The sequence below is a fragment of the Pseudopipra pipra genome, chromosome 1, assembly GCF_036250125.1.
Source record: "Pseudopipra pipra isolate bDixPip1 chromosome 1, bDixPip1.hap1, whole genome shotgun sequence".
Lineage (NCBI taxonomy): Eukaryota > Metazoa > Chordata > Aves > Passeriformes > Pipridae > Pseudopipra > Pseudopipra pipra.
This window is the reverse complement of record NC_087549.1, coordinates 17955613-18099791: the sequence shown is the minus strand read 5'-3', so window position 1 is coordinate 18099791 and position 144179 is coordinate 17955613. Positions and strand designations below refer to the sequence as shown.

General features: G+C 38.9%; 1 protein-coding gene and 4 long non-coding RNA genes across 6 annotated transcripts; 3 read left to right on the top strand and 2 right to left on the bottom strand.

Moving 5' to 3' along the window:
* Positions 1-3282: 3282 nt before the first annotated feature.
* LOC135410217 (uncharacterized) lies at positions 3283-22446 on the top strand. Its single transcript, XR_010428555.1, has 5 exons — positions 3283-15635; positions 20357-20458; positions 21400-21611; positions 21790-21950; positions 22132-22446. It is a non-coding gene; the product is annotated as an uncharacterized LOC135410217 (long non-coding RNA).
* A 7688-nt stretch (positions 22447-30134) lies between these two features.
* Positions 30135-35116, bottom strand: LOC135410212 (uncharacterized). The gene is made up of 3 exons (XR_010428553.1): positions 35022-35116; positions 30396-33081; positions 30135-30245 (listed from the first exon to the last, which is right to left on the bottom strand). It is a non-coding gene; the product is annotated as an uncharacterized LOC135410212 (long non-coding RNA).
* A 17991-nt stretch (positions 35117-53107) lies between these two features.
* Positions 53108-91119, top strand: EMC2 (ER membrane protein complex subunit 2). Of its 2 annotated transcripts, none has more exons than XM_064646689.1 (11): positions 53108-53234; positions 59726-59839; positions 60508-60572; positions 64793-64878; positions 67758-67815; positions 78679-78764; positions 78926-78985; positions 81436-81517; positions 82648-82758; positions 83629-83733; positions 89846-91119. In XM_064646689.1, exons 1-11 carry the CDS (start codon positions 53195-53197, stop codon positions 89930-89932), a joined length of 894 nt encoding a protein of 297 aa, XP_064502759.1. In that variant the 5' UTR covers positions 53108-53194; the 3' UTR covers positions 89933-91119. The 2 variants fall into 2 exon arrangements, with proteins under 2 accessions (XP_064502759.1, XP_064502767.1); XM_064646697.1 differs by lacking the exon at positions 53108-53234 and adding an exon at positions 53782-53812.
* A 111-nt stretch (positions 91120-91230) lies between these two features.
* LOC135410219 (uncharacterized) lies at positions 91231-114042 on the bottom strand. Its single transcript, XR_010428556.1, has 2 exons — positions 112906-114042; positions 91231-112315 (listed from the first exon to the last, which is right to left on the bottom strand). It is a non-coding gene; the product is annotated as an uncharacterized LOC135410219 (long non-coding RNA).
* A 22183-nt stretch (positions 114043-136225) lies between these two features.
* Positions 136226-141062, top strand: LOC135410198 (uncharacterized). The gene is made up of 2 exons (XR_010428550.1): positions 136226-138048; positions 139732-141062. It is a non-coding gene; the product is annotated as an uncharacterized LOC135410198 (long non-coding RNA).
* Positions 141063-144179: the final 3117 nt, after the last annotated feature.

The following is a 144179-nucleotide window of genomic DNA, read 5'->3' as shown; positions in this document are numbered from 1 at the left end:
ATGCTGTGTCCAGTTCTGAGCTCCTCACTACAAGAGAGACATGGAAAGCCTGAAGCCAGTCCAGCTGATGATTAAGGATCTGGAGCATCTCTCTTCCGAGGAAAGGATGACGTACTTGGCCCTGTTCAGCCTCGAGAAGAGACAGCTGAGGGGGCACCTCATCAATGTCTATAAGTAACTGAAGGGAGGATGTCAAGAGGATGGAGCCAGGCTCTTCTCAGTGGTGCTGAGCAATAGGACAAGAGCCAATGAGCAGAAAATGATGCGCAGAAAGTTCCACTTGAACATGAGGAAGAACTTCTTTACTGTGCAGTTGACTGTGCACTGGAACAGATTGCCCAGAGAGGTTGTGGAGTCACCCTAAAGAACAGTTTGGGCACAATCCTGTGCATCGTGCTCTAGGATGACCCTGCTTGCACAGGGAGGCTGGTTCAGGTGCCCCACTGTGGTCCCTTCCAACCTTATTCATATTCTATGTAGTCACACAAATTAAAGAAATTTAATGTCAAAGAACTTAGCACTGTTAGACAATTACTGTCAGTTTTGTGGACTTCTATGCTGAGTCTCATAGTCATCCCAAATTTATCTGAAATTATTAAAAAAATCTACTTAATACAGTAGAACTTTAAAATGCTGGAAATCCTCAGGGAAAAGTACATCCCCTAAAATGACAGGGCACATCCATATGGTTGACGCTTAAAATATCTTATTTGATCTTTCTGGCAACCAGCCTATAATCAATCTGCAATAAGACCTTTCTATGTATCAGACTTAAGGAACTGCTGAACTCATGAGAAATATGACAGCAGAAGTGAACTTGTTCATACTTCTTTTCCCATAGTGGTGAAGTAGAGATCTAATACATGACTGAGGGAAAAGGTGTGGGTAGTTCTGCTTGAAATTATGACCCCAGGGGCCTTGCTCTTTTGGGTTTAGGTCAAGGCTAGAGCAAAGATGGTGTTCTCTATTCCCTTAAAAGGATATCTGTGTTGCTAACGCAGCCCCTTGCAGGCATGAGGAGTTACTCAGAGGAAAGTGCTCGTGATTGGCAAAATATGTGTAGAGATCACAGCTGTTACTACAAATACTGAAAATGCCTTCAGTAGCTCTGAGCTTGAACAAAAACTGTCTGGCTCTAGCTATTGCTGTTGTAGGAGCTAAAATTTATTTTCATCTCTGTGTTACTCTGACCTACCTGAGGAAAACAGAGTGTAGATTTTGAAATATTAAATGGCTTCTGTAGGTACAAAATGTAATAATATCCCTTAATGAGAGTGTTTAAGCTGATTTACACAATGGTAGCATAAATGGAAGCTGTATCTGTTTTTCACAGAAAAGCCAGTAAGGTGACTGACTGCCCGCTTGATAACAAACTCAAACTTTTCTGCCCAAAGCAGAACATTTTGCAGATAGAGGGTTCCAGAGTTTATAATACACCTTAGTTTGTTCAAACTACAAAACATCAATAGGCTATCTTAAAAGGTGACTTCATATTTGCATACGTATTATTAGCTATTCTGTCCATTTATAATTCAGTATACTTTTAAGGTTTGCTAACAGAACTGTAATAAACACTGCATCGGCAACTCCTAAAACTGCAGGCTTGAAAGTATGGGATGATTCAACAGGCTGCCTTAACAACAGCAACATGTCACCTCAGTTCACTAAAATAAAATTCACTTCTCCAGATTTTAAACATCAAACTTCAAGTTAGCTTAGAATACAATTCAGTGTATTTGTATTTTGGATTTCACTGCTCATAGCACAGTATATCATCCTATTTACATCAGTTATGCTGAAATTAAAAGAGTTGTAGGATCTGTATCAAGATACAACTGAAACATTATCTGGTTTATTAATTGTAATGGAACTACTCACTGAACTAGTGTGAACAGGACTGATTAATGCACATTTAAATCCATTCGCTCAAGTGGGATAGTTTTCATCGGCAAAAATTTACACTAAGGAAAGTCCTTCTGTTTCTGCAGATCTTCGTATCTGTTGCAAATGAGGAATAACTAAGTTCAGGGTATGTTAATTAATTATTAAAATGCTCCTGATGTATTTCAAGTCATGTAAAATAAGGAATTGTCCCATAGGTTGAGAGAAGGGAGTGGAAAAAAATTATAAAATAAATACTTTTTTTGCCCTGCTCATGCTAGGAGTATAGATCTGTGACCATACTTCTTCAAGACTTTCTCATGTTTTGATTGATTGATCATCTTTTGCTTTAATATTCCTTAAATATGATTTTGTCACTGAAAGCAAACATATTAAATAGAAATGCAGTGTGACAAATACAGATTTATTGTAACAATCCAAACTGTTGACTTAGAAATCCACAGTTTTCCTTGTAGAAAATTAGAAATATTTGCATGGGAAGCACATTCCAGTATTGCAGGAAGCCTTTCAGAGCTCAGAGGTAATGCAGTAGATCTAGCACCTGCAAAGCGTTGTGTTGTGTGAGCATCATGGAGATGAGAGAATTACAGCTGTTTAGCTCAGGGCCTAGAGCAAGTATCTCACACAATCAACCTGAAGCAGAATAGTAAAAAGAAGCATCTTGCAGATTTATTTTTCCTCTAATTTTGGAAGCTCCTTGTCTTTACTTGTCACTCATGTTCAGAGGTGTCATATTTCTTCTTTCAGGCCAGTGAGTATCATGGAAGAGATTAACCTTCTCCAAAGCAGCATTAAAACCTGCCCGTGATTGTAGGAATGTGATTTTGAACTTAGGGCAAATTGCAAAATATCTCTTACACACTTCTAGAGCAATGTAGATGCAACCTACATGTGGAAATACAGGAGAGCAGTCCTGGATGAGGTTCCACCTTGCCCATTCCTTCTGACTTTTAAGTATTCTAATCACCTTGGCCATTGATAAGGTTGTTGGCACAATCATTGGGGGGGGGGTGTTAGGAATGAAAGATCACCAAATGACTGAATTTCAATAAAAGTTCAGGAGGTGAGTTTGAGAAGTAGTGGCCATCTTTGAAACCCTCTTTAATGTGCCACAGCATCCTGAGTTTGATGCCTCACATTTGACAATCTCTTTCAAAAGAGAGATTAAATTTTAGATGTACTTTTTCTGATGTTACCATTGAGCAAGGAGGAGAAAAATTTCACTCCAGGTGTATTCATGTTAAAGCAACTTTCACTGTATCTTCGGTAATTGTTTCAGTAGAACAAAAAGTCAAATGACTGATCAGATGCCCCCATTGACTAGTCCTTCAGATTTTTCTGCTCGTCAATAAGAATTTTGTCTTTAGACTGGAGGAAGTAGTTCTTAGGAGCTTAGTTTTAGAATTATTCATGATACAAAATAGTAACTGTAAATAACTAGTAGGCTGAATAATTTAATTCACTGAAGTGCAGAGAATACTTGTAAAAATTGTTTACCATTACTGGGTAACTAAAGACAAAGGCACCGTGCAGGATAGCTGGCTGAAATGGCAGCTTTCAATAGTCTGTGCAAGTAAAATTGCCTCATTTTCCCCTTTGTTTAGATTTCATTTTGCATTGTATTATTTTAAGGAGACATCATTAATCTTTCCAGTTTTTCTATCATCCCTGGGTCCCCCGTGGCTTGGGACTGCAGATCTTGATCATTTTCAAAGTTCCTGGTGTCAGTACATCCATGCAGGACTGTGATCAGAAAGAGAAAAATCTTATGATGATGCTGTCTTTGTCCCTAAGAAAGGAGTTGCAAAACCAAGCAGTTCTTTGGAGTCTTAGACTGCAAGTCCCATAAAACAGTTTGCCAAATGTGCAAATTTGGAAACTTTGATGAATTTTCATCGTCTGCTCTGAAAACAAATTATTTTTAATAGTTCTGTAGGCAGCATGGATGGGAAGATTCATTACAATCTACTGTAACTACGTCTGTGTATCCTCTAAACTTTTCTTTACGTGGGTGCTTAAACATTATTGTCAGGTGTCTGGTGTGGTTCATGAGCAGGATTCCTTCTGTCATCCACCCATCAGTTGCAGTTACGAGGTGCTGCCAGGAGAGAAGGAAATCTCTTGCTGTCTGTACAAGCCACGTTGGCCGTGGCGCCGGGCCCGTGCAGGCAGACATCGGAGAAGGTTGCCTGTACTGGGGCACTGAGTTGCTCAGCTAGAGCCCTTTTCTCAGTGACAGTTCTGTGTTTTCACATAGCTTTCTGTCAGGCTTTAAAATCAAACCAACTTGTGGAATTGAGAGCTTGCTCAACCCAGAAGGGTGTTGCTCCAGTAACGTAGGAAGCCTCTTCTTAAACTTCTGGTGAAATCTTGACAATGTTCCCATCAGTGGGAAGGTTTGAAGGCTAGAGGTTACCACTGACTTGAGCAGGATTAGACTTTTGCCTTGTGTGCCTATACTTGGCTTATAATTAAGTTTCCAATTCATTTTATAGATGCTGAAAATGTGTGGTGCCAGTTGACTGCTGTAGGACCTCAGTAGGATGTTCGCATTTCAAACAACAAATTTTTTTATCTCCTAACTTCTGATGAGATTTTAAGAGCAATTTTAGATGTTTAAACTTGACCTTTCATCTACTTCATTAATTTAAGGAAAGCGGTAGTATCTGTCCTACCTGTAGCTACTAGTAAGGTGAGCACAGAAAGCCTACATCATCATACAGCAGTCTGGCAATTTGCTGAAAGTGCAAATGTTCTCGCTTGCCTACCAGTGAGTTGTCAGCTGGGATTTCCTTTTCTTTGCTGTATTATTCCCTGCTTTCTCTTTGTGCCCTTGCTGTTAATAAAAAACTCAGTATAAAAATCAAATGGCGAAAACCAGAACTGATGTATGAATATGGCATTTAAGAGCTTTTTTTTCCTTTTTTTTTTAAAGAGAGGTAATATTTGCTGAATATAACCAGTATGTATGGCTCTGTGGGTGTACATACCACTGCATGTTTCTGAGTTTTTTTGCAATAAACTACATGATCTTACTTTTAACTTTTGTGATCCCAAAATCTTAACACCACCCTATAACAAATGTTGCATTTACATTAGCAGATCTCATCACTATATATCCGTGAGTGCTGTGGGGCTCAGATCAGTTGAAGACTGCTCTAGTTAGGTCTGTGAAATAAAATACATCTCCTAATCTTAGGTGGAGAATTTATGCAAAGATAATGTTTAACAATAAGGATGCTGAGGAGAAACTAATCTGAACCGGGTTCTTCACAAGGAAATTAGTTTGTTAAATACTGACAGAGAGACTGAGTAAAGGGTATTTGCTTTTTTTTTGGTACATGTACACACTATGAACACAGGAAGATAGCTGATTTTTATTAACTGCAAGGGTGCATTTTTTACAGTAAAGAAATCCATGTGCTTTGAGGAGATAGTTAAGATTGTATTTCCTCAGAATGATTAATGACAAAGGACATAGAACCAGACACCCAGGCTGACTTTGAGGATGAGTCATTCAGATACAAATATTAAGTAAACTGAGTTATTTTCATTGTACTTCTCTGAAATGATGTTTAGTATATAGCCCAACAGTGACAGATTTTTGGTCTAGCACCTGCAGTGTTCTTTTTAAGCCTTATGGGTTTTCTTTCTCATGTAGTGATATTTTTTCATATCTTAAGAAGACTTACTGAATTTAAAAACAGTTTCATACCTTTATAAACTTCTGTATGTTATGTATTCATTTGCTTATTTGAAGAGAGATATGACAAGGAGCCATTTCTGTATGTAGTGTATGAATTCTACTGAAAAGACTTAATTATTCACTGTGAAAATCCATTTACCACAGGGTAATTCGTTATCATATATTCACAGATGTTTTGACAAGTGAAGTTTGAAAGGTTTCAAAGGATGACATTTCCAGCATCATCTATGGAAGACTCTTGATAATCAAACAGGAACATCAGTATGAACTATTTCCTATTTTCAGTGTGCTCCTTTTATTTTAAATTCTTTATAAGGAAAGAAATTACTCAATTATAGTGCTCTTCTGTTCCTCCATTCATTCACGAGCACATCCAACAGTCCTCTAATAATATCTGAACAGGTAGCCAATTTCAGCCAAATTTGACTGAGAATTAGAGGTCTCAAAACTATTAAGGTCTTACACATTTCATGAAAATTGATACTAAAAGAGAGAGACTCAAGTTAGTGCCCTGCTGAGCAAAGCTCACTCACATCTTGCCACAGGGATTCTGCTTAAGTGATTGCAAGCTCACACTAGTGAAGTTACACAAATGTAAGTACTGGCTAGATCAAGCCTCCATTTTGTAGTGAACAACAATATTGGGTTTTAAAGTTTTTGCAACAAAAGTTTTTCGTGTTCTTTTTGCATTTGGCCCTCCCTTGACTTTTGTTTTTGGCAACTGAATTTTTGCTTCTTCAGCAAGAAGCTGCAAACACGTTTTTAAAACTGCACTGGAATCGATGTCTGCTGAATTTCAGGCACTTTGTAACAACCTCTATGTTAATCTTACAGTTCAGGTGTTACTAGCAGATTGTCTTCTGTGACTTGTTATGAGGAATCCTGAGAAGTTATGGCTTGATTCACTTTCATTTTAGATGGATCATTAAAACTTTTTTTGGATGACTGATATGATTTGTTTCAGAGGGATTAATGAAATCCCTCCTGGTAATGTGATAGACTAATTAAGGTTTGTTACTAGGATAAAACATGTTGCTTTAAATATTTTCAACATGGTTTAATTTCCTTTCTTGCCAAAGAACTCTCTTATTTTCATAGCATCTGCCACTTTTAATCTGTAAAAGTGCATGGCAGTATACCTTGGACTACATTCTTACTGAGGCAGAAGTCCCACTCATTTCAGGATTAAAATTTTATTGTTAATTATAATGGTTTTAATCTCAGTTAGTCCTCAGTGGGAATACATACATAAATATTTGAATAAATCTCTTTATTAAACCATTTGTTCTGTCGAAGCTGAAATATTTAACACATCTGCCAGAAAGTGCCAGTTGAACATGCTGGATGCAAGCCTCCTATATTCACAGGCTTCCAGGCTGGTACCTTGGTACCACAGGTGAAAATTTATAGCCACCTGGCACCAGAATCACTGCCCTGCCGTGTTGCTTGGCTTGGTGGACTTTGATATATCACCTCTCCATAGGTGACCTATATAGGAGTTCCTCTCTATGGTCGCTCAGGGTCAAGGGCCAAGTGGTCCATTGACAATCATGTCTCTTGCTTCTCTGGGAAGCTGTGCTTGCATGATACAAAGCAGAATACACAGCTCCTAGGGCATTTTTCTGGAGTTTTCCAGACCAGGTTTTACCAGGTCTGGAAATTATGATCTTTGCTGTTTTCATGGCCTTGATCATGAGCCTACCCACAAGGAAAATAAGGCTTAAGGCAGCTCAGGAAACTTTTTCCTTAACTTGATATAACTTTAATGCTATCTCTTTGCTTATAATCATCACCTTGGGTATTTTCCACACTTTTTCCACTTTTGTGATTTGTAATACTGTACTGAACTGCCTTCACTATTGATTTAAAACAAAACTGCGTTCATTTTTCTCACCATTGTTGAATGAAACTGTAAAAATAAGATCTGTTTGGTATTTGGATGCTTCTGGATACTAAAATATTTTGTGTCATCACTCCCTAAGCACAGGACTCATGACAAAGCATCACATCAGAGTCTGAGTCATAAAGGACTGTAAGTAATGTCTGAATTAATATATGCTTCCTTGGAAGCATTTCCACAATTATGTCTTGAAGCTTTCCCATCGGTAGGTGCATTAATCTGTCCACACCATGGGAGAAGCAAGAACTGGGTGCTTTTTCTAGGTTTACTCTTTTATTTTGAGAAAAATATAGAAGGCATAGCTCATCAATTTAAGCTGACTTTCCATCACAGTGTGTGCCAGTGTTGATATTTTAGTGCAGATAAGGAGTGCACTTTGAAACAACACCCCTGATTGTCCTTACTGACTGTGCTTTGCTTCTCGTCATGGGGTGGGGTTTGGAGCATATGGTCTAGATTTCTTTGGATGTAGCTCAATTGGAGTATAGATTTCAGGAGTGCACCTAAGGCACTCCATGACCACTAGGGCATTTAGTCTATGGGACCAGCCAAGAGTTAGTCCAGAGGTCTCTAAAAAAAACCCAAGACAAAAGCAAGAAAAAAACCCTTAAAACGTGTGTACTGTGGATGTCAAGTATTTCACCCTGAGTGTTCTGCTCTACCAATGCTGTACTCCTGGTCTTCTGTGGATGTGAAAACCACAGCACACAATGCAGATGTTACATGCTTTTGAAGAGAATATCTTGGAGTTATGAGAACAGTAGAACCACCTGTCCATGTTTCTTCTTTATCTCTTCAGAAATTGTTTAAGCTTCCCGAACTCCTTACTGAGCAAGAATGTATGGGCACTGTACTGTCTTGTGTTTAGTGTCTGGTTAACCACTACAGCACTGAACCTTGTCAAGACACATACTTGTAATGTATGTTGCCCTTCACTACTAATTAAAATCATCAGCTTCTTTGTGTATAGGGAGGATGGGGAAAGCAGAGAGGTTTTCAGATGTATATTAATTTGTTCTTACACTGATTTTGCCTTTGTTTCAAAGAAATTATTCTAGAGCTGCTCTGTTTTAAACAATGAGAAAATTAAGGGTCGTGGCTTGCCATCGCCATTTTATTTATGTGCCCCAAAATACCTTGGAGGTTATTCAAATAAATGCACTCCATTCCATTTACTTGACTGTCTGATGGCTTAATCATGCAAATAAATGTGAGGATGATATTTATTTGACTGTCCATCATGTGGTCTCTTTGACTGGACAGTAAGGCATACTTTCTTAATACTTTTTTTTCCCCAAAGAAAAAAATTAAATTAAATGCAAAAAACCCACCCCATGCTGTAATGCTACAGTTGAGATTTTAAACACACATAAGTCAGGACATTCAGAGTTATGACTCCCTAGAGCTTGTAGCTCAGCCATGTTGTACATGTGGTGTAGATTAAAACAGTGATTTCCTCTCCTTTCTGTATTCCTTTCTCTTCTGTGTCTTTTCCTCTTTTTCTTTTAGCTCTTTTATGGTGTCTGTGCTGGAGCTCCTCTGTGGGATGGGTGATCCTGCAAAGGCTCTGGTTGACAGGCATGGAAGCAAATCCTGTACATGTGAGACTCTGGTACTGCTTGCAGCAGCAGAGGAGCACAGCAAAGAAAAGAGGGAGCCCAGGGACCACTTCTGGGGAGGCTAGAACCTCTCTGCATGGGGATGGTCCTGCCTCCACTTCATACTCATCTCACACTAGCTATTCTGTGCTGTCCATATTGCAGAATTTTCCAGATATTTTCCTCTTTTTGCGGGCAACTAGCAACAGGACAAGAGGAAATGGCCTGAAGCAGTGCCAGGGGAGGTTCAGGTTGGACATCAGGAGGAGTTTCTTCACTGAAAGGGTAGTCAAGCTGGGAACAGGCTGCCCAGGGAAATAATGGAGTCACCATCCCTGGAGGTGTTTGAGAAATGACTGGATGTGGCACTTAGTGCCTCGGTCTAGTTGGACTTGATGATCTTGAAGGTCTTTTCCAACCTAAATGATTCTATGAAGTAGCACATTTTTTTTATTTTTTTATTTTTTTTTTTAATGTGTGTGCACTTGTCTTGACTCTCTTCCTTGCTGTGCTTTATTTGTGCTGGTCTGTGTTACAGGGACCGGCAATGGTGTGTGGTAACATAACAACAAACCTGTAGGTCCTCATTCTGTGAATGTCACAGATACTCTGTGAATGAGATAACCAGACAATGTGATAACATTTCTCCAGAGCCAGATATAGCCTATAAAGGATGACAATAAAGGATGGATGCTTCTCAGCATTCATGTTAATAAAAATTATCTGAAAAGAATATGTGAGTTCCCACTATTATTTCCTGGATCTTACCCTTTTTCCTTGATTCTTTTTATATTCTGTATTCCTACATAACTTGAAGAAAGTATTATACACTCTTTCATGTGGTTACTGTTTCTTTGCTGGCCTCACAAATAACTTGCAGTGTTTTCTGACTTGGCATAGTAAAACTCCCAGAGTTCCTCAACAATATAAATTTCTGGAGACCGATAGGTGTAAATTGCCCTGAAGAGAATGCTGGTTTCTTTGCAAGCCTCTAGGCCAAATCCTGTAATGGAAGAGCTCATCTGTCCAACTGCTTTTTTTTTTTTTTTTTACAAGTGCATATCATTATACCAGTCTCTGGATTTTCCAAAGAAAAAATACTTGTATTTGAGACTGTCATTATTAGTAGTTGCAGATTTTTAAATTTTATAAACATTGAAATAACTAAAATATTATTCTAAATCCTTTTGAAATAATAGTTTTGGTTTAGTTATTGTGTGTTAAGCACTTACTGTAGTAAAAATAAACACATTTCTATTTCAACTTATACAAGCAGGATATTATTTCCCAGCTCCTCAGGGCAGGGATTGTACTTTTCCTTGTATCTGCAAATTATATATTCGAAGAGGGGCTCTATCCTCCATACCGCATCAACATTAATACTGAGTGAGGATCTTCATATGGAAAATATTGAATCCGAGTGCACGGAATTCTGTAAATACGAGCAGCCTATTGTACAATCATGACAGCACTTTTCTGTTTCAGCTGCTCGTATTTCTCTCCTTGGTTCCTTTACATGTCTTTGTTTAATTGACTGGAGGGGAACAAAGCAGAAAAGTGAGAGCCTAAAATTAATATCTGAAATGCAGTTGCTCTGAAAAATCACTTTCTGGTGTTCTATGAGGTGGCTAAAGGATTTATGTTCTGCTATGTTGAGCGTGATGAGTACATGCATTGCTGATTTAAGGAGGAATTCTGTCTCAGGTCTAAATCTTCCCAGTGCTTCATGGACTAGTCTCCGCTATGTGCCAGCCATGCTCACCCACATTCCCTTGGGAACAGTGTTCCTGGTGTTGTGGGACTGCTGTGTTTGTGACGAACTCAGAGCTATTGTTCAGCTGCCTCTCTCCAGCCAGCCATGTGCACAGTGGCCAGTCACATTCAGCTCTGGAGCTGGTACACCTTTTTCTGATGGGTTCAGTTTATTGGGTTCAAGTTTACCTCCTTTCTAAAGACGGTTCTTTCCTCAGGCATATAAGAAAAGATCATCCAGACATAAACATGCCGCATCTCACTGTGATACTGTGACAGTATCAGTAACAGACTAGCTACTAGTTAGCAATACTAGTCACATAATAGTGTGTCAGTAAACTGTCTGTAATTAGTGTGCTGTAGCTGTCTTTACACATTGGCTTCTTGTCTTTACACAGTGGCGTTGTGCTTGGATGCCTCCCATGACAGCACGCTCGGTGAGAACCTCATTGTATCTGTGCTGACCCCTTGGACAGTATATTTGGAACTTTCCTGATGAACTCTGCCTGTTCCTGCAGGTCAATAGCTTTATCGTTTGCTAAATTCTTGCTTACTTGGTCATGGAGCCGAAATCTGAGCAAGGTTGAAGAAGTCCAAGAAATAAAAGCAGATGTAAAGGAATTAGGTTGGATATGTGGTTTTAGTCAGTGTTGCCAGTTCAGTTTCTATTTTACAACAGGCTTTAACATTGGATAAATATTGTATTTTTAGTAAAAGAAAATACTTGCTAGTACAAAAGAAAGTGTATTCCAAGATTTAGTGGGAATTATACTACCTTTTTGTCCTTGGTCTGAAGAAAGAAATAAACTAAACTCATTCAGGGGCCTGGTTTTGATAAAATAAGAGGAGAAATTCAGGGCAATCACAAAATGGGAGAAAGTAACAGACATTATGAGAAAATACTGGCTAGAGCAGCAGTCATTGCCAGCACTATACTATAATTGAGTGTACCAGGTTATTGGGTTTGTTTTTAATGAAATCCTGCAAAATCCAGTACCTTTTGTCCCTGGTTAAATATTTACAGATTATATTTGGAAGTTGCTATCTGAATTAAGTTAAAAGATCCTACTATTTTGTATCTCACATGTTTGCATAAACCATATCAGTTCACATTTAATAAGGTTTGCTATCAAAAGAAACACAAACTGTTTAACTTAACATCTGCGGCTTTGTCAGGTTTTTAGGGGTTACATGTCTGAGTAGATTTATTTAACTCAAAGAAGGAATTATGGAAACAATTAAATTTCTTCCATATTTTCGTGTCACTGACAGGCTTCCAGTTCAGCTTTACAATATGGTGTTTCTTTGTATGCTGCTAAAGCAAGACATTCTGCAGGAACAGAAAATCTACCATTTTTCTTATCGCCACAAGCATATGATATCTGCCATCAACAGCTGGGAAAATTTCCATTAAAATAAATATAAGAGAAAGAAATATTTCAAAACACTTTTAAACTAAGTCCCAGTAGGTGTATATTGCAAGAGCACACACCAGTGTAACTCTGGATTATATTGATTTTCATTTTTTTCATTCGTTGTGGTAAGGCTGCCTTAGATTATTTGTTTAAATACATTCACATATTTACATGAAATTGCTCTGGTTATGCACAGTGTGCCCACCATTAAAGGTTACAGTTTGGATTTGTACTTGCTTATGGAAGATAAAATAAAAGCAACACACTTAAACCTGCCAATTGTCGTCAAAGATGCATTTTTTAAAGGGCTCCCCATTAATTCTTTCTTTCTTTGTGAACTACTATTGTAAATATGATGCTGCTGTCCCACAGCAAGTATCTATCTGGAAAGCCAGGTTATTTTCAAAAGCAGTAAAAAACATGCATAGTGAGAAAAATTACTCGATAGTTCATCGTGTCCTTCCTGCTTCTAACAAAAAATTGTTCAATACAATGTATTTTCCATTATTTTGCCCTCTCCACTGGCATACAGTTCTCTATACTTTCCTGATGAAGTCTACTCTTGTGCACATCTAGTTATTACAATCTTTTGCAAGTCTGTAAATCCTCCTAAGAGAATCCCTCTTTTCTCTGTTGCATTCTCTTACAGTGCCCTCCACAACTTTTCCCAATGGTAGAGATTCTGAGTGGTTGCCACTGTCATGACATAAGAATAATTTACATTCTTCTAGTCTGCCTAAGAGGAACTAGTCCTTCATAGGATTTGTAGGATCCAGCTGGAACCAGTTAAACTTTTTTAGAGCTCCATCTTTGTGACCAGCTCAGATCAACTAAGGAAAGGAGAAAGCTTGTCCTCTTTTTCATCTCATTGGCACAGGGCAGTGTATTTGAAATGTATCAGACAAAGCAAGAATATTTGAACTCTTTTATTTACTGTAGCTTTACGCTAATCATCATTGTTCTCTCGGTCAGCCTCTATGGAAAAAAATGCAGTATCCCTCATCTTGATTCACCTGAGAGAACTACACTGCCTGAGCTATTGTGAAGAGAGAAAAGCAAACTAGATTTAATTTTGGGCAAGATTTGTATTGGAGACCCCAGATCCGGACACACCACTCCAGGTGGGGTCTTGCCAGAGTGAAGTAGAGGGGCAGAAACCCCTCCCTCGCCCTGCTGGCCATGCTGCTTTTGATACAGTCCAACACATGTTTGACTTTCTGGGCTGCAAGTGCACATTGCCAGGTCATGTCCAGCCACTCATCCACCAGCACCCCCAAGTCCTTCCTGGCAGGGCTGCTCTCCATCTGTTTAACCTCCAGCCTCTTTGATACCGAGGGTTGCCTCGACCCAGGTGCAGCGTCTTGCACTGGATCATATTGAAGCTCATGAGCCACCTTCCTGAGCTTGTCCAGATCCCTCTGGGTGGCATCCTGTCCTTCACATGTGTCAACTACAGCACTCAGCTTAGTGTCATCTGCAAATTTGATAAGGGTGCACTCATTCCCTTCATTTGTGTCATTAATGAAGATATTAAATATGACTCATCCCCATACGGATCCCTGGGGGACACCACTTGTCACTGATGTCCATTGGGACTCTGAGCTGTTGACCACTACCCTCTGGATGCAACCAGCCAACCACACTTATCCATCTAACAGTCCACTCATCAAATCCATCTCTCCCCAATTTAGAGAGAAGGATGTTGTGGGAGCCTGTGCCAAAAGCTTTACAGAAGTCCAGATAAATGCCTTGTGGATGGCATGAAAATGTAAGAACCACCAAAATAGAAGGGCAGCTGTCTCTAGTTTTTCACTGGTTTAAAAACTACTGATAATCCTAAAATAAGTTAAGGTCTGCTCAGTAACCTGAGACAGTAGAATGTTGTTATTCTGTATGTCTGAATGCCAGTTTGAGCATTTTTTGGAAGGTGGAGAAACGCGAAAGGTTTCATCCCTTTGTCCATGTTCTTGCACCTGACACACATGCTCCAACACTAGGAGACTGGAGGACTGTTGGGTTGGGTCACTCAGCTTTCTTCAGACAGGAAACACTCAGAGGCACATCGTGCTTCAGACTGTTAAGTGAGAGTGTTGCTCCAGAGGGAAATGTCTCTGAATTAAAACATACTTGTTCTCACCTGTATGAAATTACCTGTTTTTTGGCAAGTAGAGCTTATTCTATCCCCCTGTGTAGTAGTTGGCTTTTGGATTTTTTAGGCCTTCCTTAGCAATGGGGGTCAGAAATCTAAGGAAGTATTCCATATCATCCTTAAGCGTAACACAACATATAAATAAGGCGCAGATAAGAGAGTTCACCCTCTTCTCTCTTCTGGTGGCTGAAGGCGACAGGTCTCTCCACAGACGGTCTTTGCTTGTATAGGCCAGGGCCTGCCTGCTTAGACCTGCCGTTATCTCTGGTCCTTCTGGGAGGCGTGGGGAGTTGGCTGGTGCCTCGCACAGTTCTGTTGTCTTGTTCAGGGAAGTATTTAATTTGGTTTTTTATTTGTTTATTCGCTAGCTCTCTATTAGCGGTGTATATTTGGAGGGAATTTGTTTTTAGGGTTTTTTTATCCCTGTTTCCCCCTCCCTTTTCCCTTTTTTCCCCCTCGGGAGCTTCCTATTGTGTGTATAATATATTCAAATTGTATATATAATTGTAAATATATGTAAATATATATTTTTGATATAATTTCATTTTTGTTTGGACTTCCTTCGGTTTTTCTGTGGTTTTTTTTTTTTTTCCCTCGCTTGACAGAGCGGGAGGGGGGGAGGAGACAGCTTAGGCTGGGCAAGAGAGCCAGGCCAAACTTACACAAATTCTCTGTCAATCCCTCTTTGTGCCAAGTGGAGAGCAGAGATGGAAGATGATCTGCTAATGGCAGAGCTGAAGAAAATTGCCTGCATGCCTAAAACTAACAATGATTCCAGCTCTGGAGACACTGGTTCAAAACTGGTATCACGACAATAAGTATCACATATCCTTGTATTTGAAGGCATTTACCATCATCAAGAAAGGCTGGAGAGGAGCCACCTCAGCTGATGGGAGGGACCCCCTGCACAGCCTGTGCAGCACAAGGGCAACACGCTGGCAGGGCATCAGGGCCTCTCCCAGTCCTCAGAAACAAATGAGATCAAATGATCTCATGTATCCCGTTTTTAGCCTAAAAGACTTTTCTGCTGTTTTTTCTCAGAGTTTCTACCCAAACCCAGCAGTTTTGGGTGTGCCCACAGCACCTCCTGCCAGCCACGGAGCCGCAACGTGAGTGGAGCAGCACCTCAGGCTCGTCTGTCTGTTCCAGCAACTGAGAGGTGTTGCTTTGCTTCAGCACAATGGAGTGAGGTTTTGTAATGAAACCAGCTCTGGTGAGTCAGAGAAGCATTTGTCACATATTCCCTATTTCTAAGTTTTCCTCTCCTTTTGTCCACAATTAAGTGGTGATCAAAATCAAAGCTAATTTAGTAATGTTAAAGATAAGTTGTCCCAAACCCAATTTAAATTAAGGGGAGTTTTCTATTGATTTCATTAATTCATATTGTTGTGGAGGAATACACTGCCAGCAGCTCAGATCAAAGTGGCAGATAGGAGAAATAGAAATTTGCTGTTTCTTCTGAAGTCTTGGAGGAGGAGGCCAATATGTCAGTGCAGAGTATTTGAACCTCTCATGGAGCACAGTCCCTCCCTGTCCCTTCAAATTAACTGTGCTTTTGGCCAGTCTTGCCTTAGGTTTCCAGGTATACATGAGCTTGGGACTAAAAGCAGCAGTAAAGGGCCAAACCTTAACATGATTGCTATTTTCTTCACAAACAGAAAGCAGACTTCCTAACCTTTTCTAAAAACCCTTTGTCAGGCTGTGTACTCTTGAAACAAATCAGATGAGGTTTCTATCAACATGCATAATGATTAATTAAGAGGAATAATTTATAGAAATATAGTTCAACTGCAGTTCTTAATCAAATAATCTCTTGTATCAGAACATTTCCCAGACTAATTACCAGATGTGTGGAGTCATTCTCTTTCTACATGCAAATTTAACTTATAAAAATTTCATGGAGCTGAGAAAAAAGGTGCAGGAAAGCAGAGAGTTTCCATCCTCCTACAGACCCAAAGGGGGATGACACTGTAACAGTAAGAGTCGGAAAAATCTGTAGTAGTTTTTAAACTATTTATCTTCAGGAGAAATTAGTTTTCCAGAAAGTTGGGGGTTCTTTAAGACCAAACTTTTGAATGAGAAAAGTATCAAGAGTAATTAGTATTCTTCCTTTCTTTCTTTCTTTCTTTCTTTCTTTCTTTCTTTCTTTCTTTCTTTCTTTCTTTCTTACTTCCTTTCTTTCTTACTTCCTTCCTTTCTTTCTTTCTTTCTCTCCTTCTCTTTTCTTGTCTTTGGGATGATATTTTTCCCCTAGGTACCTGAAGAAAAAGTGATGATTACAGTAAGATAAATTTAAGAGGTATTCCCTATCTAGGGACAGTGGTGACATTCCCATAAATCATGGGTAACCCTAACACATTCTTAAAGAGGCTTAGTTGTCATACATAGGTATGCCTGTTCCCGTCATATTTATCTTTCACTCCACAGCTTATAGAAACCAAATTGCTGTCATCAACAATTATTAATCATCCATTTACCCTGCTGAGACATCTAATAAAGCATTGAATACAGAGTTTGAACACTAGAGAGAAGGAGGGAAAATGGAATGCAAATTTTGAAAAGTAAAGGAAAGAAAAATCTCATGTAACATCTGTGCACCACATGTTCATAAATTACAGTGGGCCTGTGAACGTTTCTTCTCTCATCTATATGTCACGCAGATTTAATAGTTCATAATTTCATGAAAAACAACATTATTATGCACCATGCTTAAAAGGAAGTGTGATCAGCTCTGCAGCAGCACGGCAAGCTGCTTTCCACTGAGGGCAAGCTGTTATGCTTCAGCATCTCGTGGTGTCTCGGTCTTTGCGTGCAAATCCCCTTCTTCATGGCAAGACTGAGGTGAAGCTCCACTGAACTGCAGCTTGGGAGGCTGGGCCCGAGTGTGATAACCTGTGACTCTACAAGGAAATTAATGTTTTGCGCTTAGACCACCAAAAAATGTTGTTGGAATGTGAAGGCTCGCCGAGAAACACGTCTCACTCAGAGCACAGCCTTTCCATCAGCAGTGTGTTGTAGAACAGGGTTTTTTAGCTTGAGTAAAAAAAAAAAAAAGAAAATATTACAAAGATAGCATATTTTACAAATTTTTTATCCAACACTATATTACAGGTGTTAATCTAAATATGTGTGCTTCCATCTACTGAACTGAGACAAAGGAATACATAGTTAACCAGGTTTGCTTTTCCCTTTTATTTCTGGTGAAATGTATCCATCTCTGCGTAAAATCTATGTGAATCATTAAATCCCAGGTTTTGGGATGACTGTACACCCACAAGAAAAATCCAGCTATTGCATCTTGTAAACATTTATTCCAAGATGTGGAAGAAAGTGGTGATTTAGATGCAGAGCTAGGAGCAGAAAAGTGAGGGAGAGAGACAAGTCTGATGAAAGGAAATCGTGCTTTTATATTATCTCCCATTCTTAAAATAACCTTCTTCTCCACCAAAATGATGACATCCTAAGGAAGAGGTAGAGCTTATAAATATGCAATGGTTTTCCCCACATAGATATGGTTAACTGGCAATAAACAAATTGGAGACTACAAGCATTCCAGGAATAGTGTGCTAAGCACACTGGCAATAGTTTGACTCCTCACAGCCTAAAACATTTAAATTTAATTTGGTTGTAATATACAACTTTAGAATCTTGTTCAAGAGAAATGCAGCTTGGAAACAGTTTCCGGCTTGAGAAATTTCTGTCATTTCTCTTTTTCTGCAGATGATTGTTCTGATTTAGGAAACAATATAAAAGATGTAAGGGACTCCAGACCCAATTTGAAGCATTTCAGATTGTTATTCCAAAGAGAGCACAAAGGCACTGTCTTCCTCTGCTTAAGTCTTCATTTAACAAAGTGCTTTAGCACAAGCTTATAGAATGATTTAAGTAGGAATTTTGTTAAATTTGGTAGGAAATTTTGTTGCGGTTATCAAATCCTTGCAGGGGATTGATTTCTGTGTAATCAAATTACTTTGTTATATCACAGCCTCATATTTCTCATCTGAAGGCTTGAGACAGCTACTGAATTTTACAAAAGACCATTAATGGCAGTGCAGGGCAGGCAGTGCCTCTCGGGCATGAAGATGACTTTCCTGGCTGACTTCTCCAAAGGAATTCTGAACCTGCCAGGGAGGTTAACTGGGTACTGCATGCATTGAACTTCCAGAGCAAGCAAAACCCGTGGATCTGCACAGGGGCCACCAGCCAATGAACTGACTCCCCCAAACCAAGTTAAAACAGGAGTCAGATGTTGTGGAACCACCTTGTTGGAAATTGTGTTTGTCTGCAGCTGCAGAGCAGAGTACTTCCAGTTGCTCCAAATACATGTGTCATGCATTTTTGTATAGGAATTAAGAAAAACTGTGAGTCCAAAATGCCTTAGCAGGCCAAATTTCAGGTTTAAAGGTCATTGTAATTGTCAGAACAAATAATAACATTTTTGATTTGTCTTTTTCAAGGATAGAAAACATAGTGGCGATGTTTTCATAATGAGCAAAGTGAGACTGTAGTGTTTCTGTTTACTCAGCAGGAACAGATTTCCTGTCTCTCTCTTTCCACTGTACTGTTGACAGGTGAGCTGGGATGATGCTGTCTTGCAGACCTGCTGTCTCCTCACGCTCCAAAAGGTTCGGTTCTGGGGTAGATGTCCTGTGAGTGTGTAAAATTAAACCTTTTTTTTTTTTTATCCTGGGAAAATGGAGAGTAGAGATCAGTTCTGCAGTGAGCATGAAGAACTTCTGACTCATACCTAATTTGATTTTATCTAAAGCTTGTTGAGCTTAGGAGAATCCTAAGCATATGGTACCAGGAGACCTATGAGATGGGAACTGTGTGTTCAGGAAACTGATTTCAAATAGGAAACAGAAGCTCAGTGATACAAGTGCACCAGAGATAAAACAGGATGAGAAAATACACACCTTCCTGGATGTGGCTTTGTTCCCAGTTGAACTCCAAGTACGAGAAGGAGTTTTGTAGTCTTTGACTGACTGCAGCCCAGACAATTCCTTCTGCTGCTGGACAACCTGGCCCTCTTGTCAGCACTGGGAGAAGGATGCGGCCAGAAAGAATTTACCACAGAGGAGATGATATGTATGGGGAAAACACAAAGCAATTGATCTGTTCTGATTTTGTTGGTGGGGGACTGCAATGATGCATCTTGCATGGATAATATGGCTAAAAGTACTTTACATGGAAAATCCTGAGCAGAGCCTTTGTGAAGCATGTGCTTACTGTAACGGTGTGAGCTGCCTGTAAAATGGAGTTCTGAATATCCTTTCACATATTGCCTGTGCTATAACTCCAGAGAAATTCATACCTATTGCTGCTGATGTGTCACAAGGTGGCTTTGCCCCAAAAGGATTTTGAATTGCTTTGTGTCCTGCAGCTGCAAGTCTAGCCAGGAGAACATGCTGACTCCTGGGACGTTCTGTGCTGGGAAGGCTCTATGGGAGACTGAAAGATTGCAGATGTAATCAAAAGTGGTCAAATCAACAAGTAAGGTGAGGAGCATTTAGTCCATCCCCTAAAAGGATAAAATGTTTCTTTGCAGCCATGGAAATGAAACAAGGATCATCTTAATACCTGAACACTTGTATCCTAAGCTAAAATGCACGAAGAAATCAATGTTTCATTGCACCTCTGTAAGATAAGACAGGGAGATGAGTGATCGGCACTGAGGTCTTGGTACCTCAGTGTGGTGGAATCCAAAGATCCATCCAAGTCAGAGCTTTAATTTTCTAGCAGTGGGAACCAGCATTTTGGAATCTCAGAATGGAATTTTGTCATTGTACCCCAAATAGGTAAAAGGAGTTTCCCAGCAAAAAAAAAAAACCAAACATTAATTTTATTTTATGTTACAGTATTTTTATTTTTTTATGTATTTTATCATTTTATACAATTTTGCAGGAAGTAAAAGTGAATAATGTCAATTTACAGGAATTCATATTTCCAGATAAATAATAAAGGAAAAGTGGATGTTTCTGCCTCCTGATTCTGGGACTAACAGCTAAGTTTATTTCCTGATTAGTCCCTATACGAGTGAGTATATGTGAGAATTTTTTCACAAAATGTTTTTTTATTAAAATGTTGCTTTGGATTATACTGAAATACTTCCTTTAAATTTTATTTTGATGAAAAAGATATTGAAGGTATTGTAAAATTTAATTTAAATGACGAACATAATTCTTGCATTGTATTATATTAATTTTAATTTTTCTAAATTTTTTATTTTTGCTTTATTTAGGTATAGTAATGTTAATATGTATTATGCACATGCAATATCCATGTGTCCAGCTGCTTCATTATCAAACACGAGGTCTTTTGGCTTAGAAAGGAAATAAAAGATGTTTCAGTGAAAATTTTATGTGAGCCTTATGATGATGTCTTTAAGGATTCTGAAAATGGAAAGTAACTCCTTTTTATTGAGGCATAATAAAATAATGTAAAATAAAATACCAAATAGAACATCACAAAATACTATCTTGAAACCCTCTAAATGACAGCTTTCTAGCATGCAAGCAACTGATTTGGAAATACATGTTTTGTGGATTTTTGTCCAATTGAGTTTTTCCCATATATGTCAGTGTCGACAAAACAGTATTTAGTTTTGTGTGAGCTTTAGTAGACAAATTCATTTCTGAAATTCTAAATAGAAATTGCAAAGACTGAGCTTTTTCTTCAGTCTCATTAGGTAGTTTAGAGAAAGTTAATTTACTTCTGCCTCTTGTGATGTAACTGCTTGATCTTCCCATCAAAACAACTCTAGCACTACCAAATTTGACAGCGCTGCTGGGGTTTAGAAGAAATCCCTAGAAGGGGCTGGGATGCTGAGATAAATGTGTTTTCCCAGAACACATTTTTCTTTACTTGGAAAAGGTAAAACACCTGAACAAAATAAAACTCAAGATTTTGAAGACATCTTGTCTAGGACTTACCTGATTTTATTGTTCATCCTGCATTTTTTTGTTTACTTTTTTTAGAGCCTCCATTGATTTTAACAAAATTAAGTTTATGACATATAAACATATCTACTTATAGGCTGCAGCCGTGTTCCAGCTTTATGTGATTGGGGCATCTGAAGAAGGCTCAAGAGGAGTGGCAGAGGTGCTTGGAGTATTGAATCTTGCAGTTCAGTGAACATGTGTTAGAAACAGTAGTGGAGGAGGATCGAACTGACTCATACATAGATCAGGTGTGTGTTAGTTTTGAATGTTTGTGTCAGTACTGGCAGGTGGTGCTTTGGGAGCAGGGCTGTGGAAGGTGTGCAGCAGCAGCAGCAGAGACAGTTCAGAGGCTGCACTTGTCGGGTTTTAGCTGGTATCTCTCGCTGGTGGTACCTCCCATACATGTCTTGCTGCTTCCCCTCCCAGGGTCACAGTCTGGTGCTCACCAAAGGAGATAAGCTTCCCCATCTGCGTTTTGAGTGCAAGCACATGCTGAAAGTGGGAGGAGGGTTTTGCTGAGACGACAGAAGCATATGTGCAGAGAATGTCTATTCTTGCATGTAGCTCTCTTCTGCAAAATACCAGTGGTGAGTGGTGGTAACTGAAATAAAAAAAAAAAAAAAAAGAAACCAAACCAATGGAAACAATGAGAATGATAGATAAACTCAGTTTTGTATGACAATAGTTGTTATCAAGTTACTGTCACAGGATAGTTTTGCCTTGTGAAATTGCTTTTCTTATCAGCTCTCTCTTTGTCTTGTCTTTCAGATCAAGAAGATACTGGAGCTTGCGTTGTAGATTGTTACATTTATGGAATTGAGAACAAGGATAAAAATGTAAGTAAAATGATAAAAAAGTCAAGAAAGGGAGAGAGCAAAGACCTGCTTGTGAGCCTTTACCTTGAAGACATGGCCATGCATCCCAGAGGGGTGAAAGGAATGCCTTGGAGAAGGCAGGATGGCAAGAAGCCCTCTTCAACCTCTGGATGTTCAGCACACAAATCCCTGAGAAGGCCAGGATTTCTTGAGAATACTTTCTTCCATTAATTTTTACAGCAAATAAAGTAGTTGAAGAACGTGGAAATACTTGGTAGAAGACACGTGGCTATGGTGCCAGGTACAGAAAGCAAACTGTAGATTTGTTATAACTTTTCCCTTACATTTTAGGTTTGTCCCGAAGATTAGTTAGCTAGTGAACAGAAAATAGGTGTAATAGAAAGAAAAGCAGAAAGAGGCCACACTTAACATCACAGAGTAAGACTTTTTTCTCATTGGTATTTCAAATCCTTTTTCCAGACTCTATAGCAAATAACCATATCAGAGGAAGAAAGATAAATGTGACTATAATGTGCAGGCAAAACTGTGCATAGCTCATGCATAAAAGGATTCTGGATTTTGAGGTCTACTAAATCAGTTGAGTTTTATTGCAATATGTTTCTTTGGTTCATTTGTTCAGGAAGAGAGCATATATTAAATATGAAGACAATATATCTAGGATAATAATGATTTTATTAGTTAAGAAAGCAAGGAAACTATGTAATACCCTAGTATTCCTTTATCTGCTTATCCAGTGCTAGTGTAATACATCTTCCTTCTTTAACCAGGATTCTAAATGAATGACAGTCCCAATAAATTATTGAGGTCCTTCTGCCCACTTTATAAAGGTTACATCATCCAACAAAGATTAAAAAAATAATAAATGACTCAGGTGAACAATGAAATTCTAAATTTTAAGTATGAAATGGCTACCCTCATTCATGTAAATTGTACCATGAATTGACTTTTTACTTTTAAGACAAAAATTAATTCAAAACAAATTTATAGCACTTCCCCTGTAGAAAATTTGCTGCAGGAAAGGGCTGAGTTCACTGAATAAATAAAATCCCCCACCCCTAAATATATAGCGCATTAATGCAAGATATCTTCATATTGATCTGCTGCCAAACAGTCATGATGGCTTATTTCTTTTTGTCTAAAGTGTAAGTTTTTAAGCCATCAGCTGACAGTATTTTTCTTTATTGGCTTGGGTTGGACTGTGCTCACTTACTATGGGTGGACATTAAACATTTAGTTTGAATACACTGAAAAGACAAATGAATTAATAGAAGCTTTGAACAAACTTTTCAGTAATTTAATTTTTTTACATTTAATGTTTAATATAAATTTGATGTTGAAGAGCAGTTCTGTCCCGTACTGCCTGTGTGCCTGCTTTCTGTTGCTGTAGTACAGCTACTGGACACCAAACTGTGGAGCTCCCAGATGCTGTGTAACCTGTTTAGGAGAGGTGAGCTCATTCCTGTGGTTCACAAGTCCCTTCAGAGAGGCTTTCTGTCACTCGTACAAATGGAGGCAGGTGTCCCGAGGTCTATCTCACGACTAGAGAACTGTTTCAGAGATTTTACCATGCAGGAATTCATGGCAGAGATTTGAGAGTTGTGTGGGAAGAAGTTGCCAGCCTGGCTCCCGAGCTTGGGTCCACTGCAAGTGGCAGGTGTTCCTTCCAGCAGTGCCGCGCGGTGGCACATCCGTGTCACTCAGAGAGCGCCTGTGCACGGAGGAGGACTGTGGGAGGAAACACCTGCTCAGCCATTTGAGCTGTGCCTCATGCCAAGCCACGTGGAGCTGTCAGTGGCTTTGTAATGCATTTGATCTGTGCTGTGTACTCACAAATATTGCTGCTGTCTGGGCTGGATTTAATTTTGGGGGGATTGCAAGAAAGTACCTTGGGAAGGACTGTATGAGGAGAAGACACATAAACCTTTCTTCCTGACTCAACTTTGTTATTTTCACAAATGTGGAACACATTTGGTTGGTATCCCATTGATTTGTTTACTGCTTTTGTGTCCCACATTTGCGGAGGCTTTCCAAACATAGATACTTCTCTCATCTGGCCTGGCTCTGACTACTGCACAGAAACCCCTGGATGGGTGGGTGGAGTACACGTCCAGGGCATTTTGGGTGGGCGTGAAAGGGAACACAGTGAACTTTTAAAGTAATCTGGCCTGTACTTTCAGGCTTGCCTGTGGCTCAAGTGTAAAAATTATGGGATTTGTTTGGGAAGTGATGTTAGACAGTATCAGCTATAAGCACTTACCTTGGTTGCACACAGCTCAGTCTTTACGTGATCTGCCCCTGGATGTGGAATATTACAGCACTGTTACAAATTATTTTGTCTGTGTGCTTTGGAAAGTATGCAGTATGGCTCGCTTTCAAACATCACTTCTGTTATAAAAATCAGTGGCTCCTACAGTGACCTGAAACTAGTCAGGTAGGATTTTAAAGAGCAAAGAATTTCACAGATGGCTGATTTGTTTCTTCATTCTGGTATGTGGAAATAGTTCTGTGTTTCAAAAAAATATTTCCCCCTTGCATTTTAGATAAGACTATTGCTAGTTTTTCATATAAACACAATTCCCAGTTTGAGTGGGATGTATTTCAGTCAAATAAAACTGAAAGAAGGAAGAAACCCATCCTCTCAGCTCAGCCTTTTTCCAGCCAGAGCCCTCTCCCATGAGTCTTCCTGCTAACCATCATTTCAGCTGGTCTTGCCCTCTTCAAATATGCTGAGGAGTTAAGTACAATCTAGCTCCACTGCCCTAACACCTGACATATCTGCCAGAAGGGCTGGGAGGTCTAAAGAGGGTATTTTTTTTTCCTATGTATAACCTGAGGCCTAGTGTACAGACCCTGTTATACTGTAGTCTTTCAGAAATGGATTGACTTCACTGAAATGCCTCTGCAATGGCCCAGAAGAAGACACTTCCCCAGAAGCAGTTGCCTAGCATGCATCATTCTTGGCAGTATCTGCAAATAAACTTCTTGTAATTGATTTAATAATTTTCAAATAAAAAAATTATGATAGCTGCGGACAGCTATAAATAACAGAAATGAAACACATTATTTGCACTGTGCCTTCACATGCACTTGTTTAGCTCTTTCTGCTGTTAAGTTAAAACATCTGTTTCTATGGAAGTGGAGCATTCCATGCAACAAACACAGCACTGGAAGTGACCCACATATTAAATGACAACATTTGACAAATTCTAGCAGTTGATTACCAGGGAGGAGTAGACTGTGGTTATAATCAGAGTAAACCAAAAAAATGTGTACCTTTATAAACCTAGAGTTTAAATGAAACATCTGTACTAAATCATGATTGTAGAACAGCACTGTAGCCAACTACCAGACCATATGATAATGGGGTGTTTTTAACGATCCCTATTTCCATCGCATCCTCCAAATCAGATCCAGACTGTGCCCACTGGCATGAATTCTGCTGGAAACCAATTGGGATAGTGTCAGGCTACAGTGAATATTGTAAGTTTAGATACAGATACCCATAAAATTTAGTGATTCCAATGCCTTATGGAGATTATAAGCACAGGTAGAAACTCAGGTGAATATTAGCAGTAGTTTTGTAGGCTACAGACTTTTCCAGTCATGTTTTAACCCCTAGAAATGGGGGATATGTTGCAGCGACTGTGGAATCTTATTTGTAAGGAAATATGAGTGTATAGCAAGAAAGTGAGTATTAGAATTACAGCAGTGGGTCAGCTGGTGATAAACTAAGAGTATTGAGTCTGGCACCAAACCCAGGTTTGGCAGCTCACTTAAACATAATTCTTTGGGTCTGTGAAACTGGTATGCAAAAGTCAAGTAAGTACAACTGTCTTCGAGTGCTTTCCATTGCTGTTAAGTGGATATAAAGCAAAAGAAAACTAGTTTAGTCTAGCTCTTTATGTAGATTCTTAAACTGATGTTCATTAATAGCATCTGAACATACACATTTTGTTATTACTGCAGAATATTCTGTGAATTAATTAAAAAACACAAGCAAATGCCCAAACTTTGTATTAGCTCTACATAGTCACTACAATCTTTCAAAAACAGGAAAAAAAAAAAAACAAACCCACTCTGCAACTGAACTACATTTTTAGTTTTAGGTGACCTACAGTAGAAAAATTGCTGTTGTGTTACGAAGACCTGTTCATAATTCCTTTACCAAAATGAGTGATGTTCAATAAAACTGAAATATTGAAAGAGTGAAATATTTCTGAAGCGATGATTTAGAAGTAGTAGTTAATTTGGACATGTAAGGTTCTCATTTGGAACAAGTAGATGAGTGCTGTTTGGCAGGAATAAAAGGACAGGCTACATTAATAGGGAGCAAATAATACAATGAGTGGTAGTGTCTAAATTTAGCGTTAGCAGGACATACTGAAAATACTATAATAATCAAAGTATCTCATTTATTATAGCTAACCTGTCAGGGCATTATGTCCATCAGGAGTTAATGGGATTCTTATTTAATAGAGTCACAGAATGGTTTGGGTTGGAAGGGATCTTGAAGATCACCTAGTTCCAACCTCCTTGCCAAGGGTAGAGACAACTTTGACCACTCAAAGCCCATCCAGCCTGGCCTTGAATGATTCCAGGGGTGGGGCATCCACAACTTCTCTGGGCAACCCGTTCCAGTGCCTCACCTCTCTCACAGTAAAGAATTTCTTCTTACTACCTAATGTAAGCCTATTCTCTTTCAGCCTAAAGCCATTCCCCCTTGTCCTGTCAGTACATGTCCTTGAAAAAAGTCCCTCTTCATTTCTGTTGTAGGCTCCCTTCAGGTACTGCAAGGCTGCTATAAGGACAAGGGACAAGTTTTTAAGATAACATGCAAGTTGTAAAATGGGGGGTTAGGGAAAAATCTATACAGTATTCATTTAAAATATAAAGTTGATGAATTTTGGTGGTCCGATACTTCATTTTAAACATTCTATTTAATTTTGCAAATAGTGAATGAGAAGCTTAACTACTTAAACCACCACCACGGTGGAAATTGTGACTGGTAGGCTACTGAATTCTAGAATAACAACAGGAAAGTGGACAACCAGTGTCACCAATGTGCTTAAATACACAAGAAATTCTGAAATAAAAACTTTGATTACTTTGAAATAAACACTAAACTGGGAGGTAGGGAGATGGGGTGTGGGGAAATGTTAAAGCTCAAAAGACTTAGAAATACCAGATCATCTTTGGGTTTATATTTTATTAAAACTTTTTCACAGATTTCTAAATGTTATTGTCACAAGAGACTATTAGATCATCTTGCCTGACTTGATCTTGCATAAAAGCAATGTCTAGAATGTCTAGAGAACCTCTGAGAGGGCTTTTCCTCATTTAATACTGTGTAACTAATAACATACAGTGCCTTTACACAAAACTAAGTGCCGTGTCATATAGATGCTTAATGAAATAATTCTCACAATATATTTTGTGCACACCCATTTTGATGATTATGTTTATTTCAAAATCCAGTGCAAAAGTATTTACCTGAGTTTCAGTTCAACTGGTTTGCTTGTGGTCATAGCATTCAACAAATAAAACTGCTTAATCAGGACCATCTAAATTTTCCTTAATTTTTGGCCTCTTTCAGTATCAGGCCATCAGTATCTATTTCAGTGTATTACCTTCTCTGCCATTTATAATGGCACAGATGAACTGTTGTATAAAGTTGAAAAAATATCTCTGAACCTGCCAACACCAGTGTCTCATTTCTCAAGCCTAACCTTCTGGTTTGGAAGATTTTTACAATGGTTGTATGTCTGACTAATGAAAGTTGTCAGCTTAATCTGCCTCGTCAAGTACGCTACTAACTAAAGTTCTACTTATATTGAGGAAGAGTGTTAGTAATTGATGAAATCATTCCAAATTTTACATAAAGGTGGTTTCAGAGGGTTTTTCTACACCACAATGTGCAGGCTGCAAGTTACACACTATGCTTCATCAGTCATGAACAGAAGAGCTTTACATGAACAGTAAATAACAGCTAAATTAAAGGGAAGGGGTATTTTGTCCAGATAAATTTTAAGACACCTTTCTTAAAAATATGTTAGGCAGATATTCTCTCAACAAATGCAGCTACATCTTAAACTCATGATTTTTAGAACTCTCTGGTATTAAACTCACTCCAGCAGAAAAATTTTGACTCTTGTAAAGTCAGTGAGCGTGACCACTACCATTTTGTAACTCTATTGCATTTTTCTTCTGGTATCATGTACCATTATTTAATTCTACTTTACCATTTGTATGTTGTGTGGGATCCTGACTGTATGGCATGACAGCTGAAAGTCTGGCACACATTCTTGACAGCTGTTTTGAAGTGAAGGCTGAGATGCGTGCTACGTCTGGAGGTGCTGAGGTTTGAGTGCAGACAGTCAAAAAGTCCAGTTTCTCTTTAGGGATGACTGGGATAGATTTACAATATCTAAGCTCTCATTCAGGAAGGGGACTTCATAAGGATCTACTCAGGCAGATGCTGTTGCAAAATCAAAGCCAAAGACTATGGCACATTTTGTGACACTACAGAATAAGTTAAATAAAACCAAATTAAGTATTACATTAGAGAACTCCTGAACATTGCCTATACTACCCTGAAATGGCAGCCAAAAGGTGTATATTCTCTGTCTCGTTTTCTTCTAATTTTTAAGATGTACTTTTGTTTAATTTTACTGTATGTCAATGTAAAGTTGAATCTAGACTTCATAACAAACTTTGTGGGTGACTGGAGAATTGCTAAAGTGGTAATACTATCAACCCCCAAAAAATCAAGTCTAATTAATTAAGATGCAGTGTGTCTTAAAGAAGTAGAGTAGAAGGGAAGGGAGTTGGCAAATTGTTTTTTTAAACTTGGTTGGTTGACATTTTTGTTCTGGGAAAAGGATGATCCTAATATGATTGATTTCATGTTCTGTCCAGCCAAAATTTCTTAATGCACACATTTGTGTCACATAAAACCAGTACATTCTTATAGTTACAAGAAATCTTAAATTGTTAATGACATTATAAAAACACAATCAATGTTGCTTAATTTCAGAGCAAAGTAGAAATTCACTTTTTACACTTGCATATTTTAAAAATAAAGGTGCCCAAGTTCTTCTACACACTGTAGCCTTCAAGGAATGATGCATTTTTGGAAATGCAGACCTTCCACCAGCAACACTTATTCCTGAGAGTAGTACTTCCCACATATTTCTGATTTCTATTTATCAATCCAGAATGTTCCTCCTAAACTAAAAGTATCATGGGTATGTTATACTGTGCGAGAAGGTGATAGGATTGGCTGGAAAGATGACTGCTTTGGTTATTGACATTTCCTTGATTCTTTCCTAAATCTTTTCAGCCTTCTGGCTTTTGGAGACAGGGTGCTTCCAATGAACTGAGTGCCAGCCTTGAATACTGAATACATCTCTGAAGCAAAAGTGGGGTTGGTGGGGAGCTGAGGATCATTCATGTCCGCACTATATCCTTCTTCAAGGCTGTGTTGTGCCACATAACAACAGTCTGACCTCACTGTACCATATTATTCAAGGTGGATGGAGTGTTCCCCAACTCTGCACAGTTCCACAAATCCCCTTTTGAGCAGAGGATCTGGCATCAAGATGCCCCTTTTTTCTCCAGCACACATCAGTGCCCAGGACAGTGAAGCTTAACAGGGTCTGGAAGGAAGAACAGAACATTTGATAAAGCCAGTTAGGAATGCACTTGGGATGCACTTAGAAGCTTTGGTGATGGTCATTACAGAAAATCCAGACTTGACTTCACCATTGTGCTTAAAGCGGTGATTCCCATTGAGTGCCTCCTTCTGTGCCTGCAACAGAGCATATTTTTGTTCAAGCACAGCATCGTACTCATTCTTCACTTCCAGTTTCAAGGCTGTATTTCATTTGAAGCCAGTGGGATTGTATCATGGAAATGCAGGAATCCTTGCCAAAATCAGCCAACTAAGAACAGGTGGTCATCAAAATAAACTTCCCCTGCTGTCATATTTTGAGAAGTTCAGTAGAGCCTAGGACAGCCTGAGAGCACTACAACTCCTTGTTGAAGGCCCTGTAGCAAATAGAAGTACAAAATGTAAGTGTTTAGATTTTTGGGGTTAAATCCCATCCAGATCATTGCAGTACACAGAAATGTGCAACCTCAAAAGAAAGACTTTCTCCATCTGAAATAAAACATTAGTGTTGTTGTTGAAGTACTCACTTTCCTGAAGCAAGCTCCATCATTAGATGGTCTTAGTTGAGTTCTGACACTCAATCTAATCAATCTGTATTAAAGAAGTAGAAAAAGAACTTGACTTTAGCTTTTGGGAAAATTACATATTTAAAGGATTTGAATATCAGCCACAGAATGATTTTACATGAAGTGAAAGCTACTGTTAGGAAAAGAAAATGGAGAAAATATCAAAGCTACTTAGTCAGCTCCATTTTTCTCTTAAGAAGAGAAAACTTGACCATAAAAAAGTTATTGTTTGTTAGATGAGAGACCTGTACATTCCTGATTGTTCTCTTATATTTAAGAAAGCTTTCTTCTTATTCACTTAATATCAGAGAAAGTTTAAATTACAATTTTACCTCTATGAAATGTTAATTTTCTGTTTTCCCTCATCCAGAATAGGTTTGAGAGACTGTGTAGTATTTCAAACTTGTAGGAGCTAGTGAGGTTTTACTTGCAGAATCAATGGCCAAACAATGGCTGGGTGATCTAGGGTTTTCTCTGCACCCAGATGTTATATGGTTTCCAGAACTTCTGTGGTTCAATATGAATATTTAATTTTTTTTTTATTCTGTGCACTAAATCATTATTACATATTATTCAAATCATTATTACATATTATTTAGGGAGTAATGGAAAACTGTTAGCTTCAGCATAGTGTAATAATACAATGAAAGCCTGAATTATAATTTCTTTGACATTTAAAATATCACTGTGCACCTTTTTAATTGGAAAAAAAATACTTATTTTTAGCTCTATCAGTTGCTCTCATGGTCCCGTACATTAAGTCTTGAGAAAAATTTGCCATCTGAAACATAAATTGAAAGGAAAATTTGTGTCTGAATTAACAGATGACCTTATGATTTCTCCAGTTCCCCATTAGATTCCTGTAAGTACTGAGGGCACTGTCTTCTGAGTGTCAAGTACCCACCTATACTGAAATTCTCATATTTGAATGGTCACCCCGAGTCTGTTCAAGGACCCAGAGCAACATCAGTATGTCTGACACTCCTATTCCACAGTCTGATACCTCCACCTCTGTTTAAAGAAAGAAAGGGAAAAAGAAGCAGTGTAGAGTGCACGCCAGTCTCTTCTGTTGTTAGTTTAGTCTTTCTTTCTTTCTCTTGGTAAAATAACAGGACTAGGAGAAGAGCAGATCAGTGCAGACATCTAGATCACCCACATACACACACACCAAAATTCACTTTGAAGAATAGTCAGTTCTGGAGCTGGCAGAGATAACACTGCTCACCTGGCTGTTATGCTTCTAACTTTTTTAAGTACATTATTTTTGGTTTCACTCTCTTTTACTTGGTAGTGTCTACAATGTTAGCCTGACACCAAAAAATCCCTTGATTATTCATTGCAGCTTCCAGGAGGCCGGCTGCTACTTCTTTCAGTGAGTCATAGGTATGAGACTTTATTAGGCTTGAGTGCACATGATGCCTTGCTTGGCATAGTCATGGCTGTGTCATGAAAATTAATGACAAAATATTTTTAGATCATTTATTGATTCACTGATTTAATTTAGCATTTAAAGCATCTCTCTTTCATGTTCTATGTCAATTTTCCTAGTTAGAAAGAATGGACCGGCTTTGCAGAAATACTCAAATCAATCTTTGTACTGATTATAAAAGACTATCTCTATGGGTAGGTCATTAAACAGTCCCTTTACTGAGTAAGGTACTTGGATATTGTAAACCCTGCACAGCAGCTCCAAATGAGAAATTGTGCTTTTCCATTGTATTTTTTCACTCCGGACTCACCAGATGTAGCACACATCGTATTTGTAGTTCCAAAACAGCTGTCAACAGTGTGTTCCAAAATCTCAGTTGCCCTGGCATTCAAATGGTATTTCACAAGACATATAAGTGGTAATGTCAAATTAAAGAAACAAACAGCACTACAGAAATATCTAACAGATTGATGGAACAGTAAACAAGATCAGTGGAACTCTTTTCCATTTACCAACTCAACTAAAGTATTTATGTAAAGGACTGTCTTTCCCAAAAATGTCTTTCTCCTCTCTTTTTATAATTTTGGCATTGTTATATACTCCTTTTCTCTTGGTTCTGGTATCACATTATGTTTATTTCTTCTATTCCTATTGCAAAAACTGTATCCTAAGTAGGATTATTTCTTCAATCATCTACTAAAATCAGCTTTCTACCTTCCCGGAAACTTATCACATTGGTTAAAACATTAATATTGTGATAACCTACCTTGATTAGGCAAACATACCAACATAAGACCGTGTTGAAGAGCTGCACTTATGTCATATCTATACAGATATTGTAGGGTGGACCCTGGGATGTGTTGCTGAATACCCTGCAAATCTTGCATTATGTAAATAGAAAAAATTTTGGTAGCTTCAGGTTGTGGAAACATGAACCAAAAATCTGGTGGGGATCATACCAGTATTTAAAGTCCTTCAGAGAGCAGGCACTCACACAGCTCTCTCTGGTCCTCCTGCTTCATGTTTCTGATCTGTTGTGTGTAGTCTGCATTCAGTTTATTGTCCCTCTCCCCCTCATCACTCTTCTGGTGTCAACCAGAAGCCAGCTGGCTGGTCCACTCTTCTTCAACTCAGCATTACTTTGGGGAGTACCAGAATAACACAGAACTCCCTCCAAGAGGCCCAGTGGCTGCCTTTCTCCAATCAGGCTTGACAGATCTGCCAAAGAATTCAAAGAATATCTTGTTTTACAACCACAGAATGACATACAAAAAAATTCTTCCCCTTTGAATGCTAGAGTTGATACTTTTTATCTACAAAGCCTGTAAGACATGGCACAGCCATCTCCCCTTTTCCTTCCCCTGTTGGGTCTTTGCTGTGTGCATACTATGCAGAGAGAAGTTTGTGCAATACCATCTTAATGTACTTGAGCTCAGCCAAATGCTCCGTGAGGCAGAGACTGAGGCCAGGAATGGAGACTTAAGAAAGCAAGCTCTGGAATCACCATTTGTGGAGCCAGACCCTAAGCTGGAGGTACATGAGCAGCTCACTGTGGCTCTAACAGGCAGAGGTGGGTTGAGTGATTGCTTCCCAGTGAAACTCTTAGGAACAAGGAAAATGCTATTTCCAACTGAAGGACTAAGCATTGCCTTATCAGGGAGTTCAAGACAAGTCTAAAGCAGCTGAAAAACCATATTCATAGAGAAGGATTGGAGATATGAACTTTGGAGTGGCCAGGCTAGTTTATGGCTCGGTGCAGTTCAGTGTGGCTGCAGTACCCAGGAGGGTCTGGTCCTCTCCCACCAAATATGGGATCCAATATGTAATATAACTGTTCAGTTACTGTTCAGCTGCAAATGGAGCTTGTAACTTTATGATTGTCAATTGTATTTACTTTGAGAAAAGTGTTTTGAGAAGAAAAGTGTCTAAGATAGTTGTGCTACAGCTCATGGTCTTTTGGTGTGGTTTGTGAGAAGAGAGAGAGAAGGCCATTCTCAGCCAAGACCCATGGGCCAGAAAACTCCTTATCCCAAAAATTCAGGACAGGGATGAACAGCAGCAGCAGATGAAATGAGCACACCCTCAGTAAAGTGTTTTAAAATACCTTCTTGCAAGTAATAATTTTCTTAGTTAGACCTACTGTGAAAAATTTATAATTCTTTCTCTGTTTTCTCCCCTGGTAAAAGCTGTACATAGTTTTTAAGCAGTCATAAATGGTAGGGTTGCTGTAATCCCTTAGTCTTGCCTGACTGCTATGTATATTGTATGTGGTATGTTATAAGCTGGTTTTCTGATACTGGTTTCCTGTCATTAGTCAAACGTCATTTCATCTGGAGCAATGATTGATTTCCAGATGAAAGGTAAGGGCTCTGAGAAAAAGGACAGGCCAATAATGTTTTCACACTGGTGAAAATCAGGAGAAAATTCAATTCAATATAGTTGTTCTGCATTTACATCAGTGCCACTTCACAGAATCACAGAATATGCTGAGTTGGAAGGGACCCACAAGGATCATTGAGTGCAACTCCTGGCCCTGCACAGGAGCATCACACCATGTGCCCAAGAGTGTCATCCAGACACTTCTTGAACTCTGGCATGCTTGGTGCTGTGACCACTTCCCTGGGGAGCCTGTTCCAGTAAAGCTAGATACAAATGCATTGTTTTACAGTGGTAATTTTTCACACTAATTAGCGAAAGTGGAATAAAAAGAAGTCCTGTGTTATGTGGGGATGCTCATGAATCAGTATTTCTGGTTTTGTATTAGCTAGCTTTTCAAATTCTTAGAAAATAAATTCTCTCTGATCTTCTACATGATTTAGCAGAGAAAACAGCAAAAGATGACACCTGGGCCTTCTCCTGGGCCTTCTCCTACTTTCTGGATGTTAGGAGGTTTGGAAAAGCCTTTGGACTGGAGATCATGAAAGACACTGTCAGAAATGTTTAGAAGTATGAAAAAAAATACCACGTAGAATATTTGTCTGAACACATCCACAAATCTAATACCTTTAGCCCTTTAATATAGTGGTAAGAGTCAAGGGTCTACTTAGAAATATTTGTTTAAATACATGGCTTCTTGCCAGATATAGTGATTGTCATATACAGAGAAATGTGAGTGCTTGGTGGGAGGACCCTAGGGTGATCTGAAAGACTCATTTTACCTTCCCATCTGGCACAGGGCTCAGGGGGGTTAAATACATATCCCTGCTGAGCCCAGATCTACCCTGCCCGTGACAGTAACAGCTTTGGTCCGATCAGACTGTCAGTGGTTGTGGTGTCACAGTCACATTCCAGCACCATCATCCTGCACTGAAGAGCAAACTGTTGACAGAAGTCATAGGAGAAAAGGAATATGAGAGGATTACATCTGATTTGACTGTAGGGACTTTGTATTTAGTTGATTTTTATACCATTTTAAAACTTTCTGTGTTAGAGAAAAGATGTTGAAAGGCAAAAGAATAAATCAGATTCTGTGCACGAACTGTTTACTGGAGAGACTGAAATCGCTCCTGCTGCAGTTCCCTGTTACAACAGATACTGCAATAAGCCTTTCCAAAGATTTCCCTAGCGTAGGCATCCAAGGGAGCGTGGCAGCATATGTGCTTAGAAAGTGTTAATGTAGTCTGGCACAGCTAGGAGGGTAATTGAAGAAGAAGACATTGTAGCTATGGCTCCTGGTGAGAAACTCCTTTCCTGGAGTGTGCTGGAAGTCATGAGGCCAAAGGCCAAGTGACTTCATTCTTCTCAGAAGAGGCCATGACACACATCCTGGAATGGCACATGGAAATTTCAAAAACATCTTACAGGGGCAGAGGCCTCCTACAAACACCAGTGTGAGCCCCAGGACATTTTTCACTTATGATTGTCAATTTAATAACCTGGCACATCTCTCTGAACAAGTAGGGGACAGATATTCAGCTAATACTTGTAGATTGCCCCAATACAATCACATAGTTTCATGCCTGTCTTTCTATGGCCTTTTTAGATCATAAAACCAGGCTCTTTTACCCATTTAGTGAATTCTAAGTGCCAGCCTGTAGAATCTCGTCTGCTTCTTAATAACCTTGATAAACACACATATCTCTTACATGAAGGAGGATCTTTTCTTAGAACTGATGTTTTAAGGATTAAGTTACAGAGAAACTGCATTCCATATGGGCAATACAAAATAAAACCAAACACAGCCCAAAGTATAATAATGTCAGAAGAGCAATAATTTGAAATGAGGTGGCTTGTTACAAACTGCAGTCTATTTGGAACAGAAGTCCAATCCAACTTCCTTCTCCCATGTCCTGGAAGGTTCAAAGGTTCAATTAGTTATGGTCTGTACAATGCTGTAAGATGCTCATGTAGTGCTCTGTAAAACAGCAAGTCTTTAATTTCCTACCACAAAATGATGCATTTATGGTCATCTGAAGCACAGAAATTAGGAGCCGTTGGAAAACGTGAGATGGACATCTAGGAGCTTGGGTATTAGTTAAGGTTAACAAACAATGAGCATATAGTTATGTCTTTCATAACACACCTCTACTTTTAATGAAAACAGGGTACTGTAGCAAATCACTGACTTCAGTGGAGTTATTCCACTTTGTACTAATAGAGGATGATGGACATTCTACCTTCTTAACAAAAAGACATACTGCCTTGTAAATTCATAATCTGATGATTTCTAGGAGCAGTAAATGCATTTGTTCTTTCAAAGTCTATCTGTCAGTATGACAATTGCAGTAAACCAAGACAATTACCTAAACATTACGTTATGGGAATGTAATTCATGTACATCTACATAAGCATAAAAAAAAAATAAAGAAAAAAGATAGTAGTACAGTACAAGACTCCATCATGTTCATAAAGATCTTCAGTATAATAACTGATTAGCTTTGGAAGGCACAGATGTCCACGCAAATGAAAAGGTTTCTGTTGGCTAAATTCCCGTTTTTTCTTTACAAAATTTTATAACAAAGACATGACCTATTTTTTCCTCTGATTCATAGTCATCTAATGGCTAATCTGTATAAATCCATTTTCTTTTATTGCTAAGTGTGCTCATTTGCTGGTGATTGACCTGAAGCCATGGTCCACACTCTTCAAGGAGCCTCCCTTTTAGAGAACAGACAGATGGGAGACGGCTTTGTAAAGTGCGCTGCAGATCTCAGAGCCCCTTTGGGTCCCTTATCTGGGAACAGTTTCATCCATGTGGGAACTTGGCATCAGAGTGTACCACAGAGGAGAGCCTGGCACCAGCCTTGTAGGACGGGGACTGGTTTTTCTGGCTGAAAGGTACAAGGAAATCAAGCTCTCACTGGGAAAGTATTTCTTAGCTCTGGAAAGCCTGGGGGGTTTTTTGTTTATTTATCTGTATATCGTGTTACATTCTTCAGAAATGCAATCATATCTAAGCAGAATGAGTCCAGTGTCTTCTTGTGTTGTACAGATTTTGATGCTGTGTCAGACTTGCAATAAGGCTGGAAAATAGGGTGAAAAAATTGCCTGCAAGTACTTGCTCACCTAGAAGAAACGTATTGGCAAATCTGTCATAAAGCAATGTTGCAATGTTTCCAGAAATACAAAAAAGCATTTGTTTTGCCTTGCTAGTGGAGCAGGAGCCCAGCATTGAAAAGCTAATGGGAACCCTCAACTACCGTCAGCTGTTATACTTTGATGACTTCAGTAACAATATAAGGCAGCTGAGGGTTTCCCATATGGGTCCTTGCTCCCTGCTCTACTACTGACTTATTATATTGATGGTCTCAGCTTACTAATTTGTGAAGAAATGGCTGCAGCAGTGTTTTTTCACAATTAATCAGCAGTTCCCAAAATATTTGAAAATCATAGTGGAATAAAGCACTAATAGTTTAGGGCAGTTTTTAATGTGGTATGAAAATCAGGATGTTAATCCTTCTGTTTCAGATCAGTCTTACAGTTAAAACGAAAAGAATGTGCACTACCATCTTTCGTCTTGAGATAGTGGAATGTATTCACCTCTACTTGGAGAAAAAAAGCCATGAAATAACCATAAATTGCTTCAGCAAATTACAGTCTAGACTTGCTGATTTGTTTTAACAACACAAGATATCAAACCCATATGCAAGTATTATTGTTAACTGCTGTTCCTAAATGCCTGTAAACGCATTGTCCTGTAGACTAAGTATCACTGCAGCCAAGTAATTACTTAGATTTTATGTGGAATTTGTAACAGGAAAGGAATATTCGCTATGTCACTTGTAGGAGTCTGGTTTTTCTCTTCCCCTGACATCTTTAGACAGTGTGGCTGGGTCATCACTATCGTTTGACAGCAACGCAGCTTGCAGAAGATGAGAAGGCAATTTGTGGTTAGGTAACACCGACACAGACAGTGAGCTGTGTACCTCCAACAGGAAAACGAAACAGGAGTCAGGCTGCATTTCATTTTTAATCCTTTTTTGTGGTTGTCCAAGTTTATTTTTTTAATTTGTAGTACCCACAAGACGTACTCATTTCCTTCAGAACAACAGCTGTGGAATGATGGAGGATTACCTTTGCCGTTTCCCAGCAACTAAGCTTTGCCTCCTTCTAGGAGATGGTGAAAACTGCCACGGAGCTTTGCCTCCTTCTAGACGATGGTGAAAGTTGCCACTGACTGCAGTGTTCTTTCTTCCTTTGATAGGCTGCCATGTTCAGCCAAGCACATATATATCAATTAAAGGGCAGTCACAAGTTCAAATATAGTTCCAGTGAAAATAATATACAAAATAGGAGTGAAAACAACATAAGAAAACTCTGCTTTTCATGGGCCAAAGGTTTTTACAAACTATTCGCTATAAAATAGGTTGGTTCAACTATTCAAGATTTTCAAAGCTCTGGGCAAAGTCATCCGATTGTATTGTGACAGTGGCTTCTTCAGCTGGGACCTACTGGCTATGTCACTGGCTAGGTAATTTTGGGAACTGGAACAGAGTAATTGTGATACGGAATTTCTGTGGTAAATCAGTGGAGTTCAAAATTAAACAAAAAATGTCACATACGCACAAAAAAATCGAGTAAATCTGTTCCCTACAAGTGAAATGTTGCCAAAGGGCATTGTAAACATGGAGCAACTGCACCTGCAAACAAGGCATTACCACTCCCTGTCTGCTGCAGTGTAGATTCTGTGGTATGTGTTTGTTCCCTCATGTCCTACATACATTGCTTTCACAGAATATACAGGCAGAACAATGAGGCCAAAGTGATATTCTAACCAGACTGCTTCTTCTGCATACTGACCTTTTAAATGCTCACTGAGTAGTCCAGCATCTGACTAACTGCACTTAGCTCCTGCAGGAGTTATCCCCCCATCCCCTCAGGATAAGGCAACAATTTTTGGGAGAAATTTGTTCTGAACATAGCAACAAGGCACTTGCAATCTTCTTTATACAATCACTTTTTCAGTCTTGGCTTTATCAAACTCAGCAGATAAATAATGTATGCCCTTCCCATTTCCTATGTGAGATCATGAGTGAGGAGCTGCTTCTTGACAGATGTCCAGGGAGTATTTTCAGAAGTGTTTTTTCAGTCAAATGTAACCGTTATAGCCGTCTAGTCAATTTAGCAGTGGCATCTCAGTTTTCAAACTTCAGCCAGGTTTCTCATAGCTGTGACTAAAGAGGTTCAGTTAGAACTTCCTAACAGAACAAAAGAGCTCTTTTTCTCCGCTTAATATTACTTCAACACATTTTTTTTTTTCAGTTTCAGAAAACTAAAAGGCGATGCCTCTCAACTAGGGAAGGAAAAAAATGAGGACATTTTGATAGTCTAAAGAGAGGAATGTAAAATGAAAGTAAGTAAGGCACAAATCCTAAGGTCTTTGCTTATAATTGTTACAGACATTAAGGTAGAACTTCTTTTGGCATCTGTGGGACATCAGGATTTTGGACAGAGCCTTTCCTACAGAAAAAAAAGGCATTTTTGTTATTGAATAAAAACAGAATATGAGAACAGTAAAAAGGCACTGGTAGAATATCCATGCATACTAGGTTTGACCAAGATTATAAGTTTCAGTTGTTTGCTAAGAACTGATATCATTAACTATATGTAAAAATACAAGTACTAAATCCACACAAATTACAAACCAAGAGTTACAAAGATCTCTCATACCACCTCTAGTACCCTAAGCTGTAATTTCTAAGGAGCTTAGACATTCCTTGATTTTTACAGTTATAAAAATACTAATTTTCTTGTTTACTAGCAGGGAGAAGTGAGACAGTAAAACACATTCTATCTGAACATTGCCCACTTTAATACAGGTTGGAACCATCTCATTTGAACTTCCTACAAATGCCTAAATATACCATTCCATCATTTTATTAGTACATAAACTGTGCTTCATGCTTCAGGATCACAGCAGAACATAGCATGACCCATAGGGTGACCTAAGAAACTATGTGTTGGTAACATATCATGTTCTCTCTTCATAACACAATTATGAAATGCAAATTGTCTGAGAGGTAAAAAGACCACAGTGTATAGCTCTCGATGACTTAATATTAACACTTTGGGCAGTATTAACATATTACGTCTTGCTTCTGATTTACTGGAAAACTATATTGCAGTGTGTTGCAGACCATTGCAATTTGTAGAAATAAAAATTAAATGTATTGAGTAGGTTCAAGTTCAGTAAATTCAGGACCAAATAAATCCCATATGTTATCTGTGGATCTCTTCAATATACTGGTGAACATCAACTACTTCATGAGATCTTACTTACTAGTTTGTCATCAGATTGTAAAACATTTTACCTAAACTGTCAGTAAATGTAAATCTAAATAAATACTGAGTAAAATGAAAGATGGTACTGAAGTTAATGATAAATTCCCTTCATCAGTAGAGACTTTCTATCTCACTCTGTTCTTCAGAAGTAAAATATTTTTTGAGCAATAGTCTGAACTACTTGGCTGAGAAGTGGTCCAGTAGCAACACTTAATGTATGGTGAGGTGCACAGTAGCTATTTTTTATGACAACTTTTGCACATTTTTAGTTCAGAAATAGTTTGTGGTTCATGTAGTGGAATAAGTTCTTGTTCCTTTCCACATAATGTCCCTGGGGTTTCTAGCACTGATACCTTTGAGAAGAATGTTGTGGTTGAAACTTTCAATTGCTGTACTAATGCATCTCTGGTACTCATTGTAGAACTACTGTGCAATTGAGGGGAAGACAGTAACAACTATTATTTTTAGCAGCCATCTATTTGCCAAGCAAAGTGCTGATGACTAAATAATTTGTTACACATGCACTGGTCCAGATTCTGCTTGTCTTTTGCAATCAAAGCTCTCCTTGATGTGTTTAGGAGAACTGAGAGTGCAAGTATAGCCAATTCACTCCCCTAAACATTGAAGGACATATTTTTCTACTTTTCTATCCACTGAGCATGAGCATACCCTGAAAATAATACTAGTAGTATCAGTCAAAGAGTGAAAAAACATTTAATGAAAGTGAAAAATTTTCCCTTAGATTTATAACAGGCTCGTGCAGGCAGAAAAAATATAAAAAATAAATACTCAAAAAAAAGTGACAATCCATACTAACATCTAAAAGCAAGGATGCCACAAATCCTCTGCCACTCACAGGTCAGTGTCTGAGCTCCATTCCTTTGATCTCTGCCATATCTCTCAATTCACATTTGCTGGTAGTCTCACTCACTCTTCTTCTAAATGGTATCCTGTGACTCTGCCTAGGCTAGTAAATCAAACAGTGTTCCCAGGAAATTAACTGCCTCCACTGTTAAATTGCCAGAATAGTCCCTGGGATGGCTGTGTCCAAGGCTAGCTAGCAATCTCCCAAGTAATTCAGGAAGTGCCGAAGCCAGAGGTCATTGCTGTTTGGATGCAGCCACCATGTCTGACCCCATCAGACCACGGCCTCTGAGACCTCACCCAGGGTACATGCAGTTCTTTCACTAAGAATTCCAGCATATGACAGTCTGAATAGCATTGCCCACAGCCATGGGCTTCTTTGTATTACTAGAGAAGTACACGAAGTCTCAGTAATGCCCTTAATTCTCACTACAAGGGGTCTTCCACCAGAAAGGTCTCACATCCTGGCATCTGGATCTGAGTTCAGGTCCTGGGATTGATTCACTAGAAGCAACTCCACTGTAGGAGTATCATGGAGACTTTTATCTCATAACGTCCAGATGGTTCCTATTACAGTAAGAGGTGATCTAGTGACGAGCTCTCACTTCTGTTTCTATGATGCCAGTTCGCCAAGAGATGTTATGAGTGTAAATGACAACACAGTATGGTTTCTTACACTAGAGAGGAGCTGTTAAAATGTTTATATTCACCATTTTTTCCCTCTTGTCACGTAAGCTGTGTTGCTCCCTCATCAGATTTTCCATCTGTGGCTTGCTTTCAGAAGCTGTAAGACAAGCAGTTGTTCTGCAAGGAAGGGCTGTTGACATCAAGCTGTGTTTGAGGCAGGTCTGGAGTGCAGTTTGAGATTATAACTTCCCTTATTCTTTGGTTCTTTCTGGAAAAGTTGTAGTTAGACAAAAGGCAGTTGATTATTTTATAGAAGTGCTTTGGTTCCCTGATTAAGTCTGGATGAATAGCTACTCACGATCATCTAGAGATATTAAAATTTAAGATCTGGAGATGACTGAAGCAGAAATTTAAAAAATGATCATATTAATTTATTTTTTGTGGCCTTCAAAGATGTTAAATTTTACAGATCCTACACCAGCGTTCTACTTACTGACCTCTAAGGACACATTATGCATTTTTACATTCACTGCTGCCTTTTCAAAAAATGGCAGTTTCATGGAGTGGCAAATAAGTAATAAAAAAAGACATGCAAAGGAAATAGTTAAAAATAGACAGCAGAATTAATCATTGGACTAAAGGAAAAATAATGCATTTTTAACTCATACTTCCAGCACAATCTCATTAAAATACCTCTCTAGTTGGGTATTTGCTTCATCTTCTCACAATGATATTAACGTAAGTAATTTTTTATTATTTAGGACACAAAACAAAAGTAGTGGGTGTGTGAAAATACCTGGACAGAATATGCCCTTGAATTTCCAAAGAAGGTGGATGTATGCTTTCACAGTTTTGGAAAGGCATAATATTCTCTTCAACACTGTGCTACTGGCCTTTACCAAAAGTTAGTGAGATGTGGAAAAAGACCAAAGAAGTGCTTGCAGATATATTTTAGCATAAAAAGTAGCTTGTTACAAAATTTAGGAAAAATTTCCTCATGCTTATCAGCCTATACAGAAAATGAAATAATATAAATCCTTTTGATAGTAGCTTGTGAAGAACTATATACTAAAATGCATCATATGAGTACCTCATACAATTTATTATTATTGCAACAGATTTTTAATGCTTGTTTGAAAGTTGTTAACCGCTGAGTGATAAATACTGGATCAATTCTGGCATTCAGAGAATGGGGCTTACAAACTGCAGTAAGGTCATAGATGGTACAAATGTACCCATTATTTGTCCTTTCACCAAAGAAGTCAGTGTGTAAGTGAACCATAAGAGGCTCCTTAAGGGCCCTGAGGACCACGGAGAAAGCTTATGAGCATCAACCTGGGAGGCATTGGCAGGATATGCAACATGTGTGTTTGGAGCAGATAAGACACACAGAACCTTGGACAAGCTGAGATCTTTATTCCCCCCACTAATAACATTCCCAATAGGGTGCAGGTGCCTCCTGTTATTTTGAGGAATTCCATCTAGCTTCCTCAGCCAGGAGGTAGAAAGCCAAATATGCACAAAGTGCATCCACCCAGTGCATACTATTACAGCCTGTAACAATTGCAGAATGGTGGTGGACAATTCACTGGGAAAGCTAGAGGCAAGAAGGCATGGTTTCCAGAGTCACTTGAATGCCAATATTATAAATACTATACATATGATGATGACCTGCTTTACCTTTTTACAACACATGGGAAAGTGGAGGTAATTTTATTTATTATTGGGATAATATCTGGATACTGATGAACTCATTAACTGATCTGAAAATCTGGAAAGGACTCCCAAAGGCAATGCAGGTCCTAGTTCAAGAGACTAGGGAAATTAGGAAAGTTACACTGGAACTTTAGTGTACAATAATTACAAATTTTTCAGGACCACTTTATGGTCAATAGCATTTTTATAGCACCTTTTGTTATTGAAATTCTTCACATTTTTTTCTTACTTACTTTTTCTGCCTTCAGAGAAAAGCATGAGAAGGACAGAAACTGTTTTACAAAAAGCAACACCACCTGTTTTATTATATGAAATGTAACACATATACTTCTTTCTCCTCTGCATATATACACCAAATAAATATAGCCCATATGGCACTCTGAGTATGTATATGCTCACATTCATGCCACACATAGTTATCGTTTCAAGAAGTCACCTGCTAACTTGTGCTATTCTGCAAACTGGAAGTGCTCCTACTGCTGCAATACTGCACTGTGGAAGATGCTGATCTGTAGGACAGATGTTATTCCTGATAAATTCTGATAGTGTATAAAACATTTATTTTTCTGCTGAATTAAGTATTGATTTAATTGGAACTTTTTCTGCCTCCAATTTTGAAATCATGGAGCACTATTTCTAAGGCTTGTCATATTGCTTGGTGGTTTGCAATATTTCAGTAATGTCTTTCTGTTTCATTGCAAATGCATTTATAGCAATAAATTGTTCAACAAACACTGAATTTTATTAAACTGGCAAAATAAGTGATAAAGAAAGCTAAACAAGCTCACAGTCAGCTGTGCCAAAAACAAACAAATGTTTTCTTTTAAATACTAAAATAATGTGCAAATGAGGCTCGACAAAACTAAAATGCAGAATAATTCCAAAACTGAAGTGTGTATAAAATTAAAGTTCAAGAGCAGAATAGTCACACTCTCCAGCTGCAGTTCCACTACAGAAGGGATTCAACATTCCACGTGTAAGGAAATCCTTCTGCCATTTTCTCCTATCCATGGGCACAGTGTATTGCTCCTTCAATAACTTAACTGAGCCTTGTCCCTGAGCTGGAGCAAAGACCCTCCTTTTTTAAAGTTTTTTTAGGGTTAATTTTCCCTGTCTGTATTCACTGATATAGAACCAGAGAACAGTAGTACCAGCACAACTGAGGATACATTGTGCTCCCAGGGATGAGACAACAGGTCTGGCTGGACAAGACAGACAACTCTTTACACCAGTCTTGCTGCCTAATCTTACATATGGTGTAAATATGGTCCCCCTAGAAATCATGCCATCTACAGTCTTTTCCCTTTGCTTTGTACTTTCCCTTCCCATCTTTTCTCCCGTGAATAAGTGTGTAAGAAGAGGGGACAGCCTTGGCCTTGCAGTTGCTGAGCTTCTTCAGCGCCCACAGAACGACCACCAGGGTCCATCCTCTGGTCATCTGCAGCAGCACTGCCATATTCATGTTGATCAGCAGGCAACTCACCCCACAAAGCCCCATTCACACCCATCTCGGTGTGAAATAAAAATGGTTCATTCAGTGTTTTGTTTTAAATTAAGTAGATATAGTTTCTCCTAATTTCCTCTTCTCTCCTGTCTTGAGTATTACAAAGCTACAGTTTGCATTTTATGGTTTTATCATGACTACTCATATCCAAGATGGGTAATGCAGAGGTGAACACTGAAAGGCAAAGCAGCTGCAGTCATATTAGAAGGTAAGTTATGGTATTCTTTTTCAATTGAGTAATAGGAAGTTGTAGAAACATGAATTCCATCTCCTAATGCAATCACTCCTGTTTTGTCTGTTCTTAATACCCTCCAGTGACAAAGACTCCATAATTTGCCCAAGGAGTCTCTTACAACATTTAATTACCTTCATCATCTTTTTTTCCTTGGTGGATTGCAATTTTCCTGCAAGTGGGACATAGTTATGGCTCATACAAAAGATCTCTTTGACTAGTCAGGGCTTCATTGCTTTCTTTTCAGTTGCTCATCTTGTTCAAAACATATATATGTTTCAAAAGTTCCTGCCTGGAAAAGCACTTCACTTCATGCCAGTGAAGAATCTTTTTCAAAGACACTCTTTTACAAGTCTGGTGACTGCAAATATTATATAGGAACAAAGGGGCACGATTGTTCCTTAACTCACCAATTAGTAAATTTATAAAAACTTGCAAATATCACTTCTCTACAATGGTGAGAGAAAGGAAGAACATCATCAGGGTGAAGAAAGAAGATGCTCAGAAGCTTTGTGTTGAGAACTTTAATAGCCCATTCCCTAAGAGAGAAATATTTCCTAAAAGCAGGGTCCTCTGTCCCATTTTCAGTGGCTGCAGCAAGCTTAAGCAAGGACAGGATATATTCCTCTATGGAGAGTTCCTCTAACTAAACACAGACATTGTCAATGAAGACATCTGCAGCTGAGTTAGTCCTCTTGATTCCCTTTACAGTTAATGGAAAGAAAGATCTGCTTTCGGTTTTGATTCAGCTTATGCCCTGGACACCTTCTGTAGGATGAAATGCACCTCATAAATGCATAATTTGCTCCACTGACTATAAATTGAACCTGAGATCAATAGGTTGTATATAGACATCTAGACTGCATGCATTTAAAGTGAAGTGAGAGGAACCCTTCTACTGCTGACTTTTAGCAGGAATAGTTTCCATGGAAGGAGTCATTATTTGCAGGCAAAATCACAGCCTTGTTTTGATTAACTTTTTTTTTTCCTGAAGCTGCAGTCTGTTAACACTTACTCATGCAGATTGTAATGATGTATTGTATATTCTTTTTAAATCTTATGTAACAGCTCTAGTGTGATTCAATGTCAGGGTAATTAGAATCACAGTTTTGACTATTATGAGGCATTTTGAGCTTGGCTTGTGCTTCTAAAACACTATTTCTGTCATTTGGCAGCCACATTGCCAAGGATGTGGGGAGATGTGTAAATGATTCACTAAAGTTTCTATCCCAAGTCAAAGCTAGTGACACCCCAGGAAACTCAGAATCCTCTGTTTTCATTATCCTTCCATGAGAAAACTTCCTCCCCTCTCAAATTTTTCTCCCAAGATCAAGCAAAGAGGACAGAAATTGGGACTGCCTGGTAGCTCGGGGTGCGACTGAGGCTGTGCTACAAAAAGCATCTGCCGAGAAACTCCCCAGACCATCTCATGGAGCAGGGTCAGAGTGCACAGCTCTGCACTTGCTGAGGGATACCTGCTATTGCAGTGTCCATATTCTACTACTGCTCTTCAAGTCTGTTTCTGTCTCCACAAAGAAGTCCCAGGCTGAAGAAGAACTGGACAAAGCAAACAGAAGATTAGTGTGAAGAGGACTACCAAGTGTCTAAATTCAGGATTTTGTAGCAGGGTACATAGTCAAGTCATTCTTGGCCGTCTAATGAATTTCTTTTGATTCCTAGTTGAGCTGTTTCATATGTTTGTTGTGCTCGTGGCTCTGGTAAAATAAAAATACAGCTCAGGAGGCTGCTGCTAATACTAACGTGCTTTACTACTGCAGTGCTTGTGTTCCCTGTAGCTCCTCCACACATGCCTCATTCTTTGGACACAGACTCTACTTTTCTAATCAGTGATTTGAGTATGAGAGCAATTGGTTGGCCTGGTAAAACAGCAACTAGCTGACAGTGTGGAAACTCATAAAAGTTGGCCAAGTAACCCTGAACAGTTTGTAAGGAAAATGAGGGGGTTAAATGACAAATAACAAAATATACACTGCCACTAAGTTTCTAAGAAGTCAAGGCAAGAGAAGGCCTGGAATACCTAGAAAAATTAAAGTTTGACACCTCACAAACTTATCCAAACCACAGCAGGAGCTGGCAGTGTACGTTGGTGAGCACCATGTAAAACTGATGTCTGTGAATACCAAATAGCAAGATGGTTAAAACCAGGAATAAGGCATTTCAATTTAGATAGTTGGATTGTGCATAAATGGGGAGTAAGTCCTTTGTTTTGCTTTAGGAGTTTAGGTAAGTTACATGAGCTCCCTGTATTTCGATTTTCTCATCTCCAATATACCAAACTGAGAAACATGTATACAGAAACTGGTTATTTTCCTCAGTATGAAGTGATGCCTTGCTCAAGGAACAGCATGGAAGCCACTTCTGCATCTGCTGAAGCAAGAATGGATTAGCTATCAAGCCTTCACCATCATTTTACCTTGGCAGGTAGGATAACCAGTCCCTGTGTTCACTATGGTTTATCTTTCTTTTTAATGGTAGAAACACAAACCACTGTATCCATGAATAAAACATACTGCCCTACAAAGAGATCATTTTCTCTCCAAGTCCAGTGGTTGTCCAGACAAAGTCATCTCAGAAACACCACAAAAATAATGAGATGTAGCTGAACACAAGGAGAGAACTTGGGAAAGGGAACAAAGTTAATAAATAAGGACTGGGGGAAAGCACAGGAGAATTCTTTGTGAGACAAACACGTAGTTCAGAAATGAGAAGATTTTTAAGTGGTCAGGATGTCAGGAGGGCGTTAAAGAAACATTCCGAGAGCAGACTTCAGCCCAGGGAGAGTGCTGTAATTCCCCTAACTTCAGTACAATTTATTTCAAGTCAGTCAAAAAAGACCCCAAATGTATATGACACACTACTGCAGCTATGAGGAGATGAGTAACCGGGCTGGGAGCTGGAGAGGTGAGTGCAGGAGGGAACATCCAACCCTCCTTGAGTGCAGGCCCACAGGCACACAGCTGCCTGCCGTGACCCCACCATCCTTGAAGGAAATCCATGGAACCTGCTCAGCTGCAGACTCCCGGCCCCAAGCCCTCCCTCTGGCTCTTCCCATCCGCTTCCCCTAGAACTGATGGCTTGGGAGCGCTGGCATGTCTGCTGCCCCAGGCAAGGGGCTTTCTCCAATTCCACTGCTTCTTGTCCTCTTTTCCAGTGCAAGAGAGAAGGTCTTGTCCCTGCAGCCACCTGGGCAAGACATTTATTTCTTCTGCTCTGCCCTCAGAGGGGTATTGCTGCTTGCTATGGCAAGCTTGAGACTGCCGAGCCCTGCAAACCTGCTAAGTAGAGTGGAGCATCTGCCTGGGAAATGGGATAGAAATTGGATAAGAACTGTGGCATTAGATCAGCCAGTGACGTGCAGAGACTGCTCCCTCCACACCTGGCGCAGCTGTCATGGAGCGCTGGGGTGGCAGGGCCTGACTCTGCTCCTGGCAGGGCTGGCCCCATTCCTGGTGTTCACTGGGAGAGGAAGGAGGCCAGCAGGAGTGGAGGCTGCTCTGGCCTAATGTCCCATCCTCACCTCCCTCCTGACCCCAGCAAAGTCTGGTCCTTACTGCAAATTTGTTCACTTTAGCTATGGGAAACAGCAGCTTCCAGCACCAAATTTAAGCCTCTGCACTATATTACAATTATTGTATTCTTACACTTCTTTAATGCCCACAGGTACAGTTAAGCCTCTGCAAAAATTATTAATTAAGCTCACAGAGAAGTGTCTTTAGGACAGCAGTGTCAAGCTTGTCAGTTAGTCAGCTAGTAAACATGAACTTTGAAGCATATACTACCTTACCATATGGACTCAGAAACTTGGATCTGTGGTGTTTGTTCATCTCACGCTCATTTTAAAATCAGTCTCAGAAGGCTCTCAGGGTACAGTTTAGAGTATCAAGCCATAAAGGAAGTGTTGTTTGACTTGCTTAAGAATTGTTAACAATGTCAATTCATCAAGTTGATTTATATTTCTTGTTTTCCCCAGCTTTCTGAAAGTGTCTCCTCTTTTCCTTTTTTCACGGCATGCTGAATGATGTGATTCTGGCATGTTCTCCAGCTGTAGTTGTCAATAGCCACGAAGATTTATAGCCTAAGGATTGTCCTTTAGCTTAGGAGTCAGAAAGAGGGAATTAATTTTAAATTGGCTGTAAATAGTAACGCTGAATTAAAAATTCAAAATCATACTGCTTTGCTATGTGTGTTCCAATATGTAATAGTTTGTGCTGGTCAAAATGATATGAAAATGCTTCAAACTTTTCAAGATGACTTACAAAATTTTTACTTGGCATTTCTTATTGTGGTGATGCTGTGATAAAACTTTAAAGCATGTTAAAATATTCTCCTCTATATATTACCTGTCATAGTAATTCCCTTAAAGTAGATGTATTAATTTACTTTCTTACCTATTTTTTTCACTTCGGTAAGTTTTAAATTTGATCCAAGAAAATATCTGAAGTTCTAACACTAACAGATGAATGCCAAGTAGGGTCAGACTCAAAGGCATCTACATTAAAGTGCAAAGTCCTTAAATTGATTAATGATTCAAATTTTTTGAATTCCCTATAATTTTCATCCACTAATTTAACTTCTGTGACTGATCTTTAGCATCACTAAACAAGAGAATAGTATCTTTAAATGGTCCATACAGAAAACAAAGTTTGTCCATATCTTGCACAGTGGGAAAGTGCATCTTAACAAGCAAATGAGTCATTGATTCACACAGAAGATAAACTGTCACTTTATTCATTCACAACATACACAGATCCTACAGATGTACATTCTTCCTTGTGCTGTGACTGTCCTGGAGTTATTTTCTCCTATGTCCTACCTACTAAAAGGATGCCACCACCGACACATTAGTAAACTAACACCACCACCCCCATTACTGAACTAAAATAGATCCTAGACCCTATTTAGTAGGTGATGAGCCCAAATGTCTCCATATGCCCCATATCTCATGCACAGGACACAGACTTCCATGTTTTGCTATATTGGTAAACTGCGAGTTAAATTACTATGCTTTTTTTCCTTGGCTGGTATCACTTTTCTGAACCATAATTCTGATGGGATTATTACTGAACTGACTCATTGGTTTCATAATAAAAGAGAAAGGTTTTTTTAATAGCACACCAAAAATATTTTTTTTTTCATTTTCATTTGGTAATCTGTAGAACTAGCTGTGGTACCCACAAAAAGTAGGTGGTGACTTTTCTGCACTTTTAAATAATCCCCTCAAAAAACCTGTGCATTTACAACTTAATATGTGAGATTGGGATCATTGCCTTTCCACTTAGTTCCTGCAGAAGTGGCACAAGAGCAGAAAATGATAGATCCAGAAAAGAGATTTCACATGACTATTCCTGTTTTAGAGCATTTTAAGCTTTATTAACAAAACACTTTAAACTTTGAATTAAATGATGAAGCTCCTTGGCATAAGAAAACAGCTTTAAAAACCACTGTTTTAGTTTCCAAGAAGAAAAAGCTTAACACCAAAAACATTTCTGTTTCCAACTATAACAGTATCTGGCATAAGGGGATATTGTAACAATAATTCCCATCTCTTGGTGAGTGTGGATGGTTTTCTACTCCACAGTAAGAGCAGAGGTATGCAGTGGAAGGGTCAGCCTTGAGCTCAGCAGAACACAGTGTATGTGATTTTAGGCAAGTCGTTCGAGACTATGTCCAAGAAAGGCAGGAGGCAACACTTACAGTGCATAACTTCAGGACCCGGTCTCGTCTTACAGTGCAGGTGGAGGGCTGCACGTCTCGGGAAGGAATCCAGAATAACTGGGGAATTGCCTAAATCTAGCTAGGAGAGAGATCAGAGTAATTTCTGAGAACAGTAACGAGACTGAGCCCCTGTGGGGTACCGTCTCCAGTCTCTTGCCGAGACGAAGTTGTGGGCAGGTGCAGAAGTATAAAGCTAGATGTCCAGGGAACAGCAAGTTCAAACTCCTCCCAAACACTTCAAACACATGTTTCTGAAATTTCAGCTCCTTCAGCACTAGGTGACAGCTGACAGGGCTTTTAAAAGCATCAAATTTTGGATTTATATGCTTAAAAGTTCTGTCTGTCTCACATTAGGCATTATAGCTAGCTCAGCAATCCAGCAGCACTGAACTCTGCAAGTTAATTTTTCATTTTACCTCAGCTATTTCAGTGTTACCCCGTAATGTGCAGAGCAGGTGTGTGCTAAATCCTTTATGGATCTAGCCTGTAACCATTCCATAGCCACTCCTTTACCTGTAAAACAGGAATAGCAGTTCCCTACTCATATACTATGAGAATAAATACATCAATGTTTTTGGAAATGTTCAGATAATAGACACTGATATTTTAAAGTCACCTGGAAGTACAGCTGCGCTATACAAGGCCTAAACAATTCAGTCACCTAGAAAATCAAAAACCACTTTAGAGGAAAGAAAGTTTAGGCATACACAGTATTTTTAGAACACCATTTGAATTCCAGTTGAGGCCTTTTAGCTGTCAAAATTGTGACATTTAATTACACTGTAGATAGTATTAAGAATTAGTAGTTTATTCTAGTCAGGGAAAGGAACATAATGAATACAGAAACAGCGTTCTTGATTCTAGAGTTCATTTGTTGATGGAGCTAGGGGATTAATTTTGAATATGGAGTCTGAAGCATTTCCCATAAGAGACCTTATCAGAGTTAAATGTCAAGGCAATTACGTTTCTGGTGATATTTTCTAAAATCCAGTGCCTTTTGCATATAGAATCACAGAAGCAATTACATTGGAAAAGATCTCTGAGATCAAGTCCAACCTATGACTAAACACCTCCATGTCAACTAGACCATACATGAAATTAAAAATCCATCGCTTTTTTTTTTTTTTTATCATCTTCAGCGGAGGCACATTTATCTGCTGAATACATTTATCCGATTTCAACAGTGAAATCGGGACTGAACCGGGGAGCCTCATTTACTAAGAAACCATCTTTGTGTCTGGTGGTCGGCAGAAGCCGCGATGTCGAAGATAAACCGCGGAGAGGACACAGAGGTGGGCACGGCTGGCGGCCCACGGCCCCACTCTTGCCTGTGACCCCCTCAGGGCTCCTCCGACCCGTGGACACGAATTTGTTACGTGGTGTTTCACTGCCCATGGCGGGTCTGGGGCAGCTGCAGAGAAACCGACGTTTCATTCTTGACGGGTCGTGGCGCCTCCAGGATCCCGGGCAGGGATCCCTCGGGCACTTCTCACGCCGGACCCAAACCACACCAGGCGCCTCCTCGCGCGCCGCGTTCCAGGTGCACAACCTGGACGTGGCCAAGTTATGTGGAATATAAAACAGGAAATTAACCTGCAGCCCTCAGCTTGGGCTCAGAGGTTTTAACCCCGGCAAGACCCCTCGGCCTGCGGGCGGGACAGGACCGGGGATCGTGCAGGTGCCCCGTCGGCGGGGCCCCGGAGTGAACACAGACCGGCACAGCCCCGAGCCCCGGCGGGGCAGGCGCCGGCTGCCCGGTGCTCCGGCCCCGCCAGCTCCAGCCCTTCGGAGGCTCCCGTCCCATGGGACGGGGCTCTTCCCGGCCGCGACGCCGCAGGCGGGGGCAGAGGGGACTCAGGGCCGGCCCCGCTCCCGCCTCCCGCCAATGACGGCCGGGCTCGTCAGCGCGCGCGTCACGGGGCGGTGCCAAGATGGCGAAGGTGTCGGAGATGTACGACGTGACTTGGGAAGGTAACGCCGCGCAGCCGGCGCTCCCCTCCCGCGGCAGGGGCCGTGCCGGCACCGACCGGCCCGCGGGGCGCGGGGATAGGCGGCGCTCCCGGAGCCCCGCAGCGCGGCGGGCCCGGGGCGGGCCGGCGGTCCCCAGGCGGGCCCGGGGGGCTGGGGCGAGGGGCGGCGGTTCTGCCTTCCCGGGCTGTGGGCGGCCGGCCCGCCTGAGCGGCCAACAGTGCTCGGCCCCTAGGTGCCCGCAGGTCCGGCGGTGAACGTGCATCTCGCCCGGAGCGCCCCGCCGGCCTCCCCGAGCCTTCCCGCCGAATGCCCCAGCCGGCCGCCTCCGCTTCGCGGGCTCGGACCCCCCCGTCCCCAGGGCTCGGACCCCCTCGTCCCCAGGGCTCGGACCCCCCCCGTCCCCAGGGCTCGGACCCCCCCGTCCCCAGGGCTCGGACCCCCCCGTCCCCAGGGCTCGGACCCCCCCGTCCCCAGGGCTCGGACCCCCCCGTCCCCAGGAGCCGGCGGCGGGCCCTCCCGCTGCCCGTTCTCCCCCTCAAGAACACAGCGCCACCAAGAGAAAATGGCCTCTTGGCTGGGTCAGCAGTTTGTGTCATAGTTCATCTCTTGGTGAACTGAAAATTAACTTGATATTTTCGTTAAATTTGATGATAAGCGTTTCTGGGGGAACTCTCAAGAAGCTCTGAAGTGACACAAAAGTTTTTTAAAATCCTGCCCCTCGGATCTTTGTAGCTTTCATGTCTGCTTGATCATAATGGTGATTTATTTTTCATATATCAATACTGTTTGAGGTTTGCTCGACATTCTCAGTGGTCCTTTCATAACCAGTACGTGTTCACATGTGAGCTCAAGACAGCACTCAAGCCCATTGCAGTCTCCTATCAGGAATAAATCAATGGTTCTCCATAATTTTGGCCATAAACAGGGAACCTTTAGCTGTGTACCGTATGCTACACACATACGGCAGAGAAGCTAATGCAGAGAGAAGCTGTGTGATCGTTGGTTTTCATTTATTTACTGCCAATCTGTGAAGAAATAATTGAGTAATAGAATAATTCCCCGATCATGAATCATTACTTAGTTTGGTTTTGTAGATAAGAGGAGGAATATTGAAGGGGATGTATTTTAGCAGATGCCTATAACTTGCTCATTGAAATAGTGCCTATGCTGTCTTTCTTGCACTTTTTTTTGTAGGACTCTGAAAAAACAAAATGGAGTTTGACACCTTAAGTTTTTAGCTCAAATTGCATTAATCTCAGAAAATATATCAGCTGTTTTTGGAGAAAATAGTACTGTAACTGGATGGATAAGGATGAAGAAGTGGACTTGCTTGCCAGTCTGTCTGGTGGTCAGTTTATAGGTAGTGTTGCTCTGGTATTTGCTTGCATCACCATGATGTCGTTGACTTATTGGGAAAAGCTTGGTTGCCTGTTCTTCTATATCTCCTGTGAAAAGGTGTGTGAAGCTCAGCTTGGATAGAGAGCAGGCAGGCTGCTGTTTGGGAAGGGAGATTGCAAGTTGTTAACACTGCTGCTGTTATTCTTAGACTTACCCAGTGCTCTAGAAAACCTTGTGTAAAAAACTTTTCCAGTTTTTATTTTGCTTAAGCAGCCATTGTTAAAAAACCCAGGAATTTAGGTGGGGTTTTTTTTCCTCCTGTTGTCGTCAGGTATCAGTGATTGAAAAAAGAAATGAGATTTTTTCGCAGGATGGGTAATGTGCACTGTGGACAGATCTCTGTACATTTAGATCTAGTTTTTTTGGCTGAGAGCATTATGGAGTGTATCCTCTTATGTAGAGGCCAGGTGTAGAATGCTCAAGGTTGCTGCTTTTGGACTTGGCTACTTTATGCTGAGATTAGCATCCTACTCTTAGAAATATCCTCCCATGTTCTATTTCCAAGAGTTCTGATTGACATTTGTGGCACTGCGTGTATAGTTTTGCATATGGGTGTGTAGAATGAGGAATTTTGGAGGACCAGCTGGTGAGTTTTATCATATCAGCTTCTCAGTTGGTATCTTCTTCTGTCTAAATGAAAGGGCTGGTGTGTAGGGGAAGATCTGTGTTAGTACAAGGGACTGTCTCCACTTTAAAACCATACATCTGAAAAATTCTGGGTTTTTTAATCTCTGTTTTAAGAGATGAAAAGTGGAGTCCTGCAACAACAAGTGGAGTCATGGAAAGACTCTTCTTAAAGAAGAAGGTTTTTGTCTTTTCTCTCTGTGAGCTTTAACAGATCCCTGGTGCAATGAAGCTTTTCATGGGTGGGGTGATCCCAGCACTGTTGTGACCTAGGCCCTAGCAAAGAACTTGAACACAGTTCTAGGAATTTAATGTAGCTCATTTTGAATCTTTCTAAAATGCTCAATTTCTGTGAAACCAGGTTTATGACTGATATTTATCTAAAAAATATATACTCAGGCCTTTCTAAACAAGATGTTTTATACTTACATACTGCTCTAAGATGAATGTGTGATTCAAGGTTTGGGAAGTAGAATAACATGAGACAAATGAAATAGTTTGTACCTTGCTTTGGCTTTTACGGAGGTTCTTTGAGACAGAGGTTGGAGTTTAACCATGATTAAATGTTGTTAGGTAAATATGTTGTACGGGGGGTTAGGAAAGATAGCTGAAAATAACTGTGTTTTCCACTGTTGGAGCTGTTGTCTTTATTTTTTCTTTCTTTACTTTGTTGCTGTGTCTCAAGCTTTAAAGTGTATTTGGAAATCTGTGGAGCAGGAAAACCTCTCAGTTAACTTTAGGGTCTTGATGGACTTAGATGATCCAAATATGGATTCAGGATGCTATGGTATTAAAAGAGAAGCTTATATATGGTTATGTGTCATATATTTTACATCTTATTTACTTGAGACAAAGATGATATGTGCTCCTTTTTTGTGGTCACTGTTGCTATTTATCCTATGGAAAATGGCATACTTCCTGCTTCCTTAATGTATTAAAGAAACTATGTGGAGTGACAGGGAGCCAAGAACTGCAGGTCTGGCACAGGAGCATGATGTAGTAGATTAGCACATCAGATGGCAACTGATGATGTGCAGCCTCTTACCAGGAGTTTCTTGAGCTGCATAGAACTTCATAGAGTAAATATTTATCATATTGTCAGTGGTACGTTGAGGATGAATTTGTGCCATGAATGGAAATGTTAAAAGAAAGGAAACACCTGTGTAACTTCATTTTAGGAGCAGGTTTTGGAGCACACAAGTTAGTCTCTGTGCATAGAATTAGAGTGATCTGCAAACAAGCACCAGTCATGATAGTGAAGAACTATTAAAATAACAATTGGCTTTCACAGAAAATGCATCTGACATATTGTCAGAATTGGACAGAATAAACTAAGTTTTCTTTACCTTGCAGAGAAGCATTGTGGCATTAACATCTCAAACCCTGCTAAAATGAAGCAGGGTTGACTTTCAGCTAGTGATGGCTGAGCTTTGTGGAGATCATTGAGTGCTGTCACAGCAACTCTCAGTCAATAATTCTCTTCCCTGGATATCAAAACCAAAAAGAGAAAGGAATGGCATATTCTCGAAACTAGATTTCTCTTTATATAAATTGAAAACAAGTGAAGAGTATTTTTTTAAGATTTCTATTAGATCATTATGCCTGTTGCTTAAGTTCTCTGTATTGTTAAATTAGTATTGCTGTTTTCTGTATTAAAAATTGCACTATTTAAATAGAGGCACTTTAAGAATTTTCATTACATTTTCATGTGAGATACTTTTTCCAAGGAATTCTTCTTAAAATAGCATATATGTGAGGCCATTTTCTTGCAAATGCATGTATCTGGGAACATGTTATATATGAAAAGAGAAAGTTCCTAATGAATTTAAAAACTTCCACCCTTCTATTTTTAATGTCCCTAGTCATTAGAGTCCACTTCAGATGACAAAATTGTTTCCTTCCTGTGACTTAGGAACTCAATTCATATTTTGTTTGTTTGGAAAGAGTAGGAAATCATTTTATCTTCATCATAATCTGTGTGCAATTAAGTGTTGTTGAGGCTGTTGTTCTGTTCTGTGCTGTCTTTGCTTTCTTTTAGCTATTCCTAATTTAGAGTTGTAATCAAAGGGACAGATTAGTTTGCTCTGGGTTTTGTATATGAATTTATGGGGTTACAGCAGACAAAGGTGAGTTGCTGGGGTTTTTTGCTGTAGTTGAGGCCCCATTGACAGCTGAGTTGTCAAGGTTAGTGGCAGCATCCTCAGCGTCCCACTGAGCCAACTGTGCCTCTGCCTGCACCTGCCATGTGAGAGTGGACAGAGGTGGGCTGTGGTAGGAGATCTGCTGGCTGTAGCAGAGGAACAGTACACAAATGAGCTCTGGAAATATAATGGCCGTGGGGTCCCTGAGCGACTGTGGTAGCAGCTGTATGTCAAGGTGACATTTTGGAGTTTGCAAGGGATGTCTGTACCAACAGTGGTAATTTCATTCATTTCATTGAGTGCTTTAGGTGTCAAGGACTTGAAAACTATGATCCAACTCATCAAGGAAAGTATAAGCATTACAGGAGGATTACTTCATATCTGGTTGCTCAGGCCAAATGAACTGACACCTTAAGAGACACAAAAATAAAACCCAGGTTGTGTCTCTTGGATTGCAGTAGACTGCTTATGGTCTTTTAGGAAACAGCAAACATTGTGGCAAGTGCATCTGCTCCTTTGAACTTGTAAGGTTTTGATTAATATGTGCAAAGATTGCCAGTTTAGGAAAACCCAATGTATCAGTTGCTCACCATCCGCCTATATATGTGGCAGAAGTCATAATTAAAACTACACATTTCTGTACCATACATTTTTTTCCCCCTGAAATCCCTGATTGCTCCTGCCCAGCCTTGTATTAGATGTCTCCAAACTTAAGTTATTGTCTGAGTCTTTGGATAGCTTTCTTAGTAAAAAATTCATTGTTTGACAACATTGTAAAAAGCCTTGTGTAAGTTTTACTGTAGTTTTTAGTGTTTTCTTTCTTCTACCTTTTACATAAAATTCAGTATTTCTAAAACCAAGAAGTCTTTCAATAGATTCACATTAATGAGAACCTTTTTCTTCACTTCATTTTTCAGTCATCAGCTGATGTTCTAGTCACTGTCCTGCAGGTGTTTTTGTATTGCTGTAAATGCCGTACTTGTGTGATGAATGGTAAATGTGCATTCTGTTAATACACAATTCAGACGCTATTCCATTTGGAATCACACTGGAATGAAGGGATTGATAATTTCCAAGTAAATGAGTGTGTGGAAATCAGACAGCTTATTTATTTTTAGGCATTTAAGTTGTCAGCTTTTGTGAATGTTTGTGTTCTCTCACATTCTTGCTGTCTAACGTTGAATTTCCAGGGACCATCATGTGTCTAGAACCATTTAACTTTGCCTGTGCGTATGAAATGTAACACTGTGGTGGTTTTGGTTGAATTTCAAAATACAAAATGTAGCACAATAACAGTCTTATAAGTGAACCGAGATCACTTCAGGTAGATGGAACAACATTCAGTGCTTAATTTTTAACTGTCATTTACATTAGCTGTGTTTTGAAGTGCAAGAAAAACTGACAGTGTTTAGGTCTATCGTTGTATTTGTTTTTCCAGCTGTTGTAAAGTTTTTAAAAAATATTGGCAATAGTTATCCTGGTACCTTCTTATTAGTAAAACCACTATCTAGTAATGAAAACTATTTTCCTTACATTTCCTCAAAATCTGTTCTTGTATATAGATCATCTACATGTATATAAATGTATGTGTATATAAAATCACAGTCTTAGCAATGTCCTGGTCCAGAGGATAAATAAAGCCTAGGCTAGGTAGTGCTCTTTAGCTGACTTCATGAATGTGCCTGCTCTCTTGGAGATCTGATGCATAGTAAATGTACTCTTGAAACAAAAATCCTAATGCTAAAATAAACTATTTTTTCTGTCTTGCCTAGATAAACAGTGGTATTTTTTATACCTTTGGGCATTTCTCTGGTATAGAAAGCCTTCAATTCCATGTCTGCCCTTCTTGGAGCTCCTTTCTCCATGAGTGTCTAGGTTCATTTTAGAGTGAAAGTTATAATAGTTTTTCTAATACTTCAATAGGAAATTTATTCAACTGTAACAGAAATGCAATTTTAGTGTTGTTTGTAAATGTGTGAAACTACTTGGAAGAAATCTCTTGTAGCCTATTTTACCTAATCATGGATAAATTTTATTTATTGGATAACTAGGTATAGGGTTTTTTAGTGCATATGTTGCTTTCATGAGAGACTGCAAACTTTGAAGGTGGATTGATTATATTAGAGCATGAGCACAGTTTGTGTAATAGGGTTTCAGAGGTCTGGTACACCTATCTGTCCTCTAGTAGTTTTTTTAACATTAGTAGGAGTCACATTTTTAGGTCTGTTGCTCTCTAAACCCATTCTTCCTATGCATATCTCCCAGAAATCACATTAAAATTCTATTACTATCTGTAAATATAATTTTTTTTCTTCCCTTTGCCCACAGATATGCGTGATAAAATGAGGAAATGGAGGGAAGAAAACTACCGAAACAGTGAACAGATAGTGGATGTTGGAGAAGAGTTAATTAATGAATATGCATCTAAACTTGGAGATGACAGTGAGTAAACAACCATTATTTTTAAAATTCCCATTGTCTTATTTGATTATCTCTTTCTGGTCTCTGTTTTATTTAACAGCCTTTTTGTTGTCTTTCTGTATGTGATATTGATAAAATATATATTACTTTCTTAGTCTATTAGGCTGCGGTAATTCCAAAAGTTTATTTTTTTCCCAAATATGGGCTGCAGAGAAAACAGATGTAAAAATTACCTGTTAGAACTGTTAGCTTGCTATATTTGTAGTTGGACTGTTATATGAAAACTTTTATTACTTAGCCATTATTTGACTGATTTTCTGTTCTTCAGCACTGTGGCAAAAATTGAAAAGTGGCTGCTCTGCAGGTCTGATCAGAGAGCAAGTCCTAATGGGGACCTGTTTAGAAGATTGAAATTATAGTGTTGGAAAAAATAGAGAATTAGAGCTTTTTTGCCTTTCAAGATGTCAGAAGGTACTTTAGTACTAAAAGCACTAAATTGATTACATATATTTTTAATTAATTCCAGCGGTTTCTTAATTTGTCCTTGTTTCAGCAGTGGTCCATGAGAGTAGAAGGGGAAAAATATACAGACAGAATTCATTAATCCTATTTATGTTATAAGTGTTTCCTTTTATCTTAAAAAAAAGCAAAAACCAACTATCTTCATTTATTGTCTCTTTTTTGTCCAGTTTGGATAATTTATGAACAGGTGATGATTGCTGCCCTGGACTGCAGTCGAGATGATCTGGCATTGGTAAGTTTTCACACTGACTTTTCCTTCACACTGTGCGTTTTTGTCCTGGGTATCTCTTCCAGATAGTTCTTTGGATATTCTGAACTCCATAGCTTGGACTGGTGGAAAGAATATCTATCAAGAAATACACTTCTGGGAAGAAACCGCCACCACCTACCTTCTCTAATGTGTAACTTTTGTTTAGACAGATCACATCTCTTCCAATAGCCATGAAAATATTTACAGCTACTCTGGTATGGGCTAAATGTCAAGAATAATATTGAAGTTACCATATTGTACAGAGAGTGTTTGTTTATTGAAAACCTCTCATATTATATTGGTTTTTTGAATGTTTTGAGGTAAAATGTCCACTCATACATATCATGTGTTATGTTGGCTACCATCAAAGAAAGTCATTGACATGTTGGAGCAGGTCTTCAAGATGAGTAAGGAGCTGGACTGCATAATGTATAAGGAAAAGCTGAGATCTGAGTTTGTTAAGTCTTGAGAAAGCCAAGAAGGGATTTTATTGCTGTCTTTGAATATGTACTAATGGGAAGGTATAAAAAAAGGTGGACACGTGTTTCTGTAGATGTGAAAAAAGAGTGTGAGACAGAAGCTGAAACAAAGGAAATTCCAATTAGATATTAGGAAAAACTTAGTGAACGCTTTATGATAAAGGGCACAGAGAAGCTGTGGAATCTCTGTTGGAAATGCATAAAAATAGATTGGGATATGGCCCTGCACTCCCTTGGAAACTGGCTCTGTTTTGAGTGGGATTTGGAGCAGTGAACTGCAAAGGGCCCTTGCAATCCAAATTATTAAGTGATTGTTGAATAAAAGTATTATTAATGGATATTTGAGTTTTATCAATTTGTATGCAAATTTATTTGAATGATACAAATAACAATTTAGATAAAATTAGTTTATTTTGAACTATAACACCTGTTCGTTAGATTAAAAATAAAAAAAACACTGAATCGAAAAAAAAACCAAGTAACCTTAGCTAATCCTTTAAAGGCATCAACAGGAAAAAGGAAAAGTGTATTTTGCAGAAAAATTTTAATAATCTTTTTACCCCTCCTTCACACAACAGTTAGAAGAAACCAGAGGCTTGTCTCGTGCCCTTAAAGGCATCAAACTTGAGCTTATTGTAAGTAAAAAGACATTTCCAGGACTCCATATCTTTCATGGGGATTACTTCTCCAGTGCCTTGTTCTCAGTCAGATGGCAAAATACCTCATAAAGTCTTTGAGCTTCATGTCATTTGGGTGAAACTTAATGCAAGGAGTCAGACTAGAGGATGCAGTTGGGAGAAGGCCATTTTGAAAGTAGGCAGAACAAGTTTGTCTTGCATCCCAAATGCATATGGTAAAATGGAGTATGCTGGAAAATACAGCACAGGACTTTGAACTTGTTGTGAACCCACTGAGCTTCCCTCTCTTTTGTTCCTCAGAAGAAAATACTAATGTAGTATAGCTGTCTGTTTAAACAAAAACAAATAGACTTACTGATTAAATAAATACATTTCTGTGTCCTGATTTATATGTAAAAGGGTTTTGGTCTTATTTTCAGGGTCTTCTAAGGAAGACTTTCACAAAGTTGTTGAAGGAGCCAGTGTTGAAAGATCAGTTGTGAAACACTCTTTGTTTTTACTAACCCTGGCAGGGATTTTAAATTTCAGTTTCTGTGCCCTTTAAGGAATAATGAGATGAGGGAATGCAACGTTTTATATGCAGCTCAGAAAGGAGGTTAAAAGCTTAGAGGGAAACCTTAGGCTTGTTTCTTAGTTTTTAATTTGACTGATTTATAATAAAGAAGTAGTTAATTCAAACAAGTCAACATCATACGTGGCATTTTACTGCAACTGTAGCTCCAAAGTAGACAAACAACTCTGGAACTTCTGGTTTTTTCAGCAGTGAGCTCTTGACAGCTGTGATGCATTTTGCTTAGGGGGACAGGTCTCATCTACTCCAAATAAGAAGGCTGAGGTAGTTTTCAGAGTGGTTTATCTGACTTTTGTTTTTTCTTTTTCTTTCCTCGTTTCCTTTCTGTCCTGCACAAACTGACTGTGTAATGCGTGTCTCTGCTGCAATCAACCAGTTGTTTCACGCACATTTTAGTGCAATCACCTTGGCAGCACTTGTACTACCAGTGTTTTACCTGCTGAAGTTCAGGTTTATATTTCTTTGCCTTTGTCAGACCTTTAAAATTAAACCCCGTGACTAAAAAGTCAGAATGCGAATTAAGTGCAAATTAAAGTTTCACATACAAATGACATTTGCCATTGTAACTGCTGAGTTTCTGAGAGAATCTCGAAAGTAGATTATTGATGTGGTGCAGAGCCAGTCCTCAATAACATAAATGATTATGGGGATTACAAGTTAAGTTTAAAAAGAGGATATTCAGTGCTGCTGAGTCCAGAACATTTTGAAGATGTAGCTGATGTAGTTACTAATTCATGCACTTTTTGTTTTGTGTTACAGTGAGTTGTTCATGACTTTCTCACAACTTTTCCTGTGACTTTATTGTGTCTGATAGTGTAATCTGTGGGAGTTTATTTTGGCCTTTTGGCTGCTGTGTTTGTTTGGGTAGTGATTGTGTAGTCAGATCTAATGTATGACTCCTGCACTTGAACACTAGTTCTTTCATATTGTCAATGAGATTTTTTTAAATGTAGATGCCCATCTGCAGATTTTGGAGTTCAGTATTGTAATGTTACAATTATTGTAAATGTTACAATTTTTGTTATTTGAACATTTCATTGGAGAAGAGTAGTAGGTGTTTTTATATTAAAAATCACCATCCTTCAGAATTCCCTGATCACTGGACCACAGGTGGATTTATTGTCCACAAAAGTTCTTTTTAAAGCCTATAATGTTGTTTAGGTTTTAAAAGCTGAAGTGAAACTACTTTTCTAGAGTATCATGTAAATTGTCCTGTCTCTTAAGAACGTTCACTAATTAGTTCAGACATCATATAACATGCTGCTAAGTAAATGTAATTTTTTATGACTAGAGCAGCAGCAGTTCACCTAGACTTCATTCAAAGTGCCAGTAAACCATTTCTGTATTAAACCTGAGCCTTTCTATGTGCAATTGCATTGTTAAGATCTTGGTCTATTGCAAACTAAGTTGATTGTAATAAAAATAGTCTATGCTTACTTGAGGCTAAGCATTACTACTTTGGTTACTGTTTCCTTTCTCTCTTCCTTGTTTTTTAGCATCTGGGAGAGATGTGAATATTCCTCTTGGATGTACTCTAGCAACCTGTTTACAAAAACAAATTGTGACTTCTGTACTTTTTTCTTTGACCAGTGGATGTGATGAGATGGAAGAGATTATGTCGATAGGCCTCTGCTAGAACCTTAGCTCTGAAGAACAAGTTTCAAAGCTGAGTTGTATAAAGTGTCTAGAAGAGGAGGATTCAGTGTGAAGGTTTTAACGTGATTCAAACCACTGGTGTCTTTGAGAGCCTGTGGACTGTTCTGCCTCCCACCATAATGAGTCAGCTACAAACTCTGCAATGCTAGATATCTAGCCACATTCATGATACGGTTAGAAGTTAGTTTTACTCTGGGGAAGTTATGACTCAGTCCCTCTACCAAACATCCTTTTTCACTAATCCAGAGAAATCTTCCTGTGATGAATTCTTTTTATCCATCCCAGGTGTCTCATTGGTTTCAGGAGTTAAAACCTATGTCTCTTCTTCCAGCAGGCTGTACCCAAGCCAGTGACAAACATTTTCTTTGGATTTCAAAGTTTTATTTTAAAAATAAACACAGAGCTTTGTATTAGCATAGTTTGTTCCATTGTGAGATATCCATTTATTAAAGAAGTATCACATAAGCTCTTAGTGTCTTTATTTTGTTTTTTTACTGTCTTGTGTTATTATGCAGCAACTGAGAAGACTTAAAGTTTTCATAGTATCAGGGCTGTTTTAGTAGGTGAGTTTTATTTTCTAGGCAAATAACTATTTCCAAGGAGGCCTCAGAATCTAATGACCTGTATGGAAGATATTTCTTAAAACCAGTCTTCTATCAGAGTTTCTGTTTCTGACTCTTTCTTTATCAATGCGTTGCTTATATCAAAAGTTGGTATTTACTTTTACTTAAAACTGCCATTCCAGGTTATTGAATTATCAGCCAAGGCCTTTTTTTTATTTCTTTTTTTTTTTTCTTTTGTTGTCTTTTTCTGTGTAGATGTTTGTATTCACAGTAGTATTTTTGGTTCTTTGTATAGTTTTGTCTTCAGGAACTAAGGCGGCAGTTTCCTGGGAGCCACAGAGTTAAACGATTAACTGGAATGCGATTTGAAGCTATGGAAAGGTAAAAACTGATTTTTAAAAAATATACTTTCTGTCTGGAAAAGTGTTTGCTCTTTCTTAAAAAAACATTCAGGCAAAACATGAAGTCATGGCAAAGTCGTGGCAAAACATGAAGTCATGGCAAAGTCACGGCACAACAATGCTGGGCAGTTTCTTTATAGGAAATAACAGTGGTACCACGATCATATTATAATTTTTAGACATCTCTGTTACATTTTTGCAGGTACTGTGCAGTGTTTCATTTTTGCAATCTTCCCATCAGATTTCCTAGACCAGAAAGATCTCTTACTTGACAGTTAAACACTGCACACTGTTTTGGCAAATTCTGTGAGCTATATATTTCATCTCTTAGAGCTAGAGAAGCATATGAAAATCAGTGCCATCATTTTTTCGCCTTAATTGTTCTTCTGTGCTCCTCATTACTGCAGGGTGCAGCTGTTTACCCTTGTTTTCTGAGTGTGGGTAAATGAACTTAATAAGGATTAAATCTATGGACTTTGTTACAGAAACAACTCAAAAAACACACGGAGTAGAATGGCAGAACCTAAATATCAGACTGACCTTTTTGAAATATCCTATAGAATGGTTGTAACATACGAAGTTTAAAAGGAATTACTAGAATAGTGAGCAGATTAAAACTTTTTATCTTTCTGAGATGAATGACCTCAAAGCTAGAGGATGACCTTTATTGTCCACCTTTTCCTTGGTTACATAATTGATATCAACATTCTGTTCTGAAGCCCTTGTCTTGGGTGTTGAGAAGGCCTTGCAGCTTTCAGTGCCTTTGAATACTGGCAGATCTGTTCTGTGGCCCATTTTGCATACAGAATTGGTGAGGTTTGGAGCCTTTGGACCATCTTGATACAGAGGAGTTGGAAGTACACCCTAAATGCGTTTTTAAAAGATATTTATTTAGCAAATGTTCTTCTGTTACATTCTTGCAAAATTAACTTTGAAAATGGTATTTGATATGAGCCACCAATGATTGTCCACTGCATGAATCAAAAAGAAAGAATAACTGGACTCCATCCACAGGAGCCATCTCAAGGTGACTAGATATTTCAGGTTTCACACTCGCTTTATATTAAATGTGTATTCTTGAAGAAGTTCCATTAATCTTAACTCTCTTGTCTTCATTTTATATAGGATAGGGAGACAGTGAGAGAATGGCAGCAGATTTTCCCCCTCCTGAAACCTATTCAGAAGTACAATAGATCATAATTCAGTTCAGGCTTATGTGACTGCATTGAAGATGTTATTGCATGGGAACATATCTTTGTGGAAGATGACTGTTGCACAAACATTACGTGTGGTTTCAGTAGTGAAGTGCTATTAAGCCACAGTTTTCTGAAAGTGCTCATCAAATTACTTGACAAAAGATCTCTGTCAGGATAGATCCTTGAGATTGGAGTATCAGGGAGCAGAGGCATTAACAAAAGCTGAGGTTTCATCTTCACAGATTTTCTCTAGAAGTCAAAGACAGAGGTTTCAGCTTTGGGTTGTCTTGAACAGGAATCCATCTGCAGATGCTCTAAGCCATGCCCTGGTGAAGCCTGTCTGTCTCCAATGACTATAAAAGAAGTCTAGGAAAACTTAGATCATATTTTCAATTGAAGAAGGGAACTTCTTGTTAAATTCTAAGTGACTTGTAGGATCTAAGAAGGGTCCTGCTTTCCCCAATAGGAAGAGGAAACCATGAAGAACATCCCCATAGACTGAGACATCCTTGTAGACACTTGCTAATCAAAATAATGATATCCTGGAACTTCACCATGTAAAACTGGGATTATGGCCATCATGTTCAGTCTTCTAAAATGCATTTGATAAGGTAGCAACTAACAGAGAACACGAATACAGCATTTTACAGCATATCTGCTAAAGTCTGTCCCAGTCACCTTCTACTCGTTTCTGCTTTTGTGCTTCCTTTCACATTTCCTCTCTTACCTTATGGTAACTGGACTGGACAGCTGAACTGTGCTTATGGCAGCAGTGCCTACGGAACAGTGAGAGTACGTAAATGAATGTCCGAGGTGAGAAGGAATGTGTATCCTCAAAAATCAATCAGCAGTACCACTGAAAAACAGCTTGTCAAACTATACCTGAGGACACAATGTATGCCCTGGTTCTGTGGTGATAGCACAACAGCTGTGTAGTCAAAGGTGGTTTGAATTGAATTATTTCATTTGTCAAGTTTGGGTCATGTACACTGCTGACTGAACACACAGATCTCTTTCCCAGAACGTTTGAAGTGCTCACAGCGCCTGAAGTAACCTGTTTTGAGCATACTTCAAATAGCAGAATTAATTAATTAAAAAAAATATATAAAAAAAACATGGTGGAAAACATTTTCTTTCAAGACTTATGTTATAGTCTGGGGTAGATTCTTCTGTGAATCTTTTCAGTTTGATGTATGCAGCTGCTTTTACTTTTTAGAAGTCACAACAGAAGAAACTTACATGAAGGTTTAAATTACAACAGTGAAGTGAAATGTCATTATTTTGGATTGCCTTTCAAATTTTGGAGTTTCTGTTTCTTGGGAGATGTGAAAGGGAGTGTAGGGATGTGATGGTTGGATCTGTTGGGTATAGAAAAAGAGAGGTCAGGAGACTAAGATATTGGGTATAGAATATCTAAGTTGCTGCTGAAACAGTATTCCATGAAATAATTACCATGTGGTTTTTTTAACTTGGTAACATGAAATACTGCTGTTGATATTTAGCACTCACTCAAAAGATTTTTTTATAAATATAGTTTGCTTAGTATATGTGTATTATATTTCAGTATAAGAAGTGCAGGTGGGTTATTAACTATTGCAAGGACAGTCAAAAAGTCAGGAAATCTGTCTTAGCAGAAATAAATGCAAACAATTTCTTTGAACAGGTATGATGATGCTATCCAGTTATATGATAGAATTTTACAAGAAGATTCAACTAATACAGTAAGTTTAAAAGATAATTCTAAACTGAAATGTTTTGATGTTTGAAATTGTAACTATTTTCTTTGTCACACTGTGGAAAATGTGTGTCTGTATTACTGTGTTTGTTTCCTTTAGTTTCCTAGTATAATAACCTATGTTACCTTCATTTCATGATGAGAAGACATGATGTAATACCTGCTTAAACACTGATTTTAAAGACAAGGTTATAACTAGCAATGTTTCCAGCAGTCTTAGTAGCATTTAGATTGGGCCTTTCAGCTGTTTCATTTCCCTGAATATTCGATATTTAAAAGACCATTATAGTTTGCCATGTGTCTATTGTATTCCTAATGCTTTATCTTACTTAAAGATTAGCTGTGACTACACTCAGGTAGTGCTTGAATAGCACCTATTTTGATTTATTGTCTGGGACACTTTACCAGCTCTTGAATCAAAATGCATACAGCATGCCAATCGTATAGAACAAAGTGTGAGGCAGACTGTACTGTTCTTTTAAGCATTTTTCAAATACTGGTTGTGGAAGCCACAGTGAGCTATTAGATGCCAAAAGAAAGTCTAGAGAAACTTGTTGCAATGTATTTTCATGCATTTTTTCACACAAGGATAAAATTAGAAATATGAAGAAACTATAAAGTTTCAAAATTTTATGTGACATGTTGGAAAGTATTGAGGGTATATGTTTGTGTTACTTGGTTTTGAACAACTGTTTATTGGGTAAACTTCTGTGTAAATGTAATACTTGGGCTATTGCAGATGTTTTGGCAGTCTCAGGTAGACTTTCCTAGGTGTGTGTTGAACCTCTCCTTTCTTTGGTCAGCTTATTTGATGGGCTGTGCTATTCAGGAGGGGAAAACCCACAGAAACACAGATAACTGGGATTAACTAGGGTATACCAGAGCTGGGTGTAGATCAAGTGCCATCAGTTAAAGTAAGTAAACCATTAAAAAAACCCACGAAACAAATTAAAAAACAAGCAGCAACAATAAAAAACACCCCAAATCACTGGAAAGTTACTTTCAAGGCAACACATCTGAAAACCTTAGTACCAAGTTAAACACTCGGACAACAGGTAAGTTTAAGTCTGTCTGTTGGCAGTGATAGAACTGAGAGATTTTGTGCGAGAGTAAAAAGAACTATTTCAGTTCTTCATTCTTATTTTTCACTCTCCCTGGAGCAGTAGAAGTTTGAGCTCAAGAAGTTTTGAGCACAAGACATGTATCTGTCCACAGTAAATGGTGGATTTTATGAGTGTATGGCCCAAAGAGTTTCAGAGACACTAAGTTGTAAGAGCCATGGTAAACCAGTATGGAACCATTTACAGTGTAGTCACAAGAACAGGTCACCAAGGTGCATTTTATGACCTTTTGCTGACGCCAGTGGAAAATGGAGCACCATATTACAATGACTTCTCTGGACCACAGATCTTTGAAGTGTGCATTTCTGGCAGTTTTACTCTTCAGCTGTTGCAACATAGCTATCGTCATCCGAGTGGTTTGTTGGATGGTTTTATAAAACAAAATGATGTATTTAAATAAGTAGAATGCAAGATTATTACCTAGTTTGGATTTTCTCCGTAACAAAATTATGAAGATCCAAAAAGTTGTAATATTTAGAAGCATAAGTTCTAAATATTAGAACAGTTGCATGGTTGGATTTCTTAAGATCTGAGAAGAGAATTGGAGAATGTTAAATGCAAAGTGGAAGTTCCTTGCTGTATAGCTGTAGAATAGGTTGGGTAAGCCTTACATGTGAAGAGTGAAGGGTAAGTAGAAAGTTTTGATAAATTGTCATGTGCAGATTTCTGTGTGTCTTTTACCTGTTAATTATTTCCATGCAGACATGTGGCTGCTGTAGAAGATAAATATTTCAAGATTTTAAAAAAACAACTGTTGCTGAGTTTGCCTTGGCACTCACCTTACCTTATAGACATTTCTTCTGGTCTGCTGACACATGGAGTTGCTCATATACATTAGACATTTTGGCAAGTCCTTGAAGTGAAACATAGACTTGAAGTGAAACATGTTCACATGAATCATGTAAAAATCATGTAAAAATCATACCTTGCGTTGACTGATCAAATAGAAGCATGGGAAAAGCTTTTACAAAAAATTATTTCTTTTAGACACATAGCAGACTTTTCCAGTATGAAAAGCGAACTTTGAACTCAAGTTATGTAAATGGACATTTACACTTTTGGATGAGGTTTTGTCACTTGCCAAACGCCAAAATTAAGATAACAGTAATTATTTAATTTCATTTCTTACGATAGAATTCAAAGTAGTCTTTGTTTTTAAAATATCATCTCTCAATGTTTTATTTCACTTTGAGCTTACTTGCTGAAAAAGATGACTCATTTGACAATGGAGCAATGTTAATGTCACTTCAGAGATTTTGTTGTATTTTTCAAAGAATGTAGGTGTTGAGTAATGATCTCTCTCTTCTGAAGACTTAAACATTAAGGAATGAAATGTGACTCCTGTGAAGTGCACAACTTGCATACATTTCAATAGCATAAGATTTGGAACCTTTTCCATTTTTGTCCATTTTGTTGAAATGAAGGCATATTAGAGCTCAAGGTGGCAGATTACTCTGTTATGAAGGCTGCATAATATTTTCTATTTTCTATTTTTTATTAAAATTTCATGTAGTATCCAATTGAAAATCTTTATACTGATGCTGTATAGTGACTAAGTTGTTTGTAGATCTTCAGATAAAATGCTTATTCTGTTTCTGAACAATTATTGTCTGAACAAAAAAAAGAGGGTCATTGTTTTTTTAGTAGCATTGGTATAAGGACTTTTTTGTTTGTTTTTGCTGTTAATGTATTTCATTGAGAAATCCTTATTTTGCTCTGCTTTAGAGAAAAGACTTTTAGTTAGGCAGCAGTCGGGCCCTTCTTGAGGTAGCCTGTCCAGGAGTGCAAAGAAGATTCTTGATGAGAACAGAAATTGAGTTCATGTCTCAAGACTTAGGCTGGTGTCTGTCCCACTCCAGTCATCCCAGTGCATTGGCAGTTTCTCCTGATTGTTCAGCTCAACTATCAAGATGATTGCAGAGCATTTGGTCAACACCAGGGGAAAGTGAGATAAGACACACAGTTCTGCCTTAATTCTAATCCACAGAAAATCTGATGTCTTTATTAGGATAATTCCTCTGCTGTTTTTCTTGCCACTTTTTCAACTAAGCTTTTAATACAAGAAGACACTCTGTATGCTTGCTTAGCTTAGGGCATGTGAATAATCTCATTAACTTCATGGGTTTAGTAATGAAGTTGTGTGAACAAAGAATTAAAAATTAGGATTTTCATAATAAGATGGTGTTCTGAGTGAAGGTGGTGTCTTCCAGTGTTTATAAAATAATTCACTAACAACTCTGTTGTTTATGGAAGCGGGCAGGAACAAGTGTATGCATATGGTCACATGAAATTACACTTTCCCTTACTATTGAGATTCTTTTTGTAGACAAGCTGTAGAAAGACATCTTTCAGAAGAGGCACAGGAGGTGATTGAAGACCTATGGGGATACAGAATACTGGAAAGATTCAGAGCAAAATCTTAGTCCTTAGTGTCATGTAAATAATCAGCAATATATTTCATGAACATCTGAGTTTATTTCTTTCTGTGATTGTGCATTACCACCACTGACTGTATAGGTAACTTTTCCCCCCCAGCTCCTTGTCTCTAGTAAATAAGATGAGAATAATGAGCACTAAGTTTGAGCATTGGATATCTATTTATTATCTGAACTGTGATAATTCCTTAAAATTGCTGGAGTAGCTGTGCATTCCTTTTGAACAGAGACATCCTGTGACGATCTTGCAGCTTTGTACATTGACCTATGGGATGCTCTAAGTTGCAAAAAGGAAAATTGCTCACCAAATGAAATATCTGCTATTAGAGGGAGTTTTCTGAGGTGATGTGTGTGTTTCGTTAAATATATGGCAGCACTGCCAGGAAAGACACAACTAGTCCTAAACTTAAATGTGTATGGTGGTAGTTTTAAAGGGAGTCAAAGAGCTCGGCACTGTGTCTGATGCAGGATAGAGTTGGTGAGAGATGTGAAGAACTGCAGCTGCCCCTTCGGTTAGTTCCCAGTGAGAACTGATGGTTAAGATGTGAATGCACTATGTGGTTCCTAAAGAAATGTGTTTTGCTTTTGACAGAGCATCATTTATGCTTGCAGGGTTTTTTTTTCTTCTTCTTCAGTCATGATCGGTGAAGTGAGAGAGCAGAGTGCATTCCACCATTTTCCCCATGTTTGGAGTCTCTTTTAAATGCTGATGGAGATTTTGTCCCTTGAAATTAAGTATTTGAGAACATAAGAACAGCTGTCCTTGAGTCGTGGTGAAAGTCCATTTTACTTGTCCTGTGCCTGACAGTGACCAATAGCAGATACCAGAAGAGTATAAGACAGGGCAATCACAGTATGCTCTGGTCTGTTCTACCAGTTTCTATTCATGTTGCAATTTTCCTGTGCCAGAAGTGCCAACTCTGTTTTTAATAGCTCTTCATGAAATTTCTGCATAGATTTATTTTTAAACTTGTGAAAGCTTGCTGCGCCTGTGTCTACATCATCATTCAGAAATTAAATTTTGTAATTTATTAATTAATGCCTCTAAATTCATATGTTACTGTTGACAGTTGTTTTCTGCTCACTTTATTAATGTTCATGACTTTAGAGAGCTTTTACTCTTTTCTTCCCTGTAAGCTTAAGAAGTCCTAGTGTCCATCATTTATTGTTGCCATTCTGTGCCTTGAAAGCCTGTTGCTGTTCTGAGTGTCATTTTTCCCTATATTTGGGTGAGAAGTAAGAGGACAGAACAGCAGTCAGTATTAAAAATACAAGAGTATTAAGGAGTTACAAGTAACAAAATGGTGCCAGTGATTTGTTCTCTTCTGTGTTCTTTTCTGATAATTCCAATATCACAGTATTTTGGTTTGGAGTTTTGGGGCAGGGTTTTTGGATGTTTTTAAGACCTGTTCTGAACATTGAACTGATATTTTATAGAACTGTTTTTTGCAGCTCCAGCATCTCCCTCCTAATTTGTCCCTGGACAAATTCAGACAGCTTTTCTGTGTATGTTAAATTGGTATTGTTTTATCCTATATGTAACCCTTTATCAGTATTAAATTTCAGACGCTGTTTTATCACGCTGACATTCATTATTTTGAATGCTATTCTTTGCTGTTGGCTTTTGTTCTTTATACTTAACTCCTTATCATCATTTAATTTTACATCACTATTACTTCCCTTGTTATTTATGAGTTTGCTGAGCAGCAGTTTTTAGTACAGGTGATTTTTGGGTTCTCAGTGCAGAGAACTCTTTTCCTCCTCTATTTTATACCTTATGACTAATTTATTTATCCACATGAAGACCTTTCCTTGTTAGACTTTGGCATCTTAGTTTCCTTCAGAGCTTTCAGCTTCAGAGTGAGACATCATGTTGAAATTATTTTTTAAGTCAAAGTTGACTTTTAAATGGATCTTTATTCATCCACACTCTTAGTGTCCCCTTGAAGAACTTCAGTAGGTTAGGGAAGCCTCACTTTCCTCTGTGTAAACAGTTCTTACTTTTTTTTTGGCATATAACAGTTTTCATGTTTTGCAATTCCAGGCTTTAGTTTTTTCGCCTTTACAGCTTCTACCAGTTTGCTGTATGCTGATGTTAGACTTTATAGGCTGTTTATTGGATGCCCCCTAGAATTCTGTAAAAAGTTATGTCTTGCTTTGACATTATCCCTAAAGAAGCAGCTTGAACTCAGCAGCTCTGTACCTGCATAGGTTTGCAAGATGTACCCTGATTTAATGTCTTCCATGACTAACTTTGAAAAACTCTGAAGTCTGGTAAGAGTACATTTGTTATCGTGGTTGTATTCAGATTATGTGGTATTTTTTGATATCTTTGTTGCAGTTGTTGACACTTCTGTTTTGATTTGCATATTGCAGTTCGAAGGAAAATATTTCAATGTATCAAACTCTTGGATCAAATACACATTTTTTAAAATGTTAAAAAAATGAAAAATTTCTTTTCAAGATGAAAAATGATTTGTTTAATGTTCTAATAGTTACACAGATAGGAAATTGTTTCTTTCTTACACCTATCAGTCCCTGAAGGTTCTCCTACTGGTACTTTCTTTGCAGCCATGAAATTTAGAACACTCTTAGACTTTCCGTTGGTATGTTTTACTGATAAAATGCAGAAGTTGATAAATGTTGAAGTCCTCACTTCATTCTGAGTCTACTTAATGATAATTAAAAGGAATCATGACAAATATAGGATTAGTTCTTGTGCCAGATTGAGGATTATTAGTATTTAAAAGAAATAGCTTAGAAAGGTTCACTGTTTAATAAATATGTACATACTGAAGTTCATTAGTCCATATGATACTAATTACAGTGTAAGTATTTCTTTAAGATGCATATATCTTTCAATTAAGAATTCTGCATTTACAGAATCAACCAATAACCATTCTAGTGGCTTTTTTAAACTCTGGAAAATTGTTAGGGGGAAATTCATATCATAGGATCTGCATGGTCAAAAACTGCAGATCTTGTTATAGCACAGAAAGTTTCACCTTTTCTTTTCACTTAAAGTAGAAGGAGAAGGGAGATTGAGTTAATTTTTGTATGAGGCTTGTTCTTAAAAATCTTAGTATTGTGAAGAACTGAAATGAACCTCTGGAATGTTATTTTTTTATCTTTATCAGTGCAATTGTTGTGACTATTTTAGTAGGCTTCTTTGATTTCAAAATAATCTCACATCCCTATAATTAAAAATAAATTTCTCATTGATATTCTTGGTGGACTTGAAATTAATGATTGAACAGATTTGAACTCTGCATTTTGTAGTTTTTTAGTATCTTGCAACAGGTACCCTAAAAGTGAATTTGTATTTTGTAATGTGAGGGTTTTGGTAAAAAGGGCCTTAAACATAATAAAACATGAAATTGCCTGGTTTTCTTATATCAGCTGGCTGTAAGGCAGATAATAAATTGGATACATTAAATAAATGCTAGGTAAAGCTTCTGTAGAATTTGTAGGAGTCTGGCTTTTCTTATCAAATAACTGGTTTTGTCTAGTAAAGTGGTTATTAGTGTTGGTAGTGGTTTTGCTCAGTAAAGCCTTTTTTTTTTAATTTGTATGGAAATAAAAATGGATGCTGTGTGTGTAAATCCTCATTGGTTATGCTGCTGTCCTCAGGATGCTCTGCAAGCACACCGTGTGTGAGCCCCAACTCACAGAGCAGCACTTAAGCTGATGCACACAGGGAGCTCAGGGCCAATATAAATCAGAACAAGAATTAGAAGTCTGCAGCACACAAAACAGTGCATGTTTTGCTTGTAGTGCAGGCCTTGTTGTATATATTTTTCTTGAAGTATTGACTACTGGAGTCATTGAATTTGGAGTTTTATTTTAAGAAAACCTGCTAGACTTTGTGATTCAAAGAAAAACTAGGTAGTCAGATGGGAGAATAGTCTGTGAATACAAATGAAAGCAATAGTAGTTTGTTTTCATGTGTTTGTTTTTTCACCTGTCATATCACTCCTGTGAATCAGAGATCTGAATACTTCAGATTTATTGTATGTATCTTGGCTTTATGGTTTTATTTATGTGATGGAAAAATGTTACAGATTGCTTTAAAATAACCTCTACATCCTCACTGACTTGTTTCCAGAGTGTTTAAAGAGACTTTAAAAACTTCTATGGTGCTATACAACATTTTTTGCTCCTCTGTTTATCAGCACTGTTGTAAGTGGTTGAGCCTCTCTTTTGCAAACTCAGAGTTCTCTGTAAACAAAATTATCCCAGCATTTTTAGGGTGACGAGAGCGCAGATTTAAAGCCCAGATGCTGTTTTGTTTTTGGTGATAAGGAAGGTGGATAAAAAAGGAAGTTTAAATACTATTTTTCCTCAAATAAGAAACAAAAGTGTAATTTGGAAGAAATTTTTCTGGGATTTGGTGCAGTGGGGAAATTCTGTCAAATGTATATGTAATTCGTTTAACTCCTAATTAACAGAACATGTTAATTATGTCTAATGCTTCTGTCCTGATTATTTGATTGCATTAGATGACATGCTTGCTATAGGTAAACATCAATTTATATTTGTGACTAGAAATAGTTGTAGCTTTTCATAAATTAACGTCTTGAGGCTCCAGTGATTTATGTTACTTGGGAGTGCTGTGCATAAGAAATAAAGCAGCCATGGAGAAAAATCTGTTTCCAGGCTCTTTTGGAGGACTGACCTGGATGTGATTGAAGGAGTTGCCTCAGTAACAAAGAGGAGGGTGACTTATGTAGACTGGTCCTGTTTGCCGTTGCAAATTAAGTTGTCATATGAATTGATTGATTTTACATATTTAATAGATTATTTTAGCTCTCAAGAGTTGACTTGTGGTCACTCTTGATTTCTTTTTCTTTAAATTTTGAAAATAACAAGCGAATTGTTAATCCAAGAGCTATATTTTAAAGTCGATAGCCTGTTACCTGCAAAAAAACCTCTGTCTCCATAGGCTGTAGCTGCATGATACACTCCTGTGGCTGTGCAGGCTGTTTTCCCCACTTTTCCTTCTCTCCTGTTTTGGGCTCAGTGAGCAGGTCACTGGGCTGTGGATAATACCAGCTTTGGGTAGTGAGTTAACACTGCCCTGCTGTTCCCCCTGTAGCAAGGGGGTGACCTGCTTTACGAAATGCTGTGAGAACTCTTCATAAAACGTGATAGAGAACAATGGTTTTGATCGGATTTTTTTGTTGTTGTTGTTGTTACTTTGTGGTTTTGTTTAGTAATAGCAATATGATAAGCAATATGATCTTTTTGTATTCAAAGAAAATCATAGAATCATAGAATCAACCAGATTGGAAAAGACCTCTGAGATCAAAATAAGTTTAATTATGCTGTTATCTTTATTTAAATAAAGAAAAAGCAAAAATAAACCGTGTGTGTTGTTACAGTGATGTGTCAGCAGTTAAAATTTCCATTTATGGCTTTTAGCCAAGTGTCTACCAGTAAAAGTAGAATGGTGTATGTAACTTCACAGGTTGCAGTTTGACAAAGAAGCAGTGGGGAAAAAAAAATGACCGTGGATAAACCCACTACGCTGCCTGTGTCCTGATTTGTCCCCTGGTTGTTCTGATGAGTCTTCTCCCTGTGTGTGCCTTACGTTTAAGCAGAAGATTGATGTTGAGTTGTTTTCACCGAATTTTTATCGAATAGGTGTTCATGGGGGAAGTAAAGGGGGTGAACTCAAAGGAAAGAATAAACCTAGAATCAGTGTTAAAAGCATTTCTATCTGGCCTATTTTGGTGCCTGAACTAGTTTGCCACTCTCCTCTTTTGGAAGCAGTTGACTTGTTCAAATGATGATCAGAGGATAAGAAATTATTTAGGACTGTAGTTATGCTTAAAATACTGTAAAAATAAAAGAACTCTTTCAGGGTATATGTGGCTTTCTTCATTTCATGAAGAAATTGATTTCAGAGCTATCTGAAATTCAAATATTAAAATAATATAGGATTTTGCTAAAGAGTTGTCCATTCCCGTGCTGTCAAGGCTTCTGTAAGGTGATACCCAACTGTATAAACTCTTTATTAGCATATGAAATAGGATGAGAGCTATGAAGGGAATAAGCAGTGGGCCTTAGTTACCAGAAAAGTGTGCTTTATAGTTTTTTGTCATTAATGTTATCTCATGGAGAAATGGCATCTCACGTCTGACTGCGGCGGTTGTGATCACCCAGGAGAACAGGGGTTATTGCTGAGGCAGGAGGCTTGATGGTGTTTGTTTGAGGCATGTTATGCCAGAATTTGATTTTACTTTCATTCTGTCAGATTCCCAATCTGATGACTTTCAGGCTGGCCAAGGTGTGGTGCTCTTTGCTCCGAACTGGGAAGATTTCTGTTGTTTTGAATCACAACTTAAGTGCATCTTGATTCTCAGTTGGTTAGAGCATGGTGCTAATAACACCAAGGCTGTGGAGTTGATCCCTTTATGGGCCATTCACTTCAGAGCTGGACTTGATGATCCTTGTGGGTCCCCTCCAACTCAGAATAATCTGTAAGATTCACAGCCTAGAGGCCTGAAAACTGTAACCAGCATCCTTCAGAAGCTGGAATATTGGATTGGAGTACAGAATAATCAACTATAAGAATTCTGTATATCTTTTCTCCTGGTGGTCTGTAACAACATTTATGGACTTCAAAACTTAAATATATTGTAATTCTTATAACTTATATTTCAATTTAAAAAATATAAAAACATGTTCCACCCACATATCAAAGCACTGCTCAGGTTTTGCCATTGAAATGGCTATTTTGTATTCCCTTTACATTGCAGAGTCTGCTTTCTGCTCCAAGAACGATGAGAGACTTGTTTAGGAAATTGGTGTGTATTTAACATTAATTAAAGATGGCATTCAGCACTCCAGTAAGAATATTTTTAAATGGCTAGAAGCCATACTTATGCTATGGAAACCCAGATGCATCTGTGGGATTCTCTAAGACTCAGTGGCCATTTCTCCTCTATAGGCATGGATCTTGTGAATGAAAAGGTGGGGGTCTTTGGAATGGCTGAAGATTAGCATCCCCTGCTGTTTTGTAATTATCAGAATCTGGACAGTCATTTATTTGAATGAAATAATGCATACAGTTTGTGCCTCCAAAGAAAAGCCTACATAATGTGATTGTAAGGAGAGGTTTTCAATCTCTCAGTGGGATGTCATAGGGTATGTTTATAAACTTCAACCTAGCAGTTTCTCTGCAATGGAATTCCAATGGTATTGAGATAATAATTTGCACAGTCAAATTGCTTTCCTTACAAAAACCCAGGGAATTATGAGGCCTAATCCTTTATTAATGTCAACCCATAGGCAGCAAGAAAGCGTAAGATTGCCATTCGAAAAGCCCAGGGGAAGAATCTCGAGGCCATCCGAGAGCTGAATGAGTATCTGGAACAGTGAGTGTCTTACAAGAAAATACGGATTGTGTTTTGCTATTCTGATAAATCTTTTTAATTAAAATGGAATTTGCATTTAATTTACGCTTTTGCTTCCATGCTGATCATTTACAGAATCCCTTGCACATTCTTTCCTTTTTTCCTCTCTTGTCTTTATACAGATTTGTTGGAGACCAAGAAGCTTGGCATGAACTTGCAGAGCTTTACATCAATGAACATGAGTAAGTTGTTTGCTAAGTCCACATAAAAACTGTTAATTTGAAATCTACTCTGTGTAAGTCAAAAACCTCAGTGGTTTTTTTTTGAAGGACTACTGTTACAAAGTATGTTATCTCATTTCCAATATAACAGACATCAACAGGAAATAATTACCAACCTTATTTGACTACCAAAAGCTTTAAGAAGGCATTTGATTTTAAAACAGAAGCAGTTTACTTAATTACCTGTATGTTTCAGTGATTTTTAAAAATCTGATGTTTTAAAAGAAGTGGTTTGAGCGTAGCAGGGAACAGCAATTATTTCCTGTTATTTTTCGTTCAAGTGATGTATTTTACTTTTTAGATATGTTAAATTCTTCTAAAATCAGTAGATTACAGCATCTGAAATTCTGATTTTCTTTTAGGCTACCTCTCCAAGAACTTTTAGTAACCTTTAAAAAAAAAAGACAAAGGAAAACATGGATCCAGAGTTAGAGGCATCTGGTCGCCTGGGTACAAAACCCAATGCAGTCAAGAATGCTGAATGTTGTAGTAACTTGCTTATTGGATATTTAATGTTTTTGTTAGCTTTTTTTATTGCTGTAGTGACAGGAGGAAATCCCAGTGTGAGAGGATTAGCTCAAAGCCTTAGTGCAAGTTTTCTAATATCACAGCATTAATTCTAACCTCCACCCAAAGGCGTATCTTTTTTTTTCCTCTCTTTCTTTAGTTCTTCAGCCCAGCCTGAATTATATCACATTGTTTCCTTCCTTCCTTTCCAGAGGGTAGTAAAAGAATCAAATTGTCAAGGAAGAAATAGCTGTTCTCACTGTGATGAAAAAATTGTTCCCCTGTCACCTTTCCTTCCACTCCATTCTCAAAGAAAATAATTACTAAACTCTTTTAAATGCTGACTTAGACCTAAGGAATAATCTAGAATTTTGATATCCAGATTTCCATTTGTTTGAGGAAATTTACCAGCCACTTTTCCAAGAAAATAGCTATTAAATACCTTCCTAGCCAAATTTTTTTTTTTTAAGCTTGTCAAATCTGTCGGTACGAAAGTGAATGATAGAGTGGTGCAAACATACGTATTCCATTATTGAGTTTGGGGTTTTTTGCTATAATATTTATTACAAAATTGTGCAATAAAACCTGAGAAAGAAATTGGTTTTGCTTGTATTAGTCTTGGTCTGTAATTCCAATAAAAAATAATATATAAAACTCTCTTCAGTTCATTGAAAGAATTTACTCTGCTCGCTGTAAGCAGAGCAGACTAAGCATCTATATAAGCATCATTATCATTATTTTGATGATTAAATGGGGAAAAAATTGGACTCTTGGCTAAAAAGCAATTTGTTAATTTTTAAAAAAGAAGAGAATTCATCAGCTTATTTGTTTTAGCAGGCTCACAAATTTAGTCTGGCTTGTGAAATCGCCATGCACTTATTGTTGTTCATAAGCACACATAGATATACAAGATTTATACAGTCCTCAGTTCTACACTGTTCTGCAATGAGAACTGTGACTTCTGCTTTTGGTGGCTATCCTTTTATCTCCAAATTAAAATAGGTACACGAGTATCATATCGTGCACGGGAGAAAACCTCAGTATATTTATTTTAAGATACAAGATTTTACAGATTACATGGTTTAATACAGTCTCATAATATCTAAATTGCTTTTGCAGCTATATTAAATATCTACCCACACTGCCATTATAAACATTGCATCTCTGAATTTTAGAATCCTATCATGTAAACTGTGGAGTAATGCTATCACATATCTGTAGACAATGCAAATTCTGCAGAAACTTCTATTAGTTGAAAGATTATGAAGCTAAGATTCTTCTAAATAAACCTACATTTTGAGCTTGACTTCTTAGTTCTTTCTGAAAAAATTCTTTCTGAAAACTTTCACCAAAAAAACCCAAGGGCTAGTCTTTTCAAATGATAAGGTTTTGCCCATTTGGTCCGGTGCTGTTTGCATACATAGATTTGAACTGCTCTTAGTATGTTTTTTTTGATCTCACTTCTATGGTTGATAAAGTTAACTGTCAGTGTAAATGCTCTGGTCTGTAACTTGGTTTGTGGATCCTCAGAATTTTTTTGTAGGGAAAAAATGAATTAATTTGTAGTCTCAGTTCACTGCCTTATAATATCTGATTCCTGTTTCTACTCATCACTCTTGTTGATAAGAAATGGCACTTATTAATGAGAGATTAGGATATTAAATTCTTTCCATGAGCTGTTCCATATATACTCAGACTATTAGATTTTGTGTATTTTTTCCCTGTCTATAATGTAAATGGAGTAATTTGGTTCCAAACATAATTTAAAAATGAAACATTTTTATTAATTGTGAATCACGATTTTTTAGGGGGGGAAGTAAGACTTCTATTGTGCTGTAAAAAAAACTGAAGCAAAGAGCTACATATTCTTGTTTCATTTTGTCACTGTTTTTTATATTCCTCAGCTATGCAAAGGCAGCCTTCTGCTTAGAGGAGCTTATGATGACTAATCCACACAACCACTTATATTGTCAGCAATATGCTGAAGTAGGTATTTTCAGAGAAATCAATTATGTTTGACTACATTTTCTGTTTTTATGTTACAGAAGTGGTGAAAATGGTTTCTTTAATTTTTCCCTAGGAGATTTAAAAGAGTATACAGAGAATGTTGACATCTCATAGAACTGAACATGTTAAGAAAACTGTTTTCTTACTCACTGTGACTAAGTTAAGAGTTAGGGCAGGAATTATCGTAGATAAAAACTCATTTTAAATGAACTTTTCTTATTGAAGTGTTTATGCACTTTTCAAATTAAGTGCATGGGAAGTTAAAGTTCCACAACAATGCTGCTTAGAAGGTTATGATATATTGCCTGTTACTGTGGAGTCAGATCTTGGAATCCACATACGAAATTTTGCCTGAAGGAGCACTGGCGGAAGAGAGGTGAAAACTAGAGGTAAACTTAAAAGTTTTAGCTTAAGGTTTTAGCCATTTGCAGTCTTGTTTTTCTTTTCCAGAGTATGTATATATTTTTTTCTAAATTGTACTGTTTAGTCCTTAGGTTGGGTTTAATTTGTTAATCTGGATAAAATTGGGTTAACATTAAAACTTGAAAGTCTAAATAGCTTTTGGGTAGAAAGACTGAACGTGTCTTCTAGTATTTATCCCTCTTTTTGTTGATCTAATAACTGGCAAAATGAATAGAAAATCAATGGAGTAATCCTCTAAACTTTGTGTGCTATTTTGCAGTTGAATACATAATGAAAGGCATTGTGGTGGTTTGTGTACTGGTGTCCTGCATGCTCAGGGAACACAGGGTCAGTGTGGATTTCTGGTAGTCAGAATTTAGCTTTAGAGTTTGTACTACTTTTCATAAGAGACTATCCCAAGGTTTTAAGTCTTTATAGGTGCAAAATAATCACTTTTGATTCTTGTAGCAATAAGTTAATTAAATTAATGCTAGCTTTTTTTTTTCCTATACTGAAGTAATTTAAAATTCATATAATGAGAAAATCTTGGATTTCCCTCAAGCCAGTATTTGGTCTTTGGTAGGACTCTCTGATTTAAAATAACCACGTGAAACAAACCTGAAGTGAATTTTCATAATATCTTTGCTTCAGAGCAAATGCCTGAGGTATGAAAGACATGCAAGTTTCAAGAGCTTATCATTTTACAGGTTAAATACACTCAAGGGGGTCTTGAAAACCTTGAGCTATCAAGAAAGTATTTTGCACAAGCACTGAAGCTTAACAACAGAAATATGAGAGCTCTGTTTGGACTTTACATGGTAAGCATGAGTATATATTTTCCGTGTTATCATTTTGAATATGTCTATGCAGGTGTATTATCCTTTACCATTTGCTGGTTTGGTTTTTTTCCCCCGTTGGTTTAACGTAATAGTTCATATTATTAACACTGTTTTAATACTGGCTATGGACAATTTTGTGCCAGTAAGTACTCCTTACTTGAAGTGCTCTTACCCTTAAGTGTTGCCTGTGTTTTCCAAAGAGTTGTAATTATTGGCACATAAAAGTACGTTCTTGGAAAAGGATTTAAAGTCATATTCCTCTCTGCAAGATGATGAACTGCTGAAGAGTACCAGCACAGTAGCACTGGTTCCTTGCATAGTGGATTTATTTATATAAGTGAAAAAGTCTCTGAGATGAGTTTAGTTCTTAAGTAATATTTTTTATTTTTTCAGGTGAGGGTGGCCATAGTTTATGTAGAGTCTTACCTGCTTTTAAAATGTGTTTTCTGATGCCACAGGGAAGAATGTCATGTTTTTAATGGCAGTTTGGACACACAAATGACATATTTTGTACTGTCACTGGTAACACATTGAATAGGGAAAACTAATCCATAACTCTGACTTTAGGAAAAGCAAATTAGATCAGCTGATCATGTCCATGTTTGGTTCTTAATACATAACTGAACTGCAGTCTAGTGTAGCTTTAATTAGAACAAACAATTGTTTAAGGAGTTTAGCTGCTTCTTATCTGGATGCTGTTTGCCACCAACTTTTAAAATTGTTTGTCTTTTTCCACTGTCACTGTGTCTGGGACTAGGTCTGCAAAGATGCTGAACGTTCTCAGTATATTCAATGTACATAAATTTTGTAGTTACACTGGTTTTTGTTCTTATTTTATTGTATTCGTAGTCTGCCAGTCATATTGCTTCCAATCCAAAAGCAAGTGCAAAAATGAAAAAGGATAATATGAAATATGCCAGCTGGGCAGCAAACCAAATAAACAGAGCATACCAGGTTAGTACATCATTGCTTTATGATACTCTTAACATGCTGTATAGTTCTTTTCTGCCCTTTTTTCAGCTGCTGTTCAAGAGGTAAACATGTAAACCAGCATCATTTGCTTGGATTTTTTTGCATTCTACTTGTTTGGTTTCCTAGAAGCCATAATTAATATAAGGTTGGTATTTTCCATTTATTAATTAGTATTATTTACTTAATAGTTTTAAACAGATTTTTTTCTACTGACATTAACTGAATGTAGACTAGTGTAATGTTGGCCTCCGAGACTTGGTTCTACAGCTGTTTTAATAAAACTTGGTGTGCCTTAATTCTTAGAGTGACTTTGTTACCCACTTCTATTTTACTAAAAAAGAAATGGAAATTCTAGAATTTGATTTTCCTTGAGTTTGCTCTGACATTTCAAAATCATATTTAATGATGTTTCTAATAATTACCTTAGAAATTGTGACTGAAGTTGGTTTTGCATAGTTTTGTAGAAAAATGCCTGTTGAATTGTGAAAATGTAGACTTTGTAGGCCACAGTCAAAGCTTGCTGAAGTCTTTAGGAGTCTTTTCAACTCTTTGAAAAATTATGCTTAAAATTTTGTATTTGCTATTGTATTTTAAATCTTTATTCTTTTCTATTAACTCTGAATGAAAACACGTGTTAGGACATAGGTTCTGCTGTCTATGCATCCCAAATATAGTTTGTCTATTTGACTCCCTTACAAGTATTCTTAATAATCTGCCAATTGAAGTTTATATATAAGTAATCCTGAACATCACCATCATACTGTCCAGTTCTCCCCAGAACTTTTTTTTGAGCAAAAATGTTGATATTAAAAGCAAAGACTTTATATGCATGTAACATTCCTTTCTTCCTGCAATATTTCAGTATTGGAACCCCATATTTAATTTTTCTCTTGTTGCTACTATTTCATGGTTAATACTACCAAATGGCCTTTTTACCAGCTCCATCTATTATGGAATTAAATTAAATTTTCCTTTTATGGCCAATGGAGTTTTCTTAGTACACACTGTATGTCAGTTCCTTGCCAGCAGTGCAGCTTCTTGGGGCTAACACATTTTCAATGTATTCCAACTCAGAGGTATTTTCCATTTCTCCTAATTGGCCCTGTAGCCTCTGACTGTACTTTACAGTGAAGAACATTGTAACCCTGAGTATATAATTAAGGATTTTATACCTGTGTGCCTAAAGTTTATTTCTCTCTTTTGCTCTTTAAATGACTCTGCTTTAATAAACCATTTACTTGCTCATGCTGGCAAGGTGTGTATGAATTAACTGCTTTGTCTGATGTCCCATAAATAACCAGGGTTTCTTTTGACTGAAATATGTCCGACATGCCTGTAAGCATAATGCTGATGGAAAACTCAAGTATTGCAGAATTTAAAAAAGAAAAAGGAAAAAACACAAAAAACCGCAACCAAAAGAATCAAACACCCACAAAAAACCCCTTGAAGAATGGAATTCACTGTGGACTCACCACCGATAGAACAAAACAGGTTTTAAAAGATGTGTGGATTTTTAGTGAAAACTACTATCCAATGCTTTACATCTTAATAGAATAAACTACTTAGATTAGAGTGGATTTGCACATGTTCTAAGTAAATATTGTGACTGAAGTTCAAAGCACCTGTTAGCACTTTCAAGTGTGTCAGGATGGAAATGTAAAACCAGTGTTGGCTGTGGAATGACCTAGAAGACCTAGAAATAGGCACCTCCTGGTTCTAAATATAATGAATGTTTAATTATGACAGTTTGTATGTAATTGACTCACAGCAAGATACGCATGCCTGGGTTATTGTTTTGGTTTTTTTCTTTTCTTTCTCTCCACATAGCTTTCTGTCAACATCACAGTGTCTCTAATATTAAACATGAATTTTATTGGGAGTGGCGGTGGTGCTGAGGGGGTTTCTAGGTGTGTGGGGGTTTGCTGTTTTTTTGGGGGGGTTGTTTGAAAAAACTTTTTTTTTTTTTACTGTTTTTTGTGGAGTCCTTTTGGATCCTACATTTAGCATTTTTGTTTGATGCTTACCGGCATAGTCCACATTAACACAACTAACATATCTATATATATCTTTCTGTCTTTCTATCTATCTATCTGTCTATCTATCTCTATATCTATCTATCTTTCTATCAATCTATTTTTCTGTCTATCTATCTATAGGTATGTAAAACACATGTCATAACTTCTTTGTGACTTGATACATTTGTGATATGTTGCATACTTCAGCTGCTCTTGTTAGCTCTTTGGGACATAAAGTGAAGTGTGTGATTGGAATGACAGGGGAAACTTAGCTATTGAGAAAATATAAGTGCTCAAGCTGGGATCTGGCAAGTAAGTGGGGTGAACTCCCCTTCCTCCTCACAGAAGTCCCGGGAGAAGCTCTAATGACTCGCTGTGCAGGGTCGCCCCAGCCCATCCCTCCTGACCTTGTTACAGGGCTGCAGGAGCATTTGGCTGCTCCAGTCTGTGCTTAGAGACTTGTAACATCCAGTGGCTACAGCAAATGGTGTTTGGTGATGTAGTAGGTGTCGGTTTCCCCTGTGAGTCAGTGTTGATTTGTTGCTCCCTTGGTGAGCTGAGCAGTTGGAAAATGTCATCATTTGGACCTGAGGATAAAACCTTGGTCGCTTGTGCCAGGGGAAGCCCTTATAGTATTCCTCCCTTAATGGAGGGGTTTTAAGCCAGGTTTTAAGCTAGTTATATTATCTCTATAAATCCTCCCAAGTTTCCATGAATTATCCACCTGTAAAGTAAGAGCCTTAAGAGCTTGTTGGGTTTGGCATTGGCTTGTTTTATTGGTTGGACCTTCTCATACTGCTAAATGAAATATTTGTGGTGGTCATGTTCTAGAGAATAAGATGCATTGAGAATCCTGATATATGAATTTGTGCCTTTAAATTATGAGATTATTAATTCAAAAAGTTACTTTTGAGCAATTGTCTTGCAGTGAGATCTTTCCCCATTTCCAGTTTGAATTCAAACTTGAATTACCAGCAGTCTTCCCAGTAATTCTGGGAAGCTGCCTTTATTTTTTCAAAGTACTGGCTATAGTTGCTGGGTTTTTTTATTATCATTATTTTATTTTGTATGCAGTTTACTTGAAATATTTCTACTGGTTCCCTTCTTACAATTTACTCTGTCATTCAGGCAGTTTGCTTTTGTAACCTAATTTTGCTTTTCCTGTGCATTCCTGCATAAAATCAGAACTTTTTAGTTTATTGTCATTTAAAGAAAGCAATGTTTGAGTATAAAAAGGAAACCTTATTTCACCACTGTTGGTTAGACCATGTAGCAGTGTCTTTACAGGAAAACATGATGATACAGAATAGTTAAATAATTTTCTGAAAAGCACTGATATGTGACATCTGGTTAATATATTTATTTTGATCTTAAATATGTAACCATCCATGCTGATTAGTACTTCTCATCTGTGTCTAATCTAGGAGAAATGTAAACTTCTGCAGGAAGACAGAAAGGTTTTGTAGCTAGAGCTGCTGTATGGAGCTGGAATTCCTGACTGCCAGCACATCCTCTGAAAAAGAGTCATTATTCTCAGGCCTCTTAAATTTAGTTGACTGGGTGGGGAAAAAAAACAAATAAAATTTAATTTTTATTTTTATTTCAGAAATTAGTGAAGTACTTGTTATTCTAAGAGTTATTATTACTATTATTATTAGCTTAGTTTTGCCTTACCACTGGGAAACTGGACTATTCTGTCTATGCAGAAGACCCTGCAAAGGATTTCTGTCTGTTCTGACTGAGGACATGAGTCACAGTTACTTTAAGATCGAAACAAAATGTGGCTACCTGGTGCTGTTCAATTAGGTAATTGGTTTAGCATGTCCCCTGGCAGAAGCATTTCAGCAGAGGCAGACAGGTTTGATTAATGCTCACAAGAATCTTTAATGTGATCCTACTCATAGTAATTTTCCAGATACATGCTTTTTGGGTACATTGCTAAATTCTTCTGTGTTAGCAATCTATGTGTTATTTATGGCTGGAGAGGGGTGATTTTGTTACTAACCATTTGGGAAACAGAAAATTAAATCATGATTTTAAGAAATGGATTCCAGCTCAATCAGTCAAATTGCTGTATAATGGCAGAATAGACAAAATAATTGTTTGTCAGGGCAAATATGAAGTAATTACATTTCCAAGTGTACTTCTGTTTGTTATGACGCAGACTTTGGTTTTATTTGTTCAGCTTAAACTATATGTCAGTATCATGAAGGCAGCTGCTCTTGAAATTATCAAGTAGCGTTTTTTTAAACTGACGTCTTATGTCAGTTTTGCTTTCACTGTCCATGAAGAAAATAAGTAAAAGTTCTCTTATTTTGAAACTTTCCTCTGCATGCTTTCTGTGTGTCTTGCCAAATGTGCTTTTGAACACCGTGTGTTTATGCTTCTCTGCTTTTTATTGAAATTTCTCTATGTTTTGAATTTGAAACAATTTTTCAGTTGAGGTTTTGAGTTCTGTTTTTTAACGTGTATTTGTGAAAGGAGTTGGAATCCCCAAGTATCTGTTTACTGTGAACAAAAAGAGGATATTATATTTAGTCAGATCTAAGCAAAAAGTGCTTCTCTCACTTCGGAGTGTGTTAAGAAATCTTGGATTTTCCTCTGACTATTGCAGGTCACTGTGGAAACTCTACAACCTGAAGAGTGGGTTTATGCATACTACTAGGATCAAAACATAGCACATCAGTTAATCACCTGGATGATATGAATATGAAAATATGGTGTTTTCAGTACATCTCTTAACTGTAAAGTGTTGCCACAGTAACAAAATTTCTTTCTTCTAACTATTTAATTTGCAATAGCTTATCATTTAGTGTGCCAAAACTATTTTTTTAAAAACTCAGTGCTGATTGGGGATCTCAGTGCTAGATTGTAGCCTGGAGGTCAAAAGCAGGTTAACAGGTCCTGCAGCTTGTTGCTGGTGTGATATTACCTAAGTTTGATGATTTAATCTTTCTTAACAGGTCATGAAGAGTTTGCTAAATTAAGTTAATTACAAGAGAGAAGGGACACATTATAAATCAAGGACTAAATATGCGAGACACCAGTGGTATTTGAAATGAAAACCATCAAATTGAAAATTTATTTAGTGTTTAGATGTTAACATTTAAGTAGAGAATAGGCAGTTTTAGTACAAGCAAGTTATAGTTACTGCTTCTGTAGTTTCTTCACCACCCCTCCCAATCCCAAATGCAAAACTTTTTAGTGCAGGTGTATTAGAAGTGGTCAGGAGGTTCATTTGACTGAAGACCAACCTAGTCCATAAATCCACTGTGTTCGATATGGCTGATAAGTGATGGGAATTGTCAGTACTGTTAGAGAAACTCTTTTGAGGTCAGCATGGGGTGGTCAGCATCTCCAGTCCTCCATCTCCTTGTACCACTTCCTTTCCCATTTGGCTGCATGTGTCTTAGGAAATCTAAAGCCATTAGCAGTACTTATTACGCTGTGTCTTTCCTTCTTATCAGAACAGACTTTATTTTTAATGTTCTCTGAAATTGCTGTTGTAATAGCAGGCTGCAATCAACTACAAGGTCATCACTTACAGTTACTTTGAACCACAAAATATAATTATATGTTGTCTGGACTATTTTATAGTAGATTTTGATAAGTAGAAGTTTTCTCTGACTAGCTATAACAAAAATAGAAAAAAGACTGGCTTTAATAACAAGTCTAAGTCTTGCTATTATTTAAATTATTAATATAATCTAATTTGGATTGCATAAAAATAAGTCTGAAATAAAATGTATGTTGAAGTTTAGAGAGCAAACAAAACAACATGAAGATCTCTGTTCAGATAAATGTTAAATTTCAAAGTGGAGTATTAGCGCAGAATATTCAAAATCAGAGCAAATTAGTGAAATTGAGTTCTACTATTAAGTAATTTTTCATTGCTTCACAGAAGGATGGTGATGTAGCTTGTATTGTGGTAAAAATTCTGAGTTTTAGTGCTGTCCTCTAAAGTTTGTAATGAATAGAGTTAATTTGTTATATTTCATGTTTGGAACTGTTATTTTCACAGGATCTGTGCACAGAATTTCTGATGTATGACTTATAGCAATCCTTTCTTTCTTGTTTAGTTTGCAGGTCGCAGTAAGAAAGAAACTAAATACTCTTTGAAGGCAGTGGAAGACATGTTGGAGACCCTGCAAATCACTCAGTCTTAGTTTGGCACAGAGATCCAATATGAAATTTTTCAATACCATGCTCAACCTGTGGGTTATGTTACTGTAGTGCTGTTAAAAGTTAATTTTGTATTGATTAACGTCCTATATAAGATAACATTTTATGAAAAGTAAAATGCCTATTTATTGCTGCTATAAGAAATATGATGAATACCCACTGAAATGAATAACTTTATCCACATAGAAAACATAAAGAAATTACATGCTGCACATCATTTTCTTCAGATTTTTTGTACCTACAGTACCTGCTTCTAAGCCATAATTTGTAGAAATAAACTTGTTAAATGATTTAAAAAAATAGTGATTTATTGGTCTTGCAAATGGAAATTATGATTTATATATGTAGATTAATAACATATGTTAAACACTTTCGTCTTGTTTGCATATTTAAGAGTAAAAGCATGCTACTGATATGCATTTTCTGGAAAATGTTTACCATACAGCAAGGAGTGATTATGAGTACAGTATAGTAGAGAAAAAAAAAGTTGATGTTAACGGTTTTCTTAATGAGTTGATATCCAGTACTGTAGAAAAGGAGAAAACTTGCTTGTGTACTTGGCTCCAGAGATGCTCTTGTACTGGCTTATGGCCAAAGACATTTTTCTCTGTGGTTTTATGGGCAAATGCTTCCATGTCCATGTAATTCTCCACTCAGTATATGCATATGCACTTTTTTTATTCCTTCTCCGTGTCCTTTGTTGCACATATGTTCCACATCATGAATTTCAAAACCACCTGAATGCAAGTCTGCATGTGCTTGTCTGTACTCATTCTGTGCCTGCGGTCTGGGCACCCTTCACTGTGGGGTAGCTGGTGCATTATCTCCACAGTAACCAGGGGGAACTGCACTGCCAGGCTGAGATGAGACAGCTTGTTCAACTGCCTTGTACTGACGGGAGGATCACGTTTGTCACACCGTCAGCATGTAGCATCTAGCACACTGTAAATCCATACTGTGTTTGTCTTTAGGCACTGGTTTATTTACTCAGATAATTAGTCAAACACCCTAATTCATGCATTTTGCAGTTCTGATCATTCTGGATGTTGTTCAGATGTGTAATGTGGCAATTCAGTCGCACAGCTATCATCTCATTTATTACAGCTTCAGTAAGATTGCATAACAGCAGCAACATACCCTCGGCAAATTCTAATAAAAATATTGCAATGTAGTTTTCATGACTGTCACCATCATGATTTGACTTTTAGATTTTATACTGCCTACTCTATATAGATGGGTAGGTTAAAGGCTATACCAAAATGTTCTTTTTTTGATCCTGGACTCGATGTAGTGAAGCAAAGCTGAGCTCCTTCTTAAAGCGGCAACAAAAACTTTCTTTGTTAGTTCAAAGCTTGGAAATGTGTGTAACTGACCTGGTTGTTGCCTGAGACTGAGCCTTTAAGAAACACCTAAGATCTCACTCCTGTTGTCCATAAAGTAGGTTGGAGTATGATAGTGTGACAGGATGGGTGCTATGCCATGGGAATTAATTCTATGTGGAATTTTAAATTAACCTAATTCACTACTGTTGAAATACAAAACTGCAAATACTGCATAGTATTATGTTAAATCATCCAATTCTAACCTGCGGGAATAGTGCAGATCCTTTTATAATAATAATTCACAAACAGATCTGAGAACAGTATTTGTGGCTAGATTATATATATTTTGGGTGGAAAACCAAGGAAATATATGTAAGCCTGTGTATTTCTTTTCAGACTTGTAGTCTTTGACTGTAGGAGTGTGCCATCTAGAGTTTTAGGCCCTCATAGGTGTTTTTTTTCTCTTTTACCTACATCACATGTAACTTGGTTGCATTATAAAATTAAAAATGGTGTGAAGCTGTACTGAAGACTGAAGCAGTGCATAACATTTTACCTCCAAGGTATTAAAAAACAGCAGTGCAGTATTTTTGTGTAGCTGGCATCTGTGCTGCTGGAATGTGTTGTACATGTTTTATTCAGAGGCAACTTTTAATATAACAATGTCAGACTTGGTTATGTAATATATCAGTTTCTCTGTAAGAAAATTTGTTCTGTTTCTTATTTTCAGTGATTTGATGAAAAATTTCATGTCATTTGGCTGCTTAGAACCTTTTCACTACTGCTTATCATCTTTTGAAATTACTGTTTAGCACTCTGATTTGTGAGTGTATTTTGGCATAATTTCCAGATAGTAGAGCTTACAAGTTGACCTTGCTAATATTTCTGACAAATTCAAGTTTACTTCAAAGGTAAAATAAATTACTCCTATGAAAATGCGTGGGCAGTCTCTGATACAATTATATAATTGAAGCAGTGGAAGTTGAGGGTCTTTTCCATATTCAAATTAAAAAAAATAATTAGCTTCTGTCTGCATAGGAAATAACTGTATGAAATGCCATGCAGTCTCAGCAAGCAAGGAGCTTGCTGAGAAGGGAAGTTGTGATATAATATGATTTTTATAAAAGTAATTTTCCAGTTCTAGTAAACCATTTTGTAATGTCACTGACACTGTGTTGCATTAAAAAATAGGTTTTCAAAGAATGGGTTACTTAATTAACAAATGAACTTGATTATATTTTTGTATTGTGCTCTGACAGTGACAAATGCTACACAAAAAATTTATTATCAAGCATGCAGTCTCCTCATTCCAAAATAAAAGGCTATGTTTTCATATTGTTTCAGTTGACAGCAAAAACTTGGGACCTTTGCAATGCCAGACTGTCTAGCGAGGACTTGTGTCTTTATTTTTTTGACCGTACTTTCATAATGGGCTTGATAGCATGAGCTTAGTGTTACCCAATGAAGTAAAGGTCATTGAAGAGCCACCAAAACCTCAGATTCTGCCCTTGTGATGCAAGTTACTGGTGACTTAAAAACATTTTGTCCAAATGTTATACAATTCATATTATGTAGCTGCAAAAAGCACATCTTGTTTAGAATATATCCCTAAATCTCTTTAGATCAGTGCCCAGAATATCTTGCAGTTGCTATTGGAAACTCTGTTATTAGTCAACGGAGGACTTCCTCTTGGCAGTGCTGTATTTTTAATGGCATCCATGTTTGCTAGTCACTGCATTTACAGTGGAACTTGTATTTCAGCCAGCCTTAGAAGGGAGGGGAAAAGGAAAGCAAATTAAACTTGACTTACTGGCATGAATTTCTTAGCTTCTTGTTACTTGCACTCTCATCTTCCAAGAACACCAACTGTAGCTGCAGTCAGGTTTGCAATAATAATTCTTTTTGTAACTCAAGAGCTTCTGTATATTCAACTCTAAAACCAACACTCCATTAAAATCTAAACCATGCAGATTCCAGTGAAATGGTGCTATGTGATGTGCACGTACCCCTGTATGCAGGAAAGGACTACTCCCACCCTCCCTTAAGTTGGTGTCAGAGTGGAGGAGCATTAGAACAGTTCTGGAGTGTGGTTTTGTCTAGAAAATTAATACTACTTAATGTGCTTCAAAATATTGCTTAGTACTTCCATTGTTCAGTGCATGAATAGAATTTTAGGACTAACTGTTGCTTAACTACAGATACTTGAGTCTATGTGGAGAATAAAGTACTTGAAATAGTCATAAGTCTTCTCTGGAATGACTCTGGAAGCTTAGAGATCCTCTTGATAGGCACCAATTGGAAGTTAGATTCAGCCAGAGACTAGCTTTCAGAAATAAATGGCTCATTAATCTACCTGCCTCTTAAAAATAAACAGCAAACCAAAAATAAAACCCAAAAAACAAAACAAAACCCAAAACAAAACTAAAGAAAACCAACCCCCCAGACTCACCTCTGGTAAAGTTGTTTTTCAGCTGCTGAATGTGGAATGGAAAGCCTTTATCAGTGCACTTCACAGGTGAATTTATTTTGCTCTCTGTGGAGGAAGTCCCCTATAGCAAGCAGTACAATCCTTTCAGTGCTTATCAGGGAAGGAAGAAGAGCTGGAAAGCAGCATACAGGCCCTTTTAACCCACATGCAATAGTAGGGCTTCCACTGGCAAGTTGCAAAGAACATGCCATTCACCTGCACTTGGGATCCCAGAGGTGAGCATTCCTGCTGAAAAAGGCTAAATAAGACTGCACAGCCAGAGCCTCCAGAGTCAGTGCTCAGGAGCCAGTGCTCAGAGACCCAGCACAGCACCTGAGCTCCACCAGCCATCAGTAGGGCTGCACCTTGGCACGAGTCTCCCCGCAGGTTTTTGCTCCTACTAAAGACTGTCCTGTCCTCTGTTTTACTTTTCTCCTCTGGGCCTCTGCACAGCTGGAGTCTTGCGGAAGATCCCTGCCGGTGTGATACTGTGGCATTTTCACTGTGGGTATAGGTGTGGAGGTGAGGGTGCAGATTTGTGAGGGATCAGTTTGTTGGATTGATCCTGGTTCTGAAGGTTTTGCACATCATGGGCTTCATTGCACACCTAAAGGTCAGCATGTAAGCCTTTGCCTCAGACCTGTCCCGTTAAATATCCAGAGTCTGCTCAGCTCTTTTGTGGAGGCTTGACAAAGAATGGACGAGGTTGGATGTGATCCGTGCTGAGTGACGTGCAAGTGTATGAAAGATCTGTTACTCTTGGTGACGTGGTGACTGCAGTCACTGGGCCTTTTCTTTTGTGTGTGTGTGAAACAGCATGGAGTGAGTAACTTTGGGAAAACACTTCCAGATGGGAGGTCTGTTATCCAAGGTCAAAGGGATGACTGGAGGGAGGAAGAACCACCTTTTCAGCTTGAATCAGCCAGCAGAGGTCCAGTAGCTCCCTGCTCTGGAGAAGGTGACAAAATGTGCTGCACTTTTGCATTGCCTAAATAATGAGAGGTGTAAGGTTGTGTTTAAAAAAAAAAATTGAAATTGTAGTGCAAAAATGTTTTTCTCCTCATCCTTGTGTATTTTAGCAGCTTTCAATGCGACCTTGTTAATGTTAGGGTTCCTCATACCATTTGGGCAGCACGTACGCTTCCACTTAGAGGCTACCAGCAGAGAAAGACACATTTAGAGGGACTGCTCACTTGGGAAAAGTTCCTTGTGGGCTTCCATCATGGCAGGTCACGACCTGTTTGCATTGGCAATAGAAGCACAGCTTGTGCCGCAGACAGAGCTTGCTTAAATAAGGTTCCTCTTAGGATCAAGGCTAATTTTCCCCAAAGAATGAAGGATCTTTTCCCAAATTTATACAGTTTTTCTGTAGCAGGCTTTTAGGTTTTGGACATGATGTTTGGAAGTGAAACTTTAGACCAGGCAGATGTAATCCTCTCGGGAAGAGACTGCAAAAATCAACACTGAAGCAGTTTCAAAAAAGTGAGCAGCAAGTAAAATTAACCGTTGCCTCTGTTTATTTAGGTAATTGAGCTTGACACAGTGGTGTGTCTGACAAGTTGCTCTGTGTTTTTTATTCCATTAAATACAGCTATGACACTCAAAGCTGTCACTGCCCGTCTAAGAATATTTGTTTCAGTTTAGACTTTGAAAACTGTGTAAATGTGGATAGATCACGAGGTGGGCAGTGGTGTAAGAAAACTACCCTGTAGAACTGTATCTCTTTCCCTGGACAGCTGCTGAAGTTTATTCTGTTTAAGTTAGAATCAAGAATGAAAACCATAAAAAATTATTAATAGGTGTATTTAAAGTCAATAGCTTCTGTGTCTGTTTTATTCTGAAATCAATGTTGTTATTGCTTTATTTTTTTAATTGAATGATTATTCAACGGACTGCTTGGCCATTATTAGCAGGCTTTATTGTAAGCTGGAAATACCTTTGAAAGATTCGAAGGGAGGATGAAAACTCTGAGAAATCTTGCTGACTGCAATTGAGATAAATTGTATATAAAATGAACACAGAATCTCTGTTTTAAGCATATCAATAACATTTAGTGACTTGTAACAATATTGTAATTGTAGTCATGCCAAGCTTTTTGATCAAAACTTCCCAGAAATGTGATATCTGTATGGAGCCAAAAGCTCTAATAAGCTTTTAGGTAAACTTTGATTTAGTTAAGTGTAGGCACCGCCTAGACATAGAAAGGAGCCTTTGCTAATAGGGAAAATTTACTCCTCTTGGGAAGCTCCAATATTCAGGTAATTCTGAGTCTGATTAGCCATATGGAAGAAACAGCTGCACCTATTATCAGAGTCTTTTCAAGGAACATCAAGGCTTTTCCACATACAAACCATCTTCTCAGTAAAGCAGAGATGTAGATGGGGTCATTTGGAGGCAACTTTGAGAACAAATCAATATGTGATACCATCACTTTGGGAGAGAATTGGATAGAGAAGCCTAGCGAGAGATGCATGTCTCTTTTTCCTTAGACTGTTTTTTTTTTTAATGTGAAGTTTGCTGAAGAAAAAGCCCTCTGTGAAGGAAGTTCGGTGTTTCAGCTGTCTAACTACATAACAGAATGTGAATTATGGTGGATTTGAGCCTGACAGGCTGTTGGGTGGCTGAGGTCAGCGCAAGGAGCAGTATCTTACACTGGTTCTGGGTTGAGAGCACCTGGGCCTTCTGTGTTCTAACATCTGCCTTCAGGATAAGAACAGTCTTTCTCATGTCTTTTCAATGCCCAACTGTCCTATTCAGTCTTCTGAATGCCTGTATAACATGAACAGGGCTTTTTAAAAAAATTCCTGTGATTTCCCAGTTCAGAGGGGATCAATGATCCAATTTATTCCTTCCAGCTCTAGGCAGCATGCATACAAATATTTTGTTCAAAATGAGCTCCTGGGCCCTATTCCTGGATTGCTATTTAGGCAACAAAATAAGGGATGGAATTCTCCAAGTCATCGGCTCCCAGTTGGCCTTGCTGGCACTTTTTTGATTCCTATTTTTTTTTGAAAATCAGACCACGTATTTAAGTGCTTAAGTGCTTAGACATGGATTTGATTCTTAAATTTAGGCACCAATTTTTTTTCCTTCTATTTTGTGTCCTTTATTTGCCAGGTTCCTAAGTGGAAGCAGAACAGATAGTTGTCTGAATTGCCCTGGCTCTGTGTTTGTAAGCAGCTGAAGAGTGACTTTTAATATATGGCCATCTGCACCTAAAATCATAGCAAGAAAGCAATGAAAGTGACTGGCGACTAATGCAGTAAGATCAACATTTTAAACAAAATCAATGCAAGAAAGGCTACAGAGACTGGAAATAGTCGGAGTTAATGAGGTTAAAGATCTTGAATTAGAGAAGATGTAACAAAGTCTGTGCTCTGCAGGGCCCTGGAGGAGCCTCGTGGTCTCTTTTCTTCATGCCTCAGCCATTCCCACAGTCTCTTGCCTGTTGCCTCCCACCAGTTACATCTTTTGTAGTGGTTCTTTGGGGCAGGGTTCCTGTCTGTGTGCTGTGGCCAACCATGACACATATGAGGACGCAGGGATGACATCTGGGTGGTGGTTTTCCTGTTGTTTTGTCCTGTTTCCTTTTCAGTGGTGGGTGAGACCTGAGGGTGTGTTCTTTGGCAGTGAACAAGAAATAACAGAAGACTTCCCTATATTGGCTGTGTTCATTTACTCCTGATCCTTTCAGGTAAATGAGCCAGAGGAATTGAAAGTGTCAGGAGGATGTCTGTTTTCTGTTGTGTCTCCAGTGATCCAAAGGAATCTGTGGGACCAACACTTCAATGCCACCATGGGGGTGGGAGCGAGGGGAGCACAAACACCGTGAGTGAAGAAGACTATTTAAATGGAAAGTGATATTACTGAGGACTGGCTAGAATGCAAGAATTTTGTTTTACAATAAAATTGAGGTTTGACTGCTGCTTTTGTACCATAATAAAAATAAAAACAGAAACCTTTTCACTGCTGAAAAAGCCATACCCACAAGATTTACTCCACACTGGATTGCCAGTAACCTAATGATTTAGTCATTTCCCTGAGTGGCAGGAGGTGGGGATTTATGTTGTCTACCTGATTAAGAGAGAGACTTTGAACTTGAGTTTCATGTATTCCCAGCAAGTGACCTAACCATTATGTTGCAGAGTCAAGTCTCTAGCCCACAGACAGTTGCAATAATGGGAAAACTCCATAGGAGCAAGCTTCTCTTGGAAGCTTAAGATGACAAGAAACTGTACTTTGACACTTCGCCTTTCTTTCATGGTGAACTTCATATATCAGTAAACTACTGAAGTGTTAACTGGCCTTGGATAAAGTGAACTATCTTTCAGACATACAGATGCATCTTACGCTCTTAAAGATCAATTCACTTAGCACATAACGCAGCTTAGAGGTCAAATGATGTAACTGGAGCTTGTAAGGAAGGTGCATGCCATTGCAGCAAAGACAGATCTTAAAACATAGCTTCATTTTTCTTACTTCCTTAAGGCTTGTGGGTTTTGGTTTTTGATATGATTTTAGCAGGGTTGAGTAGGTAAGTTTCCTTACTATGCTGATCTTTCTGTAAAAGACACCTGTAAATGCTGTTCTTTGTGTTATTAGTAACATGTCTTATCTCTCGAGTCATTCAGTGTGTGGGGTTATTCCTTTTTTCCTCTCCCCCTAAGTAGTTTAAAATCTCTCTGGTGAAATACGTATGCAGAAAATAGGTAAGTTTGCTGGAAATTATCTCTGATTAGTTAATTTTCCCTTGTGCAGTGGAAGAGGAGTTACTCAATCTGATATAATGACAAAAAAATCTCACTCAAATGTGGGGAATGGTATAGTTCTGTGACCAGCATGAAGCAGCCTCCCACTCCCTGAGTTTTGTTACTGGCTTGGCTCTGCAACGTGATGCAATTCAGTAATTTAGGCTTTTTCTGCTTCAGATTTCTCAAACATAAAATCAATGGAATCTCTCATGCCCAAAAAATCACTGCTCATAGGTGTTGCTATGAAATTAATACAGTGCTTATCAGTTTTATTCTGCTTCATAAATATTATATTAATAGTTGGCTCATCAGCCAGCTAAATTTTCTGGGGAAAGAAGTAATTTCGGTGTCCAGTAATTTTTCACAGGTAACAAGAAATTTATGTCGGGTGGGTCATTCCAGTCAGTGCTCCGAGTGACAGAAAAGTGTAGGGTAAATTTGGCAGAATTCATATATATTTTATACTGGCTCCAGATGTTTTAAGCATTCTACACATTCATTTTAAAAAATGGTCTTTTAATAGTTGAGATGGTTATTAATTTTTCTGCTCAAACTGAACTTTAATATGAATCTAATATGATGGATATAAATTAGCATGTCTGGCTAATCTAAAACTTTTATTAATTATCCATGGTTTATTTTCTATACATGTCAAGAGCTTTTGATCTTCACTGAGTTTATAAAAGATAATCTGCCATTTAGATTAACAAGAGAAATGTATTTGAAATATGTTGTAAGCAGAATTTTTATATGATCAGCTGCAAAATGATAGATCACAAAGTAAAGGAATTTGGAATGAAGTATAGAAAGGGCTTGAAGGCAAAAATGAGAAGTGGTTCTGAATGGTAGAGGGGTCACAGCTAATCCTGGGATTAATTATTCTGTATACGGAGAGTTGGATTCAGCTCTGATTTAACTCAGCAGGAGTTTTTATTTTGATCTGAACATGAACTTGGTGGTGTGAGTTTTAGGTCAAATATTATATTCCATTAAAATACTAATTTATATTTTTTAAATCAGACTGAGACCATTTGAATTTATAATCATAGTTTTCTCTATATTGAAAGTGCTGCACTGCCAAGTACCTTGCAATGAATGGGACACGTAACAAGTCAAGTGTTTAAAGTACATGATAAAATAAGAAACTGATCTAACATTTTTTTCATATTTTTAAACTTTTTTTCCATCACAAGTCTGGAAAGTAAGTGACTGATTTTTTGTAAAAATTGCCATTAGGCAGCTCTGGTATAATTTATGTTAAGAGGTTTTGGCCTGTTTATGTGCGCTGGAATTTGTCAAAATTAGTAATGCGATATTCCATCTTTAGCAAGCCTATAGAGCAATAAATAATGACACATGACTGCATGTGAGTGTTGTTAGTTAATTTTTTTTGTGGTGTTCATGAAATGCAACAATCTTCCAACCCAGATTCTGCAACATTAGGCAGCAAGTTGTACTCTGAACTAAACCAGATGCTGATCAGCTCTGTTCCTATTATCAACTTGGGGCAGAGATGGTAACCAGACCTTATTTGCAATGTTAACATTTGGAACAGATTAACAGCAGTTAGGCTGAAATGAGAAACCTCCACTTTACTGAAAAGGTTCAAAACATGTAATGCTGTAAAAATCAGGACGTCTGTAGTATGTTAGGTAGGAATAAATAAGTTAACTGTAAGCCACACTTTCCCCTTTGCAGGATGTGTTGTTTCCAGTTTATGAGTGACTCTTTGAAAGGACATGTTTATGAGGTATAGTCAGCTTTAAGTCCTGATAAACCATCTACCTGATGAGGTATAGTATATCCAAACTTGCTGCTCTTGTTTGTTGTGAGGTTGTACAGAAGGTTTTTGTCTGCTGGACAAATCCCACATGCACTCGTGAAGCTCAGAGACCCAGAATACTTTTGACTGCCAGCCTTCTGCTACACTCAAAAGCAAACCCAATGGGTAACATGTCCCAGAGGGGCCTGGCAGAGTATGTGGAACATGTGGTGGCCCTTACACTGCACACTGGGCTGGAGATGTTTCTCTGTGACTGCCTATGGTATCTCAGAGGATTGAGGGGGAACTGGAGGGGTTCAACAGGAGTGTAGCAAAGGCCTAATGCTTTTTAGGCTGAAACTAGGCTAAGCCTCATCCCTTCTTTGTGAATGTTGTATAATTATTGCTGCAACCATAAACTTCTACAATGTGTTATTTCTGGTGTTGTATTACCTTCCTCCTCCTGTCCTGTGCTTTTTTATTGGGAATATTGCTTTAGCAGGAATTGAGTAGCAAGCTTCAATTCTAAGGAAAGTCTTTCTGCAAAAGTCAGTCAGAGATGTTGCTGGGTTCTCATTGTGTCACCTGCTGCATGATTTTTCCATGTACCTAGTTTGAAAACATGGTATTCAAGTTTGCAGAGAGGAAAAGCTTTTTGCAAACTCATGTGCAAGGCTGCTATTTAAATGGAGTTATTAACCACTGTCAGTACAGATTTTGAGTAAGGACATTAGCTACCCTGGTAATCTGATCAGATTTTTCATATAGCAGCCAGGTCAGCCAAGAAAATCACCAACCACAGCTGGGAAAAGAATCAGCAGCAAGGTGCTTCCTTCATGAGTGGAGGGGGCTGTATTGGTGGTGCTGACCACTCACCTTGGTAAGCTAAATGGGAAATTAAACCTAATCTGCTCTAATTGCATCGGGTAAACTATCGCCTGGGTTTCAGCTCAGTTTATGTTGACTTGAAACAGGTCTTGGTTAAGCAGGTAGGGTGGCTGAAGGTATGTGCTGGAGCCGTAGCTGTGGTTCAGCTGTGACTTGTTATGTGTAACTTTCTGCAGGTAAAGTTACAATCCTTCCTGTAGGGAGTAGCAACAGCCATTCCTGTCTTTTGGGAAGGAGCAAATCTGTAATGACAGGGACCCTGCCCTTTGCTGCTCTGGAGGGACGTGTTTGGCCTTCTCCTTTGTGGGACGTAAAGAGGAGCCAAGGTGTGGTCAGGCAGAGCAATGGCAGCACTGAGATGAGCACTGCAAGGAAGAAACTAGAAAAATACTAAGACACGGAAACATTTTCTCCATGCAAGCTGGTTAGAGATATGATCTAAAACATGTCTTACCATGGACAGCAAATGAAGGGTTCCTGGAAGCATGGGACGCCTGCCTATCTGTAACACTGTTTCCATGTGCAGTGGGTACATGTGGTGTATGCTTTGGCCCACATTGCTGAGACCCCGGGGTTTTGCTCCTGACCTTCAGTCACAAAAAAAAAAAAAAAGTTGCCTTCTAGTTTGTGTACACCCATCAAGGATGTGAGGCAAGTTCAGGTGAATAAGTGGGTCCAGGCATGCCTTGGACCTACGCTGTAGAGGAGTGCTGGCTTTCCCTCCAGTAGCCCACAGCTGCATCGTATAGCTCCTGAGTGAATCCACCTATAGGTCACCCAGGGATGCGGGTTTATGTCATTATTTTTACTCCTTCCAAAATTTATTATAGAAAATATGTTTGCCTTTTTCTTGACCTTCTAGGTATTTGGACCTTATGAAAATTGATCAAGCTGTTACTGAATTACAGGTCAGTGTGTAGCCACCCCTGTCTCTGGTGTTACTTAGAAGCTTATCTGAATTTCGCTTTGTGGCTGGACCTCCTTTATGCTCTCTATATTTCAAATTAGGAAGAATATTTTCAGATGCAGAAGAAAAGCTGTGAGAAATTTGCACGTAATAGTGTATTCCATGTAAAAGTGAAAAAGTAGTGAAATAATAAGCTGTTATTATTTTAAAGCATGACCTTCTTTTAGATGGTTTATATGGGATTAATTTTCCCCCTCAAATTAGTTGCCATCACCAAGGAAGCTTGGAGGGAAGCCATTTATGGCATTGGCACTGTAGAAACAGGCAGATGGGCAGCTCTGAGGTATGGTGGATGCTGCTATCTCTGCTGAAATACTTTGGTCTGAGACTGATTTTAGAGTATCCAGCATAAGTGCACAGTTCAAGATGGTGAACCAAGAGTATAATGCCAGCAAATAACCTGTTGCTCAGCATGCTGCATGGCTATGGTGTTAATAACTCCCACACCAAATGGCTGCAAACCATTTTATAAAGTTTGGCTTCATATATGGCTTCCAGTGAGGCAGAGTTTTGAGATGAAAACTTGAAGTGACACTGTTGAACAGAAAGTTTTTTGTGCCCAGTCTTTCATGCTTTCAGTCCTTCACCTCTCTGCAATTTTTTATCTCTTGGTGGTTCTAAGGCAGCACTGCCCAGTTGTCATTTCAGCATCTACTAGACCTGTTACCAGATTTCGTTTCTTCATAGTAAAATTTTGTTCGGACTTTACCTTGGTCTCTTGAAATGTTTTGCTGGGCAGTGGCATGTTTCCATAGGAAATCTTCTACTCTGAAGACAAAATCACACTATATCTAACTCTTGCATTTTAACTTCTCTCTGCTTTACCTTCGCAATGAACATTCCTATTGCAAAGAGTTCCTTAGCCCTTTAAGCCCTTTTTTAATATAAACCATTGCTTTTAAAGGTCCATTTTGCCTATTGTAAGAAATCTGTCATATTGGAATTAGTGACTGAGTTTTAAATATGGAGCTGATATGCCGTAAAGTCTCAGTTGCAGTTTGCATTAAATTTAGATTTAAAACGAGCAAAAATGTAATTGCGGGATAAAAACTGGCGATACTCACAGCCTAGGAATTATGTTTCAGACTTTGGAAGGAAAATGGCTTGGCTTATTTTTTTTTTCCTTTCAGGAACACTATTATTTTCTGACTTAATGGTTTCAGATGCTGTTAAATGAAAAAAATATTTCTGGAATAAGTGAGTTTTGCAGGTGCTTTGTCCTGGGGTGTCTCTCAGAGTTTTACAGTATGACTCTTTATGAAAACAACACATCACAAACCTTCATAAAGTAGCTTCCAGCCAGCCAGGAGTGACAGCTGAGGTTGCTGGTGTGCAGCTGCCCTCATGGGGTGTGACCAGCCTGCCCAGCCCAGCATTTCGCCATGCTGGGTGGGAGGCTGCAACAGAGGACAGCATGCAGTCATTCCTTTGGAAAAAATGTATTGTATTACATACAAAGAAGAAGAAAAAGGATTCAGATCTTATAGTCTCAAGGACTAATAATGTCTTATCATGTTACAAATATGTAACCCAGTTGTAACTGAACTATTGACTGGACTTAGTTACCACAGCTGGAACTTAGCTGGGGACCCAAATTAGCAGAAGAGGTTTGCTCTCAGCAGAAGCTCCCCAGGGGCATCACCATCTCACTCATTATTTATTTATTTATATATAATAATATATTATTCTTACTGTCTCAAGCATTCATTTAGGTCAGCTATGAGAGTAATTATAAAGAAAAAACATCTTTTTCATGGTGATTCTAATTAAGAGGAAACTCTCCTCTTTTCCTTTCCCTACAAATGAAGAAGCAGAGTGGTCAGTGTGGGCCACATTGCCCTACCTCTCCGTCCTTGAGAGCCTAATCCCACACTGTGTTCATACTTTGAGTCAGAGCAACAAAATGATGAAATGCTGAAATTTGGTGGAGTGAACGCTCCTCAGTCAAAGACCAGCAATGCTCTTGCTGTCACTCCAAAGCAGACAGGGTTCCCATCCTGGTACGGACAAGACAAATTTGATCAATAGGCATTTCAACTGCTTCTACTAAAAACCAAACCCAATCTACCACTTGGTCGTGAGGTCTGAGGTTTCAGCATACGTACTGTGAGGTGGAAGTTACCTTGGAAAACTGAGGTGTAGGCTGTCCCTTCCCACTGCATATGTCTTGTAGTCACTCCCAGGAGCAACAATCCTTGAGGAATGGTAAAACTGACTGTATATACATCTGAAATGACCCAAGTATACAACTTATGTTAAAAAGAGTCTATGATTTTAGTGATAGAATTGCTTTTCTGCCTTTTACTTGTTTCACCAAAGATCAGTTTTTTTCTGCCCAAATCTTTTTTTTGTTCCCCAACAAAAATGTGCTTGTCAAATAATAGAAAAATGGTTTTCGGTGTTTTTGTTAAAATCATGAAATGCCATTTTGTTGTTTCTCTAAAAAAAAAAATCCTCACTTGTGCTCAAACACAGTAATTCTTTAATTTCCTAGTGCATCTCTTTTCTTCCTTCCACCTCTTTTTAAATGGAGAAGCCTCTTTAGGGAATTTTCCTTGTGCCAGGTCAGATGCTCTTTCCTGCCTATACAGTATCGTTACAGTAACTCTCAAGGCACTGCATCACTAAGGTGCTTTGTGGAGCACTTCATACCATGTTAACAGTTTCTTAGTCATCTATATATTGTCTGTGTTGGTAACGTCCTGGGGCTGGACCAAGGTCTTAGAAGTGTTTGTTTTATTTTCAACTTGTTAAACATGAAAGAGAGAGTGGAATTGTTAGTCAAAGATGAAGGTTTTACAAGTATTTCTCATTCGCTTGATGTAAAATAAATTCTTTACAGAGTAACTGGAATGTCTTTGCACATGTTCCAGGATGGTTGTACCCAGCTTTGAGATGAGAACAGTACCTTTCCAAGTAACATACAGTTAACTCACTGCCAGCTTTACGTACAGCCTTTAGTCAGAGACATATGTCATTTCTATTTTACAGCTGTCCAGACACACTCTTAAAAAACCTAAGCTGTATACACCAGATGTTACTTAGTCCGGTGTGGTCTACCTTGGACCCATTCCAAACCTGCCTGTGTATAATTTTCAAGTCCCAACAGCCCTGCAGTGCTAGAAGATAAAAAACTGACCATAACTGTACCCTTTCATATTACTTAGAGCTCAGTTTAATTATCTGAAACACTACCAGATATATAGTTCAATCAGAAGAATTCCACCTTAATGTTAACTGCTACCACATCCATTTTTTTTTTCTAATTCGAGGCAGTTTTGGGTTACTAGCTCTGAATTATGCAAAGTTCAAATCAGTGATTATCATAATTATCTAAAGAGGGTTTTTTTCTTAAATTGTGAATAATGGAGTGTGCTTATACGGCCTTATTGGGAAAGGCAGTCCATGAATTTATATGATTTTGGTTTATGTACAGATGGGTTGGGTATGTATGTGTGACTTGGAACTGATATTTTAAAATTTTATGCCTTTAATTTTAAATAGGGTCACCTCCAGCAAAAATCTTATTTACAGAGCTGTTAAGTAACCAGCAGTGCCAATGGTACCCTCTCAAGAAAGAAAGTTTCTCAAGTTTTTGAGTCAGCGCTGTTTAAGCATTTGCTTGTGGTCAAGTGAATGCTTAAGTGCTTCCCTGAAGAAGATGTCAGTAACCCAATGATGGTTTTAAATCTGAGCCTTCAGTGCCTGTAAAGTTTCTTTCAGAACCCTGGTTCTGACTGTAGCCTGGCTCTGAAGAGGTATTTAGGTTTCGAGCCCTCCTTTGTGGGTTTTGTGTGCTTTGTAGGCCTCAGCCCTTGCCCTGGAAATGTAAGGATAAGAAATATTCTGAAGTAATGTGGCAAACCCCACTTTCTTTAAACAGTATTTTCAATGTATCCATTATGATCTCATGTTACAACAGTATTTTAATATGAAAAAAATAGAAAAGCAGTTTAATAGTTTGGTTATTTTGTAGTCACTGCTGATTTTCTTAGTATTTCCCTTCTTTGGTGTATGAGTTTTCTGTATATATCAACTGTGATAAATTTATCTCATTTGTCTTTGCTGAATTTTTTTATTTGCATTACAAAACTGTTTCTTTAGTTTTGGAGCAGAAAAGAGTTCAGAGAAACAAAATACCAAGGAAAATATTAGTGAGAACTTGTAAAAAGTGATGACTGGTGCTCAAAATGTGTAATCGATGGAAGCAGAGGCCACTTGGTTATGGATTCATTTTATCAGCACACAGAAGCAAGTGTAAGACCCATGGGGCAAATTAGAACGAACAAACCCATTTGATTTTGATATTAAGTATTAAGCATATCCCTTTTATGAGCACTCTATGTCTTGGCTGTTATTTCCCTGAATGATGCATTGCATTTCAAGTAGTGGTACTGCAGGGTAAACCTAAATCAGATAAAAGTGTTTAATGGAGGAAACTGATATTTCTATTTCACTCTGTGAATAGGTACTTTCCTTTAAGATTTTTAAATAGAAATAACAATAGTAATAATAAATATTGCCAGCTAATGTATTATCTTTTATAGATTCTTTTAACTTACATTAATTAGAACCCTTGCTTCACACATTTCTTCTTTTTGATTCGAATTATCTTATGTTTCAGCTGCCTTTTCAACTTTCAATTTTTGATCTCCTTCATGAGTCAGAACTCCAGAGTACTGAAGATTTTTGCCCCTTTTTGCCTTGCACTGCTTTCACATTTGTATCTATGGCTCCCTGCTCCACTTTCTCAGTGTTCCATCTGAGCTCCTGCTAAAACTGAAAGCTTTGGGGAAAATAAATCTAAGATGTCAGTGACTTAAAGCCCAGTGCTGTAAGTTTAAGATGTTTGCCTAATATCACATCACCAAAATGGAACAGATAAAGATGAAGTGTAAAGTATATGTAACAGTTAAGTGCAGTAATTGGAGAATGCAGGCAGCAGATCTGGGAAGGTGATAAGGTAAGCAAAAGCTTCTTGGGAAAGGTAAACTGTCTGAAGAGCTGACAGTGATATGCGCTGACTGGAAGGAACCCAAAATTGTTTTAGCCTTTAAGCATCCAACAGACATTGGAGTAATTGAGTAATCATACACTCTGGGTCCAGTATTCCTGTCACTGATACCCCATGAGTCTCAGTTATTGGTGTAATTTAAATCTGATAGCCACATAATGGACCAAATTCTCTTCTCTACTTTTCAATAAGTTGTCCTATTGGATTCAATATGAAGAATGTTTGCTTAAGTGCGGTGAGTAGGATTTGTGTCATGAGGCTTATTTTGCTTCTCAAAAGTGGTATTCCCTGCTGTAGGTACTCTAGAGCACCATAGAAGACACAATACTTACTCTAAAGGAAAATTCCCTGAAGCACCATAGATTAGTTTAAATTCTCAAAAAGGTGTAAACTTTCCTGTTTCTTCCAGCATTTAGGCACTTTTCCTTAATTTTTACACCAAAAATTGTCCCCAGGTCTCTCTTTGGTGCCAGCATTTTGAAAGTGTGTCAGATTCTGCACTGTAAAAGATGACGTCTCCCCCTATGTATTTCTTGGAATGACAGCTTCTACCTTTCAAGGGTCATTTGGGTCAGAAATTTTCATTAAAAAATATTTGAGTACATGCCACATACCTTGTCTGTTTATTCAATCTTAATATTCAACAAAACATTTCAATATTGCTAAGCAGCCAGATCGGAATAAGCTCATTGCAGCATGGGAACATCTTTCTGTGCTGGTTTTGTATATAGCACCTCATACACTGAGGCTTGGGGTGCATAGGCTGTACTGTGGTGCAGATAATAAATACTAATCATCAGGAGAGCTTTAAGGTGGGACTTTTGCAATGAGCATACAGCTTTGTGGAACAATCTGGCCCTAATTTGCCCAGTAAAATGGGTGATGGGCTTTCACGTTTCTCCCGAGTACTAAGGTGTTTGATCAATATGTAGGAAGTGTTATAGAACACGTTAAAAGGATCTGGTCAGCCCCACGGCCTGCAGTGGGTGGAAAGCCAGGCCCACAGCTTAACCCAGAAATTTGGCCCTTGCAGGATTTTTCCAACCAGTAGCACATATGCCATGGGGGAGGCCTTTCTTGACATTATGTGAGTTAGTTAAATTTGGGATTTGTTCAGAAGCTTTGTTTTGCAAAGTCTTCCCTCTACATGTTTCCTTCCATGGTCTCCACTCTCCCCAGCCATAGGGAAGCTTTCAGGTTGGCTCTAGCAAAGTAGCACTAGTCTGGTAAACTAAATTAGTCTGAACGACTCCTAGTAACCTAAACAAAACATGGCACTGCTGTGCAGTGATACTGTGTAACTGGTAGCACACTTTCTAGCATGATTTGGGCCATGATAACCATCATTTCTCCAAAGAGGTCAGCCAAGGAACTGTTCCAAGAGCAGGATGAGAGCACCCTCTTGGAGGAGAGAGGGGCAGAGTACAGCTGCATTGACATGAGCTGTGCTGTGCAAAGCCAGAAAACACTCCTTTTATTGCACATTTTATGCAATAAAATAGCAACAGAAAAATGTGCATCTGGGGAAATAGTTCTCTGGTGGCAGCCTGGTTCTGTTCACTGAGACTCTGTAGGTAGCTGAGGTATCTTGTCCCCTTTCTACCAGGAAGCAGCCTCCCACACTCTGAGACTTCCCTGCATCATCACTTTTGCAGGCAGCAGTACCTCATGGCTGTCACCCCACCTAACTGATGTATCACCTCCCCACATCTCCACATCTTTCAGAGGTTTCACACCTGGAAAGAGGGGTGAGTTTTCAAAGAGAAAAAAGGGTTGAAGACTGCCCATCCTCTCCAAGACCCTTCCTATCAAAGTGCATGGCTAAAGCTTGCCCTGTAGCTTTCATGGGCTCAAGACTTGATTTCTCTGCACACTTTTTCGAGGTATGATAAATGTAGCCTTGCCCTTTGCTTCCATCAAGCATATTGCTGCATGGGTCATCCTTCCGGTTTGTTGCTTTGACCGTGACACTTCTCTCTATTGCTTCAAAAAGAAGCTCCTTTCTCTCAGTTCTTAAAACCTTTCAAAACCTAATTTTCATCCTGCCCATCCTTCAGTATAAAGGATCAACTCCAGCTTCCATTACCCACGTGGCAGATTTTCAGACAGATACTGCCAAGCTCTCTCACTTGCTGTCCTGCAGCATGGGCAGGGCTCTATCCACATCCCCATTCTTTACAGCCATATGCTGATCTCCATTTTACCTGCTGCCTATGGAAAACTAGACAAATGTGAGGTGTCACCAACTACCGATACCTCATATTATGCTACCTTGCTGATCTATATCAAGCCATTGTCTTTTGTTTTAAATTCAATTCAAAAGATGAGGTTTGCAAATATGTTTAAGCTTGTCAAACCTATGAATTTTAATAGGACATATGAAGCTCAATGTTTTTTCTGAATTTGGGTATAAATTCTTCTGGAGGAAGGGTGGTATTTTATTTTAATGAGACAGGTCTAGTAATAAACTCTTAGGTGTTATTGTAGAACATATTATTTTTTAAAATAATAGTACTTGGAAAAATATCTGACCCTACTTCATTCTGCAGGAAATATACTCTATCTTCTGCTGCCTCACAGTGTTTGCCTGTTTTCATATGTACTGTTACTTTTGTTCATCTGGAATAGTAGCACCTCACTACTATTTCTGATTTCAAAGTAGGTGTTGATTCCAGCAATTTCCCAAGATGTATTTTTTAAAGTTGAAATCAAAAGAGAATCTGGTTTAAGGATATGACTGAGAGGAAATGGTACATACTTGCCCATGTTTAATTCTGAATACTGATAGGAAAAAAAATCTCAAGCCAGTCTCCCCAAAAAATTTCTTTTAGAAAAAGTTACTTAAAAAAGCCAGGCCAAGGTGATTTTTGTGGCAAACAGTTTTCTTGCTGTTTGCTTCCTTCTTTTGCAAAACACACAATTAATTTCTTCAGTGCAAATAATGAACCCCACAAATCATCCAACATGTATGATTTTATGCTAAAAATGGAACCAGTTGCCTTAGAGATTTGTAGATGTTGGAATAATATATGAGATCATCTTTCCCAGTGCCCCATAAAGGTTAGATTTTTCCATTGAGAGATGTCAGCTAAGGTGATTATGCTGTGAGCAGACTAAGCCTTGGGATTTCACAGCAGATCTCAAATGTATTTAGTAAGACTAATTAGCTCATTTTAAACAGGACTTTGGTATTTTGTTAAAAGAAGAGCACATTTATATATTTTATAGTATTTCTATAGGATCAGTTCAGGGTAATTAAGTGGAAAAACAATGTAATAAATTCTTGGAAACAATCCCCTATAAATATTGGTTTATCATTTGGCATTCTCCTCTCATTTCCACCGGATACCAGTGGGATTTGTATATCCGCTTCCTTTATGTTTCTAATTAAGAAACCACCTCAGATTTGTGGAAAACCTACACAATCTGTCACTTTGACTGCTGAGGAATGGGCATGCTTCCCTGACCCCTATCCCCATCAATCTGAATAGATCCAATTTCATTGATTTATATCGAATAGAATTTCATTGGTGGCTACTGCATAAATCTACAATGACTTGCACATTTTGTTTCACCTAAACGATGATTGGGTGGAATGTGTCTGTTTAAAAGTGACCTTCTCCAGTTTTTGAACTTTGGCTTATAGCAGAGGGAAAAAGGTTTTAGTCGTTTTTATTCCCAAAGACTCATAAAAGTCATCACTGAGTTTTCCAAGGTATTTGGTTCATTTAAAGTTTTTCACCCAAAGTCTGACATTCTGTCACACTTAAAATGCGATTTATTCAGAAAGTGGCTTTAATAAATGTAAGAAGACTAATTAGGATAGGGTTATTGTTTTTTTTTAAATTACATTTTTTTGTAGAAACGTGCCTTATGTCAGCACCACACAACTAACAAGGCCAAGCTGAAGTGCATTAAAAAGTTGAAGGCATTTGGTTTGCTTCCTTGTAAATGTTGAGATGAGCATTTTCTCTTTGTGCTGGACTCGCAAGAGGCTCAGGGCTCAAGGGCAGGAGAGTTATGAGGCTGTAACAGTGCCTTGCACACTGCACTCCCACTCCTGGGTATGTCTCTGAGGGACCTGACAAGTGAGTGAGGATGGTTTGGCTGCTCAGTGCTAGGTGCCTGTGTGCTCTCTGCCATCACCTGCAAAGGTGAAGCACACTGCATTTTCAGAGCAGCATACTGTGTGTATCTCTATGCAAGTGAAGTAGGCAGTAGCCAGGGCTCTCCTTGCCTTGGGAAATTTTGGAGGGCCCCTTCAGCTGATGCAGGAGATGTCACAGGATGGATATCACCCACAGTGAGCAGCCCAGATGCAGCCCATGTTTGGGGTGAGGGCACAGGAATTCGATGGTGCAGGTGGGATTGTCACATTTGCATCATAAGCCATCATGTCACATACACTGTTCACAGACAGCAAAAGTATTTAACAGATTTGACGTTTCTACTTTAGAGTTTTAGCCACTGCTTACCTCAGCCTCACCTCAGGGAGCACATTTACCATCCACAGCATGCAGTAGGGTTCATCTTCCATTTTTGGGACCGAAACCCACAGTTGTTTATTCTAGCTCACCCTCCAATTCCAGGAGTTGGGGTGTCCACACAGACAACATGCTGAACCCCAAGACAAGTCAAAACAAACTGGGGCTCAGCTTAGCTTACCAGTAATTGAGTCTCCTCTGCATTGATTTGAATCACAAAGTCAGCTTGCCATGAGGCATTTTTTATGAAGTCTTCTAAAGCACTTCTTTTGCTTCTAAAAGAGACTATTTAGGTGAATCTTTGGTATTTCTGAAGACTGCTTTTTTTCTTGGTGGTTTATTCAAATACAGTGTTCTTGCATACTCAATTGCTTTCTTTCTGGTAACTGTAGTGCTAATTCCCATTCCAAAGCACTGACAAATGTGATTTTTGTTAGTGCAGTGTGTGCTGCAGGAAGCACTTTTGTAGCGCAAGATTTCATGACAAGAATCTGTAGCCTTTCTGTCATTGTTTTTGAAGTGCATAGGAGACAGATCACCACTGGGTTCCGCAGGTTCCAGTAGCAGGCTTCCCTGTCAGAGGTTAGTCTTTAGCATTCTATCACTCTCTTTAATTATGGGTACTGCAAAATTCCTCATCCAGATTAACATATTACATGTAATTACTTACAATTTTGGAGTTCTGCATCATAAACTGCTCACTTTAAGATATCTGAAATGATAAATTAAAATTTTTATTCCAGAGTTGTAAATAACATCTCCAGCCACTAAACTGGAATGTAATTTTAACCCTTGCCTTACTTTAACCATGATAATTCTTATAGTGGCCTTCTGTATTGGTCATATGTCTTCCCTATGTCTGATGTTGGTTTGCAAACATACACATTATGGAATTTTGACCAGCAACAGATCCCAGGCTTGACCAAATGGTTGCATGAACATGCCTTGATATTATGATTTCTGTGTTTTGATCTTTGCATTCTTTCCTCTTTGACATCAGACAAAAAGAGGAGAGAAACAGTAAAAATGAAATGTAGATGTTTCTTTCAATATGCCTTGTCTCCAAACACCTGCAGCCCACCTAGGGCGATACAGCTGAGAATATGGTGCAGAAGCTCTTGCACATGCTTGGGAACGGTGTTTGAAGTTGTTAGGGAAAGCACCACGTGCACAATCTGCCTGGCAGACACTCAGCTGCCTGTGCCTGGCACTGACAAGGGTAAGGCAGGGAGAGGAGCAAATCACAAACATGTGATAGACTCTGCATACCACCATTCACATACCCTTGCCCTGGCATCTCACCTGGTAGCCACGGATAAGCCAGCAGTGCAACTTCCTGACAGTTTAGGATTTCAGGCCCTGCCCAGCCCTCCTGCACTAGTGGTGTGTCACAGGCCTGGGGGCAGACAGAAAAGAGAGAACATGTCCTCCTTTTTCAGGGGTGCAGGTGTCCCCCGAGCAGTTACCCACTCCTTGGTCCAAGCCACAGGGACAATGCTTCAAATGGAAGTTTGCAAACGGCTGGAGGGAGATCCAATGAATGCCCTGTAAATATGTTGATGCTAATGCTTTGCTACTTTAGATACAGATGTAACTTAATGCCTTGGGGCTGGAAGGTGGGGGCTGTGGAGATTACTCTTTGTTTGCTGACAGAGCTCTGAAACATTTGGATAAGCATGGAGATTACTTTTGTCAAGCTGAAAAGTCCAGAGCTGTGTAATATGCCTGTGTTCCTGAGGTGGAGGAATTATTTCTGACACTTTAGAGGGGAAGAAATCATATATGCAGGACAGTGCAAATGTTATGCTGGAGACTTACATTTAAATGTGTGCAGCAGCGGTAAAAGAGGGACGTCTGTGTACAGAATACAAAAATTCTATGTTTGTAGACTCTATATAAAAGATGGAAGAAGGATTTTCAGTTTACCTATGGCCATAGGGAGCAGATTATGCCAAGGGCAAGAAAACATAAGGAGGTTGCACCTGAAAACCATTACACCCATTTGCCTACAACGGAGAACATTGACACTTGGCCTCGGAACCATAATGTTCCCAACCTCTATGCTTAGTAAAATTATGCCAGCAGGACACAATCAGAAAATGTTAATTCTGGCCATAAAAACTATGCCACAAAGCCAGCCAGATGCAAACTGATCCCTTTGATTTCTCTGGCTGTCAGAGGGTAACCCAAAACAGGGCAGCAAACGGCACCATTGAGGGCCTACACCCTCATCTGACTGTGCCACTGGGGTGCCCAGCGCTGGTGGTGCTGGGCAGTCAGCTCGAGCAACACTTTGACCAGGGGCCCTTCAGAGGCCCCTTCCCTCCCCACCCCTCGCGAAGGGGTGCCTGTGTGATCCGGGGGGCAGCAAGCTGTGCCCAGGCCGCCGGCAGGAGGCAGGTCTGGTAGCACTGCCCCTGCTCCTGAGGCGCAGGCAGCTGAGGTGGCGGCGGCTGGGAATTGTGGGGGATCGTGGGTGGGTGGGAGAGCCGGGAACCACTGTAGCACAAATAACACCTCACTACTTAGTTCTGCAGTTCCCTGTACCCGTAAATTCCATATAGCAGCAACACATGAAAAACAAGTATTGCCTGCATTACTCGGTCTTGCAGTGGATGGAGGCCGGGCAGCTCTGAGGCGAGCAGCAGCGCACAGAAGCTCATTCGGCGTATGGGTTAGATTAGGGCTGCGCCTTCCCACTGAGGTCAACGTGCTAGGCAGGCTGTGGATCAGGGGAGCTTCCTGCAGTGGCTGCTGCTGCCACTGTGGTGGAATTTTCTCCTCCTATGCAGTTTATTTGCTGCTCCTTCCCATCCCTGGAGGAAATCTTCCTCGTTGAAGGTTTAGTGGAAGGCTTCAACATGCCTCTGGTTGACAGGACATTAAGGGTAAATATTTCAGGAAGTGTTTTGAGGGGAATAATGCATTATTTTTTGTTTAAAAGCATTTTGACTGCATGTTTTTCAATGCAGAATAATTGAGACATTTTCAGCTTTAATTACAGATGTTTGGCTTCTGTCAAATAATTTGTTATTAATTACCTCTAGGCCTATATGAAACCTAGGAGGTTTCATATAAAATGTCACAAGTGAGAGAATAGATCATGCAACTGAGAGAATGAGAATTGGGCCATGAAAAATACATCAACATAGAATCATAGAATCATAAAATGATTAAGAGGTTGGAAAAGACCTCCAAGATCATCGGGACCAACCTTTACCTCAGCCCTGCCAGTTCCACCACTAAACCCTGTCCCTAAGCACCACATCTACACGGTTTTTGAACGTTACCAGGGATGGTGATTTCACCAGTTTCTTGGGCAGCCTGTTCCAGAGCTTGACCACCCTTTCAGTGAAGAAATTTTTCCTAATATCCAATCTAAATCCCCTTTGGTGCCACTTGAGGCCATTTCCTCTTGTCCTGTCAATTATTACCTGGGAGAAGAGACTAACCCTCACCTCATGTTTATTCTCCTGTTATACCTGTGACCCCAGCCTACTGCATGTGATAGACCCACTGGTATGTGTCCTGGCCATAGGCCTGACTCATCCCTCAGTTATCCTATACTCACACAAGATTCCTGAAGGTCAGATCTCACGTACATCAGTAACACTAAAGCTGTCCTGTAGGCATTGTACTTATAAATACATTTTCAGTAAGGATGACACTGCCACCCATTTAAAAGTCACTGAAACTGACTTACTTCCAAAGCTACCTTTCAAAAAAAATATGTGATGGTATAAACAAAAGGAAAATTTTGGCTTACCTGTAATTATTTCATATATCAGGTATGTGTGTGGCCTCATTATTGTAGTCAATTTTGAAGTGCTGTATATTCTTGTTACCACTACAGAACACACCAGAAAGGTTTTTTGAAACCCCAGTGAATTATAGTATTATGCAAGTAAGAATAAGGGCTTTTCAAATTAGTACTTGATATGTGCAACAAGAGAGACAAATCCAGTAGCATCAGCTTAAAAGTCGTGTCAAGACAATTATCCTTTTAGGGTGGTGCTACCCAAATGGTGAGAGATCTTGCCAATTGGATTTTAGCAAATTTGTGTAAATAACCTATAACACTCACTGGGACTCTTTTAGGACTGCAGTATATTAGCTCCAAGGGTTGGGAAATGTTTCAGCCTTGTCTCTCACTTTCCTTATACAGAGTCACTTACTTTCCTTGTACGTATTCATTGCTTAGTTTCTTTTTTGACTCCTGTTTCTTTTGACTCCTGAATATTTAAATCTTGCATCACTTTGTTAGCACTGACAGCCAAATTTGAAGGCTTGTTTTCCAACGCTTGGTTAAGCATAAGTTAAAATTTTGCTTTCCAGCTGTATTCCTCAATACCTGTGGCATTCTGTAGAATTAAAGAATGCAACATCCTAGTATTACTGTATTATTTTCTTAATCTGCCACACACACATGAAAAATGTTTCCCATACCTGCTTTGAGCAAGAGTTTGGACAAGGTGACTGTCACAGGTCCTTCCAAACTTTGCTAGGGCTGAGTAATAATCAGTAGCTGTGAAATGAAGGCATTCAAGAGAACCTCATCATCTGCACAGCTGAACATTCGTTTTGCAGTTGGTTTTTCTGACTCTGCAGGAAGAGTCTCAAAGGATTCAGTGAGTCACAGAGGTGTTCCAGCCTCATCTTGTCAGTATTTTGGGAAACTGAGATGTCTCAGTGCTTGGTGTGGGCCTCATAGTCAAAGAAGCAGGGCAGGAGCACAGCATGTGACTCCTCCCCAGCTGCATCCCACAATCAACAGGCTGCCAGCTGACCTCAGCCTCAGGTTTGGAGGGAGGTCGGTCAGCAGGATCTGCTATTCATGAAGTAACCATTTACCCTGCAGCCTATCCCAGCCTGCAGTGGAGAGACTGAGGCCATCCTTACATGGGAAATGACATGGGATATCTGCACGACTACGTCCGGGCATGGAATCTGTCAGTATGTCAGTCCCTTGTCAGGGTAAGACCCAAGCATGTACTTGTGCCTCTCTGGCACCAGCTCTTCATGACTGTGGTCTGGAAAGGAGATATGGTATATCTGACTCCTGCTTGCACTGAGACCCCAAAGTGGGCTATGTGGTGTTCAGCCCTCAGAGAAAACCATGTTCTTCGAGCTGTCCTGTAGCTCAAAACTGTTTAGCTCTCCAAGACCTCCAAAGCAGAGGTAATGGAGATGGCCATTTTTGGTACTACAAGGTCAGGAAGACTTCCTCTCTGCTAGAGTGACAGAGTGTAATCCAGGAGCGATGAAAGGGTTTAGCTAGTGGTTCATTCCATAGATCTGACAGGTGGAGGAGCATTAACGACGTGGTCAGTGTGCAGTGTTAGTTAGACGGGGTATGTGGGTACCAGCACAGAGGGCACAGTGCCCCAGCCAGGTGGAGCAGTAAGGCAGGTGACACTTCACAGCATTGCAGCTTTGCAAGAGGCCCAAAGGACTTTAGAAGTCTACAAGTCTTTGGACAAGATCTTGGTGATATCTTGTAATCATTATAAAGATTAGAACAATGGTGCTGAAAAAAACCCCCAACAACCTATGGCATGTTAGTGAAGTTCCCAAAGTAAAAAATTATCTCTGCCTTTTCCTCAATGTCTTCAGTTCTGTGTCTCCCCACACACAGTATTGCAGCAGAGCCTGTCATTACAGCATCCTTCATCATAAATGCTGCCATTTCCTTCTGTATGTCACTTGGCAGCTGAAAGTGAACTCACTGTTCAATAATTTAAAAAAAACCAGAGGTTATACTCAAGTATTAATATAAAATAGGAATCGAATGTTTGCTTGAAAATCTTATATGTTCTTCTAATTTTATTTACTAACTAAAGACACCAAATTTCTGATATCAGCCCAGGTGCTTGGTTACTGTTCACTCTTTACTCCTGACACACACTTGTAACTTTTCAAAAGCAATTTTTCTTAATGGTTTTCTTAAAAAAATTCTCTCAAGAAATACTGTATACTAGTCCAAGACTTCAACTGATGCAAATTTCTCCAGGTCTGTTGACTTCACCAGAACTATGATGATTTACACCAGATGGCCCACCGTGTTCGATATTATTACATTAAGATATTAGCGTATGTATAATTTGCTTTGTACTTTTCTTTATCAGTAGTATTTGCTTTCTATCAGCTTCAGTGGACTTTTGCAACCTTTACTCAGGGGAATGGAATACATTCCATGTGAATAATCATGATCCATGATGGATAAATAAGAAACTGCTACCACTTATTTGGTGAAAGGTTTTTTAGTCTTAAGACATATTTTGAAAATATTTGTTATAGCAGGGAGTTGTGACTGTGAATGGAGTGTCCTTTGTGTAAGAATATTGTTATTTTCTGTTTTATAAAAAATGTGTGTAATTTGAAATGGACAGCTCTATAGCAAATGCAGGTTATGTAAAATCATACATTTCACCTATGCTTCCTCTTGGACGTGAGCTTTTTTTTTCATTAATAGATACAGAATCATAACTAGATAATTTTAAACTATATATTAGGAATCCTGTCTGTTATAGTAAAGGGAAATACAGTTAAAGTGCCTTCATAAATAGCCTATAGCTTTCCAAATATGGGTTTTTGGTTTGGCATATTGACTTTGCATTTATGAGGCAAATGTAGGAGAACATCTGGTTTGTTTTATCATTAATTCTGGGAATGTCCATTAATAATGCATTTTTGGGAATTGTTTTTGTTATTCCTGGAGAGCACTGTAATGAACAATCCTATGCTTGTTCTGCCGGGAGACACATTTCAGTTTAGAGGTTGTTTTGCAGTCTTAATTATTTTAGTTGCTATCTCCATTTTACTGCCAGAAAGTGTGTACTATTAAAATGAATTTCTGAAAAAGCTGCTAGTGGCCACTGTGGAAAACTAAACTTCATAGTAGTTTGAAAAAAAAGCATTTTGCCTTTTTTTCTTTTTTTTTTTAATTTAATTCAATTTTTTTTTCTGTAATTCTGTCCTATATTCATACAACCCTAGGAAAAACACAGTATTAGTAACACACACCTTTTTTGTTCTCAGTTATCAGTCTAGCTATGAAAGAGTTATGAGTGGATAGATTGTTCTTGCTGTTGGCAGGAAAATGAGACATCAAACACCTCAATGTTCTTCTAGAATTCCTAGTTCTAGTGTAGCCAGATCACATAACTCCATAAATTGAAGCAAGATTTTCCCAGGTCAGTTAGGCAAAGCAGTGGTATATGTTGGGATGTGATTGAAGGCCCCACCTATGGCAACTTGGCATGGTTAAGGAAAATCTGGAGCTCCCATCAAATCCCGAGGTGAAGGAGCTGTGGGACTCAGCACTGGAAAAACAGCATTGTCTGGTGGTTCAGAGTACAGTCAGGAAACACAGATTCTATTCCCCATTTTGGTCTGACGTCTGATCCATGCAAAGTGTCTCCATAGCATAGCACTTATGGATCTAATGTGAAGCTAATTAAAATAGCATGAGATTCTTTCCCTTAACTTTCTGGGTGTCAGATTGGACCCACACACACGCTCTGGGGATTTCTACCTTGTGTCTGTGTAAACACTAAACCTTCATCCTCTTTTCTTTGTGATTTCATTCTGTTTATTTACCTGAGAAAGAACCTTTTCCATAGGTAGCAGCTGAGCAGTGAGGGGCAGGTGGCAGGAGTGCAGTGGTGACATTGACTGCAGCAGGAGATCTGTGTGCACCCGTGGGAAATGACAACACAACATGTAACTGAACTCCCAGTGGTCATGCCTGGGCTCAGAAACATTACAAAAGACCAGATCTAGACAGTTCAAACATACATTTCTTAAAGAACCAGGGATTTATTTTTATTTTTTTAACAGTGTTTGTATAAACCAAGACTCAAATCAACAGCCTTCTCTTCAGTGAATTTTTCCTATAAAAGGGGGAAAGTTTCTCCAATTGCTTATGCATTCTACCAACCCAGCAATGTATATAGCATCACTTAGTGCACTGATTTTATAATTTTCCAGGACCAAGTATAGCAGCCTCTGAAGAGATCAGCAGCTGGGGAACATTTTGGATATCTAAATTCCTAATGACCCCAGAATAGTATTCCCAAACCTCTTGGCAGTTCCAAATTTCATGCCAAAATTTGCAGGCATCTGTCTTACATTTTGAACATTTGTCATCAATATTCTTATTTAATTTAAACATCCGCTTAGGGGGGTCATGTATTCTCAATGAATAAAATTAGCTGCATGTAACCAATCTGTGAATTTGAGTTTAATCATAGAGCTCCGGTCTGGTTACAGATGTCTTTGTCCAAGGACTGTAGTTTACTACCGAATGCCTTCCCCATTAGCTCTGGGATTATCAAGCAAGGATTTATACCGTGTAGAAACCTTTTTCCTTTCTAAATACATAACTGAATGCTCTCACTGGGGGGATTAAATTCAGGCTCTCTGAAAGACCTACAGCTGGTTATCTCCTTTAGTACTGACTTTGCAATCCACACTAAGGTGAGGGGCAGGGCATGGTCTCACTGCCTCGGGAACATAGCAAAGATCAAATTGCCAATGAAAGTCACAATTCAGTTCCTACTCCCTGTTGCTCTTTGGGGGGGAAGAACAAGGTTGCCACTATCTATTTTTCAGGGTCAGTTTACTAACTGCTACCACCCTCTCAGCTGCATTGGCTGAAGATTTGGGGATGCTCAGTCAAACCACTACCTCTTGCACCTTTGTGTTAGCCTTTGCTGCTCCCTTTGCTTGTGGTGCCCACTCACTGCCCTGTGCAGGTGCAGAAGGAGGTGCACAGCTGAGCCTGTGGAAAACGACTGGGTTGCCTTTCTTTTGAATATCATTGTTATGATGTGGTAATTGGTCACAAACTCCTCAAATCCTTCTTTGTATCATAAACATCATGCACAGATGTGATATCCAGTTCTTCACATAGCACAATTTAATTAATTCATCACTGCAGTTCATTTTAGCAGAATCGTAGCTTTGATGTGACAGTGTGCTAACAGTGCATAAACTACAAACATTTTTAACTAATGTTCTTATTTGCATCTTATCAACATAAACAAGGAAAAGGCAGAAACAAGATTTGAGATTCAGCCTTTGCTCTCCACCCTGGTACAAATAGTGTCTATTTGTACGATGTTTAGTTTATAGCATATGTAAGCCATCGTGAATGACAACCTATTCAGCAGATGAAACTGTAGTTTATAAGCTAGATTCTCCCACTTTTATCACTAAATCTAGAACCAACCCTCCGTAAGGAAGAAATAATTCCTACAACTCTTGGAGCTGAAGGGTTTGATCACGATCCTCATGTCCTCACATCTCCAAAGTCCAGGAATAAGTCCATTGAACTGCATGTAAAACCAGCTGATTTTAATGCTGAATCAGTAAGAGGTAAAGATAAAATGAACCTTTCTCTTTGCTGTGATGATACATACAAGTTTTCTTTCCCTGAAAGACACTGGATTGCTCAGTCAATACTGAGTTTCCCTGTGAAGCAGCATGGCCACATTCCTCTTCAAGTAGTAGGAAGTATGGTGGCCTCAGGCAGCTCTGTGAAGGCCAAATGTACCAAACTGAGTCCAAATAACACAGTGAATACTTGCTGCATATTTTTCCTGAACTTTTTCTATATAAAAACAATATAAAGCTTTCAAACATGTTTGAAATACTGAAAAAGGTTTGAATTTGTGAATTCCTGTTTTAGGGGATTGTTCTGGATAATGCTTGGTATTAATTACTCGGTTGTGATAATAAATTCATATGGAAAGTAGAAATCAAGGATCATGAAAATTACTTTGCTAAGGGATCTATGAAGAGCTAAATGACTGATGCGTGTGAGTTGTGTAATGAACTAATCCTTCTTCAGGTAATTCTGAGATGTCTTCAAGATACATACTCTTCAACCATTCATTAACATTATCAGATCAAATTCTTGAAGTATTTTTACTCATTACAGAGGATTTAATCCAGTTCTGGCTTTTGCACTGTATGTATTAAAAAATCTCTCAGGAGCTGAACGCAGGAACTTGGAGGCCAGAGGAATACACATTGTATTTGTCTTTCTCAGTCATTAGTCTGACAGAAGAGCATAGAGATGTAATTTGGGGTATGGGATGTAAGCCACCACCAGCACTCAGCCAGGCTGATGGGAGTCATTTTCTCTTGTGCATCTTTTCACAGAAACTATTCTAAGATGAACTGGAACTATAACTGGAGATGGTATCTTCTGCACCCTCACAGGTAGAGTACAGACCACAGTGGCTGCTTCAAAGACAAAGCCTGAACTTGCTTAGAATTCTACCTGGGAGCTGTTTGAACTCACCATCCAGCAGTGCCTGGTAGGTGTCTGATGTTTTGCACCCAGTACGTGCAACAGCTTGTGCAACACCTATCATATCCCAAACTGGACATTTCCATTCCTCCCCACGGTTCCCTCTTGCCTGTTCAGGTGCTGCCTGAGCACACCTAATTCTCTTCCACCCATGAGTTCTCTCTTGTCCCAACCACTGCAGCACATGGACATGGGTCTCTGGCTTGCAATTCTGTGTCTGCTCAGCTGGACATAACCCAAAATTTCCTATCTCAGAGATCCTCTTTTTCTGTGTTTCTACTGTTCCATCTTCTGTCAATTTGCTAAATAGTCATTAGCATAAAACCTGGACTCTGGTGACTTTTATATTCCACTACCAGTTTGCCTGATGAGATTAAAGCCAGTTCTGCTTTTTTTTTCCTTTGCCTCCTCCAGCTTCATCACACTATGACTAATACAAATAAAATCAGAAGATGGATTTGATGTTCTCCCTTGATCTCAAGACGAGAACACAAGCAGCTCTAGTATTGAGTATAAAACACACAAATCTCTTCTTCTTCCCGACTGTTTTCTTGGGGGAAGAAAGGAAAAATCTGAAGAATCACTTTTATTCATTCAGTGGCTCCACAGAAAAGATGGATGTCACCTAGTAATTTTTCTGAGGGATGAAGATCAGTCTATACCCTTCTCTTGTGCTTTTTCTGTTATATTAAGCATATTGGATCTGGAATTTGAAGGTAATGCCAAGACACTCATTTGAATTTTCCCCATTTGCTGCTGAAGGTAACATGGACAACAGCTCAGAGAGGGGACGTCAGCACTAGGCAGGAGGCACCAACAATATATCCCTGCCTGCTGGCCCTTGCTTTCTGCCTAGGGAAGCTGTGATGGGGCACAGTGCATCAGGAGCAAAAGGGACAGTGACCAGGGGCTGCAGTTATCAGGAGTACCAGGAACCATGTTTTCCCCCGTAAGAACTATGTGTGTGTGTGCAAAATCATCTGGTTGCCAGAGGTTCTGTAGCAGCAGCAGCCAGCGAGGGTTTGTGTCCTCTTTTTCCCTTCCAAGCTATTTTACAGGTATGCAATCTGCTCAGAGAAGAAACAGAAACTGGTGAAACAGAGAGAGCTAAACCCTCTTCCACATTGCCCTCTTTTAGCCCGATAGCGTTGAATCAGAGAGAAACAAAGTGAGAATTCTCCTAACGTGAGAGCAGAGGTAAACTGCTGCTTTGCCATCTCACCAGGGTAGGGGTCCTGGCTGCGAGCTGCCCCCAGGCAGCTGCTGGAAGGGGTGCAGCTGGGGTCTAGAGGTTCAGCGAGGAGCAATGAGCACGTCTGCAGCAAAGTAAGGTCCCAGAGGCTCCTGAAGGAAAGAAGCTGTGAGCAGCAGTGGAGATGACATAAACTAGCACAGCTCAGGAAACCTCTGGGGTGCAGAGCTGGAGGATCTATCCCATCCTGCAAGGACAGCAAGGAGCTTTGCTTTTTTGCCTTTTACTTGAGCAGTCTCATCCAGACATTCAGAGTTTTCCCCTATTTACTGAATTTAATGTTTGATTTGTTATTTTATTCTGTAATAAAAAAATGCTTTAGGGATTGGAGGTCTTCTGGTATGCTGGCTTCACAGAAAGTCTGGAGCAGCTTCACTTCAAACCTCTCGCCAGTTCAAGTCCCATCACAGCATACAGTGGGGAATTGAAGAACTGGATATGTTTCTCCTGTCTCCAGGCTTAGCTCACTGTCTAGATTTATGTCAGCTTAGAAAAGCTGGGATAATTAAAAAGCTGGAAATTTAAAAAGCTGGAAAATAATGTCAGCTGTTTTAAGAGAGCCCAGTGGACCTGGGGATCAGTACATGTGGGGTTTGTGGTCTGGACAGGGTCTGTATCTGGTCTCTTTAATGTCATTCTCGTGGTTGCTAGGACAGTGCCGAACTTCCAGAGACTTTTCAGGCAATCTCAGTAGTCTTCCCAGTCCTGCCAAAAACTAGTCTCAGAATTAATATATTTTGTCTCTCAGCTGTCAACTTTCCTTTTAGAGCTGCTAGACCAAAAATATATCTATTTTTTTTAGCTGTAACAGTGACTTGAACAAGCAAGCCATAAGTACAATTCGGGTGCCCCCAGCTACGGAATATATCCGGCTCTGCATGGATTCTGCAATCCTTTTGAATTTTATTATTTTTTCATTTAATCTCCACTAAAGACCCCATAGCTACAGGACTATAATAGCATCTCCGAATCATAATAACATCCCCAAATCAAATCCCTAGGTTCTTCTCCAAAGCATGGAACAAGGACAGGCACCCACAAAGTGAACAGCATTGCCTTGAGCAGACCTCTCTCCCTGTGAGCGGAATACACTCAGGGCAAGGATATGTCTCAGATCACTCATTTCGCCCTGTAGTGTGAAAACTTTTCTGTCTCCTGCACAGGGCCTCCAGCTCTCCTCTAAAAGTCACTGCCAGCAAGCCATTTGGAAATCAGCCTGTGGTCATTCCCTTCTTTCAAAATATGGCTGCTCCTTTGACTGGCTCCAATTCATGTTTAAAAGGAGGAGTTGGGCTCCACTCCCCCACATACTGGCAGAGGGAGTCCCTTCTCTCACTGGCGGGATGAGACAATAAAATGAGAAGGGAGAGGCTGGCAGGGAGGCTACAGGCATGGCCAGTCCTGGTTTGCAGGTCCTGGTGCACTGTAGCACGAGCAATGGGCCTCACTGCTCCTCAGGAGGACAATGCAGACGCCCTCGTCAAACCTTTAGCCCTGTGAAAACTGCAGCACATATAAAATGTCAGTGCCTCCTGGCGCATGTAGTAGCTAAATTTCAGCTTTGGTCTTGGGTATTTAGCCTTGGATTGAAGCAGAATTTATCCCTATCTCCATGTGATGCTGATCTATAAGAATAATTTTAAAATCCCAGGTTGACTTTTCTTGTTTTTTTCTTGCCTGAAACCAGTACTTATAACTAATTCTTGAGTCTTCTGATCTGTAGGAACTTCATACTGCATGAAGTATGAGTGTGACATTATGCCTGTAGTAATAGAAATGCTTTACATGAAGGTTGCCCTTTTTTGATTAACAATTGTAAAGGGTGAGGTGCAAAATTCCGACATACTACAAAATGATGTAATTTTCACACTGGGATCTCTTTTACAAAATATGATGTGAGTTTCCGTGACACAGATTAAGTTATTAGTAGATAAACTAATGCATTAAGTAAGTGGAAACAGCTAATTGTGTGAGAGGACCAGCAAAAGGTCACAGCCAAGTGTTGTGTGATTTATCTTGTCACTCCTCCTGTATTTAGTTAGCTACAAGCACTTTTGTTGTCTGTTCAAAGCTATTTGAGAGTAAGCTTTGGGGAGAAGCTCCCCAGATGAAGTATGAACAAGGGGAGATGACTTACAGTCAGAGAGAGTGCTCTGCAGTGCTCCTTCACTTGAGAGCTGGCACCTGGGGAAGAAACTGCCTTGGAGGTTCTGTCTCTGCACAATAGAAGAGAGAAGTTACACCAAAAGCATGTAGAATAGGCCAACATTACGAGAAAAGGATAGTGGTCAGCTGTGTGAGAGTTTCAGTTAAGCTGAACATGACAAGGACAGAGGGTGAGGTCACAGATCTCACCGAGGCAGGTCGTCACAGACGGTTGTCAGCGTGGCGCCAGGGGACAGCAAGGGCAGACGCTGCATGTAGAGCAGTTAACACAAAATTTAACAAAACATCCAGACAATGGCTGCAAACAGTGATGCCAGTGCACCTTGGGAGGAAGGGTGATGAGGACAAAAGCAACATCAAGCAAAGACAATGAGCTGGTCTTTAAAACCAGAGGAATTAGCTCCCACTTTATTTTGAGGGGAGAGAAGCAAGTGAAAACGATGAAGAAAAAATCATACTTGTTTCTATTTTAAAGGAAGACTACAGAACTATATTCAAATCTCCCCCTGAGTGGCTGTTTTGTCTTCATGGTCCAGCTTCCTGCCTTGGGCTGTTTTAAGACTGCCAAAGCCAAAGCAGCTCCTGGTTATGCTTGGCTTTCACAGGGTGACTCACTGGAAACTCTGCTGCAGCTACTTCTGGTGTGTTTTTCCTTAAAGTGTAAGAACTCCTTGCAAATTAAAAGGCTTCTAGCTGAAGAACTAATCTCATTGTGTCTCAGCCTCCTCTGAATGAAATTCATTTTTTTCTATATTATTATCATTACCTTATAAATTATATTTATTTTCCAAGGCTGATTAGTGGCTGGTCTAGGGAGGTGATTGTCAGGCCATCCACATCTTTTCTTTTAGATCAGATTCCTGCTTATAAAGAAAAAGATAGTACCTCTTATTATCCATAAAAATACTCAGATGATTTTATTTAGTCACATCAATCAGTGATTATTTCAAGTTGTCAAAATTTTTCTCCAGGCAACTAGAAATAGTTTTAAAAAAATATCCTATTATTGGGTTTTCATTAGGAGAGTAAGCCTGTAAAAACCAGAATTTTTAATGGATAATTGGTAGAGGTTTAAGGAAGCATTCCAAGTGGATTTTATGATCAGGTGCTTCTTTATAGCATTTCTACTCACTGAGGGTAACAGATTCAATCTGAAGGGGGATGTGAAGGTCATGGCTATGTTTAACCACTCTGGAATGAAGGATTGACATAAAGGTTCAGCTGTAAAATGGTACCTACAACTTACTGAAATTCCTTTAGGCAGCATGGTTTACTAAGACCATTGATCTTAGTAAACTGTATATTTGTGACTTGACATAGCTAAAAGCTGTGTCCTAGGGATGGGTTATGAAAGGTAACTACAATTTTTCTTCTGTATTTTCTACTCCTACTTTGCAAAACTTTGAGGTAATCATAAATATCTGACCTGACGGAAGCTGAATAGTGTGCAGTCTTTGAGATCTGAAGTTTGCTTTGCACACCACATAGTTTGTTAAAGATTGCATGACAACTCTCTTGAGACTGTCTCCTCAGCTAGTGGAAATTAGTGTAGTTCCACATGCTTCAAAGGATCTATCTTTCCTTCCTGCTCTTACGTGTAAACAGCCTCTTAAACTAATGAACCGAGATCTCAGGTTCATGACACAGTTAGAAAAAGGAGATAAGATGAACTCGTGCAACATTCACATCTCGAGTTTCAGTTGTTTTATTATTTAGTATATCAGAAGCCGAACTGTAGCACTCAGTGTGGGCTAAGAGTAGATCTGGATGGGGCAGGCAGTCGATTTCAGCACACAAAGAGGAACATCATATTTGGTAATTTGTATTGTGTACCCTGGGGCTAAATCTGTGCATCTGAAGAGGAGTATACTGCATGATCAGGGGGCTGAATAGTAAAATGGGATATGCCTGACTAAATGTAGGAATTCTTCAGAATTTCTGAGGTACAGAATGAATCAGAGCCCAAAGGTTCCCTGCAACAGGTTTCACTTCCTACACTAGGAAGTTTCTCTCCTGTGAAACCCTCACTCAAGCATTTGCTTGTGCTGTTCATGGTTTGCTCAGGTCTCAGTGCTGCACCCATCACTACTACCTGAGCAAACAGGCTGGGACCACACACTCATCTCCACGTGGGAAAATAGTGTCTGCCTGGGGACACTGTCTGCCCCAAGCCGTCCCCTGAAGGGACGGTGGCAGTGTCTAGAGTGCTATAGCACGTCTGTAAGGGTTTTAAAGGGCAGCAGCAGAATGGTCTGTGGTCTACTTAGACTATGCCTGTGAAGGAAAGTTGGACAAGGATGGCTTATAAATGGTTTTGCATTTACTAAATTTGATATCCATGAAGTTTAACTTGGTTAGGAAATGTACTTACATGCCAACTCACTGATAGTTTAAAACCAGAAACAAATAACTCTGCATGCTACATATAGCAATTAATAACCTTTTAATAGTCTTCAGTGATGGTTTTCAGGAAATAAAGTTGTACTATTAACATTCCTGTAAAACCATTAGTCCTAAATGCATGTAATTGATGGCAGTACTAATGTTTGTAAAATGAACTGAGGCTGATTTATAAGCCTGATAATAAAATAGTTCACTAAAGGGCTTTGATCTAATAGCTGTGAAAGTACTACACACACCTTAAAGATTATCCTTGCAGATATCCATCCTCCTTTCAACTTTTACTAGTGTCAGTCAGGACTTTTTGGAAAGGAAAAATCCCAACTAAATACAGCTTCATAGAGGCAACCACTAATCAGTTACACAGTTCTTCTTCTAGACATGAACATCCAGTAGACTTCTTAGGCCATTTTCAGTGATACTTTATTCATTGCTATTGACTGAGATTAAAGAAAATAAACCCCTTACCTGCTTCCTGAACTCATCAAAAATTTCCCCTACCCTGCATATACTGAAGTCTAGCAAACTGGCTCCTCCAGCATGATCTTTCTTCTGCAAAAGTACTCATGAATACAGTGTTATCCATGGTAAATCCCCAGTTGCTTTGCTCCGTTGGATCCACTCACTTTGCTAGTTTTTCTTTCCTTTTCCTCCTTCCTTATATAAATTGTAATTTAAAAATAAAATAAAATCACTCAATATTCACTCAGTTTTTCCATAGTATTGAAACTTTGTTTGCTAAATAAACACTTTCTATCAACTTACAGCACACTTAATAAACTCAAAATATTGCATTCATAGAGCTAGTGAGGGGCAATAGTCTTGCCATATATGGCTCAGTATTTACAGTCCTTGTCTAAGAGTCTCTCCTGTGTTTCCTTGGACTTGGTACTGCACCACAAGGTTTTATGGGCTGATTGTCTTAACCCTTTAAGACGAAGATATTGTCCTTTGCATAAATAATTTGGGATTATTGTAGTTGTTTAGCATGTCGACTATCTCAGCTCCCTCCTCAGTCTATCTACCACAGCTTTTTTTGCCTCAGGCAATAAGTAAGCAGTTTTGAGCAGGAAAGGTTGAGAAGAGCAGCTCCTCCTCAGTGTACCTCCTAGTCTGGCAGGTAGGACACCCTCGCGGAGAGTGGGAGAACTCACATCAACCTCCTGTGCTGAATCAGGCAGCAGGAAGACAGGAATATGAGTCTCACAACCCATATGCATGTAATTAACTACTAGGCAGAAGAGGGTAGGCAGAGGGAAGGGGGAAGCTGGCAGCACTGCAGGTTTCATCTGTTCCTGTGCATTTAGCCTCTGAAATCAGTGTAGCTGCTTTGGAAATATTGATGTCAACAGCTCTTCTCTCTTTCTTCTCTCTTTTCTCTTCTCTGTTCTCTCTCCTCTCTCCTGTCCTTTCTTCTGCTCTCTGCCTTGCCGTGCCTTGCCTTGCTTCTCCTATACACATATGCATGTAATTTAATTTTTAAAAATATGCAAACCTGACAAAGCTGTGGTTTCTGCAGAAAATTACCAATTATGGTCCCCCCCTACTAATTTTCCTTATAGATGGACAGTTTTACTTAGATTACTAACTTTGCTGACAAGCTAAAAGTTTTAGCTGTATTTATCCACCTGATTGGATCATTATTCAAAAACTGGAATACAATTACTTCATCTTCATAACATAACTTTAAAGGTATGTAGTGTGGTATCAATCCTCAGAATTCATGTAGGTAATAGGCATATATCACATTCCAGGTTATATTTACTTCTGATTTCTTTCTTCTGCTCTGAATAAAAAGTATTTCTAACAAGAATCCAAATCTATTTCCCTGCTCGGTGAAACTGCCATTCACTATGCAAAAATACACAAAAATTGCCTCCAAAAAACCCCTTTGGATTTGTCATCACTCTTTGAGTGATGGTACCGGGAAGAATACTTCATGGTCAGAGTGACTTCAGCCAGGAGGAGGGCTGAGTAAGCTCTGTGGGCCACTCTCAAGCTGGATGTTTGCTTCGCACACGGCTCCGCAGTCATTAATAATGTATCTGTGCACGGCTGACTCATCCGCCCGTATAAATCTGCTGCGGACCAGGCCCGTGTTTGTGTCAAATTAGGCGGAGCCGGGACCGCGGTGTTTGCACGGGCTGCGTGCCGGGCCCTGGCGCTCCGCCAGCTGCGGGGAGACAGAGCCGCGCTGGAGCTGGCACCGGCCCCCGCAGCCCCAGCCCGCGGTATCTGATCTGGCCCGGGGTCTGCCGAGACAAATTCACCCTGTCAGAGATTTTTGAACGCGTCTGACAGCGCAAAATAAGTTTGGTTGGACACTTGGACTGACGCGCCCTCGCTGGTTCCAGTCCCGTCGGAGAGTCCCGGGAGCTGGGTTTGCTCTGGAGGTGCGGGGCTGGCCCGGGGCAGACACACAAGCCCGGGCTTAGATCTGAGATCGTGCCTATAGTGAAGTGTCTTCCAGCTTTTACAACTCCCTTCCCTCCTGTGAGGGCAAAAATGTTGATATGAAGCTAAATTCACTAAACTAGGAAGAGCTTTGAGTTTCCCGAACGGCATAATGTGTAAAAATATGCATAAATATGTATAGTGCAAAAATATGCAAAAATGTAAATGTACCGCTAGAAACTTGAAGCTAAATGAAGAGCTATTTACCTAAAAAAAAAAATCAAATAAGTTTTAACTTCGTATCAGTGTCCTTGCCTTATCCTATGTATTCTTAGTGACAGGGAAAAAGCACGGCAGGTAGTGCCTCCCCATGAAGAATTTTTATTTTCTCTTCATTAGTTTCTTCAGTGGAGAAGGGCCACTGCTCACAAGATTTGCTTTTACTTAAATCTGAGCAGTAAAATTCAACGTTTTCTGCTGGAACCATTCTATATACAACCTGTCCATTAGTCACCTAATACATTTTTTATCACTTCATAGTTCATTTTCTTCCTTTGACCTTTAAGGATTCCCAAGGAATTCTAAAACCCATTAGTATCTATGAACACTCACAGTAAATCCATAAATGATTGCTTAATGGTCATTGCTAATCAGAATTAAGCAATCTTGGCATAGCTAAAGCTTTTGTATGTTTTGGGTTTTTTTTCTATGTGGTACACAGATTTTTTTCTTTATTTGCAATACTTATTCTAAGTATCAGACGATAAAATGAATGTGCATTTCTGAGAAAAAGCCAATAAAATACTGTATGCATCAAGTGCTGAAGTCATAAATGCATTTAATGAGAGGCTACATTTTTACAAATGATAGAGAGGCTGTTTATGAGCATCACAGGGAGCTTACATAACTTTGATAGGGTTGGATGCAGGATGTCAAAGCAACAGATAATAGCAGCTGAAGAAAGGGATAGATGAACTTCAAAAGATTTGATTTCATGTAGATAAACAACATAGTTCAGATGTTTATCTGCAGTTTATCTAATCTGAATGGCTTAGGGCTGTTGGAAGCTCTCAAAGTCCCTGATACCTCTGCTTCCAGGTAGACTAGAAATGAAGTGAGACTATGCACACTTGCAGTATTTTGGCACTTTTGCTTTTATTGCCTGCTGCAGCCTTGAAGTACAGAGGTGAGAGCAAACTGAAAGTAGCACACCAAACACATCCCCATCAGATCTCCTCCATGCTGGACATTTTACAAACATAAAGGCAGTGACAGCTTTGCCTGCCTCAGTGAATTTACCTTCTACAAAGGAAACGAGGGAGGGTTGCACTGCACAGAGTGGAGAGGTGTTGATTTACAAATGTTCTGTAAATTCTGATGGTTTTGCAGTAAAGTGCAACATTTATTTATTGGGGTTTTTATCAATTTTAAATATTAAATTCATGCAGAAGGTATTAATGATGCAAAGCCCTGAGACACACTGAAAAATTCCTGATGATTTCAACAGGCACTTCATTCTCCCATCTCTGGATGACATCAAAGTTATGTGAGTGAAACACATATGCTGACACACCAAAACACCGAGTTGTTTCTGTGCAACGTGTTTCTAATATGAGACTCTGTGTTTAACAGACCTGTTTAACCTGACCAAGTGGAGTACTGAAAACACAAACTAGACTTGGAAATTTATTGCTGGACTCAGAATTGTTGGTTGCTCCTTTAAAAGCCCCATCCCCTGACATCAAGTGAACAAGGGAGAATCTGAGCTGTGTTTTAAAGATGTCAATTTCCATTTCTAATGACTGCAGAGGCACAAATGCCAAAATAGGGAGACATTAATAAAAAAAATGCTCAGTTTTTATTATTTTTTAAAAAACTTAGTTTTTATAGCCAAATGATTGTTTTCAAGGTTTGAATCATGATTTTGAATATCTTGACACTGAAAGCTTTGGCCTGGTTATTCATGATTCACAGGGCAATTACAAAGCTGTAAATAGATTTTGCTTAGTTTTGATTTTTAAATAGTTACATTTCCATTGTGTGCCAAATAATCTCTACCTGTATTTAAGATAAACGGTATTGGAACCCATAAATTGAGGTTATCTGTTGTTGGGTGTCTTGGAGGAAAGGCAACTGAGTTCTGTATAGGAACGGCTTGAGCCAGAAGCAGATGTCACACTCTGAACATCTGAGGCTCATGATTTTTTGGCTGCCTCGTTCTATGCCTTTGTCATGCATTGTGTTGCAGTCTTGTTTTTGGGGGAGCGGCGAGGGAGCACCAGGGCTGCTTGATGTCGCTTCATGTTGCTGTGTTCCACCATCATTTATGGCCAGGATTCTCATCCAAAGCCCTATGAGATCCAGCAAGAGCCTTCCATTGACCTCCATGGTGTCAGAGCAGCCCCGATGTGCTCAGCATGTCCCATCTGCCAGAGGGTGGGTTCTGCTCTGCTTAGCCTTACATGAAAAATAGTTGCTTTTCTCTCCTCTAAAGAATATAGCTTTCATATCAGATTTTTCCTAATATTTTAATGTACATTTAATTTAACATTTCAAAAGATACATACTGTTAGAGGAACACCTACGTTTGCTTAAACTAACCCATTGTCTAGTGTATATTTAAGCTGGATTGCTTTCACCACTTAGTGTATCTGTTCTGGTTTTCTTCTTTGTTGATGTGATGAAAAAGGGCTTTTGCTTTCCATTTCATTTCTCATCGGTTTCCTTTCCTGGTTATCATGCACTGCTGTGCCATTGGGTATGGTCTGGGGACATGAGCTGGCTGTGAACTGAATTCAGTGATGTCCCTTGGAGAGCAATAGCGGAGCACACAGGCAAAAACCCTCAGTTAAGGTCACGGTCTTGAAGGTGCAAACCAGCTCAGGAAACAGAGCACCTTGACGGCTTAGGCCCTTTGTGAGGAGCAGCAGGGGAAAATATATTATTAAATCTTTAGCTGACTGATTTTGTTTCAGGAGACCATAGCAGAAACAAACAGAATAATTGAGGAAATTACAATAATAAACCCTTTTCTGAAATGGTATTTAACTACTGACAGCTGATGAAATGAGTCCAGAAACATGCATAAAACAAGAAAGGAAGAAAAAGAAAAACATGTTCTTGTTCGTGGACGTTGAGCAACTTGGCCCAGATCAGCCTCCATTTGGCTTTATTTCAGCAGGAAATTTTTTGGTAAATCATAAATTCTTTCCCAAAATATACAATGCACTAGTTTAAAAACAATCAATCATTCAATAGAAATTGAGGACGAGTTTGTAGAGACGGCTGTCTCATTTTCAAGTAGCTCGTCAGAGATACCAGTGGGATTCCTGCCTGGAGAGCTGACGCGGTGCCGACAGGCTGTCCTCCGGCACTGGGGATGGGCAGGGACTGGGGAGGAGGAGAAGGACGGGCTGGAGGGGCACAGCCTGTTGCTGGTCTGTGCTGCCAGGTCAGTACCAGGGGGCCTCTCACCTTGCCTCAGGGCAAGTGGCCTGGCTACAGACACTCTTTTCCCCAGCTCCAGTGTATGTACCAACATTTCCATATGTCTCAGGCAGGCAGGGAAAGAGCTTCCAGCAAATGGAGTTTGGGTCCCACCTTGCAGGTAGACTTCGCAGAGCACCCACAGACATGCATGTGGAAAATTTCAGTGCGGTCAGTGTGATTGCTTCCAGACAATGGGGATGGCTGATGTGGCTGAGCGGTGGTAGAGGGGGATCTGGGAACTGCTTGTGACATCTTCAGAGGTTCTGGAAGAACATGTGCTTTGTATAACTGTATTCCCTGGTGCAGAGGCAGCTGCCGGTATGTGTCTTACTTGAGGCTGCCCAGTTGGTCTCCATCTTTCACACACACCCTGCTTTTTAAGAAACCTTTGTATTTGTTTTTTTTCTACATTGTTTTTCACATCTGAAAAGTTTGCTAGCTTAAGGATGAATGCTTTGATCTTCGTATGCAACAAAGTTTGTTGTAAATCCATTGAGAAGGGTGGAACTAGAAAATAGAAAACTCCAAGGCGTTTGGAACTGTAAGATAGCAAAAGTGAAGTAGGAATAAAGATGATCCTGTAAAAAGTAGAAATAAATAAAAACCTTCCTAATTAATGAAAGGAAACAATGTTTGAAGCATAACCCACAAAGATCAAACAGAATTCTTATGTCAATATTATTAAAAAGGGAGATCTCTTCCCCCCTCCCCTCCATATTAAGGTTGTTGAACCCCAGACTAGAAGGTTTTGGAATTACTTTGGATTTTCACCAGTCTAATGAGATCAGAATCTTGTCTTGTTTAAATAAATTATTTGAAACCATATTCCCCAATGGCCCAGCCTTCACTAGATACTGCTGTTGAAAGGCTGGTCCCTTTGTTTGTTTGCCAGAAAAATTACTATATGCATGTGCTTTGGTTTTGAAGTCTTACTATTAGTGGACATGAGTCTGCTTGTCCTGTCAGGTCCTCGGCCAATACTGAACTTGAACTTTGCTTTTCTGTTTCAGATCTGGTGAAGCTTCTCCATTTTGTCCAGATGTATCTCATGTCCCAAAAAGGGTATTTTCTCTACCCACAGACGTTATCTTGCCCCAGCTCTATCAAAAGATTTTTATAATTTCTCAAATAGTCACAGAAGGAGATTCCTGGTTTGGTTTTTTTTATTTTGCTTGCTGTAAACATATTATTATTGTCTTTTGAATCTCTCTCACTTTTTGGCCTCAAGGGTCCAGAGCTGTCTTCTCAAGGTGCACTGTCATCAAGGGTGGGAAACTATGCTATGGCATCTGCAGCTTATCATTAATTTGGAGACACAACAGTCCTATATGGGAGTGTCCAGAAATTTTTCACAGACAACTTGAGCTGAATGTGTTTTTAATTGTGCCAGAGATTCTAGGCAAACTGGTTAGACCTTTTAATTGCACCTAATGGATCTACCTGCATATAATTTGAAATACCGGCCTTTTCCAGAATAACTTTATTAATTCCCTGGTGACAGTTTCTTACTTTTATGTGTTAAGAATGCAACTCTTGTAAGGAATTTTATAATGCTGGTTCCAGGAAAAACATTGCACTAACATGGAATTGCAGAACAATGGTTTCAATACATTCATATTACAAGAATTATTAATAATAGTATCAGTATCATACTGACTGATTTTTCTCTGAAACTGCAATTATACCCAGTTATAATCTCTGCTGCAGTCATGCAAAATCCATGAGAATTTTGTCCTACAGGCAAATCAACTTATATGTGTGAAGAGTCCCAAGCCAAAGTCTGAGATGTGTGAGTTTTTTGAGTAACTCTGGGTGAATGATGGCAATGCAAATGATCTCAGTAATCCCATTTTGTTCAAGACTGACTCTGCTATCATGGTAGTTCTATTTAGATACCATATTTTTCCCATTAAATGAGTCCTTCTGTAGCAAAAGCACTAAGAAGTGGTTGAAAGTTTTAGTTTTCAATTTACTGCAGTTAAACAATGCAGTTTTCTGAGTACAGAATTTCATAGGACTACAGAAGACTGTAAATCCTCAGAACATTTTGCACAATTCTTTAATGACAAAGACAGCCTGTATTCTGAACTGCTGAATCTGCAACTTAAAAGGAGATAGGTTTTGTTTCCAGACTTCCTAATAGGAATTGAATGAGATTTTTTTTCCTCTGATGGTTAAAAACCTTCTTCTAATTTTTGTTCAGAGGGTATTCATGATAAGTTTACTTTTTGAGTTTTAATGTGAGCGTTGCCTGGTACCTAAATATTTTTGCCTGCCTATCCTTTCCCCTCAAAGAAATTCTAAACAACAATTATACCCTAGGAAATAAGTCATATAATTTTTTTGTTTATTCTGTTACTGCAAATTCATATTCTTTTCTTGGAAGGTCGATATACCATTTCCCTTTCAAACCTCTATGTCCTACATAGACTCATTTTCTGCTACAGCTTGGATTGATCTTTCCTGATGTAATGGTTTTGAGTCTAGGCCTTCCTTCCTGGCAACCAGGAAGGAAGTATTCCATCCTATTCCTTTAAGTAATCAAACATGTAAATAAGATGGAGAGAGAAGCCTCTTCCTCTCTTCTCTTCTGGCAGGGTTTGGAGACGGCAGACTCCCGCAGCCAGTCTCACTCGTGTGGGAGCTGAGGCCTGGTCGGGCCTACGGGGCCTGTTGTTTCTGCTGATCCAGGGCCTGGTAGTGTGGTGGCGGCGTTTGGCGCGATTGCGCTCTCTCCAGGAAAGTATTAAGGTTTTCTTTGGCTAGTTCTTTATTGACTGTATATACCTGGGTTTTTTTGGTTGATTGGTTTTTGGTTTTTTGTTTTGTTTTGTTTTGTCTCTTTTCCCTTTCCCTTTGGGGGTGTTGGGAGTTTCTTTCTTATGTATATGTAGTCTTTGTAATTGTATATAAATGTAATATAAGTGTAAATATATTTATATATTGCTTTAGCTCTCTTATTTTGGGTCTCTTGGTTGATTTTTTTCCTCTTTTCCCTTGACTTTTGTCGGAGGCGGGGGGAGGCTTTTGCTGTAGTATCGGGGACTTGGCAGGGAGCCAGCTCCAAACCACCACACCTGACTAGGGAGGGCAGCATATTGCTGATTTTTTTGGTTAAGGGCTCGCATGGGTATATTGGTATTCATGTTTTTCTCTTCTATTTGGTTACTATACATTCTGCAGCTGAACCTGTTCTTTTCTGTGTTGCAAATTTTTAATGGTCCTAATAATCCACTGTCAATTATCACTACACAAAGTTTTATTTTCATGTCTATTTTTTTTAAATATTCTTAAAAATCCACTAAGTTTAATTATCAGATTTTGGTTTTGGAAACCTTTCAATAAATTGGACGGAAATTCAAATACAGGAAGTTTTATGGATTTTTCAACTCTTTTTCTGTTTGTTTTTAATAATTTTAACTTTTTAAAAACCTTAGGCAAGCAGTGCTACTTGAAATGGTTAAATATTGATAAATATGATGAGTGTGGAGAATATTCTTCTACAGCATTGTCTATAATGGGAATCAGCAATATCTGAATGCCTGAATTGGTGTAGGACATTAAAAAATTGAACCAAAGTGACTCTTGTCTGGGGTTAATCTCTGAGATTCCACAGAATATGGATGCTTGTTAGTCAAAAATAAATTGTAAAATACAATTTTTTTGGCTGAGGAAGAGGAAAAATAGTTAATGGACTTGTGAATTATATGTCAGATAAATATATATTCAGCGGTATTCCAGCCTGCTAATTTGGCTTTGCAAAATTCTGGCAAACATGCATGTCAGACTTAAAAAACCCCCACAAACATCTTTTAAAAGTATCCAAAGAGATCACAGAGCCATCAACCTATAGTGTGCATTTCAAGCAGGGAACATTTGGATTCTATATAACCAATTCTTGTATTGTCTCTGCTGTGTAGCAGACACCACATTTGATTTACTACTGTTTTTATTAAAATAAAAATCGCACTTTGATAAATATTATATCAGACTAGGTATTATCCCAGACATATTTTATTTTTTAGTCTTTGCTACCTCTTCAAATTTTGGCACAAAACAGGAGGATATAACAGACTATAAAGAAAAAGTTACAGAGGGTCTTCAAGTTTGTGATGAGTGAGAAGGCTGTCCCAGTTATTAGTGCTACCTAGACATTCAAAAATTGACAGGAATAATCTCAAATCCAGGAAGGGTCTGTCACAGCATTTATGGTAAAAGGTCATGAGTAAATTTTGTTTCCACTCCTTTAAGCTAGATTTATCCAGCAGATTGTTACTATTGAAACTTTATGTTGTTTTTTTGAACTTTGAAATAACTTCATATAGTGAAAGGTTCCAATGCACAATGACATGTTATTGAGCAACACTGAACTCCATACCAAGTCCCTAGGAGAGCCTGGGAGAAGATAGACAGAAATCAAGAAAAAGTGAGTGATGCAGAAATCTGTGTTGCACCTTGCTTTGTTCACATATGAAGGATCCTCATGCCACAGCCATCCTGCTTATCTGTAGAGTTGCCCAGCTTTCTGTACAGACTGTGTAGGATATGCAGGCTGCTACTTATATGAAGTGATGGATTGACCCTGGCTGGACACCAGGTGTCCAATAAAGCCACTGTATCACTCCTCCTCTGCAGCTGGGCAGGGGTGAGAAATTTTAACAAAAGACTCATGGGTCGAGATAAGGACAGTGAGAGATCACTCAGCAATTATCATCACGGGCAAAACAGACTTGACTTGGGGAAATTAATTAATTTCATTATCAATCAAATCAGAGTAGGGTAAAGAGAAATAAAAAAGAAATTTTAAAACACCTTCCCCCCACTGCTCCTTTCTTCCTAGGCTTAACTTTACTCCTGAATTCTCTGCCTCCTCCTTCAGAGCAGGGGGATGAGGAATGGAGGCTGCAGTCAGTTCATCACATATTGTCTCAGCTGTTGCTTACTCCTCAAGGGAAAGACTCCTTACACTCTTCTCCTGCTCCAGCATGGGATCCCTCTCAGAGGAGACAATCTTCAAAGGACTACTCCAACATGAGTCTGTCCCATGGGCTCCAGTTCTTCACAAACAGTCCCAGCATGGATCCCTTTCCATGGGGTGCAGTCCTTCAGGAACGGGCTTCTCCAGTGTGGGTCCCCCATGGGGTCACAAGTCCTGTCAGCAAACCTGGCCTTACATGGGCTCCTCTCTCTAGTGGGCCACAGGTCCTGCCAGGAGCTTGCTCCAGCACAGGCTTCCCAAGGAGTCACAGCCTCCTTTGGATGCATGCCCCTACTCATTACTCTAGTCTGTTTTAGATTGGCAATATCTCTTCTGCCCATGATGGTAACTGGTGAGTGGTCTTTCCCTGTCCTTATCTCTACCCATGAGCCTTTTGTTTTATTTTCTCTCCCTGTCCAGCTGAGGAGGGGAGTGATAGACCAGCTTTGGTGGGCACCTGGTGTCCAGTTAGGGTCAACCCACCACACCAATACAGATTCAGTGTGCATTGTTACATCACTCACACTTCAGAAAGGGCATTGAAAAACTAAGAACTGCCAAGAGGGCACTGGGTTAAAAACCAATAAATTAAAATTGATCCCTAAAAGAGCTGCGTATATTTAACTTATTTAGAAAAAAGTTTAGGGGCAGTCATATGATTTTTTTTGTAAATAATCCTGTTGGTACATACTGTTGATAGCAGATTGAAATTTTTAACAGACTCGGTGCCAGGAAACTGAAGTGAGCAAAGTACAATCAGGTAGTAATATCATATTAATGGTGAGCATTTGAATCCTAAAAAGAGTTTACAGAAATGTATAATAAATTATTTACAGCTAGAAGTATTTAAAAGAACCACTTTTCCTTTTGTGATAGGAACAACTGTGACAGTGTACTGCCCACGTAAAAAAAATTCCAGGTGTCCTCCATCATGCTCTGGCTATTTCCAGCCATGTGGAGGATATGTGGACCCTGCAGCTAGAGGCTGCTCACATATCTCACCTTATGGAGGACTTGAATCTGATGTATTGCTGAAAATATCAATATTCCTCCACTGTGTAGCAGGTTAGAGGACTCTGTTCATGCATCTAACTCTATTCATTGAATTTCATTTGCATGTGGTTTCGACAGAAGAGGAGCCATGTGACAGAAGAGGAACCCCATCTGTTAAAAAAAGGCAGCTGAGAGTGGAGCACGAGCTGCGATGGGCCCTTACTTACATCCCAGGGATCTCAGGGAGACTGGAAACAAGAATCAAATAATTTGATAGAAAAATCTGGCAAAGTAGAGTAGGTGCATCTTGACCACCCCTTCTCCAGGAGATTGACTAGACTCAAGAATTAGTGTAGAGTTTTGTATGGTGGAAGGATTAGGTTTTTATAGTGGCCTTGCTGATCTGAATTGTCTGTACAATGTACAAAATACAAAGTATATATGTAGAAGATGTTTTTAAAAAAGTGAAAGGATATGCCTGAAAGATGTTTTTTTTTCAGTGTAATGGAAGAGATTAATGCTGAGTTAGTTTTTAAAATGGATTTAAACACAGAAACATAACAATTTCTATACTAGATCACACCCTTAAATTTTAGTCTATTTAATTCAGTATTTAGCTTTAACAAGGGAGTGGTCAGTATCAGACATGTTGGAGAGCAGACCATCTATGCAATAATATGCAAGGAATTTCCTAGCTCATATCAATAAGTCACTTGTACTGTGATGGGTGAGTTTTTGATTTTTGTTTTTAATTTAATATAACTACCAGTCTGCTGTCTATTTGATATGGCTGTTGAGAAGAGGCTGAGTTACAGTCCTGTGCCTAGTCTGGGATCTCGTTTTATTTATTAGCCAAAGCACATTACCTTAAACTGATTATTTTGTGCTGCTGTGTGATAAAGTAACTTTCTACAGTTTATTATATTAATATGTGTTTGACTGGTTTCTGGTTTTGCCTTAATTTCAGCATTGCCAATGTAATTTTAAGATTATTTTAAGAACGTATAATCTCACAAAATAAAAGATGTTAAAATTTAATTTATGTTTCCTCTTTGGCTTGATGGTACCTATTGGCAATGAACTCCCCTATGTTACGTACTATGGGAAGAAAACAAATTTATTAACAGCTTGAATCTTGCTCTTTGGTTTTGCTGAAAGTCCACTAAGACATGAAAGGACATGGAATATTTTTGTACCTTTGTGCTTATTACTTTGACTCCCCTCTCTCCTAAAATGACTTTTACTTTTAATATCTCTTGTCAATAATTTCTGTATTTCTTTGAATATATGTGTAGTTCTGTTGTTTGAAACAAGAATGTGTTTTATCCTCCCCAGAAACTACCTGAAAGGTGGTGTCTAGTCCGAGACAGTAATTTAGGATCTCTCAGTAGGAAGACTGAAATCTACGGAGAATCTCACTGCACTGTAAGATGAGTGTTTGAAATAAATCAGACAATTCCCATCCTCAAGATCTGTCTGTCTGTCTTTTAATTACAGAGGGGAATGTAGTCTCCGTTATGAGACTGCACACTGACATTTTGGACAGCTAAAGTTAGGTGAGATCGATCCTACACACATGACCTTACCTGAATCGTGATCCTGGATTTGTATATCACCCAATCTTTTCAGTGTCACATTCCATACCATTCTTCAAAATAACCATAAAATTCTCTTTCTTTTTCTTTTTTTCTCTCACAACCATTGCATAGAAATGATTTAGATTAGACAACATGTCTGGAGATCATCTAGCACAACCTTCTACTCAAAGCAGATCCAAATTAGGTCAGTTTGCCCAGAGCCTGTGTCAACTGAATGTTGAATATCTCCACGGATGGATACTCCTCAGCCTCTCTACACAGGCCTTTCCAGTGTTGGACCATTCTTATTATGAAGACTTTTTCCTTATAAATATATTTCCCTTGCTGTTATTTATGTCTCTTGTGTCTCATTCTTCCACTCTGCACCACTGAGAAGCATCTGGCTCAAGTTCTCTATATGCTTTCATTAGGTAGTTGCAAACAGCAAAAGTGTTTTCTCTTAGCCTTCCTAAGACTGAAAAATCCCAGTTCCCTCAGCCTCTTCTTGAATGTCCCTCCTTACTCTAGCCCTTTAATCACCTCCATAGCCCTCTGTTGGACTTCTTCCAGTTTGTTGGTGTTGCTTACACAGAGGAGTCCAGAGTGGGTCACAGCACTTGAGATGAGCTTCCTCTCTTGAACCAAAGGGAATAAACACTTCCCTCAACCTGTTGGCTGTGCTTTTGCTAATGCAGCCCCATATGAGCTTGGCTTTTCAAACTGCAAAAGGTTTGCTCTAAGCAAAGCATTCCTAGAGCTGAACGATGTGAAGCCTGGGTCCTTTTCAGGGTGGATGCAGTTACTGCAGAACTCATTTGATATAATTCCAGTTGTGTCTTTCAGTGTTAGTCACTTGACGTGAATCAACATGAAATGCTAAGTGCCATTGCTCAGTCACTGGGTGTGGGATAATTTCATCCATCAAAATGTTAGGTGTTGTGTCTGAGCTCAACATCTGTGCTTGCTCTATGGGCAATGGACAGAGAGAGAGAAATCTGCAGAGACTGATTCTTCTCACCTATTTTAGACTGTTATTTTATGAGGAAATTATTCTTATTGGAGGGGTCTGGCTCTTTTCCTTGGTTACAGAATACGCCTGGAGAGTTGGTTTAAACTAAACTCCTAAACATTTGATAGATTTTCTTAGGTCAAGTGAATCTTACCCTTACTGCAGGGTATTTGCAGTCTTCTCTTGCACAGGCTAGGCAAAATATGTTTACAAGTAATCTGATGCCCATATGTGCAGTTTTCCTGCTGTTACCTTTCTAAATGTTTTCTGCAAGTTTGACCTCCAGAGTAATCAAGTGTGATGAGATAGATGAGTCGACTTAAAATTCTATTTTACCAAGCAAAACAGATAAAACTCATCTAATTGCTCTAACAGCCTCATTCATCACATGACCTTGGTGATCTGATGTTTTCCACTCTATTTCACTCTTGTAATTCTTGTAGTAGAGGAACAGAGAACCACTGCCAAGTCTGTGCAAGAAGAGATCCCCTTCCTTCCCAGAAGGAAAGTTCTTTTCCCCAACTGGAAAGATGTTGACTTTTTCTTCTTGCTTATTGAAAAAACAGTGGCCCTTTGGTTGATCAGTGAAGATGGCTGCCATCAATACCGATAGCTGCTCAAAGATACCTGGTATCAGACAAGAAAAAGTTATGGTACTGTGAATTTGGCTTTATATTCAAATATTTAATTTTAATTATCCTTTTTAAAAGGATTTTTCTACTTTCATGTTGTATCTTTACCAAAGTTGTTTTTAATGCTTCAATATTTGAAAGAAGTGTTGGATATTTGTTGGCAGAAGCAAGTATAAAATTTAAAATGACATGAACATCTTTCAAATTCAGAGCACTGCATAAATCCTTTGTGGATGACAAAGGCAAGGTATTCTACATAAAATGGGCCTGTGCTAGCCCTGGATGTCCTGCATCCTTTGGAAGCTTCATACCACTGGCTGAAAATGGAAATATATCTCACTAATGAAACTGAACTTAGAAACGTTGTAGTCTGCATACAGTCCCCTTTCAGTGGCAAGCAGAAAAGCTGATGGTTAAGCATCTCCTCACCTTTCTGTCTGTCGTCAGTCATTTTTAAACCAAAGCCTGCATTTCTCTGTGAGTGGGACAGAACTTTTCTCACCAGAGGGCCAGATGTTACTATTGTAAAATTCATCAGCAGCTTCAAAGGTTCACTGCTGTGCACCAACACTTTGTTCCCCCAGTCCCTTCTCATGCTCAAGCTGGTGACAAACACAGTGAGGCGATTAGGCTGTGTTGTCTTTAACCTATAGAGGATATCCAGTTTTGAACTCTACTGGGGCTCACCTGAGCATCATTCAAAATCCACAGCTGTTGTCAGATGTTGTTCTCATTGGGTTAGTGACACATCAGAGGGCATTGTGCTCACCCTTTTTGATCCATAGAATTTTTGTTTGTTCTTGATCTGAGAGAGGAGTATGGTTTAGCAGAAACAAAAGGCCTCTGAGAGTAAATGTACAAGAATACACGAAAATGTTTACTTTAATATTATTTAATCCTGCCTTGAGATAGTTTGAATAATTTATTTAAAGAATGAATAGATTCATACAGTCTATGGGTAGAGTCTCTATCAGCCAAACCCTGCTGAAAAAAAAGTTCCTCCTAGTTAAAATATTGGGAATATACAACACAATTTACATTGTGAAGCACAAAATAATGAGACTGATTAGGTGTGTCAACTGCCTGTTATTTTAACATATTTATGTCTCCAATGTATTATTTCAATTGCTGATTTAAAATTCTTGATTTTAAAAAGATCTTTGACCAGTTATTGCTATTGTGAGCTTTTGAAGTGAGAAAACAAAAATGTTCAGTGGAAGACACATCATGAGAAGCACACATTCTTCATTTGGAGTGACAATCTTGGCTACTCTAGATTAAAACGAGAATGAATACTGGGCAATTTAGGTCAGAGACTTGACTTGGGGACAACAAGGAAGTCAGAGGGCAAAATCAAGCTGTTAGTAT

Coding starts and splice junctions, on each gene's coding strand:
- EMC2 (XM_064646689.1), top strand. CDS start 53,195: ATGGCGAAGGTGTCGGAGATGTACGACGTGACTTGGGAAG. Junction 67,816..78,678: donor AAGAAGATTCAACTAATACA/GTAAGTTTAAAA, acceptor GTCAACCCATAG/GCAGCAAGAAAGCGTAAGAT. Junction 82,759..83,628: donor CTCTGTTTGGACTTTACATG/GTAAGCATGAGT, acceptor TTGTATTCGTAG/TCTGCCAGTCATATTGCTTC.